Source organism: Bombus affinis, chromosome 2 (assembly GCF_024516045.1).
Source record: "Bombus affinis isolate iyBomAffi1 chromosome 2, iyBomAffi1.2, whole genome shotgun sequence".
Taxonomy (NCBI): domain Eukaryota; kingdom Metazoa; phylum Arthropoda; class Insecta; order Hymenoptera; family Apidae; genus Bombus; species Bombus affinis.
In genome coordinates, this window is record NC_066345.1 from 8,099,454 (window position 1) to 8,217,816 (window position 118,363).

Genomic DNA, 118,363 nt, shown 5'->3' on the forward strand with positions numbered 1-118,363 from the left:
TTAAACTCTTTACATTTTTGTATAAAATAATCCTATAGCTTTTATTGATTTGATTTAGTCGAGTAACTAATATTGGTTTTTCGCTATTCCGATATGTTCGTATTAATTCGTGTTAATAAAATCTCTATTTGAATAAAATTTTGTAATTTACCAAATCATATTTGAGTGTAAGAACAAAGATAACGTTAGATCAAAGGGGCTAACACTCAAGGGACATACACCATGGACGATACTTGCGTTGATTTTGGCTTCAGATTATACGATTCGAGGGAATTAATTTGTAGCAAGCATAAGCGACGACGAATAAGTAATAACGTTATTCGTGGTTAACATATCTGTGAAATTTCAGTGCTTCTCGCTGTTCTTGCATATTCTCCTATACGAACATAAATTGTTACATTCGTATATGACTCATGTATGGTTTCACATACACTCAATTCAAGTAGAAATATTCATTGAGTTTCACACATAAAGACATTGAGAGTAATATAACGAAATAAGATAACAAATAGACTTGTGTGTGAAAAACACTGAAAATTAATGAACGAATAATGGAATAAAAAATGGAATGTCAGAAAAATTAAGATATTCATCATTGCATCAAAGGTGTGTGAAAATAAGGGTCTTAGTGCAATGTGCAAGTATCTTTCGCAATTAATTCTAAATTAATCTATGGAAATGAAAACAGAGTATTGATTATTAAATACAGAAATTCGCAAATAAAGACCAAAAGATAACTGAAAATCTATTTTTAAAAAATCTCAAAACGAATGTCGTTATGATTGTTCAACATTTGTAACAGATTATATGGAGTAATAGATTGCTTATATCTACCGCGACGTTCCGTATCAGTTCCGGTTTCCGGTGCATCGACTATAATAATGATTACCGTTTAAAATATTTTAAGTATACCGTTTCTATTTTTTTTTTTTACTATTTAAATTCGGTGTTATTTCTGCTTTCATTTATAAAGTTGTTCCATTTATCAAATGACGCGTTGAATGCGCACATCGGGATACATACTTTATATTCAGTTAAATGAAACAGCAAAAGTCGTTTAACCCAGATTGCGAGAGAAGTTATTGATATCGATATACGATATTCGATTTATGCGAATGAAGAAAAAGTTCATCAGTCAGATCGGTCAGCTTAATCTCGGCCAAGCTCCGATCGCGCCACGGTATTAGAATAGATAATCTCGGGATTAAGGGGAGTGCTCGCCTGTTAATCCATTATTCACGTAACATCTGCCATTCAACGTTCCATGCTATTTCAACGGTGTTTTCATCGTTCCTCTTTTCCCTCTTTCCACTCCAGTTTACTTTCAACTTAACGGAATTACCTATTAAAACTTCCTACGAATAAAAATGTAGTATCTAAAATATTCGATCGATAATTATAGTGATAATCTGTGCTTGAACACGCAGGATGAGATTCTTCGGTGTAGATATTTTCGATTCGTTGAAATTTTATGCTTTTTATTATTGCGAAATATAGACACGCAGTTACGTATTTCAGGTCGAAATAAGATAATGGAAACGCGTTGCGAATTTGTCTGTATACGTAGTATGGTCTCGTGCATCTTACCATATGTTGGCTGAAGCCAGCCGAAAATCTTCCAGGCAAATTCCTGGTGACAGATTGAGGAAATCAGGAGATTTCATTCAGTGATACAACATTCTACACTTTTCAAATCCAATTCCATACGTCAATCAGGTAAGCTGAAATAAAAGCTGGATTTTCGTATCAAGAGAGTACTTAATCTACGGTATTTTTCACTGAAAATCGATATTCTCAATAATTTGTCATTGTTTTTGATTAACTTGAAAAAATTAACTAGTTGCTATGAACAAGTAACGATAGAATGCACTTGTTCAAGGTATCATATGAAAATGCTATCATGATTAAAAAAGATTTTGGTACTGTGAAACTTTGTCGTTTAAATACGTAGTTTGAAAAAGATGAGAGTACCTCCGATTGTATTGTACTCTAATTTTCGAGTATTTATCGAGTATTTATCGAGAATTTATGTTTGTGAAATTTTCTTTTTTTTTCAGCTAGTTAAATCATTTTTTTAAAAGAAAACCTCTTCATTGTATCAAGCCCGCTTAACACTAGTTTAAACTTTCTTTCGCACTCTGATTTCTCGTTAACGGAAAAATTATATCAGCCACCCAGTTTTATACTTACTTACTTTCCCTTATTTCAGTTAAATTGGATCGTTCCCTGATTTTTTAGCACTATTGAAACAATTTGTCCATTAAAGACATATATTTTTCAAATTATCCAAAGAATACATTCTTGCGATATAGAGCATTTCTTTATATTTCCTTTAGTACTGATAAACAATGTGGGATAAAACGATTAATATAATTATCTTATTACCAACGTATTCGATGATTTCTCGTTCTAAGCAGAATACTGTTTAAAAGAAATCGTGTTTATTATGTATCGAATATGCGAATATTGTTTCTTTGTACAGTTTCCTGAACATTGCTTTATATCTTTAAGCGTAAACAATTTTACTTTCAAACAAGGAAACGACTCTCTTTTTTTAAATGAAATGAATCTTAAAAGATGCGAATTTGCCTTCGATCTTTTCCAGTGACGTTTAACGATTAATTGTATTCAATTAAACGCTCACTTAAAATCGAGATGCCGTTTACAGATTCAAAGGTAGAAAATTCTTTTTTCTATCGGTAGTATAACTTCACTATATGTAGCCGGAAAAGCGCCGGTGACATTTAAATGGCACGATCACCAATAAATTTCTAGCGAAACGTAAAAGAACGAATTCGCTCGCTGCCAATTTCGAATCCAGTTTCGCGACGCTTTTCCCTATATTACTATTTCCCATGGTAACCCAGCGCTCCTTATCGCAACGGTGAAGCCAATAAAGCATCTACGAGGCTTTACCTCAAACTTCTCCAACCCCTGCCTGAACGATGCACTCTTCCGACCAGCCATCCCCATGTAAACGACACACACGTACACACGAACGGGTACAAACTAACCAGTCTAGCCGTATATAGATTGAGCGTCTTCCTTGTAAAAGGAGCAAGGACCGGTAGCGAGGTAATGATTGCATCCGCGGATGCCACGGATGCAATCTGTGTGCAAAGCGGACCGAAGTTGAAACTCGAAGGGTGGAGACCGGAGGAAGAGGAGGTTGGGGAAGGGAAACGAGGAGAAATAGAAGGAAGAGAGACGGCATGATGGGGGAGGCGAGGAAGATGAAGAGGAGGAAGAGGAGGAGGAGGAGGAGGAAAAGGAAACGAAAAAACGAGAAGCAGGGGATGGATCACGGATGGAAGGACTACGGTTCCCGTTTAACCGTGGAGGGGTTACCGGTCGAAGCCTCGCCGGTGACACGGCTGGTCGGACTATTTTCCAGGATCGCCACAGTGGGTGGTAAAGCTACGCCGGCGGGGCGTGTTCCACGAAGCTTGCAGGCGGAGCTTTTGCGACTCACGCCTTCCAGCACCAAGAGAGTAGCTTTCCCTTCGAACCGGCAACCCGTCCCTCTCATCCCTCTGTGCGGAAGATAGTTCCTCTCGGAAGCCACCCCTGATACGACGCGACGCGAAGCGCCGCTCTTTCCTCTTGGAGTTTTTCCAAACCGGCAAGCTTTCCCCTTTCCTCGGCTCTCTTTTCCTATACTCGCCAAACTCTGCATCCGTGTACCGGCGGATGTACACGCCTGTACGCGTGTTTGGACACACGCTATCGTTGGAAAAAGTGGAAAAAAAAATAGAAGCTTGCCCGTTTGCTCGAGGAAATCTGACTTTTTAGGAGCAGCGGAGGGGCTGTTAGGTGGAGCCAAGCGAACCACGGAGGACAACTAAAGCGAGGGTAACGTATGCCCGGGGCTAATTTGTCGAAGCTTACCAAGAAAATTATGAGCGTCCTGCGCGATGCATGCCAATATCCACGAGGGCGAAGTCGTTTAGCACGCTCCATCCTATATTTTTCATCTTCCTGTAACTGTCAAACACTTTTCCCGGAACGTTTAACGAAGAAAACGCGGAAGCTGGTAGAGATAAACAGCGCTATCAAATTTTAATTTACCGATAGACTCTCTTAATACGCTGGTTCGAAGTAGCTTTCACGTCGATGAATCGCATCCATACGAATATTGATTCTCTTCGAAGATTTATATACGTATATTACGAAATATTATTTAAAACAGTTCAACCAAAAACAAAAGGAAATGAACATTTCGTCCGGAAAAGTGAAAATTTCTTATGTTTATCGTCTGAAATATAGCAGTTCGTAAATCTGCGTAACTTCATAAAAGTTTCTCGAAGGCCTTACGTACTCGTTTACTCAAGAGAGACAGTTGGAAAGTAAAGCGAGAAATAGGAGACGATAATCAAAATATCGACATTAATTTAAGTTCGATAAAAAATTCACCTACAAGTAGAGAATCGCGTATTTAAACAACAAAAAAGCAGAAAAAGGGGAAATATAAGAAATACATAGCCAAAGCATCGAAGCGTTCATTGATTTACTTTCTCTCTCATTCAATTACCAGGATTGGCAATAAAATGGAAGTAGCCGTCGAATTTAAATTTCGTAGTCGATGCTCGAGACGCATAAGCGATAAAGAAGAACTGGTTGGAATAATATCTGAAATAAGAAAAGAAATATACAGTTCTTTTCGGAAATACGTACGCGATATGCCGCGAAATCTGTCGAGCATGTGGTCTGGATGCGTTAAGGTACAAATTGAAAACCATTTAGCAAATCTCCCCCATCGTTCGAAGTGTTAATAAATTCTGGTTTACGAGGGTCGGAGGGGTTACGTTATGGATCTACGAGCGTCGGTGCGTTAACTCACATAAAAGCGGTCGCGTTTCCGCGCGTGTAAAAAGGATCTCCTGCCGGAACAGAACGCCATGGGAGCCCGCGAAAAATATTTCGTGTCATCGGTACAGATCTTTTTGCCGCTCCATCGAGCGTGATCGTCCTTTTCCTATGTGACTGTGCTGTCGCACGAACCTAAGGGGTGCAGTTTCTTTAACGCTAACATATTTGATAACGTTATTAGATAGATCGAAGGAACTGCATCGAAATGTAAATAATACGAATAGTTTAGCGTAACAAAATAATTGGAATAAACAATTTGGTTGGTTCATGGGACCGATACAAGGATTTGTTAATTATTAGTGAACAAGGAATAACTTCGTTACTTTCACCAGTGTACTTGGCAGATTAATTTTTATTTAATAATTGGCAGATTAGAAGCGGCGTTTACTACGTTTCATATGGAGTCATCAGTCTGTGAATATTTATGAAAAATATATTAATGATATATGTTAATTAATTTTGTAATTAAAATACACCTTGTTGAAAATAAGCAAGTGTCCGGATACATTTTAAGTATCTGTAGAGTATACATATAATTGTATTACTCGAACAACGTTTGTGTATCATAGAATCGTGCATTGTATATATTAAATTTTATTGCGTATGTACCATATATCTAAATCGGAATGTACGATATCGTTACAGAAGATTAATATAATAAATTTCATATGAAAATATAAAGGTAGAGCAAGGTGGGCACTAAATATGGGTAATAATTATAATAAAAGTATTAAATCTCTTTCAGGCATAATTATTCTTTTCAATCCGGAATTCACAAAATAACTTCGTATAATCTATATCATAATCGTACATTTTAAAGAATCATTTGTAATCGATGGAAGCAATAACACATGTGAAAAATAAATATAACGTAATAATATAGGTAAGCGATTTTATAATTAATGTAATAACACACAGAATATGTAAAAACAGCATAAAAATTATATTTATCGATGTAAAGATTATATTCTTATATCAAAATTGCTTCTATAAATTAGTTTGATCGATCTCAAATCTCTTCCAAATAAAATCTGAATTCGAGGTAATTTACAGATAAACAATAATAGTTGACGATCAATACGAATATAATTGCTACGCATTAACACTACAATTATCGTCGAACAAAAATACTTCTCGATCGTATTTTTAAGATTTGTTAAAATCTCTCTACGAATCAATAACGATGCTGCTAATGAATCACGATAGTTTTTCCCAGCGTAACTATAAATTCGATTTAAATGTAATCAGCTTCCATGCTCTTTCCTTGAGTTCCTTTATCTCCTTGTCGGCCTGAAATGATACTGAATTTAATACAGCTTCATTCAATAAACTCCCATATACATACTCATCTTCGTGTCACCAAATTCTAACTCGACATAGAGTTGTACATCGTAATCCTCTGACTATGTCGAGCAGGTCCTTTGAGGGTGAAAACGTTACCGGCAGCACGAATGAGAAGATGGAGCAAACGAGAGAGAAACAGAGAGAAAGGAAGCGGAGATGGGTAGATATATTCGTAGTTTGTCAGAAATCTGTAGGTATAATACACCGTAATAGGAAAGAGGAGATTCACCCTCGTTGCATACGACTATCGGGAAAGTATAATATTATCTGGAAAATGTACGAATACGTGAAACGAAAACATCATGCGATAGACTGAGGGAGCGAAGGATGCAGGATCGCCTCAAAGGCTAATGTGAGGTTTTGAAATTTGGATTAGGTTTGCAACAGTGGGAGGGACATACTTGCTACAGGACATCGACGATGTCCCTTTTACGACATTGAGGTGCGTAGTTTGGAAGAGATTTGGGGGTGTAAATCTAGTGAATGGAGTTTGCTCGTGTGGTATTCGACATCAAGCTGCTTAAGCGATAACTGTAGACTAATCAGAGCTGGGAAAGTTAGAGAAATTGCTAGAAAGGGGTGAAGATGCTATAGCCTTTTCGAAAATTTCCACATTTTAAACGAACCGTTTATGCTTATTTTTATGGCAACCACGATAACGACAACGATAACAAACGTTCTCATAACCGAGCAATTAATGAAAGCAATTGCTATTAATTTTTATTATTCTAACAAAAGGGTAGGTCATATAAGCCATGAGTTTTAACGAGAAACAAAAAGATTGTGTTCCCTCAGTTTAAAATAAAATTATCTATCATATAGCTGGATTCGTAAAGTTTGTCTTGAAGTATTCATATAAAGACTAATTTTCTCTCTAAAATATAATAGAATTTCACTCTATATGAAATATCATCCATATAAAATATCAAGGATATAATTTGGTGATCCTAACGACGTAAGTATAGCTCGCGTATAAATTTCCTATAAGTGACAGCATTAACCACGAGAAGGGAAACGCGGAATCGGTAATTCAAATTCGAAAAGATAATGTCCCGTTGGTATAACGTATATTTCGCGGTACCTGCGCCTAGTTAGGCAAGTTCGCTTCCGAAACCTCGTCTCTAACCCCCTCAACGGCGTGGACGTAAGGCGATGTAGACGCGGCTTCTCTCCCGCTACTCGACCGTGGATGCGTTATATATCACGAAGAAAACTTTCAGCATAGATAACCTACTTGAGGAGTTAGCCCGCGTACATGCAAATTTCTGAATTATTATGCCGCGACGAGTATATTATGCGAGCTAGTTCCCATCCCTTTCGCGGCGCTCGCGCTTTCGTGGCCTGTTCGTTTCACCCCCTCCCGAATATCACCCTTTCCGCGTTTCTGCTACGCTCAACCGGCTGCACTTATCTACCGTTTCGCCACTCTTCAAGATTGTTCTTTCTAATTAATCTGACGAGGCTAGGTGCGCGAAAACGCCGAAGGAAATCTTCGAATTACGTAGTTGTAATAACTGCTTGATATTTGTTGGCGAAGAATAAGTTATACGATTGACTAATCCGACTCGAGATGTACTTAAAAAACGATATCAACCTTTTCAATCAAAATGGGAATATGTCCTCAAGCGGAAACACTTCTAGCATGAATTGTGTCTTAAAACGAATACAGCGATGATTCGTCATAGAAGAATGGGTTATATAGAATCATCACACAATAAAGTATTTGGTATTTTTTTAGTGTCACTGACGTCAAATTTACGATACTTTTATACGAAACTTACTTGTCTAAAAGCTACGTATCATTACGTAATTATGGCAATAGTAGGTGTCTTGTAAATATTAACTATCCACCCCATCAGAATTTAATTCTCATTGTTATTCCTATTATTGGTATAGAAATAAGTGGTAGAAATAAGAGCGGAAATATATAATAAACGGGAGAGAAATATTTAATAAATATTTATTTATTAAAAATTACTAAGGTAGACTTTTCGAGGAAGAATGAGATAGATGTTAGAAAAATTAAGTTTTTTGTAATATTGTAGCAATAGCTAAATCGTATACCTCTTACGTTTATTCAGTTGAAAAGCGCATATCGTAACAGATATCGCTAGTGCCTGCCTACTACTATCGATATCTACTGTATTACATTAAGAACGAAATTATTTTTTCACAAGTTAATTATACAATAAGAGGAACTAAATGCGAGATGGCTCAACAGTGAAATGAAATTGATTCTTTCTCCATAATTTTTCCATTTCGATATAGGGTATGAGTAACACTTCTGTAACGACAAACGATCGAAGATGAAGAAGTTCGAAAGAAGACTGGATGCGCAACACTTTCTCCGGTTAATTGCGTTAATTGTTCCGGAGCAATATCAAGCGGTAATTAAGGCTGCGACGGCTAATTAAGTTCCAAGCAGAGACATCCGTCCGAGCACTATCACCCCTCAACCCCTACAACGCGATAGGACACAAAGCTACGGACTAACTGAATTTTCTTGAGCAACCAGGCGTCCATCAAAGATCCCAGTACTGGAAGACCTCGTAAGGGCTTTCGAAGGGCATAACCCTTAGAATTTGGTTTTCTACAATTTACCACTGTCAGAAAGTGTTAGCTCCATTTATCGAAAGGTAAGCGACACGTAATCGAATAGAAAGGGAAACGAATTTACCAATAAAGTAAATATATAAAGAATTCTCCCGTGCATAGCCTTCCATGTCTCTACTATCTTTTATATCAATTGGTATTTTCAATAATAAAAGTCTGTTCAAAGTGCAGTTGACGTTAAATGATTTCGGAAATACCTTCTCAAACAGAATTAGCAACGCTGAAAAAAAAAGAGAATTTAATCTATGCTTCCCATGTGTCCATAAAAAAGGTTCGTGTGGAACTCGAATTTCGTAACGAAGTCAAGCTTAATCCCATTATCGTTGTCGGACAGAGGAAAAAATTTCAAAAAAGTTGTCGCGATAGGAAAAAGGGTTACGTGTGTTTATTCACGTCGATGAAATTTATTCTCCTCCCTGAGTATCCGTGACCTATAGCTAAACGCATCTAGTCTGTATACTGGGTGTACGCGATAAGTAATTCACTTATAACTCTATTGAGTTAACCCTTGCTTCTGCAGTGCCTCCATTTAGTCTCTGAACCCCCTGTTTCGATGGTACTTCTGCTCTTCTACCTTCCTACCCCCCCCCTTCCCATTCTCGACTACCTCTGAGTCAATTGGTTTTCGCGATATTAAAACTGTCGAACTGAACTTCTATTCTGTACACTCTGAATATCTGCAGATCGCTAAAGCAATGTGGCCGAAGATCGAATATCTCGTGTTTAATCTTATATCATGTGAATTAGTTAAGATATGGGATATGATACGAGGAAACTGTAACGATGAATTTCTGTTACTACCAGTTTGTAATAATTGTTATCTACACTGTTTGTTATCCATTCAACAATTCATGAATGAGTATCGAAGGTTTTGTGTCATTGTGCGATATCATCATGAATATTACAATAATCGTGAGATATAACTATGGATTTTGTTAATAATTCATTGAACGATTTGAACCAGCTGCGATATTTCACCTGTGATTAGCCTGTAAACTAGAGAGATCTCTCAGGTTCTCAATTTCTTGGTTGTAATAATTCTTAATTTCCAAAAGTAAATTATACCATATATTTACGTTTATCCGCTATGATTAAAATCGACATAATTGAAATTGATCTGTCTTCACTGATTTTTCATTTCATAATTATAAAAGCTCCAAGTGGTGATCCGGTTAACAGATTAATTGAGATTAATAATAAGAAAGTTAATAATTTACACTGATCGTGGGATTAATTTCTTTCCATGATAGTTGCAAGTATCAAATCGTTTAGCATTCGAAAATATGAAACTCGGTATCCGATTAATTAAACGTATCAGCTATAGAGACGATGAGGAAGAAGGGGAGCAGAGGGAAAGGTAAACTTAAGATAGAGAAGGATTGGGGAGAGAGAATGATAACAGGACAGAGCAAAAGGTTAGGTCATATTGCGGATAGGCAAAGTAAGTATCTACCTCGTCGAAACGTCGGTGTAAGACCACTTAGGGCAAGGGTTCGTCTCTTTGGGAAAGCTTATGGCGGGCCCTCAAAGTGGCCATTACGAGCCGATGGTTGGTCCATGGATGGTCTGTAGAAATCGACGGTCAGTATCGTCTCTTCCCTCTTCTACCCCTTACCACCAACTTCTTCCTATCTCCTCCATCTTGCTCTCTTCCGGTACCATTTACCGACCAAGTTGTCCAATTAGGTGTGTCAAGAGGTATCGAATAATTATAGCAGTTTACGTTGGTCGGTGTTCCTATGAAACACTACCAGATCATAGAACAGGAATTATTTGCTTGCAAAAATCGGACCATACCGATCAAAGTAAAGTCACGCGTTTATATGTCAAAATCAATCTTTCTAAATTTTTCAATAAATGGTTTCTGAGATATTACTCGTTTCCAAAAGGAGCAATAACTAAAGAAGATATAGCACGTGAATATACAAGTTCTATCATTTTTACGTACTAAAGATGTAACAAGTGTTCTTAACATTTTTAAATGTTCTCTCTGTGTTTATATGCTGTTTACTTAATTCTGCGACTCTTTTCCAACTACTATACTCCTCATCTGATTATATATGTGTATAATATATATGTAATATATATAATGCCTTTGGCAAAGAACTGCTGGTTTCTAGAGTCTCTGAAATCACCAATGCCCGTTTGCTTTGTTCCTCGTTTGTAAATGATCCGCTTCATTGTAGTTGATCTTCAAGCAAAATATCTATAAAACGAAAACGAATAAACCATCCTTTATAATTTCTTCATTTATAATTTCATCATCATACTTGCGATAAATATTTTGTACAGATTTTTGTACTGACATTGCAATTGCAATGACATGCAACGACGTGTACGAACTTTAATCCATGCAACTTTGAACTTTAACATTTGCCCACTTCAATCGTTGATATGAAATAAACAAATTCATCATTTTTTATATATTCTTAAAGTAGGATACGCAAAGTTATTACGTAGCATTAGTTTTCATTTAAATTTATCATAATTTATTTACAAAATCAATGTTAGTGATAATGCAGCGGCCGACCCAACTTTGCATTCACCTGATACATAAATCTGCGTCAAATAGGGAAGAGAAGAATTTTTGCTTCTTAAACTATAATATTAGTAGAAGTTGATAAATGCATAGATATCTATTTTGCGATCAATTTCTAACTTGGAATTTCTTTTCTGGAAACCTCAGATCATTTAGTTTGTATCTAGTTTGTACGAAAGGAAGGAAAATTGTCATCGTGCTTTTTAACGATAAGTTAATTACATACGTAGTTAGATATTAATTTTTGTAAGTGAACCATAGTCTGAAACATTTATATGACAGCTTTTGTTAGTTTCATATCTGGTCTAGGGTCTAGGTCACTTGCAGCGACATTTCCGAAGAGTTCGACAACTCATTGTCAACTATCTATACTAACGTTTGACAGTTATTCGATAGTTTCCGCCTTAAGTAACATCCTTTCAGTAACGTTTAATGTATCAGCGCTGCTATAACCTAGAAAGTAAACCTTATGTTATTTCCTTATTAACGAATTAACACACGTTTGTACGTACATATTTAAAGAAAGTTAATCGGCATTGTCGTATTTCACAAGTACGATTGAGCGAAGATTACATTGGTAATAGATATCTTCATACTCATCGCATGTATCACCTTATTTCGGAAATTATACTTTCCCACGGGGAATGTTCCATAGAAATTAATTTTCTTCAGATTAAGAGAATCATTAACTAAATGTAATATCGTGGAAAATAAATCTTTTCCGTGGATCGAAACAGTTTTGGAGGAAAGCTTGTAGTAACGGCGAAGGGTATCTCAGCCGGCGGAAAGACACGTTTAAAGAATTAAAGTATCTAATGCGAAAGAAAGGTCTTCGAAGCCGCCGTTTGAAAGCGAAGCATTGTCTGCTTAAGCCTGGCATTCAGTGGCCTCTTTCTCTCTTTCTCTCTCTCTCTCTTTCTTCTCGAGTATAAATTGCGAAAGGTAAGATAGTACGCAGGCTGGAGCCGGTGGAGGGAGAAATAAGAAATTAAGAGAGAGTCTTAGAAGAGAATAAAGCTAAGAATTAAGGCGGCAGAGAGGCTTGGCGGAGAGGAGTGGAAGAATCAGGGGAAGAGCGGAGAGAAAGAAAGCAGGAAGAACGAGAGAAGACGGAACGAACTGAAACCGCCGCTGGCGCTCGCTTTCGAGCTTAAGTCCTTCCAGAGATTCTTACTCGCGCGTCATTTAACAAAACAATTAGAAGTTAACCCCTTCCTTCGTTCATTCGTTCTTTTCTTTCGAATCTACGTCCCAAAATTAAGGAGGATTTCAACCCTTTTCAAGACTTCTCGATTTAGTATGAAATCTACCGACTTTTATGATCTATGATTTATAGATCGGAATACATCGATATCGAGTGCTGAGACACTAACAGAGTTATCCATGCGTATATCGTGGCGTAACGTGCGAATTAACCACTATCGTCCAAAAATTTACAGAGAATACTTTGCTAAAGAATAGATCTCTTTATTATTATTTCTTTCGGATTTTTCCAAGTAGAGGTGGAATACCAATTAATTAAGTTCATAGTATCATATCAGAGAAGAATTGGGAAGAAATTTGAGTCATTCTTTTCGAAATTCTCGCATGGATCAATTTTGATATAAACATCGTAAACAATGTTCGAAAAAAAAAAAAAAAAATGCGAATCGATAAACAAACTCGTGCGATGCAACGCGACGATTCTATTTAACTTGGAAATTTTAGACGGTAAAATTTCTGGTTTACATGGAATATTTTATTTCTTGTAGAATCGTAGACGAGGGAGAGTTCATCAGAGAAAAAAGCAACGACTTCACTCATGAAATTACCGAGTATCATTTAGCGCGATGGTGGGAGGGGAACCATCTGCTTTTTCCCTCTTTCATGAAAAGTCTGCGACGGTAGCAGCGCGCCGCCATGAATTCCGTCTTTCACGGCGATAAATAAAAGTAAAGCGTAAAGCAAAGACATCCGGCGGCAGCCGCCCCTCGTCTGGTTGAACTGTACGACCAGCGACTACCCCCGATCTCGTCGATACCAGACTGCATCGAGCCCCTCTTATACCCCATTGAAACCGCTACCTCTTAGAACTATGACTGCTTCGCGTATCGAGCGTATAAAATAAATATACCATGTTTTTCCGTAGCGGCTACCGTCAAATGTGCATAATCTTCAAACGAAGGTGTATACAGGATCGCGATGTCGAAGGGGTTCGTTTCTTTATGGAGGGTCGAAGGGACTGGAAAAGATTTCTACCAATTATCAGAAACGCGCCTTTTGATCTGTCTGCGTGTATGCGTTGATTTATAAAACTCTTACTCTTATTTGAAAAAAATCACCGGGGGAAAAAGATGTTCTGTCTACGTCTGTTTCAGCCTTCCCACGCTCCGTCCGAGATGTTGCGTCCCTTTACTTTTATGCGCGGTTACATCGAAGGGGTTCGCGCAAAACTTTCCTTCCGATTCCTTATTTGTCTGGCAATTATTTTTTTCAGAGAAAATTAGCGTGGACAAACTTGATATCGCTTCCCTTTTCCACGGTTCTCGTTGATTTAACCGATTGCTAGTTTAGTCTTCTGGTAGCAAATACTTGCTTTTCAAAGTTCAACCTTTCTCTATGTGTGCATATAAATGATTTACACAATTTTATCTATGCATCGGACTACGATATCTATAAATGTACATAGTCGTTGGCATAAAACTCCGTAATTTCATTGCGAACCGAGATATTTGCCGTAGTCTGCGATCGCTGCTGAAAATTAATTATAACAATCAATAATAAATACGTTCAAATACACACTAGCGATCAGAAGTATTAGAACTCTCGTTCGTTAAATTCTTTAGGAAATTCTAAGAAATTTCACTTTATTTGTTATTTTACATTAAATATGTTGCAGTTTTTAAGCAAGCATTTTTATTTGATTCGTTGATGAACAACTAAAAGAAAATGCAAAAAAATGTTACATTTCAATGGGTTAGATGTTTCCATTCTTATAAAACTGGACCAAGTTTTTCTCCCACTATACACTAACATCTTTATCTCTTGCCTATACTCAAATCCCTCATCGCTGAACAATACAGAACTTTACAGGACTGAATAACTAATCTAGTTAATCTAGTTCTTTGTATTCCCTTCGATACAAAATATATATGTAAAGTAAAAGTGAAAATAATGAAATCACGCTGAATTTAATACTTATAGTTAATATTGTAAATACATATAGAGTACGTATTTCGTTGCATCTGAGAAATTAAGTAGAGTTGGATTTAGGACACAAAGATTCCAAAAAAATTCTATTCTATTCTATTCTGTTCTGTCTACTATATGTTGTATCCTTCTGTGTATAAGTAGGCAGAATGTAGTTGGATATTGGTTTACTGTTTTTCTGCAAGGTTCGAAGGATTATGAAACCAAACGTAAACACAGTGAGGTATCGTGGATCGACCAGTCAGAGACAAAGTGAGTTTAGTGAAGCAGGATACGTTTATTACGATTATGACTATCGTGAAAATTTGCGTTATACCCGATCTTTGCGAACGACTTCAACAATTCACGAGAAAACGAGGTCACGTCTTTATTGAAATCAGAGATGACGCTCCGAGAAATTTTCCTACGCAGTAAGTAATTATAACAGAAAACAAGCTGTAATTTGGAATTGTTGACATACGAATGTGTTTATACGGACTTTCTTTACACATTATTTTTATACTCTGTACCTTTGTCGTACTTTCTATAGGAAGTTCAGGGAAACAGAGTCTTAAATAATCGTGTCGAATGAGAATCATTATTGTTACACTATTTCTATTATTTCGTTAATTACAGTTTTACTTGTTCTGTTTTATATTCAGCGAACGAAAACCTCCCTACGACTCAATAACACTACTATTATTATATTAATATTTTACTTTCATGTAAGACTGAAATTCTTACTTGATTCAAATAATTTCCTCGTTATAAATTAATTCTGCTATATGTTAGTTTAGTCATTGTCTTGTCTTTGATATTTTTTCTTATTGAAACTAGAGTGCGTAATATTTTATTATTCTTTTGTTATTATAGATATTAGTAAAGATGAAAAGTGTCTCATAGTATTGTATATAACAAGTTTAATTGTTTTATACAAATCTCGAGATTAAATCTTTAGATATAGAATGTTAGTTGACTAGATATGTTAGCGCATATGTATGTCACATATTATAACATATGTGTCTATACGTGACATAAAATTAAACGATAAGATTTGTTTAAAAAAAATTGCTTGTTTTTAAGAGAATCACTAATTTGTTCAGAGAAATAGTAAAGATTAACGAGGGAGACGCGTTGAAAGAACGATTTATCAGGATCTGTGATTCATAAAAGGTTTGTAATTCTTAGTCGTGATCCACCTTTGCATTGAGTCCGATGGGAATACGTTGTAGGCGAGTGGTGTGAGTTTCCCTGAGTGGCTATTGTCATGTTAAGCGCTCGTCTTTCACCCCTGCCATGGTTTCGTTAGGTGGAAGACTGTTATCTCATCAGTGCTTTTATGGAAAACCCTGCGTCGTATTTCCTTTAAAAAAGCAAACGGCGAACAAAGAGAAAGAAACTGAGGTTATTATACTATAAACCTCAAAGGATAAATCGATGTAGTCAAATTGTCGGTACGAGCATCCATGTAGCAGTCAAATGTAGTATAGCTCCGTATTATTAAGTATCGAAAGGATTGATCAGAATTGATATTGAACGATTCAAAACGTGGAATAAAAAATAAAAGAGAAAAAGATTCGTATCGATAGATATTCAACGATTACTTCGATTTGTTTTGCGCAACAATTTCGGCCGAACAGAGCAAACACAACACCGAATTCCGTATGTTAGAAATATATTCCGCAATCCATACATTTCCTTTGATAAAGCGCACGAAATCGCAGAGTAAAACGACAAAAATCAACGAATATATTTAATCGTACAACAACACGCACGGTATATTGTCAGTGGACTCTTGCCACAAGTGATCACCGGTCAAAGTTAGAGTCGCAGACGGACATTTACACACGTGAATACAGCGGCAACAACCGCGTTCATATTTGAATGAATCCCGTGGAAGGGTCGAGGTCAACGAGAAGGGGACAAACCTATGGGATGGTCCACCGACGAAAGCCAGGAGCTTTTTAACCGACGGCTACACTACCCCCGATCGGCCGTTCCAGATTAATTTCATCATGAATGTTAGCCCAACACTTGAGATTCAACCGCAGCCAAACACGGTCCACGATACTCTATTAACAGTTTAAAGCGTATTACAGTCGCGACGCGAGCTTGTTTCGTCCGCGTATCACGAGCCCGGCCAAAGCTCGATGCTCGTGAAAAATGTTTTCAACAAATATGTTTTCAAAGAAATGTACCAGCTCGATTGAAACATTTCCGACGTCCGACAAATCTGCTGCTCGTAACATTTACAGTCTTTTTTAACGTTACTAAACTGTATATATAAGATATTGAGATATCTATATAGAATAGAATAGAATAGAATATGTAGATAAGATATTGAGATACCTATGTAGAATAGAATAGCGAAACTGACTGGAAAGATCACTTTGGTTCGGAATAAATTAGAACCGAACTGGTGCATGTAACTCTTTCGGAGCATACATCCATTTTAGACGCTTTATGCTTTGAAACGTTGTGACAAACGTGAATCAATACTTTAATATAACTTTAATAACCATAAAATCGAAATATGCATATCTTCGGTATGACACATGTGCATGGTTAATTGGCTACATTTCGTACGAAATTGAATTTTAGTTGCTGCAGAACTATATCGATATATACAAGGTAAAAGGTTTGATCACCTAAATGAAAGTCGAAAGCCGTGAAAACGATATTATGAAGGATATATCGATTACGTGATCACCAAAGTTTCAGAGGCGACGTGTTACCAGTTTTTTGCCCGGTTGACAGAGGCTGCCAATTAGGCGTGTCTGAAAGGTCGTAGCACTGGGTAAGCTCGTTTCTCGAAGACGGGGGCCTCGTTCGAGTTAAGAACTCGATGGAAGTGGAAAGAAGAAAGAAACAACGAGAGACCCGATACGTGGGATCTCTCTTTTGCCTCCTTTGCCTTTTTTCGGTGGAAATAAAACTGTTGTATCTACTAATAAAGGCGGAGTCTTACTTTTAAAAGCGCGTACCGCTGCTTCTCTTCTTCTTTCCCGCTTCGTTCCTTCTCTCACCTTCGTCCTGCGTTAAAATAGGAGGGATTAGTTCCTATGGTAGCGCGGGGGCTTAAGCATTGATGAGGTTTTTAAATGGGTTCTCCTTTGACGATGGTAAGAGAGAGCGCAGAAGACGTGAACGGCCGACTGGCTGGGAAAAGGGGGACAGAGTGGGACGATATTTACCGGGAGATTAAAAAATCGGGGGAAAAATTAAGTGTTACGGGGGCACGCCCCCGACCAGGATTTAATTCTACGTAATCCTCTGCTAAGATCGCCGAACTGGCGATCCCTCCTCTAGTTCTGCCCCTCTCCAGTTTTGAGACGGCCGTTCGTGATTTTCAACCCTCCTCGATAGTCTTTCTTTTTCCTATCCTTTCTTTTTTTCATCTTACGCTGATCGTTCAAGATTATGCTTTCAGAAAGTTCTCGGTTAGATGCGCGTAAGGAAGTTGTGAAATGTTCAAACAGCTCCTAAAACGTTTCTCCCTGTGCAATATTATGTTTCGCTTAAGATATACGTTCCACTTGTTATTGGTACATTTTTGTTCGCTACTTTGGTGGGTCGAGCGTATTTTTAAGTCGTGTTGTTATGTAATACAGTTTTCTGACGCAAATGCAATTTGCCACTATAATCGTCACGTCTATTTTATAAAATAAGAATGAAAAATTGAGTAGAAAGGTAGTAACAAATGCAAAAAACAAGGGAAAATACAATAATATACTAGATATAATCATGTACTAAATATAAAAATTAACTTTATAAAAGAACTATATTATTTGTAAGATGATCTAATTGTTATAAATCCCTATTTTCCTATTCGTATGAGTTTGTGATTGTAATTTTTCGATTTTCCAATGTAGAATTCACAACAATAATTTTAATACTGATATATACATTCGCGATATTGTATACAATTTGAACTAATATTACAGATGCATAAAAACAGTGTTCATTTGTTCTATTGTTTTCTTTTATTTGTCATGCCTTCATTTTCGATGTTAATTAAAATCACTCTTGTGTACATAAAGTAAAAAATCTATCTGACCAAACATCACAGTATTGCACATGACTGTATCGTAGAATTAACTAACACCGTTCTTATGAACCTTTATTAAATATTCGATTTATTTGGTACTAAATTACGGTGTGAATAATATCGATTTCTTTAAACAAATCAATAGCTTTCAGTAATCACACATATTTGCCTGACTTATGTTAGTTTGCATATATAGGGTAGAAACTCATCTGCGGTAGTTTAGCAGTATGGTTGATGGAAAGTTCATTTTGGGAGGAGTTGAAGTTTGGCGACGTCGCGGGTCTTTTTCCCGGCTGCTACCACTCAAATAATAATGTAGCTTAATTACACGAGGACAAGTCGATATGTTGGCGATACAAATATTTAGAGGGTGGACGAAGAGTAACCGTGGAACGATGTTATTAGTAAATTAACCAACATCAAAGAAAATGCGAGCGGTGGTCACTTACTCCGCTAATGGAAAGCCTGCATCCTCCTGTGTGAGATATCTATAGATGTACTTACATACGCGTGTATATAAATACATTTCTATATTTCAGTTATAATACTTGGAGCGTTGTGCGATCGTTATGAACGAGCATATTACCGTCTATGGCTCCTTGATGAGCATCCATCCAGAACTCCAAGCATACGTACACCAGTTATCTAATGCAACTTTATAACATTTATTCCTCTTCGTACTTATCTGGCAAATTGAATTTTCCTATTGTTTCAAACGTGCAGTTGTTTTTATTTATTTTTCGGTGTCGCTAAAACGATATTCATTTTGGATACTTATGTATGTTATCAAATAAATGACGAATGTTTTATTTGAATGAAAGGAAATCTTCTATAAGCCATGATAATTACCATGACGATTACACGTTATTCACAATCTTTCTACGTATAATAAAATCCTTTGAAATTGCAAATTAATATATGACAAATTCATGAAAGGGTAATTTAACGAAATGATCTACTTCTTTGTGTTCTTTCTGTATTATATGTTCTGTGTTATAGTAAACGGATACATACAACTTCTGTGACATAGAAATTAGCATCAATAAAAATTGACTTTACTTTTGTCGAAAGCACCTGCATGCTTCTAGCTTGGTAACAGAGTTCGTCGTTCGAATTGCCAGTCTCTTATATAGCAATTACTTTCCATATTTTACTTTATACTTTTATGTCTCTACATACCAAATCTGTCATTATTAACTCTTAATTCCAAGATCTGTAATCTGTCATTTTCACAAGTTCGAAATGATATTTGGTAGTTTCATTGTTAAACGATTTCAATTATCTCTCAAAGCGAGAATTCCATGAAATTTTACCATTCATTTTTTTGTAGCGTGCTAGAAGCCGGTCCGATTCCCATTTCAGCAGCAGACAGATTCATTTATCATTAGAAAAGAGTGTCATTGGCTAAGAAAATGATGCATAACGCGGCTGACGAGAAGGTCGAGAAGTTGGAAGGGCCGTATATCCCTGGTCGGTCCTCTTGCCGATTTTCTGGCGTCTCCTATTCCTCCGTTACCTTGGGGTCTTAAGGGTGATTTCTTTTCGTTTCTGGCTCCGCCGGACTAAATTTTGCGCGTTAAGCCCTCGGTGTAATCCTGCCCTTAATATTCAAAAACGTGATCGCCCTGCCAAGCATCCCGAACGAAGGAACAGCCCTCGAAGAGTCGAGCACAGCTCGACCAACCGAACTGGCGAACGAGGGAAGCTTTTCATATGCTAATTGGCATTCGTCATTTTCTTATGGCAGCGACTTAAGTGTGCTTAAGCGTGCTAACTCCTTTCTGGAAGCGCTAGAGCTTGGCCAAGCTCGTGGAACCGGCCGATGCCATTTTCGAAATTGGACAGTTTCGGGATTCTCCTTGCCAACCTACTGTTTCAGCCAACCCGGAATACCAAATTGAACGAATACGTTCTATAACATAGATTTTTCATTCCCAGGCACCACAAAAACCGGAATTGATGGCGTTGATATCCTTAATGTCCCAAGAATTCCAGATATTGTAGGGTTTCGGTGATTAATTAAACGTTCGTTCATTTTTATGCCATTTTAAATATGCAAGTTTATGTTAATGTATTCATCCGAAGAAATGAATTAATTTCAAACTTTCCACTAATGAAAAGTTGTATGTGTCTGTGAATAACGTAAAGGAGTTAGATGTAGCGATGTGTATTGACCTTTATTATCAACCATCTTTTTATTTCGGCATATATTCATCTACCTATATAAAAAACTATTTAAATTGGTTGTATTTAAAGTTCACTTTCCTTAATCCTTTCTATTGATTGATGTGTCGAAGAAGGTCTTGTAGTTTCTAAATTCTTTAATAATCTTAAGAGCTGATAACTATGTTATCTTTAATTCGCAGAGTTATCATTTGTTCTAAGAACTAAGCAAGTAAAACATATGCTTTAGGATATAAATATCTGTAAACCGTGATTATTACCAGCGAGATATCGAATTATTCGCATTGAGACACATTTTATTTTAAAAAATTGAAAACATGTTGTCAAAACGTACGAAGTTTGCAATGATTTATACCATTTGATATAATAATTATGGTTAAGGAAATAAAATCAAATTCAGATATATGTGTATTCTCAAGCATCTATTTGATCTGCACGCTTTTCCCTTGCACGATTAATTGAAAAATAATTCTAATTAAAATAAGATGAAAAATATGAAAGAAACAACCTACTTAATCCGTTTAATTTCAATCAAAAACTAAATCCACGTTATAAGTAACGTGATTATCGAGGAATTACGTACGATTCATCGTTAATTTTTTAGAAAATTGCTCAATCAGTCAATGATATTTCAAATGCAACTTCTCCAATCATGTAATAAGACTACTAAATATTGTACGTGCGAGCTCGTAATTGTGCAGATAAAGATTTTCGTCGATAAGATTTTTATCTATTACCTACATCGTTCACCCATTTAAATATTGAGTTTATGGATTATCACTTAACCGGCGATCGACATACGCATCTCATAAATATTTTTCCTGTCTGACTCGAGGTACGAGTATTACCGTCTCCTATTGTAGCACATGCGTATATTACACTCTACCTTTATCGAAAGATATCTGAGCAGCGTATCTGTAACAAGATAACGTGCGTCGACTAAAAGTGCCTCGCCTCTGGTCTCACGTTAGTAGGTTTGCGCTTTATTAACCCGTTTTCGTGAAACGGAACAAACCGTGCAATCGAACGTGATAAAACGACTCGAAACCCAGTTGTGATTGATGCCAACATGTGATTGCACATCGAGTTTTCGTGGTTACATCGATACAGAAATCGGCGTGTTCATCAGTGCGTAAAAATAGAAGTTGTTGATCGATCGACTTCTCACAAAAGTAAGTTAGCAAAGGCTACTGAAATAGTCAATAAAACTGAACTAGTTTTCAATATACGCGTCGTAAACGATAAATAATTTATATGTAAAACGCTGATTATGCCGAATATGACGATTCTCCGGTACAGAGAATCTCAGTAAAAATCAAACTACGAGTTCTAAGAGACGTCACCAGGTGATTCATCGTGACACATAAATCGCTAAACACGTGAAATATATTGCTAATTGAATTACAACTGGTGTTACACACACACATATATATATATGTGTAGATAATAGCAGAATTAATCATTAATCCGTCAAAATTGACGAAATACGAACGAAATATTGTCATGTTTTTACGCTTAGAATTACTCGTTTTATTACTTTTGTTTAATATTTATTATATTACAAAGTATAGAGTATGTAATTCAATATTGCTTTAATAGTCTTAAAAACATACTGAAGTATGAAATATTTTAAATCTGCGAGCAGAGAACAATGTATATATTTATTATATTTGTTATATCCAATCGGTAAATTTAATATCTATCTATTTTAAAAGAATATTAACACAAACATGTTGTCGTGTTTGCAAGGAAAATTAAAAGTAGTATTTCAACATTAGCGGAGATTTAAAAATTCAGTAATAAATGTATGTATATTTTCTTTATGTAGCGTGACCAACTTTATTTATAATGTAAACAGAAGAAACGTAAAAATACAGCAAATACTTTATCAGTTGATCTTATTTTAAAGGAATGGCTATACGTCTTCAAGAAGTAATGCGATCAGAAGTGGAGGGTGGCCTTGCTGGTCCAGCTAATCCGATACCGAGTCAGTCGATAGATTGCGGTTGTGGACTACTACCATGTCCGAAATTAGCAAAATTTGCAACTCGCCGACTTTTCGTTGGCTTGCTCTCGTGGGTTGGCTTGATTCAGGCCGCTGCTTACGCGTATCTTTTCATAGTAGGACCTACGATCGGAAGAAGATTTCAATTTGATCCTTATGTAATGGGCATGTATTCCTAAAATCTCTATCATCGTACAAATGCTTCTCGCCACTAGAGTTCAGATATTTGTGCAAATTCATATGTTTCTAAACATAATTCAAAAAATAGAACCTAAGCCGAGATTCATTTCATCTCTTAGACATTGAAAAGAGTTCACAATTTTGAATATTTTATATATTTTATATCCTGTGCATCCTGTGCATTTTTGTTCCATTAAATTTACTGTAAATGCATATAAATCCGGAGTCTATTCGTAACTATGACGAAGATTTTTATCGGCTTTTGTATATTGTACCACAATTCTGTGAAATAAAGTTTCAAAAGTATTTTTAGTACGAACGTTAAGACAGAAATTTTGAAGATCAACGATAATCACTAATTACTATCCTTGAATGTTGCAGAATGGGTACTTATAATATCTGATTTGACGCCTTTCCTTCTTGGAGTAGTCGTTGCATATTGGGGTGATAGAATTCACAGAGCTGCATGGATTGGCGGTATAATTCTTTTGCAAAGCATTTCGTATTTTATTATGATAATTCCTCATCTGACGCATCAGACCAAAGTTATCGAAGAAACCGAAAACATGACACATATGTCGATATATGCAGGTGAATAATACATATTAATAATACATTTCTTATTCAATCGCTATCAATTGACTTATGTATTCGTGAGTAAATTCATTTTCTTATACATTCACAAATACGATTAATTTCTCGTATCAGTTAATAGAATAAGATGCATTGAAGCTTCAATGAAAATACAATTTTTCTAACTCTATTCCTCTTGTCGTGATTATAAATTATAATTTACAACTAGTAATAGAATATTGATGTATTACATAATGAAAGAAGAGAAGTATAACTTTTAACATATCCTTTTACAGATGATAGCCGAGATCTGTGTTTCGACGCTTCTTCTAGGATTGTTGCAAAAGAGCATGAGCCCTGTTATTTCACATTTTCAATGATCTTCATTGTACAAATTATATCTGGTATTGCGAACATTGCGTACTTTGCATTGGGTATATCCTATTTAGACGATAATACAAAGAAAAAACACATAGCTGCTTTCATTGGTGTTCTCATTGCTGCGAAGATTTTCGGTATTCTTCTAGGATCTATCTTGGCGTGGATATGTCTCAGGTGAGCTAGATTTCTGATTTATATATATATATAAATCAGAAATATATATAATGTACCTTATTTAAAATTCTATAAATAGCAAACTAACATTCAATTAGAAAGAAATAAGGACTTCAAATGTTCATGGAATTAACGAAAATTCATTCGAATAAAAATTATAAATGAAATGTATTACTTATGTTTCATTGTAATTTATACAAATTTGATTATTTTATAACTTTTTAAAGGCAGATACCACTGTAAAGTTCTGCATATATGATATTCTAAGAGAAATATTGAAAGTTATTGAGCACGAATGTTCTGATAAAAGCCAAAATAACGACATCCAAAGTTATAGCATTAATAAATCAAAATTTAAAATACTGATATAACTTACACAAAATATATATTCAATGCTTTGTGAAAATTTTTAATCGTACAGAGTCGACGCAGTGACTTTGAGCTTGATAAAGTCCTACAGAGAACAAATCGGCGCATGGTGGTTAGGATTACCAATTCTAACGATACTACTCATAGTTCCTGGTTTGCTTCTTTCATGGTTCCCTCAAATGCTACCATCTGAGGTGATTATCTAATCACTTTTTCCTGTTTAATGATACTAAACACGTATCTATAAAACCATATTTCTTCTACTAGGTTGTCGAAAAAGCTGCTGCCTCGTTACTACATAGTTCCAACAATCAAAATCGAACATCTCGCAGATTGATTAACCAAAAAGTTGGTAATTCCAATTTCTGGCCATCGGTCGGTAGACTGTTCATTAATAAAACTTTGATTTGCCAAGTCGTTTCTTGTAGTCTTTACGTTATGGCGATTGTGCATTTTATTAGTTTTGAAAATCTCATTGCGCAATCAAGATTTCACGTACCGAAGCCAAGTGGGATGTTACTCGGTTTCGAGGATCCAGCTTCGTCAAGATTAATATTAAGTAGGATACGAATTACATCTCAGTATAATTTTAAGATACAATTTTGAGATATAACAATGTCGTATAACGTATGACTAAGTTAACGTATTACCTATTTTCAGATATCTTGAAACCTATTCTAGTCGCCTTGGTCGTGATCATTTCTGGCCTAGTTATTTCGAAGGCGAAACCTGGTGCTAAGTGTATCATTGGTTACAGTATCATCGTCGTACTTTTAGCATCTGTAATTATTTTCTCATTGTCTGCCTCAACTTGTGAGAAAAAGCCTATTGTTGGTACCACTAGAAACGGATCGTAAGTACATCATCAGCAAATGATATAGAAAATTTAATAATCATTTTAGCCATTATTATTCAGTATATATATATATTTTTTTTTTAGTCTCGTCCTGTTGAAGTATTGTAACAGAAATTGTGGCTGTTCGTATGACGCTCATTTTCGTCCAGTCTGCGATAGCAAAGGCACCTTCGTCTTTTATAGTCCTTGTCACGCTGGATGCACTTCTTCCAAACTTATAAATGGTGTAACAATTTACAGTGGTTGCAGCTGCATAGAAGAAGAGATGGGAATGGGAGTGGAAGTGATCGATGGACCTTGCACTTCTACTAGTTGTCAAAATAATTGGATAGTTTTCGAGGCAAGTATCAGTTTTTTAAATTTCTCTTGTTTTTTTTTTTGTTCATCTTCTTTCCTAAATTACAATTTTTAATTTTCTAAATTCCGAGACCCAAGAATTTTATAAATTTAGTTCTTTAACATAGTTTCGTGGCAACGATTATAATTTAGTTAATGATAGTTTTCTCTCCTTTAGTCCGGAAATCTGTTGACGTGCATATTAGTTGCATCAACTTTCGTAGGAGATATATTGATAATCTTGAGATCAGTCAACACGCAAGACAAGGCTATCGGCATAGGCTTGTGGATGACGTGCTTGGCTATACTTGCGAATATTCCCGGAAAAATTCTTTACGATGTGATTGCAAATCTAACGTGCCGACATTGGGGAACTCAAAGATCTGTGTGCCATCTCCATGATGGCTTGAAACTTGGCAACTATCTGTGCTACATGACAGGTTCACTATTAGCTCTGTCTGTCATATTGAAAACCCTAGTGTGGTTCTTCTGCAGAGACTTGGAGCTTTATATTCAGAAAGACCAAGAACCAGCAGCGGCGACTGAATTGAGAAAATTGATGCGCAATCCTGACGTTGCGTCTAGTCAACAAGAGAAACAAACTAAGCCTGACCATGATAGTAAGTACATTGGCAACCGAGATTTGTAGAACAACAACCTTCTTAAGTATTTAATAATTAATAATTTCATAATTTAGTAATTAAACTTAGAAAAAGTTTCAACCGAAGTTAAGAATAACAGCCGTTTAACGCAAATCTATTATAATTCAAGATGTATTTAACTTGAAGACATGATTGTTCAAAAAAATATTCCAAAGCTCTTACATATTATGATTAAATATTACGAAACGGAATTTTTCTTCGTATATATAATTTTATTTAAATTATATCGATACAATGTTGCCTGATTTATCTTTCGTATGTAACGATATTTTTATCGTGTCGTAATTAATCAATTAAACAAGCCGTGAAATAATGCATAAACACTTTTGGAAGAAATAAATATAGAAGCATGTTACGAAAATCAGAAATGTAAGAAGAATTTCAACGACTGATTAGTTCGTCATAGGTCTAAAAATATATTATCGTGAACTTCGTTAATTTCAAAGACCCTAGTGAAGAAAGAGATAATAGCGAAAAGAAAGAATATTAATTAAATGCTTTGCATCCCTTTCATAACCGCAGTGTTAGAAAAATCGTAAATAAAATGTCGTATTGATGCAACTTTTATCTTTACTAAGAAGTGGAACGATTAAATTAAAACCATCCTTTTTTAGATGACACGCCAGTTCGAGTAGATATCGCGAACGAGGAATTGAATATATCAACGAGGTCTCTAAATGAAAGTCTGTCAAAGAAGAATGAAGAAGAAGAGGAAGAAAAGAGTGAGGAAACAACGCTGAAGTATGGTCCCATCGGTCCTGGGGATCGTCGAACGGACTCAAAATCCTCACTGAATCAAACGACGCAAAATCGAAAGTCGATGATTCGAAACTTACAGTCGGAGGATGAGTTAAGTTCTAGCGACGAAGAAAGTAAAAAAAAAGCGAGTCCAAAGATAGCATACAAGCCGTTGAATCTCGATTCCGATGTAGAAAGTGATTTAAGCAGCGTGGAGCCAAGATCGCGGAAGCGTATTATGGGGAAGGACTATGATTCTGTTTATACCAGCGATCGCAGCTCTTCCGCGAAAAGCTCGCTCTTTAGACGTGAATTTCCTAATCCGGATAACTACGGCGATCCGAGACAAGCGAAATACATAGATGGTTCTTCGGAAACCAGCAGTTTCAAATTCTCGAGAAAGAGGCAAGACGCTGAGGTACAGAAGAAGGGAGATTTCAACGAAGTTGGTATACCAATAGTAGATGTTCCTGTTTCGCGTGCTTCCGCGAAAGGTGTAAAATCACTGATTGATCAATACGAACTAAACGCTGAACAGCAAACCGAAGAAGGCGAAGAGTCCCTCAGATCAAATGAAAACGGAACTCACTTGGAAAGTAAAATAGGGATCCCGCTAGTAGCTATGGCACCGAAAAGACCTCTCTCGAGGAGTCAATATTCATCAGGGTTCGGCAGTTTAACGGATAGTAAGATTCCTGAAAATCGATCCGAATCCCGCGAAAGCGTTAGCACGAAAGCATCTAGTAAGGGCAGTATAGGGACACTGCGCACTGATCTCTGATGTACAACTATGTTACATATCAGTTCTCTATTTTAAAATTTTATACGAAAATCTATAAAGACACTTTATTTATTTAATACTTTTGGCTAGTTTTCTTTATCTGTCAAATCTTAATTCTATACAATTATTCATAAACCATTAAAACGTGAGCTACCACGTAAAAGTAAGTTCTTTAATCTTAATGAAATCATACGTTATGAAATCATATGTTGCAAAAAATTTGTTTCACTGAATTGTAGTTTCGATTGGAAAGTAACATACATCTAATTGAATCTTTGTAGAATAGAAGAAATATAAGTAAATTAATTGAAACACTTTTGTAGAATAGAAGGAATATAAGTAAATTAATTAAAACACTTCTAAGTACAGGTAAATAAGAATTAAAGAGAGTATTTTGTATATCAAAGATAGTTTTAAGTAAATAGTTTTGCCTGAAATTTCAGAAAAATGCTCAAAAAATTATTAATATCATAAAAATACGTTTTTTATAACTTTTGAAGACTAAATTCTTTGCATTTAAAGAGAAAGATGTGACTTAAGAATAATATAAAAATGTATAAAGTATATCCTTCTATTAGAAGGAAGAAGTATAATGCGACGTGCAAAGATAAAATATAAATTTTTCCCAAACTTGCTTTCCAAATTTTGCAAGGTCAGTATTATTTATCAGCATCAAAGTATATTTTTTGGGGAAAAGAATATATTTTTCCTATTATATCGTATAAACATAAACTAGTAGTAAAGTTCAATCATGTCTAATTTTTTAAAACTATCTCGAACGCCAAACAAGTGATCAAGTTTTTAAATAACATTAACAGAGGAGTAATTTTCGGATATTTAGAAAAATATGCAACTTATATTTTTTTATTGGTAATTATCTACATCGAAGGAATGAAAACAGTTCGCTACACAATACCATTATAACCACGACTGACCAAAACAGATATAGAAAGTACAAATTTACAGGTATATATATATATATATACTATATATATATATATATATATACTATATATATATATATATATATATATACTATATATATATACTATATATATACTATAAGAAGATTTATAAGGGAAAAATATAACAGTCAGAATTTCCATAAAATTCCAATTCAATTAAATCGATCGATTATTAATGTTTAGATTACAATGAAAATTACAATGTTTAGCTGTAGAACTCAAACGTAACTAACTCGATCTATTTCCACTGATAATGTATTGGTGAAGAAAAGTGGAGCGGTTAAGATAACATACGGTCAGTTATCCTATCCTAAAGTATCGTTACTTTATTTTTAGTTTAATTCTTCTGTGTTATTGGATTTTTTAGTACTCGACTGGAAATTTATATCTACTATCAAGCGAAATGATCAAGATTACTGATAGTCGATAACAAATTTATGAAATACATTAAGTACAGGTTTTCTTTGTCTAAAAATATTAGATGAAATTAATTTTTGTACTTCATTAGAATCTGTTAGAAAATAAATATTCTAGATTTATGTTCATGTAACACATCTATTTCATATTAAAAAAAAAAAAAAACAAGTTGACTAAACACCGATACGTATCAAGAAAGACTGTATGACCACAATTAATTTTATATAACACTGCCAACGACGAACGAATTAAAATAAAATTAAAGAGTAATCGGAAAAATTAAATTGTTGATATATATGACGATGCATTTCATATATATTCATATAATTAATAATAATATCTAAAATTATAGTAATTTCTTTATTTATAAATATTTTTATATAAACACTGTATAATATGTCCATTTTTATTTAATTTTATGTATTTCAGGCAGAATATACCTAACTTACCTTAATAAACTATTTTATACACTGGTTATGTATTAAAAATGTGACTCAACAAAAATATAATAAAAATCTTGACTCAAATTGTTATTCTTTGATATATCTATGTATAAAATACGAATACTACAACGTTTAATATATCTGTTAAATTCTTTTATTTATTTATTACGAAATTATTCAAATATGTTATTAATTAACTTATTCGTCTCATTTATTCGTCTTTGAATGAAACTCGCGGTTTATACAATCGCGTAAATCAAACAAAAATGAAAATCAACTACCAAATTTTAAACTGTAATTGTGCAAATCAATGTACCATTTTAATTCGTTAATTAGAAAGTAGGTATATATAGGTATATAGTATCTCTTTCGAATTTCAAAGATAAAGAATCATCCTTACAAATAATAAGTCGGGTTGTTTTAAATACAGATTGGTGTAGGTAAAATTGTTTTATTGAAACATGTGTATATACTATTAAAATAAAAATTTCAAAATAATAAGTTTCTATTTCAAATTGAAACCCCCAAATTTATTGCTTGTTTCTATCGTTAACGACATCAATTTCATTTTTAACAGGGATTGTATACAACAACAGAATTCCACATAACACCGTATCTTTATTAAGTGACATTCTTCCGAGTTGTGCTGCAAATAAAAATTAAATATACCCGAATGTTTTCATACTATGTACTTTTATTAATTTCCTTCTCCTTTAACGATTTAAAAAAGTCAATTGACAGATTATTTGCAACCAATCGAACCTCGATATTAATACGATATAATTTCAATGACTCCTCAGCTTTTGCGTTCGAGTTTATGTTACGTAAATTAGTTTGCATCGAGTAAAAAATATATGTATATATATAATGATCGTATTCGAACAGATTTTCATCTTAATATTATTCTAAAACATGGCAACGCTTCGTTGATTTGAAGAAACACGACACATTACGCTACGCTATTCCATTAAAAATTAAAAAAAAAAACCTCCTTTCACCAATAGATTGAAAGTTTCATCTTTAGACTATATTTTGTACACGAAACGCAGGTTTATGACTAATTCGAAAGTCTCGTACTGTTATTGGTGAGCCTCTTTACATTCGTATCCTCTTACGCTGTTTGTATCTGATAGGAGGGTTTCAGGCTTCTCATAAGCGATGAAAACTATTATTAATTATGGTAATAAAACGGCGACAGTAAAAAATGAAATTCATTTTCTTCTTCAAATACTATGCCTCACGAGTGAACTAGTCAACAGTAAGTTCTACCTGAGGTACTACGAGCGTTTAAATATCCAAAAAGTTGCTTAAGGTACTTGTAAAGTCTTTATTCGTCGGCTCTCCTTTTTTCCAACGCTCCCGTCTTTTTTTGCTCTTCACCAATGACTTCGTCCCTCAACCTTAACTCCACCTTTCCTTGAAACGAAGCGATCTAGCTCGATCGTTGGTGGCTCAGTTTCAAAGTGTCTCTCCCGATTCTTCGGCTATGTCTTTCAGCTCGATCTCCTCGTCGAAGATTTTTACGTCTTTCACGAAATACCAGACACCCACGTCAAATAACGTACCAATCGTTACGAATGCTAAGAAGAAAAATATCATAATGCTAACGAACTTATCTTGCGAGACGGATTATTATTATTCTAAAGGTAGAATATTATGTAGCATAAGTCGAAATTTCAAACGATATTTGATACGAAATACAATTCGTGCGATTTTTGGCATTTTCACAATAATAGCATATTTTCCATTTACTTTTCGATTTATTCGTAAGTGCAATAAAAGAATTAAAGACGTTTTGATAACGAGCATAAATGCAAAAAGTCGCACGAAAATGTTTTGATATATGATTTTATTACTTTGGAAGTGAAATATTTGCTTAGTCTGAGTTAACATTTCCAAAATGAATCGAACAAACTTACTGGCTGCTGTAAAATTCAGTAGATATCTCAACGTTTCCCCGTTATAGAGCCAACAATTTCCTGTACCCGAACATGTTTTTCCCCAAACAAGACACGTTTTATCTGTGGGCAAATATGTAATGAGAAATATTTAGCCAATCTTTAGTCGAATAAATGACAAACGCACGTTAAACAGAAAACGGAAATATGCAATGTATATATAAATAAATATTTGATTTCTTGTGATTAAATACAGATTATTAGCTAATGTTACAGATTGAACATCATTTTGAATAATATAGTCTAAATGTTTCATTCATTAAAATAAATTTTCCATCTCTTATATGACAATTTGAAATTGTGTTATTTTGTTTGTCGCAACCTGTTTTATATACTTTACTATTGTATTTTCTGTATATCGGCTATCCTAGTTCTTTTTCGATTAACGTTGCCAATATGTTCTGTGAGACTAAATAATAAGAAGTTATTCTAGAAACATTTTTCTTTTCTGAAGCCTCATTAAAAAATTATAACAGTAAAAATCTTCACATCACATTATCGTCACAGTGGATCAATACAAAATCTTCGTTAAAAGTTCGAAAGTTAGTATTTTTAAAAATCTAACATTTTAAAATTAAGTGCTGTTGGAAACCGAAATATCGTTCCCTCTCTTTTACATATTTATTATAATCTTTTCAAGGCACCAAAAACAGGCACCAAATGGTCTATGTTTATGTAAATATTTAATATCCATATCATACCGTAAAACTTTATCATATACAGTAGACATGTTTATATCAAACTCTCTCGCATTAAATATAAGTTCTAGTGCAATTTATATCATACACTTTTAATCTACTATACAAATAATATTCGATAAATTAGATATTACGTTCTAAAATTTTATTAGCTACAGTAAATTTAGTAAAATTCGATAACATCTACTTATATTTATAAAACGTACTGACAATGTTCAGTCAAAACCAATCGAAACACCATATGGTATAGCGAGAAAACTTCTATTCTCTTTAAATAACGTGTCTTACCTAAAATAAATCCAAACAAGATGGGAGATGGTATGAACGCAAATAAGCTCATAATCATTAATCCAAAGCCCATAGCCACTGTTTTATCCTTCTCATCGACGCATCTAACGGAAACTAAGAAGTTCGACGCCCTTCCAGTTGCGCCACTGAACTTGAGCAGACAAACCACAGCCAGAAAGACGTAAAATTTATGCATACAATCCACGGGACAGGCTCCCGGTACCGCGGTGCCTAAAGGAGCTGACCCATCAGGTTCTGGGGTCTCAAGCGGATCCTCTGTTGTATACGTAAAATTATTGTTTGCAAACAAAAATGGCAAACGTGCGAATTTTGGTTTGATACAGCTACACTCCGTGTACATCTTACTACCATTAGCCTGCATCTAGAAATAATTGGATAGAAATGTAACGATTATGCATTTACAAAATTAATAAATTATTAAAATTTGAAATTAAAATACGCGTCTAAGTTATAAATTTTCTTTTTCTTTTAATCGTCTTATTCAAATACAAACGTTTATTACGAACTGAGTATTTAAACGTTATTCGAATTAAATGATTAGGGGAAAACGGGGAATATTTTTTAATTTTTCTTTTTTCTTTTAAATAAGTAATTCTAGAGGATTACTTTTCTCTTATCTTTATCTTTCATATCATGTAATACTTGTCTATGTTGCTATGAATATTTTTGAATGTGTGAATATCTTCAATATCCTTTACAAAAACATCATCTGTTTCATTGCTATTTCACCATTGTGAAATCCTCCTTTAACTCTTTCAAAAATTTCTTCGTTACTTACATATTTCAATCTGTCCAGTGTATCGTTCAAATATATTAAGATTTCGTACTTCCTGCTGTAATTTCATGTACTCTATTGGCATTGTCATCGCGTACACTACATTCTGTTCTCGGCATTGAACAGGCATATTTAGAATATACATATATTCGCTTTTCTCTACTGATCGATGTGGTTTGGATAATCGAACGTTCGATTCGAATCGAAAATCGAGGTCCTATTGTATCTCGATATCGAAATAACTGACCTTGTTTTTATAATAATAGAAACTTGCAATGTTCGACTGATAGACAAATTAATGTAATATATAACAATTATTTCTTTGTCCATAATTTTTCTGACACCTAATAGAAGCATAAACCTCATACTGTAAAGGATATAGTTAAATTCATTAAATCTTGTTCTTTTACGAATGAACTTCCGAAACAAAACTATTTTATCACGTTCCTCGTTTTTCCCTTTTGGACTTGGAATTTTAAACAAAATCGTAAAAAATAAAATAGATGATGCAGTAAAAGCGTTAGTTTAAAAGTAGTTTCAATACTTCGATAAAAAAGGTATTAATTTAAATTTATAAAAAATGCGATATCGAACCTTTATATTGCGACATCCAGCGTGACAAGCTGAAATAAAGGTTTTCCCATGTTCCGAGCAAACAGGGTTGTAAGTAACGTAATCGCAATGACATTGTTCGTTACACGGTAGTAGAGTCTTCAGGGCGCCATCCGGTTGAACTGTAATTTGATTGTCGTTGGCGGAACAGCCAAGGAACGCGTAAGAGATCATCCCTACGACCGATATAGCGCCAACCATCACGTTCCACGCGGCCAAATATCTGGCCTTGGGTTTATACTTGGAGATGATTAAACCGGACAGAAGAATTCCAAAAGCACTGAAGACCAAACCGACCGTTCCAGTAATTAACGAGGAAACGGAAGCGGATTGTTTGTACTGTGTTTCAATATATTTCGGCATAAAAATCCAGTAAGGCATGTATCCCATAAAGTAGAAGACAGTTGCTAGGTTGTTACACATTAAGGTAGTGTTCATTAGCAGTCGCTTGAACGTTCTCAACATGTCCGAGATAGATGCGGGTAACTCTGGTTCCTCGTCTTCTTTTATATTGCTTCCCGATTTGTTTCGTTCCAACGCTAATGCTTTACGGGCTGCAGCTCTGGGCAGCGTTTTGGGGAAAAGCGCGATGATGCTTGCGAAGACGAAAAGAAGGAACGCTAGGATAATCCAACCCAGCCACCAGGCACCTAGCCACCTATTAACGTTCAGGCATCAATAAGTTCATCTTATTAATAGAAAATATAGATATACCAATAGAAAATTTAACTACGCAAATAATATAGGAAAAAAAGTAACAAAAATTAAGCAGAAAAATGTAAAAGTAAGTTCATCTTATTAATAGTAAATATAGATATACTAATAGAAAATTTAACTACACACATGATATAGGGAAAAAAGTAACACCGCTATCAAATTTATTTCGCGCAATATTGACACGTTAACTACAAAACGAATTATATATGTTTTTTATATGATCAGGTGGTAACGTATTTTATTATAAACAATCAAATTATTTAAGCACTTCATGGTGCGTCTATTACTTTATACTGTTATCGTAACATCAAAGATATTCAAAACTTTATGGCATTTGATTTAGATAACTATAATTGATTTCTTGATCTCGCCGATCATTCCTGATCTGACTGATGAATGACTTCCATGACAGTTAACGCGTTAAGTATGATCGAATTCCTTATTGATATTTTGTTGTAATAAATGAGAGAGATTTATATATATCTTTAAAGACACATAAAGGAAAGTTTTAATTCATAATTATATAACAGACTGAGTATTCTAATGGTGTAAGCCAAAATTTTGAGAATATGCTTAATAATAATTTCCAATTCTTAGAAGCATCATCCGTTTATATAGCTTTATGGTTAATTAATATTCCGTTTCTCTTTCGTTTTACTATACATCGGCTTTTTTATAATAATAATATAATTTAAAATAATAATCGTACAACATTGTTCTATCAAAAATGGCAGAAAATTGTGATTTCAGTTGTAAACGTAAGCCAATTGTAAATATAATATAGATATTAAAAAGGAAAGCTATGTATTTAAATACTTTTGCGAGTCATTGTGCTAATAGTATCATATATATTTCAATTTGATATTCTGAAATTTGACTTTAAGCGATTTTATTACTCCATCACTCGATTTTCTGACGATGTTATTTTTCATTGCAAAAAAAATCGAACTATCCATCTGTTTTATGAATTATTTAGCGTACCTTGGATCCTGTGTTGTAATCGTAGGCGTCAATGTAGGGCTGATATAGAATTTGAGGGCAAACGAAGCTAGACCATAACCAATGGCCGGCCCCAACATTCTCAAGAAGTACGAAAAGCTGATTAGAGCTGGCGTCTTTGACTTTTGTATATTATCGTCCATGTAGGATACTCCTAAAGTATAATAAAGTGAACCACCAACTCCTGATACTAGCTGCGCTATAAACAGCAACACTTGAGGCGCGAAATTTCCATCGTCATCGTCGCATTCATTCTCTCGACTCTCCTTCCCCAAACATAAAAACTTCCGGTATTTATCAGGTATATGACTCGAGTTTTCAGCTTGCGGTTTCGCTCCGTATTCTTTCGTGAGCAAAAGAGCGTCTTCTCCGGGACCATATAAGAAATGCGGCAGCATCGTTAAACAGCAAAAGAGAACTACCTAAAGAACAAAGCAAGTAAATTTTTTTATTGCTTCCTACAACAGGAATAATTCGTTTGTTTCATAAGTTGTTCGCATTAGTTTAATTACGATATTAAAATATGGATATTATCGATGACCGATGTTTGACACACTAATAACTGCTGACGTGTTATTACGTCTTTCGTAACAAAGTTACATTTTTCAGTGTTATAACTACCATTCTTGGTAATAAGTGAAGTTTTTTACTTTCCTTTTCTGTATTTATTCCATATCAATCCAATTATTATTTTTCACTTTGTGCTGTTGATAGTCATAAGTACAGAGATAATAGTTTTAAAAAATCTTGAAAAACGTTCATTTCCAAACTTTCCCTAATTAATCGATTAAATGCTATCTACTCAAGGAACAAGACTAAATTATCCGACGTTTCAACAATTATTTGAGCTTACTGTAGTGTGCGCATTTTTCAAGTTTCGGTCTCGCTTTAGTTTCAATCGAAAAAAGAAGATTTTCAATATTTTAAAGAAGTCCTTAACATACGATTGAAAAGAGAAGTCATGCATATCAATAACGATACTTTCATATCTTCCTCAAATTTAAGAAATTTTCTAATGACAGAAAAGTAGATACGATTCGATCGACAATGAGCCAAAGTATGCTATTGTTAACACTCAAATCTTATAAACTAATTCTGAATGATAAACTTGCCTTTGTATTCGAAAAATAGGCATAATTAGAATTTGCGAAAAGAAATGGCATAATTTTCATTATATTCCACCATACTGAAACCTTATAAATCATGTGGGTGTATAGTATATTGGCAAGAGTGTCAATTTATTAAAAATTGTAAACGTGATAAAGGTATCTAGACACGATATCTTGGTTGACAATGATTCAGTGCAATATGAAGATCAAATAAAATGAAGATTCTGAAGATTTATATTGCATATTTTTTGTGATTGCTGGTTATCATGAATCGTATTGCTTTGGTAGTTTGAGTGGATACCTTAAATAAAATCAGCCTGGAAAATGCCATGCACTTCATGAAATTGTTATATCCACGATCGTTAGACACGATTGTCTACAAGTCATGTTTACCGTTACTGTTACCGAGACGTTATCTAACGATTGCTCTGACAATAATTCATCGCGTATTCGACTGTCTTATGCGAGATAAACGTTGAGTAATTAATTCGTCGAAAAGACGTAACGAAAGATGCTGAAGGACTCAAAAACAATCTCAAACAATTGGGATATGAATTAATCGTCATTTAATAATTAATTTATGAAAAACCTATAAATGTTATAAGGTCTATGATTTTTTACCCTATTAACGTTATTTAGTTTTATATATACACTTACATTTACATACGCATAAAAAAAGAAACATAACTTTTGTTAAATTTAATTTTCTATGTATTCTATATTGTTACATTAGAAAATCAAATATTCGATGATTTATTAATTTCTTAAGGGTCACTGGTTCTTAAAAAATCGATGTTTCATTGAATACGATTAGTGCGGAGTAAGCAGAGTGTAAAGATACCTTTTTACCATGCGCAAGCAATTCTTGACTAAAACTATGTCGATAGAAACTGATCCCCAGATTTTTATATGTCACTCTGCTTTATTACATACCTTCTTTCACGTAATATACCGATATATAAATTTATCTTGCGTTTAAAAATGTTTCTACTGATAATAGTTTACAAATCAATATGAAAAGAAATAGACTAAAATAAGAAAAGGAAGAGGAGAAAAAGCAATAATTTTTTTAAACGATGCAACTGAGAAGTTCTTTCAGTTACCTAAACATCGAGCGAAATGTCACTGATACAGATACGTTGTTATTCCACGTTATTTGGCATGGTAACGTCATATTTTCATACTTCCGTAAATATTAATTATGCGTAATACAACTAAGCAGAATTTTGAATGCTCCAAATAGACGCGGTACAAATTGGCTTCTAATTAAACGCGAATTATTTCAACATAATTATTGAAAATACGTGACGCGAGCTGGTTCACGCATACCAGCAGCGCCTTTTCACTACCCAATGAATGGAGTGCTTAGCTAAGCATACTGTGGCGAGAGTACGATGGAAAGAGGCGTGAATGAGCGTAGAGCTACGATTTCAACGCTTCCTAATTTAATTAAGAACTGACCAACCGCTGGTTTATGACGTCTCCTAGTTCATTCTTCGGGGCGTGTGCCGATAGTTGATAGTTTTCTCTGCGTTCCTCGGTCTTCGCGAAAGAGAGAGAGGGAGAAAGAAAGAGAGAGAAAAGAGAGAGAGAGAGAAAGAAATCAAGTACATATGTATATAAATAACTCAGGATGTTTTTAAGTGACTGTGAACGAGCAAGTTGTTTCGTTAAAACTCACAGTATAAATCCCGAATGCGATCCATCGAGGCCTGTGACCCCTTCCTGCGTAATAAGACAGGACCACGGATACAAACAGTTGCGAGATATCGTTACCCACAGAGATAAGACCTAGAAAGAAAAATGCATGTTTAATGTTCTGGATCAGTGGAAATAATTAAATTGCCTCGCTCCTATTGATTCATGATATAAAGTACAAACAATCGATACACGTTAAAAAGGACATCGCATACTTCTTGTCCGTTTAGCAAACCTCTCAAAGGTAATGGATCATTCGCTATCATATGCATTATCGCAGAGAAATCATTTTGATCCATGTCGTATTACGATACTTGAAAATATATAACTACTCTTTATATGAACCTGATTATTTAACATAAAACTTACCATTATAAAGGTGTGCTTTTAAATTAAAATGAAAAGAAAAAATTCTTTCAACGTACCTATCTAAGATCTGAACTATTCCCATTCTACTAACTGTAAAAAGCTTCGCACCTAAACTCGATTAGAAAATTTACACGCTTGCATGTATTCTACGTACAATAGTCTTTCAGCTGATGACTGAAAATCGTGCAATGTTAAGAAGCACACCATGTTATTTCGTCTTCGTCAAAGTTTATCGATTCTCACCTGTCGTTTTCGAAGGTATCTTGAATCTTTTCTCGATGGTAGTAATAGTACCGTTGAAATACGCGTAACTCGCCGAGAATATACATCCAAGCACACCGTACAGAAACACATAAGCCTTTTTATTAGCGAATCTCTGCAAGGTCGGGCTCCGTATACACCAGATCCCGCAGGAGGTTTCGTCGGTGATGGGTAAATCTCTGAAGAAGTCTTCGAGACCTCTCGAACTCGGCGTGGTAGGCGTCGTTGGGGTAGTCGGCGGCGTGGACGGTACCCTCAACAACTTCAGGCTCTCCGGCCCGTTCTTCTCGTGGTTGTTCGTGTTATTTTTCATGTTGGTCGACGACGCGTTGACTACTTAGCCACTCTGCAGCTTCGAGATCGCTCTGACCTCAATCGCTGATCGCACGTTTTCGATCGACGTCCGCTGTTCTCGCGGCCCTTGGCATCGCTTTTTTCCTTCAACACGCTCCTCGGCGCTTCTCGTTTTGCTCACTCTACTTCTGTTTTACTTTTCCACGGTCACGTGTTCTCCATGTTTCGGTATCGCGCGGTTAAAGCCGATCGTGCGTCGATCTGATTCTGACACTCGATCAAGATATGTCGATGACCTTTAACCTGAAGATACACGCGGTCAGATTAGAAATCTAATGATTTGTTTGGACAGAATTATGAGTACACTTTCATTAATCACTCACGAAAACCTTAAGAATGACATTTCATATGTGCGATACATCTTATATTGACGTTATACGAAACGTCTTGAAGTTTGATGATACATAACAAGAACAGATGACTAATGAAAGCAGACGTTTGGAGGTATGAAATTACGTATGTAATTGAAAATTTTCTGTACTATTGTATATGCCTCAAATCGGGGGATATTAGTTTTAATTTAGATATAATCGATAAAAACAAAGTTCATTCAATGATAAAAGTAACTCCTCAAACGTTTCCTTATCTTTACATCAAAATAATTATTTGGCTTTATTTATTTATTTGCAATAGATTTGTGCCTTCTTTTAACCGGTATCGTTAATATATTATCTTTTTACAATTATTTCTAACATTCAGTAGCGTTAACGGTAATCGCCAGAGAAATCGCGAAATCTGGTTAAACCTAGCTAAACTAATTCAAATATTTAAAAGGCAATAAAAATACGTAATACCAGAAATAAATACACGAGATACGTAAAGATAGAAAACTACGTCGAATTCGATAATTACCAATCGATGTAAATTTCGAAATTCAAAAGTATGAAAGCTCTTACAAAATTCACTCACACCTACCGTAAGATAAAAAAGATTTTTATGTCGAAACGAAAGCGACTGAGGATAATGGCTGGACCAATACTCGGAACGCCACCGAAAGGGTAAGTAAAATATTTATAAGAATCCTATGGAGTGGCAGGTTCGTCTCGCGAAGCAATTACGACACGGTTCTTGCAAAATGTGTAAATGTTGTGTCCGAAAACGAACGATATTCCTTCTCGACTGAAATTGTCTTCTGAGAGCGACACAGATGAAACCGTGTTCAAAATCTCCTACGGATCCCCACTTTCGACCCCGAAGAACCGATCGGACGACAGAGGATCACGACGCGGAGAACTGTGATGCATCTATGGTACTTCGGTTCGCGTTGCTGTTATCTAGCGGGCACATTTTCTACCTCTCTTGCGATCACATCGTGTCTCCTTCCCCTCTATTTCCTCGCTCACTGTCTGATCTATTGCCTACTCCCTTTCTCTTGCGCGCACGCCTTCTTTCTTCCTCCATTATTTGTATTCCTCTCCGTTCTTCAAACACCAGAAGAATTTATTTGTATTTGACTCCATCCTGAAAAGTCTACTTTTGATAATCTATATTTGCGGAGACATGTCGATAATGCGACCTTATAAGAATGAAAGTTACTTCGGAGCTAATTCAATGTAGACTAGAAAATTACTTTCTATATAGAATAGCTATATGGGAAACAGAAAATAGCTTGAAGAAAAGTTTATAATTGTGGGCTAACAGAGCACTATATTGACGAGTAAAAGATCGATGACGTTTCTTCGATACGATGTTTTACCGATACGATGGTAAAGTTACAATTTCTCTCTAGTAAATGGAAAGTTAGCGATTAGATATAAAAAAGATATTTCGCTAAACAACGGCGAAACATAGTGTTAATTTATTCCGCTGTCTCCAGCGTTTATGTCTCCACGAGTATTAAAGAAAGCTACAAACTCATTTTTAATAAAAATCACTCGAATGCTTCGGATGTAACCCACTAAAAGGCTGATAATACGATTCGTGATAATAATAAGATAATAATAAGTAACAAGAGGACAATATTTGATAATACGAAATGTAATACGTACTATAATGTGCTAGAGAACACCGATAAGAAAAAAATCTTCGAGCTTAATTCCAAGAAATTATTGAAAATTTATGGTAAACAAATAGGCCGGTAAAGAAAAGTATCAACGTCGGTTCTTGTATGTCTATTGGCAATTATGATAATATAAAGGTACATTAAGTGAAATTCGCTCCAATTATCTCATCGTCTGCTGTCTCCAATGTCTCATTCTTAAAAAGGGTATTCCCAACTAGGACTTGGTCGAAAGATGCAGATCTCAGCGAGATAGACGAAGCCTCGGCTTTGGGTATGGTGTCTATGCTCGTTTCTAGTCAACCTCCGGGAGCAGAGTCTCACATTGTGAACCCATTATGATTTAATAGAGCCGACGTGATGTACACACACGCGCACACTACGCGGCTGGTAAACTCTTCCGTCTATTCCCGCGCATTGCTAATGGCACACACCAAACAGCTATACCGCTAATAGCTGGCGGTTAATTGCTGAAATTTAATTTTCCATCGAAGAATGGATCGGCCTGCGGCCGTGTTGTCGTAGTTGCTTCGACCTCGAGATACTTTGAGATTTTCCACGTTAACCTGTACGATTCACGTTAATTAGTGGCCGTATACCACTGGAAAAAGAAAGCGGAAAAATACAATCACATCGCGATGAAGAATACGTTTCTACAAAGAAAGATCGCTTTTTAAAGTATTAGGTAACGGGGAAATTTCACGATGTTAGTTTGAAAGTCTTTTTCTCTGCTGCTCATAATTCGACTATGTTTATTTTATATTTATCATTGTTTCGTTAAATATAGAAACGATTATTCGATAGAGGCGATATGAGGATCAGTTTCTAACGTTCAGTAATTGTTTTCATCGATAAAGCGTTACTGTGTCTCTTATGAGAATGTTTTCTTTGTATTTAAAAACGACGCTCATCTTTCGCTATTTTAATACCCTTTGAAATACATGAAATCTTAACTTGGTTTATTTCGACTGATTTTGCTATCCAATTTCTTAACCGTATGATTTATACAAAATTCGGCTATCGAAAAATGAAGTACGTAAAATACAAGCAGGAAGCTTTATTCGTTGACGATCCTCTTTTTCTGTTTAACAAGTAATCAACAATGTTTAACTCAAACAGTTTCGGTAACCTTGGAGTAAGAAAAATGGAAGACATTGCGAAACCGATTGAAATCTTCTTATCACGGCTACTAAGATAATTAAACGATATTACCAACCGGGTATGAATTCTGAATGCACGTGTCTCTGCTTGCGGTAACCGAGTAACGTATGTATGTAGCGTATATTCCAGATTTGTGGTTACCTTTGCGCACTAATAGAAACAAGGAAATTTAACTGAAAAATAAGGAAATACGTAAAGCATAGCGAACAGATGCTATCTATCATATCTAGCCGGTTCGTTTAATATTTCGACCACTTTTACTTACCTACTTGCTAATGTTAGGAATAACGGTATCACGCCAATGTCATTCAAACACAAAGAAACGTACAAGTCACGAAAGAGTTATTAACCAATTTTGACATGACTTGTAGGAAATATCCCTCTTCTGACGTTCGTATTCTTGTTTGCAAACATATGTCAGACATTTTGTTTGTTGGCAAAAATTTACATCTGCGATAAGGCGGCAATAAATTAACACACAGTATCATCTTGTCACTAAACGAGCAAAACGTTCTGATCTCGTCTTTTCCTTCTATTCCGCTAATTGGGTCTTGTAAGCCAACGATGTAATCGAACACCAAAATTTCTAATAAAATAAAAACTTCAAATCTAACGAATAAGGGTAATTATATTTCCCTAATGTTTCGTAAGTTTGCAAACTACTCCTCGAAAAAGTATCGAAATGTGATTAAATTGTTTTTACTTCGATTCATAGGTGGGTCATAGATGATCTTTGCCAATTAGATTTGATTAGGAAATGGTATCGATTAATTGTAGATTTACGACGATTATATAGACGAACACGCTGAGCACTTATGAAATTCGTTGAACGTTCTCTTAGTTTGGCGAACAGAACAATTGAAAATTCATAGCGACGAACCATTGTGCATGGTACTGTTTACTTGCCTCGTATCGAATCTTGCACAATTTATAAAACAGATGCAACATAAAACTTCTTGCAAAATGAGGACTACCGGCTATTTCATGGAAACAACAAATAAGACAATTGTCTGATACACGTGTAGAACTTTTAATTACGACTATCTTTCTGGCACCGTATTTAGGAAAAGTAAACGGTCGTAAAGGCACAATTCATTCTTTCGGTAAATTTAACGCATTGACAAATCTTATGAGATTATTCAAAATAAAGTAATTGACGTAATTTAAGATAACCTTTCGAATACAAGATCTCTTTCTCTTCAAACGTATAACAAACGAGACAAATCAAGAGCAGAACTTGTAAATCAGTATTATATATAACCTATTTCAACAGAATTCTAATCCCTCAACATCGTTCCCTTGAAATTGCAGAAATACAGTTGATAGTTTTATTTCTCGTCTCAAACGTAGATACGATCTTAAAATACCAGTTTTGTCCGTTAAACGGAGAAGCATCGGCGTCTAATACTTTTTTCCCTTTTTTGGAATACGCGTGAAATCGAAAGTTTTCTAATAAATGACGAAGACGACTGTAAGGAAAACGTATTAATCACGTTGCGGTCGCGTCACAATAAGAATGTTCGTATTGTGCGGGTGATCTGGTAAATTAAAAAGCAAGAGCCTGGAGAATCGGTCTAATAGATTGACAAATTTTGTTAGACGCGCTGAACGCTACAACCCACTTGCGTCGCTAAATTACGCAGCATTCGTAGAATAGAAGAATCAAGGCCGGACGAGCTGCATTAGAATCATTATTATTACCCACAGTTAATGCTAATCGTCGTTTTTCTCGAGGGCGAATGGCCTTCTATTCCTTGCATTCTTTTATCGACATAAATGCGAACAAATATATTGATAGCTCTTGCAAAATTGTTCCCCTGGTTGATTAATTTTGTAAATCTTTCACTTTCACTTATTTCGTTTATTATACGTTGATTGTTATATTTACATATATACTCACAAAATAACAACTCTGCGTTCGACATATTTATTTATTTTCATTCTCTGTTTTAATCGACGCTGCGTCTGTGAATCTTTGATTTCGTATTAGATGTAACTCTGTAACTTTATATGCTGACTGTTCTTCGTGCACATAGCCTCTTCTACACATAGCCTTATGGGCCAACCACTTAAAATATAATTTAACATAATTATATATACGTATACAACACGCGTGTTGTATTATGTTATAGAGTAATTACGATAATTATAACAATGTAATAAAATAACTGAATATAAGAGAAATCACATATATCGCCTGTAATTAAATTTATCGAATTTTCGTGTCGGTAACCCTTTATACTTATCTTAGTTATGGTCTGAGATGTCCGACCAGAAAACAAATAAAAACTTCTGGAAGATAGCGAAAGAAATCGATTTCTTATATAAATGAAACGTGTTTTGACTAATATTAAGAAAGAAATGCAGGTTAGAAATAGCAAGAGGACGGTTGAAACCGGTCGCTTCCGGTAAGCCGCGCCGCATACCTCTATCCTCGTTCAATGCGTATTGTCGACGTTGATCTAGATCAGACTATACCTCGACTCAGAAGACGTTGATGAGGTCTATATGAAAGATGGGTCAGGGTCATGCACAATGCACCGTGTACACACAACGACAAAACTTCCTAACACGAAGCTGACCCGTACATTCACGGTAACGCGTTTGCGTGCTTTCAAACGGCCGGCATTGGTAAAAAATGTTCAATTTCTACTAGTCGTTTTATCTTCGGTCATAACAACTATATCAGTTGTATCGCGATACGTGATTTCGTATTTGATATAAATCCGAGTGTCACATACTCGTTTTATCAATTGCTCTCGGTTTCGTCAATATATCGCGATTACAAATAGCACGGTAAACATTCGAGCAAATTAACGCTTTCGAAGTTAAGAAACCGATCGCATTCCTCTATATCTATCTATATTGTCCACTAACTACGATCCTAGACGATCAAAGATTTCTTAGACGATCAATATATATACTACAAATATTAGTTAAGCATGAATTTATACTAAAATTCAAGAAGCTATTTCATTCTGATTGATTTCAAGTTGGTTTTTGTTTGTTTACTGAAATTACTGGAAAATTGAACAGCCTGCTGATTATAGCAGCCTCTTTAATCATCGAATGCATTACTGAATCCTTAACGAAGCATTAAAACGTAACGGAGACTTTAACAAATTATGCGATAATTCATATTTTAAGAATAAATTGCAAATCAAAATTAAGAGGCGATAAGAAAAGTGAGTATTTCTTGGCAACGTTACGTTACCAAAACCGATATTTAGATTAAAATAACTATTAACGCTGCGTGTTTTTGCATGTGTAAGGTTTATTCAAATCTTCTTGCTAGCCGTTCACTTCGACTCTGATCAGGCCGCGTAAAACGATATAGCCGACAATGGCCACGGCTCGTGGTACTCGGCGAGCAAGAAATTCTCCTACAAGAAACACCGAATCAGAGACAAGGTCGAGAAGCAAGCGGATCCCGAGGGGAGCGGGTGATCGAGCGACGAGCGACCATCGTAGTCGTGATTTTTCTTTATTTACGGTGGAGTAAGGCAGGGCACTTAATCCTCCGGTAATGCCAAAGCGCATCCTCCAGGAGCGTGCCTAAGGATGCGATCGATAGAGACGACCTGACGTCACGAAGACGTCGCGGAATTCATTACGCGGCTGGGCCTTCTGCCTCTGTCTGTCTGGGCTTAAAAATTAAAAGGCTCTCAAACAGAAACTCCCTTTTTACTTTCGGGCTCGCGGGTTTGTAATCCTTTGACTAGCGGAGGTCTCTGCACGAGCCTCGACCCCCAGAATTTAGGATGGAAGCCTGAAAACAAGCCTTCAGACCTTACCCCCTTCCCAAACATTTTCCTTCTTCTTTCGTTGAGCGGCGAATCAGCTGAAACCGTCGATCGCCCGATTTAAGTATACTTTTCCGTTTCTTTTTTCCTGTTTCATACAGCCAGTCGAAACCCCTTTCTTCCCTGTGAGCATTACGGCCTATTTGCGGGCGATTTAACGAAACCATTACGGACCATCGGACTGCTCCAAGGGGACGATCTCCGCTTATCGTATAACGAAATTTCAAATACGCTCGATCAAGTAAACATTTCTTACCCTGTTCGCCGGTGACGAACTCAGTTGCGTTACCAGTGATCTGCATGGTTTATTAAAATTGTTGCTTACAGATATGTAGTAAATTTTTGCGAATATATAACATACTTTCTTATTCAAATCTTGCTCAGCGGAGATTACCCCTTTTCTACCCCTGTGTGACAATTAAATTGATTTAACTCCTTGACGCTTATGCTCGCATGGAACACGAGCTCAGCCAACACACAATTTTTGACAAATCGTTTTCGTATTCATAAAAGCGCCGCTTTTTCTTCACTTTCTGTTTTGTATTTTGCATTTTATTATATTAAGAACGTAAGATTTGGCGTTAGAATTATAAAACAATATGTTATTATCTATATAGGCAAGAACGAATCTCGTTAAAAAAATTACGCAGTTTCGACCGGTCAAGTCGAAGAAAATTGAATATTAAGGGATGAAAAAATACAGTCGTTCATGCACAACGGTTCACGACACGTATTATAGAAAATTTTTGTGAATATATTACGTGTGTTGTACAAAACTTTTTCCATTAGCGTTATTATGAAACACGATTATCGTTGTAGTGATAAAAAATATTTAATATGTAGCGTGAATAATTGCTATAAACATATAATTAATGCTAAAGGTGTTCGCTCTAAATTAATTGATATCATAGAAAATCGATTGTTTAAATAATTTCATCACCTTCGTAAAGTGTGTATTTTCAACAAATATCGTGCAACTTCTATATACATTTTCCGATTTGTTTCGAATTTTACCAGTGTGATTATGTTGCTTGTATCATGTTATATGTCATACAAAATCTTTTACATAACACACATGACATATTCGAGAACAGAATCTATGAATCTAAATACTTTCGTGAGCTATTGATATATATATTTCCAAATAAAATTAGCCCGGGCTTCGTTGTACAAGGATTAGACGTAAATCATAGAATATTTATAGAGCCTAAATGTCTTTTTCTAAGTTATAAGTAATATATATAAGTTGGAAATCATTATATTGTGCTGGAAATGATGATAGTTTTACAATGAAATCGTTTGCCACATAATACTACATTATTGGTGCTAATTGATTGATATAGTTTAAACAACTTACTGTTAAAATATATATATTGAAAATATATTATAAGTTTATAAAAGTTTGATAAAATATATTTTATTAATTATTTCGTTATACATCATTGTGCGTTAGCATTACTTTTATGCAACTCGCTTTTTAACGAATTTGATTAACTGTTACAAAGGAACAACGCATTTGACGCCAAAATATACATACCTGGTTGTTTTGATTTCAGTTCGATCAAACGTTTCTGTCTCGTCGAGTATTATAACTTTGTTTGCCATAGATTTAACGAAGAAAGCCCGATTTTCCTTGAAAATCAGTTTTTAATATTTACTTGCACAAGAACATTTAACGATCAAAAGAAAGATCATACACGATCAGAAATTTAATAAAAACTCATGTTTTATTTACAAATAGATAGGAATAACGCTGTACAATCGTGCAAATATTTTAGCAGTCTGGAATGCAATTTAAAAAAGATAAGAACATCGACATTATTTAAATGCTTTGAATTTTACTTTAATTTACAGTCGATCCTTCTAACTAACTATTCGATAAGACACGCGAAAGTTATTAAAGATACCCCTATGCAATTTGATATGTAAAATAATATCATTCTAATCGTCGATATTGAGTATGGAAATTTTTTTAATTTACATAACAACGAATAAAACCTAGTGTTTTACGTGGAACATTTTGACTTGTAATCGATAGAAACGATTATTGCTCGTCTTTTAGTTTACATTTCCGTTCATTTCTTTCTTCTTCTCACCGTCGGCAGTTTGTGACGCCTCGTCCTCTCGAATAAATTCACAGTGTCTGTCGCTTTCTTGGGCGCCGTAAAGATCCAAATTCTTCCCCAGATAACAAACCGCTGCATCGAAAAACACTCCTATTATGGAGAATCCTAAAAAAAGAAAACACATTGTCGTACAATAACGAAGTACTTCCATGACGAGATCGCTAAAAATTCAATATGTATAACGAAGATTAACTACATCATCGACATGAATAAAATAAAACGTATGAATGAAGAGCTATGCTAGTTTCTAATAACATTTGATGATATTTAATTTGTTCTGTTTAACAAAATTACTTAACTTGTAATATCAGGCATGCCTAATTATTAACAATCGAAAGTTTACAATTGGATCAGAATCGAATCGTTATGTCACTACTTGTGGTATAATTTACACCGTAACGGTATATTTTTTAAAGTTCCATCCAGACGAGATAAGATAAAAATTTTAGACTTCTTTATCGCTTATTTGCTACCATTCGAACTACTATTGTATTTACATTATTTTGTAATAGGTAATAATGTAATCAATGTTTTATGATACTTTTCTGAGTATGATAGAAACGTCTGTTTATACATAATAGGGAGACGTATACGTTACAATTATTTTCTTATGGTACAAATCAGTATGTTTGATATAATTTTAATCAGGCTTTACCCTTTTACTAATTTTATACGTATATCATAAATATTTATTTAGCGTTCCTGTTGTAAAAATTGAAACGCGTTTGAGTTGAGGGAAATTGAGAAAATTTACACAGCATATCTTTTCCTATAGGCTGCACCGTAAAGTCTAACGTAGTACTGTCAAACAGGCATAATTTAAAAAAAAAAAACATAAATCAAGAGCGAAAATAAAACTTTTCTAATAAGACTTCATTTTCGAGAAAATCATTTTTAGAAATTTATACGTGTAATTAATGATTTGATGGGCCTTAGTATACATCTCTCTTTCTAAATGTGCTTACATTTACAAACATAATTAACGTTGCAATTTACCACTTACTATGTTACTACTAATAACAAGCTTGTTGTCGATATGAGCTACTAGTTTCTATTAGTTTATCGATATCAAAGTTAGGTGCGTACGTACCCTTCTGACATATTACACATTCTCGAAATCAACTTTCTCGAAATCAACTTTCTTGAAGATAAAATTTTATTTTTAAGCAACTTACTTTTCGTTTCCACCTTATTTTACGCTATACTAATCTATTTATTACATTTCACTTTCCACGTGTGTCAAGTATTTTAACTAAAAGCATGTCACTTCTAAATATAATACTTTTTGTCTCCGTTTCGACTGAATATTCGACAAATTGGATTATCCCTCTGACGCCCATTTAATCAAAACAATGTATAATACACTGTAGAATTACTATTAATAAACACTTACCTGCTGACGTTATATTAACTAAATACCGGAAGTTTCTTCCATGGTGGAACCAGCAGTTTCCTTTGGTTCCGCAGGACTCCTCCCAAATCAAGCAAGTCGAGTCAATAATGGCTCCGTAAATAATCGGGCCCGGTATCAACGCGAACAAGGAAATGATCATCAGCGTAATACCCTGCGCGAAGCTTTTATCCTTCTTCTCGACGCTGCGATAATTGACCAGCACGTTGCCGATTTTTCCGGAACACGCTAACGTTTGTATGACACAAGTGAGCACCGTGAACAAAAGATAAGGGCGGCTGCAGTCATTCGTGCATGGACCAGCTCTGACTTTGTCAAAATTCATCGTATGTGGATCGTTCACGTAGATCGATTGATTCCTCGGATTGTAATCGGTAGTGTATCCGAAGTGACTTTCGAGATCTGGCGTGCTCAGTAAAGGAAGACAACTGCAGTTTCCAAATTCCTTGTCGTTAATTATTGTTCGACAACCAGCATGGCAAGCAGAGAAAAAGGTCGTCTTCGATGATAAATGACAGACTGGAGAATATTTAACGCCATCGCAGTTACAATCGGTGTTGCAACTAAATGTTAGGTTCATCCTGTAACAAAAATGAATTAACTAAATTTTATTCGTATTGATACAACGTTGTAATATAAAGGTGTTAAATAACAATTTCACAGCAATGTATAACTGATTTATAACGTTAGTATACGTTTAGAAATAAGTATGAAAGTTTACCGTGTATTAAATATCATATTTAAATACATAAAGGATATGTCATAGTATCAAGTACAAATCAATTACAGTAAGTACAAATAATGCATAATTACATAGAGAAGATATTGTGAAAATGGTATTATAGAAAAAATTATAATATCATAAATATATGTTAATAATTTACTTGTTTTCATATATAGTCCTCTGTTCTATTACTTATATTGTAATGAAGAAATTAGAAACTTATGGGAATTACATTCTTCAATAAAAGTAGCTAGAAAAATTAACTATATAATTATCAAATTTTAGCTTCAATATCGATTTACACTATGTAGTTTCATGTATATCAAATAATACAGCAAACAGTTATCCAGAAGTTCCGAAAAATTATAATTTTTATACTTTCTAATAATTTGTATACAAGGAATGCGCATATGATCCTAAAATATATTCCTTGGACCTGGCATTTAATGTTTTTAATATATGTAACTTCAAGATACTGTAACTCATGTAGAATACGTAAAAGTCACATTAAATTGTATGAACAGCGCTCTACATATTAAAAAAGAATGATAACTTACGTTAACAGAGAAGTATAATAAATCCTAAAGAAATGTTTTATCCGATGATTTCTAGAGAATGTAATGCTCTTTACTAAGAATAATTCAAATACTAATTATTTCTATCAGTATATATTTTTATGTTAACATAATAAAGCGACTCTATTCATAATTAATTACAATTATCTTGTTACATATTAGAGCACTACTATATTACAAGATTTTGAGAAAAACAGGAGTAATAATAAAATTATCACATTTTCAACATAAAGAGTTACAAATGAATTTACAATTTAATTCCTTGTAGATCAATCTATAGGTTCTTTCTTATATTATTTTCCTTTACACATTACTTTATTCTTAGTGGCGGCTTCATGAAATTGTACTTTTCCACTTTCCTTTATTTATAACGGAGCTTTTATTTCTAATCTGAGAGTAATGTAAACAATGTTCTATAAGCAAGAAAACGTACTCACTGCATAGTCTCTAAGTTGAGACCCTGAATGCCGGTATCGGAACAACCAAGAAATATAAAGAGTATCTGACCAGCGACGAAACAAATACCGACAAACACATTCCACGCTAACAATGGTCTAGGACCAGGTTTAAATTTGCTAATGATTAATCCAGAAAGCAGAAATCCTAGTACCATACCAACAAGCGATATCGGACCTTAAAATATAAAATCTTATGTTTAATAGCTTTGACGAATTACATACTTTGGTAATCAATTATTTTAACCCTTACAGGACTGATGTTTGCATATACGCAACACTGTACATTAACAAATTATCAATTAATCCATTGGCATATCAGTTATTTCTACATTAAAAGTTTCCGTTATACATTATTTTTTCTCAAACAAAATCACTATCTATTATCCTTAATAATCAACAGTTAGAAAGAAATACAGTCTGCAAAATATTATATATCGAGTTGTTGAACAACCAAGAGCTAAAATACACAACATTTCAAACTTTGGCAGACGACTGCATGCCAATGAGTTAAACAATAAATTCATTGTCGACAATCCGATCTTTACATTCTAATGCACTGTATTTGATACATTTGATACATTTTAATACGACGTGTCTTCTTTACAAAGACATGAGGAAAATCGTGTTTTTATTATTAATAAAAAATCTTGTCTACGCAATCAAAGAAAGATTGAGTCCTGAAAGAGTTAAATAACTAACAACAGTTATTTTCAAAACGTAATTTTTTCAAGTGACACACCTGCAATCACAGTACCACCAGCAGCAGATGTGCTGTATTGAACCTCAAGATATTTCGCCAAAAATGTTATGTATGCCGAAGCACCTAACACGTAAAACACTCCGCTTAGATTATTGAAAGTTAACAGCCAATTTGTTAGCAACCTCATCATCGCTTTCGGAAATTCACGCATAGTTGGAATGTATTCACTTTCTAAAGACTTTCTTGGTTCCATCGGCTTCATGTATTGCTCTTGCACAGTTAGGTGCAATTTCAATGGAATACTACCATCCTGAAAAAAAATGCATAAAGTATCATTAAATCATCGACTAAAAAAAAGACGTGTGAACATATGTGAAAGACGTACATATAAAATGTAATCAAATATTTCAAAGTGAGTATGTATACCTATACAGAAAATATAGCAAGTAATTCAATTAGTTAATTTTCTTGTTGATATTTCCACTTATCTACTTAGACATATGAGTGAAGATATGATGTTTTAAAATTCTATTATTAAGAGCAATCAAAAATCTTTAGTAAAACTTTACCGTTGCAATCATTACGATTATTATTTTACACGTCACTTTGAAAATGTCCATATTTTATCTAAAATAGCTATTATGCAAACAACAATTTGCTCCTTTAACTGTATCACGAATACATAATTACATCATTGTATATTGCACAATTCAACTTGAAAGAATATTGATACTACATATTCACTAAGCAGTATTTTTATCATAAATTATATAAGTACTCCTAAGATCTTTATATCTAATTTCAACATTATCGATACGTTTTTGTGCATACGCAAGCCGCATATGTAGACATTGCAAGGTAAGCAAACTATATATTGTATTAAATTCGTATTATGCATTGAACGATAAATTCTATAGTATTAATCATATTTCACCTTCTTGGCAGTGTCGATTGCAGTATTTGTTTCTGTCGGTAAATTTCGTGGAAACATTGCTATTAGAATAGCGAACATGCCCATAGTGGCGCCTAGAATAATCCAACCGAGCCACCATGCACCTAACCAGCGTGGATCCTTTTTTGTAATTACAGGATGTAGACTGGGATCTATGTACAAACTGAGACAACCATAACCCAGTAGGAATCCTATTGCTGGCCCAACAGTTCTCAGAGCAAAGGTGAAACCTGGATAAAGATTAAATAAAAATTAATATTCTTGTGTTCTATAAATTGTACATGACGCAGATATTTGGGCAATTAATAATGAAAAAAATAATTATTCATTATTTCTATTAATTAAATTGAAATATATATTCGAACCTTTTAGAATTTACGAATTATATGTAACTTGAATAGTATTAATTATAATATTAAATGAAAATATATAATGATTGAGTTTCCTAAAATTTGTTTCAAAGTACAATTAAAAAGATTCAAAATCAAGTAAATAAAATTATCAACCATGCAAGATTGATTCCCAGTAAAATAACGAATTTATGTTTGTACCTATACTGTGTTGGCTGCTAAAATTACTTGGTACAAAAAATATTTGGTAAATATTTATTAAAAGCAACAGAGAGGAAGAGAGTTTCTTCAAGCTTTATTTATAGATATTATTAAAGTTTTCATCACTGAAATATTAAAAAAAAAGCTTACATATTTTACAAATAAATTAGAAAAGTAAAAGAAAATGTGAAAATCGGTCCATGTTTTCTTAATGTTTTAAAATTAGCTAGTCGTTGCATTTAGATGCAAAAGAAATATTTATAGCTTAACATCTTGGAACTTCCTATCCACGCATCTAAATCAATAATCTTAACCCTGAACAACGGTAGAATTTGGCGATCTATTTACATTTACACGTACATTAAATTATAAAACTTTAATACATTACATTATAGTACCTTGCATAGATACACTATTTGAATTTGATCAGCGTGTACAAATTAATGATAAATCGATGATTAGAACTAGTACTTACTACCTTCCTATGAAATCAACAGATTATAAATTCAAATTACCTGTTAAAACACGCATGTCAAAAGTATCTTTTACAATTCATATATACATATATATACATATATACATTTACTGTTTGAATATCAAAAATTAAATTTGAAAATAAAGATCTTACCAAATAACAAGACAGAAATTTTAAGCTGCATAAATGCACACAATGCAAATAATATACAATGTACACATATAGTATCCAAAATATGGTATTCGTTGTGATATTTAATAAACAAAATAATCTTTCATTTTATCTCTGTTCCACCTTTTTCGCTATATTCATAAAAATATGAGTTTGCATAAATATCCGTGGTTCGCTTATATCAATAAATATTTACATAGAATAAATATTTACCTAGAAGCATCGGAGTATTCTTCTTTTTGGTATTGTCATCCAGGTACGTTTGACCAAGACCATAATAGAGAGTGGTACCGATTCCAAGGATAAACTGAGAGAGGAAGACCAAGAGTCGTGGAAGAATGCTGACGTCCAAGAGCGTTTCCTCGTCGCAATGGTCTGGTTTGATGACGCGTGGACAAATTGCTAGATCTTGGGGTACTGTGGTTGCGTTCAGCAGAGTTTGGTCAAGGTACTCCTTCGTTAATGCCAAAGCATCTCGTCCTGGTCCGAACAGGAAGTGTGGAAGAGCGAGGACTAGGCACGAGAAGGCACTAAGACCGACACCAACCGCGATCCATCTTGGACGGTGACCAGAACCTCCGTAGTACGTTAATATCAGAGATAAAATTTGAGAGATCTCATTGCCAGAAAGGATTAATCCTGAAATAAATTCGAATCAAATGAATTCATATGACGTGACTATTTCTTATTTCGTGGTATAAGAAGAGATGCAATGAGAACAATGCTTGATTTTTATTTATGACGATTATCGTACATAATTGTGTAAACACACGTTGACGTATATCGTATATCATTATGTACGAAGCTCGAAATTGTAAATTCAATCAACATCATATTAAAGCAAAACTTTAGTAAGTTGAATTATTCTACTCTCTGTAATAGAAAAGTATCAAATTATGATAAGACGAAATGAAGATTAGTTTAGCATGTAGCCGATCAAAGTTACAAGGAAGTTATTTGTTTCGAAAAGATTCGAAATTATTGTGAATAATTTATAAGATATTAATTATAATAATGACTTTGTAATTAATTCTTTTAATTAATTTATATCTTATATCGATACATTATACAGAAGAAACAGTTTGTTGAATTTCACGATCTTCTATTAATTAAATTAAACGGACCGAGTTCATTACAAATATTTTTTCAAATATAGCCATCGCTTAAAGATATTGATATTATAAATGCTCTTTGTAGAATCTGCATTTCTGGAGAATAATTGCTTAGAATCTCTGAAAAATGATTAGTTGAACAAATTTCTCAATACGTTGAAGGATCAAATGAATATTGTACTCAAATGATTATTATGATAGATTATTAAAAGAAATGATTATTATGAGAATATTATTTCAAACGATTTTTCGTATAAATAATAGACGTTGCAACTACGAGATGCTAAATTTTTCCAAAATATTTAAAACAAAGTATTACAATTCTCTTGATACATGTCAGAATTTTTTGTTTAATTTAACGTAATATCTGTGTTTGCCTATGTAAATTAATGTAATATAATGTTTAGTTGTGTAAATTAATGTAGTTACTAATCACTGAAATGGGTTGATGCAACAGAAAAATAAAGTTAAAAAATTAAAAGCATTAATGTAACTAATTAAATTACTGTATAGAGTTTACTTTCAATTTAAGCATGATATGTATTCATAAAACAGGTAGACTGTGGAGAATGATTAATCTGAATATTTGCAAGATGTCAAAAAATCATGCATCTCTTATACATCTCTATATCATCTTATCCATAGAAAACAATCAAATCGAAAATAATAAATGATACTACATGTACACTAATGATCTACATGTCCATCAAGTGTTAAATAACTGTACTTTGATCAAAAAGCTATGTTTTTTAAACCATAATATCAAATCATAAAGATTAACCACGTACGCCAATAGAAATAATATTTTTCTTTTAAGCTGGACGTTAGTATGATTCTGTAAATCCTAACCGCGACTACTAATATTTCTTCTCCTTTGTTCCATACATTTAGTTGATTTATTGAAATTAATGATAATATTATAATATGGAGACTTCAACAAAAGAGCACAAATGTATAAATCGCATTTTTAGTCTTTTCTTATAGGAGAGCAATTTTACAATAATAAAACAATTTTATTCGATTGTTTAATATAAAACAACAACTTTGAAATAAAGAAGACACTATTCTATTTCGTTTTTGCATTAAATTTTTGCTATCCTCCAGAACGTTCCAAAAATATTAAACGAAACAGAGAAATATTCTCACTTTTTCAGGAAACCGAGTGAATTTATCAACTGTTTGTAAATATGTTATCGTCCTAAATTAGACGTATTATTCTCATTTTCGACTGTGTTATATTAAGTTATGTACTTATATTACATCAAGTACTATTTTTTAGATAACTGATGGTATTAAAATCAGGAAAATCTGTAAAGGCGAACTTATCAGCTTTGTTTCCTACGATCCTCGCATAGAATTTTGCCTAATTATCCACCACTAATTATCCATATTTGTTTCGTTTTTAAAAAATCACGGAATTCGACAAAACGTATCGTTTTGTATCGTTAACTCCAATGGATATGTATAGATATCGATCGATCGAATCAACGTAATAACACCGACCTCGTAAAACCGCGAAGTCCACCGGCTGAATACTACACGTTCGTGTGCGTAAGAGTTGTATCGATTTCTCACGCAGCCGCTGTAACACGTAATTAATGTTCATCCAATTGCGTGTCCACGATGCAAATAATGTTTCAATCGGTGGGCCAGTTAATAGCCAGGGTGATGAGCGAAACAAACGAGAGTTCTTCGATTCTTTTGCATCATACAATTGTGAGACTCGAACGAAAGAAGATGACAATAAAGGATTAATTTGAAAAATCAAAGCGAGGTCAATTAGATTAACATCATTACACGTGGACTCGGCAATAAGTTTGCGCGATATTCATTACTACTAAGGCTTTTTTTAAGCGAATCAGGCTTTTTTGTTTTGTTAAATCATTCTTGATAAAATGAAAAATGTAATATATGTAACATCTAATCAATATATATAAGACACGTAAATAATACGTACGCATAATATGACACCTATTGCTATTAATCCAATAATCTATATTCAATGAAATTAATTAAAAATTATATTCGATGATGTTGATATCATTATCTAGTAGAAAATTATGATTGAATATATAGAATAATTGAAAAGGAATTGTTGATGCGTTGTCATTGATTGATTTCGCGTGTTAAACGCGGAGCAACTTTAACGATGGGATGAAATCGAAATTGATAAAATAGCGAAGGAAGACGATGATTATTTCGTATCAGAATTGTTTTATTATCACAATGTCTTTGTGGGTTAAAAGTTTGCGCGCGAACCCACCGCTCTATATTTCTTCGGAGACATATTGCTTGGTCGAGAGTTTTATAATAATTAAAATGACCTAAGAATCCTAACGAAAATTAGCGGTAGTAGGGGCAGAGCACGGCGACGCGTAATTAGTCGATGAGCGTTAGACGAAGTTTAGACAGGAACAGTTTTATATAATAAATCTACACACACACGTTTTTGACTAATACTAAACTTCACAGAAGCAGGTTTCAAATGTCTACTAATTCGCAATTCTCCATACATCTATTTAATACGCTTTTTAACTTTGTCCAATAAAATTAAGCAATAGCAACAATAATAATAAAAAAAATCAGTAATAAATTTCACCTAATACAAAGTAATTTTCGAAATTTATAACGTATCCGAAATATCCAACCACGAATAATTATAACTATACGTACATTACTTTTAAAAAGTATAGGATAATTTTTATCCATCTGCGTTCTATCTTGGCCTAAAAATTAATCGCCTTTTTAAAAGTAAAAAGCATGCAGGATCTTTGAAAACAGCATATTCTATAACAGTATGTTCGTGTGTCTTTATAGTATCCAGCACTCGTTATTCTAACGACAGATTTCTCACTTCTATGATTGCGACACTCTACTTACTAGACGAACGCACACCGACACGCGATTTATCTTTCGTCGGGGCCGAATGCGTGTACGTGTGCAAATGCAAGTCCAAGTACTTTAATACGACTAGAATCGTAACACTTGGCTACTCGGTATCAGTGACGAGAGAAATCACAGTAAAAATAAGAACCGCGAAATACTCGAATGTTCACGGCTTCCTATATCTCGGACAGATTTTATTATTGTTGCACGAAAGAGTCGGTTTTATGTGATGCACGTTACGATAACATAAAATCAGAGAAAATATAATTATTTACATAGAATTTTTTGAAATTTTGTCGTTAATACATAAGATATTGAAAAACGAAAGGATGTAAAATTTGAAAAAGTCTTGTAAAGTACAATATATTCAGCATAGATTCTAGGATCAATATTTCTGTTATAATTTCATATCTTCTTTGGGAGCTTAATGAATTTAGTCCATTCGTTTATAATAGAAAATTGGATTATAATATAAAATCGTTTATAATAGAAAATATAAAATTTTGATGACGAGTAAAAACTGTACGTTCGTCAGAGAATATGAGACAAGGCAACGAACACTTAAATATTTCTACATTATACGTCAATTCATAATTTATACAAGTGAATATTCATATGAAAGGAAGACATACTAAACACAGTTTATAAAAGTTGTTTTATATTCTATGTTCCCTTTTATGTTAACGATAACATTTCTTCTTAGATTTCTTTAATATATTTTCAGATTTGCTTCATTCCTTGTATTTAACGCGTTATCGAGAAATATATTTTAGCTTCTATATCGATTAAGTATTTTTTACTTCTTTCAGCTACGACTGTAAATCTTTAACGAATTTAACACAATTATTTTAACGTCTTGCATACATCTATTTAACAATAATATATCTCATATACTTTGAGATAATAGAACGTTCGATGAAGTACGAGAATAATCAGAAACTATCTCACATAGCACTTTTTATTTTAAACCTTGGAATTAATTAATATGTTCGATCACATTATTCCAAAGGCGATAATTATAACTCGAATTATACAGGTAAACGAAACAAGGTGACAGGTTAATAAAGTCAAAAGGTTCTTACCAGTTGTCCGACTAGGTATCTTAAATCTCTTTTCCAAGGTTGTGAGGGTGACGACGATATAAATAAAGGCCATCGCCTGTACAGTACCGAGAAGCCCGTACACGGCGATGAAATTTTTTGGGGTAGCACGATCTCGTAGCCATCGGGGATAAATCCCACAAACTCCACAACCTTTGCTCATCCCTCCGACTGCACTGTAACATTCACATATCTCATTTTTCCGAATTTTTTGGAACATTTTAGAAAATTGTTATAAAATATTTCCTTATTAACATTCTAACGACGATATATGGTATACACCGTGTTAATTACAATCTGATCGGAGAATAAAATACATATCGTATTTCACTTATAATTTGTTAAAAGCTCTTCATTTTGTACAGTAACTTGCTAAAGTATCATGCCACGATTATCTTTTATAATATCATATAAACTGACACGAACAGTTCAACACGCAAAGAGTATGGAAATTAATGGGTTAATATCGATATTAGAAACGAAGAATAAAGAACGAATAATTTTCTGATAACGGTATAACGATAGATCTTTATTACTGATGCGATTTACAGACCAATACTTTCGCATACTACTATAAATCATCAAATATCGCAATAATTTATGTATTTTTGCTTTTTTTTATCAAACAACTAATATGAATTATTTTTGTTTATCTATGTAAAAAATTGTAAATAACTGTTTATTATATCGAATGATCCGAGTAAAAGAAAATCATGTGCCTCGACAAAGATACGAAAAACATGTTCATCATGTTTAAACGTAATATCAAATATGAAGAGCCTATAAACCACATGTATATGTGTATAGAAATAAAAAGCTAACAAGGTCAATTATAATAATTGCATTAACTTCTCTATAGAACACTTCTCTCTTCCATACAATTCCTTTAGCAACGATAAGTCTGTTATCTACCGTTATAAGCCGTTTTAATCATTTAATGATTAGCAGCGGTCGCTCCATTTATTAGCATTTCATTAATCCTTCCTCATTATCATATAAATATATGTAGAATAAATTATATGGCTGCAATGATTCAAAGCGTTGTTTCGACGAATGTATGTGTGCAAATGTTAATTTTATCTGATTCGCTGCATCAGATCTTACATTCTAGTAACGATTAGCCCGAATTTTCGGATATAAATCACGACAAAACGTTTCTGCGTTAACAAATCTGTTTCAAATAAATGAATTACCTACTTTGAAAAATCTTTAGATATGTTTAGATGTATTCCCCACTCATGATGAATTTTCCCATATTTAATAAATCGTCTAATTGCGATAACACAGAATTGACGAGCGGAGGAACTAAAATAATGATACGTATGAAAAGTATCGACATCCTAGCTCTCTAATGCCTCGTAATATTTCAAGTTTACACATTTTTGAAAAAGCTTCTCAACTCGTGAATATCTTACAGCTGGAAAAACCAATGGTTCCTATCCTTTCTGTAATAGACAATTTCATGAATCAAGTTCATAAATAAGCACAGTCAGTCTTATCAATGACACTTTCGACACAAGAGTGATATCACTTTATAATACGCTTGTTAATCGACCGTGAATAAAATTCCGCAATACAGCGAAATTGTCATTAGAAAGAGGGAAATTGAAATTACAAAATTAAGATTAACGAATGATAATAAATAAAGTCAATCATGGAAATACGTGCCTGTGATTACGAAAGTGTTTTGAAGAAGAAATTATTAAAGTTTTGCGTTTGACGCACGAACTGAATTCAGCTCAACGGCGCAACAACCAATTCAATCCAATTCAATTTCTACTACCTTGCAGAAATTCTTCCAGATTATTGTAATGTAAATAAATACAACGCAGAATAAGCGATAAACTCGTTTTTTTTAAATTCCTGACTTAGGTCACTTTCGTAATCACTGACGCATATGTGTAACGTATGTATGATTTTACATTATGAATTCAACGTGTGAAAAGTTCGTTGGTAAAATATCTGAAAATTTTGCAAGTTACATACGAGCATAGCGTACACGTTAAAAGCACGCACAAGTGACACTTAGTACCTAATGAGAAATTACAATAAAATAGAGTAATGCTCAATGTGATTAAATATGTCCAATAATAGCATTCGCAAATCATTCTTAGAAAGATCCGCGATTCGTAGGGAAGATAACAACTTTGCAAACTGAAATTCATATTGTCAAATAATTTGTTTGCTAAATGTTCAGATACTGCGTATGCATGTCTCGTTGCATAAAGCGATAAAGCGAAATTCGTATATAACATCGTCTAACAGTTAGAAGAATCATTATAATATTACATTTCTCACCAAAGAAAAAAGGTAATATGCATGTCTCATGTATGCAAATGTCAAAAAGTCAAACGATGTAATGGATTTATTTACCAACGATTTCCTTGGTAATTGTCGAGTGCGCCACGGGCACCTGAGATGATTACGCAATTGCAATTTAACTGGGTATAGATTTCGTTGTGACGCTCGGAGACTGCATTAATACGGAGTTCCAGCCGATTGTTACTTCCGCCTCGTCGTGCTACAAGAAGCACGCAAAGAATCGCGAACCTAACTTTATGATATATTCGCGAGTGTGAAGAAGTCGCAATACCAGCAACGTTCAACGTAAAAACAAAGATTTCAATTAAAAGCTTGTGCAAAAATTGTCAAGGCTTGGTTGACGTTCGTCGTTCGCGATAAAACTGCTAAATAGACAAGAATTGAAAGAGAGAAATTAAAATACAACTGAGAAAAGCTAAATGTTACGATGATGTTCTCATAAACAATAAAATTCACTGAAAGTCATATAAGGTCCATGACGATGACTATGTACTGTAATTAGTAAGTACTGTGAAACGTTACGAGCTTCCGGCATCGGCTATTAATCAAAAGCACGAACAGTTTTATACGCGAAACATGCGCGTAATGGAACTATAGATGTACGAGAAACCGGTAAACAGTTGTGAATGGAAGTAAATGTCGACAAAAAACGTCCATGATGATATAATAGATATAATAGTTATAATGATATAATAGATGATATAATGTAATAACCTAAGATAGTTCTATGCCAATCTATAGAGTAAAACGATCAATTTAAAGTAATGTTGATCAACGTAACATATTTATGAAAGAATAGGATGAAAATTCCGCCAAATGAAATATTTAGAGCGAGAAAGAATTGACAAATAGAGCAAAATGAAAAGATGGAAGATTAAAATTGTCATTGTACGCAGAAGCTATTGTACGTATCAAATAAATCCAATGAACAATGTTGCACACCATAGTACGATAATGATAGATATTTGACTGTCATGTGTAAAAATGACAAAGCTACATTGTTTTTAAACAGTTACGTGAACATCGAATAAAGAACGTAGACGCTATACTATCATCTACTTACTATGATAACCGATAGAATTTTTGTTTCCCAAAAGATCCAATATTCTTATGAAACACGATGTATAAATAATATTATAAATTGTATATAAAAAAAACCGTGAGATGCGTTTAACTAAGCTTGTATGCACTGCAATAGGAGCACATGACCATTTATATACGTACGATGTAATTCGCAAGATATTTTAGCAATTGACTAAATGTGTAATAAAATAGTGCGGAAAAATAAGCGATCCTGATAGAAATATTAGCACTTACAACAGAGAGCACAAAGTATGCAAGAGAAAGCGAAAACACGCGAGAATTCTATTAGTCTCACCTTGACCTTAGGCCACGTGCTTCCGCATGGACTCAGGAAGGACTTCCAGGTCGCGAGTCCTATATGGATCGCGATCCTCGAGTCTTTCCTTGCTCGTGACCTCCCTCGTCCGCCGAGTAACTAAAAAATCACTGAGCGCTATGAGCGCTCTAGTTTACGCGAATAAACGCGGGGTAACTGAGGCTCGCTCTTCTGTCAATGGCAATGCTCCCCTACTACATATTTCTCTATCAAAACGAATGATAAACGGGGCATCATTCAGAAGACGCGTTATCAACGAAGCACTGGTGCTGACATCTCATTATGTTTACCCACGATGACCAGTTGACACCGATTCCAAAGGTATCTTGAACTACGGTTGGTTGCAGTCTGTGCTAAACATACGACAGTCAACGTTCATTGTTTGAACGAGCAAACTTTTCCACTTATTTCTTTGTTTGAGGAAATAAGAAGGGGCACACCTCATCAATTTCAATGAGCTTGAAAATGTTGTGAAAACCAACATTCTGAACAACTTTCTCGCATACATGCAACCGTCGTTCGTTCTTCATTTCCGAAATATTCACAAAAATCTTCGATTAAATTTAATTTCGATTGCGCTTCATCCTGGCATACAGGTCGTCACATTTTGATATAGCTCAACCTACACTTAACTCATTGATGCTAGTCATCTTTAATATAAATAAAAAAAGATAACTCAACGGGCTATAGGTTGGAGTAGATTAATATTCGGCCGGTAAGGCAAGCGTGACTAATTCTTAGTTCATGCGATTTTGTAAGTACATGATGAATTCGACTACTACGATTTATTATTATTTATATACAGAGTCCGAATAAAATGTAAGAGCGGGAACGGCGTGATTCCCTGTGTAAAAATAAGAGAAAGATATAGAATAGAATTTTCTCATTTCCGGCTTAGTTTTCGAGATCGAGATTGGAAATTTGTCAAGTATACTTGAACATGGCTAATTCCAGGACAGAAATAAGTAATCGACAGGAGGTCATTCTACGTATAAAAATATAGTAGAAATATATATAGTATATGGTTATCATTAGATTACATGTGTTTTCATTAGGAGAACATGTACATATGTATTTGCTAATTCTGATTATATCATTAGTATATACACGATGAACAAAGAGATAGTGCAACATTTCCTATGTCAATAAATTCATTAAAAATTATTTCATGTTAACATTACTGGCCACTTAATGACGCCAATTACACTAGTACTGAATAGATACTAGAGTAGAGTGGATATTACTCCAACCCAACCCACAACTCAAATAAACAATAATAAATGTAATAATAATTTTAATGATCCGTACATATTTCAACGTCTGGTGCTTGTTTTTGCATCAATCGATTTCGATGAAATTTTCAGCATGTATATAATTGATATGGATCTACTAAACGTACTTTTTCGTTGCAGGCACATATAAAAAGGTTGTACAAATTGATCTTTACTACTTTCATCGTCATTCCTACAATATAAATTTTCTTCTTAAAGTTCTTTTTCCGTATCATCCAGTGAACTAATCCTTTCAGCTCCTCACAAAAGCTCAAGTAAAATTTTGAAGAGATCGGTTGATTAATCATTGATATATCATGGAAGCCAATTCGCTAAACACGATTTGAAGTTTCGCATCCAGCAACCTCTAAAGCAATAACTTTACCATTTTATCGAATTCAGGAGTAAAAATGTAAGAAACCATTTACGAGGTATAACAGTTTGAGAAGAATGCAATAAAGGAATCGTCAATTTTTTTTTCTCCACTAAATGGGAATATCCTCTGAAGGAATATTAGCTTAAAAATATATGTACGAAAGTCACAAAAATAAATCGATTGTACAAATATGTACATCACTTTTAAATACACCACCAACACTACTAATCTAACTAAAGGAACTCTACTTTTTCTTCCTTAAAGACATTTTGTAAGCTAGGACATCAAAGAGTGACGAATTTATAAAGATTCACGAAGGAAGCCAAATCGTTGAGTTATTTTGCCAAAAGGCGCAACTGGTTATTTTTGCTCGGTCGTTGTGGGTCTGACTTAGACGTCGAGGGCGGTTTCCCCTTTGCTCGTTTTTGCGGCCCGCCGCGACGCTTGGCGTCCAATTCCACAAGGCCATTAAGATTATCTTTAGCCACGAAAAAAGACAAGATCGGGTTCCATCGAGGCGACGAAGTCACTTGCCTTGGTTACAGGAGAAAAAGGAAATTTGTCGTAAAACTGGTGAACGATAGCGCCGAATAAACCCGAAATTCGTTTCGTATCATTACAAATGATTCATAAAGGACTTTCTGATGGAATACGTTTGGACAAGGAGGATACCATTAAATGATAGATAATATCTTCTGAAAATTAAGATTTTATTTCTTTTTTTTTTCTGATTTTTCGGTAATCGATGTTTGTGTTTCGTCTCTTAAAATGAGCTCAGATGACGTGCGAAAGCAACAGACAACAATAGTCGCGATCTATCATTAGACCAAGACGCATTCGCTTTTTATTTCTCTCCGAGACGATATACATATTTACTTCCGTTTCGTTTCGTTAACTTAATAATAGGGTGTATAATATTAATATTATTAATGATAACAGGCGATATATTACAACCGTTAATCCTAAGAGTATAGGATATTTAAAAGTGTGATGGTAGCCGTGACGAAAATACGCATTCCTCACGGTTTAATCCTAAAGTTCGCATTTCTCTTCATCACGTCGCAACAGATTTTTTCGGTTCGCAGTAAATTCGAACGATCACGTATCCTGTTCGCTTTGTCATTAAGTACATGAACAATAGTAAGTAATCGATAATGACAATAATATTATCAATAATTAATAGTAATAATAATTATCAGTTTATTATAATAATAATAATAATAATAATAATAATAATAATAATAATAAAATAATAATAAAATAATAATAATATCATGTATCAATAGCATTAATTTATTTTCCTATTATCTTAATCGAACGATTAGTGTAATAATTAATTCCTAACACTAAGCCTCCCTAACAGCATCTTTTGCTAACTTTTTACAGAACTTTTGGTTTCATTCTCCATTTCTTCGTTCATATTACGTCTACTTATAATTCTAACGAATCTAATTAACTTCATCTCGAAGGGTTTAGGACTAGACAGCCTCATTCTTCATAGCCTGATCCTCTGTCTCCCTTCTTGTGTGCTAGTTACTTCTCCTTTTATTTTCGATCTCGCCGTTTGGTCTCCTTTTATTTTTTATTTCACCCCTGTACACGCGTTAGCGAATAGTTTCTCGCTAACGAAACACTGACTAGTTTTTAACCGTTAAAATTATTCGGTCGTGCTAATTAAGGCACCTGATTACATTAAAATGGGACGAACGAATTCCTTGTGTCTTGTGATTTTTTCTTAAGCAACACACAATTGGTAGTAGCGCACATTAACGTTGAAGAATTAATAATTAGGTAAATTGATCCGTATTTAGAATAAATTGTAATAATATATAACAACTTTAATTGGTTAATAAATATATTGTCGCAAGTATAAAAATGAAGTCGCGCTAAAAATTAAATGATACACCTATTATTCGTATTTAAAAATTCTAACATTTACTCGCGTATAAAACAATAGTTTTTGTTAATCAACGGAATTTTGGTGCTTTTACGTCTTCGTTTTTAAGTATTCGTCTTCGCTTAATTTCATGATTATCAACATTCGATAACCAGCAATGTCGATTCGTTCGTCCGTTGGTCCTCACTGTTCATTTAAATAACATCTATAAATTATGCAAAGAAGGCATTATCTTAAGACACTTGGTGATTTCGTTGACACGCGATTCTAAGGCAACATCGGTTTAATTGTAACGCAAACGTCGTTACTTACAATCCCTTGATATTCTTTACTCAAATGAATCTTTTGAATCTATTGACAGAATTTTCATTTCAGAATAGTTGTTCAATAAAAATTCTTTTTAGCAAATTTCAAATAGAATACTTTCGAATAAAAAATTAATTCCACGAAACTAAAAGTTTTTACTAAATTAGAGTTTAACACACACTCGATATCGAATTTATAAAATTTAACATTTTAAATTAATTTTCCTTACTACAATAATTAAAATCAAAAATTTGTACACAAACGGGAGTTGTTAAAAATGTAATAACATCGACATAATTTAAAATTAAGCTTAACTTATTGAGAAATACTTTCCTACGTACTCTAAAAGAAAGGAACGAAAGTGTATTGAAAAACTATTGCTTTTTTTTTATCTAAATAGATAAAGTTAATTTAAAGATTTAAAGATTAAAGAAATTAATTTAAGATAGAGTTAATTTAAAGTTTCGTGGAAAATTTATTTCTAAATTTTTCATATGTCAGTCATAAAAAGAACGATGTTCCTTTTTCATAAAGTGGAAAACATATTTCATTAAGTTCAATATAAATAAACTGAATTATACATTTAAATTTAAAAAGTTTATAGTTTTTGACCAATATTCAGAAATGATATCTGTATCACTCTCAGTCCTAAAGGATCGTAAGATAAATAATTGCAATGAAATAGCGATTCGTGAAGAACACCAAAAGTTATTCGTCGATACTGGAAGTAACCGTTTCATCCCCCAAAACTTATCATCATTTAATTAACGCTTACTATCTCGTAAAAATACATGTCTCGAACAATATCAATTCTGAATACGGATCAGTCTTTCAGTTCTACCTAATAGCGAGTAATTTTCGTCGCCCGAATCATCTCAGTTACGTGTAACTGACAACATCGCAGATCTCAATCTCGGATTTTTCTTTCATATACGAGCGGTACGATCCGGCATTTCTAAAATGTTCGCGCGTCTACTGAAAGCTTCTATTACCCATCGTGCTCCATTAGTTATAAATAATCATAATGCTAACAACATTACATATCATCTTGTATCTCGAAGTACATTGGCCGAGAATGCCAAAGTTTGGCCCTATAAAGGAGAACATGGAAAGGAAGATTAAGGTGGGGAAGATTAAATGTTAAGTTAATAAGAAACTGCCAATCGCCGATCCTGAATGACACAGATCACATCCACAGAGCTTCCTCGTTTTCTGCCTCTCACCGGGTGTCGTTCCCAAAATTAACTCGTGAGAACGTGGAGCTAGATTCCGAGTAGTTGAAACAATGGCTCCTTCGTGCGCAGTACACCCGCACCAAATAATGCCTGATCCTCGAATAAGGAAGGAACTGAGTCGTCGTAGAGGCAGATGAAGACTACACGTTTATACGGCGGCGAGGATCAAGTTTTGTGTTGCGAGTTTAATGCCTGTGGGACAATTGACGACGGTACCAATTTCCTTGCGGCAATTTGTCCAACTTCTATTGCAATCTTGCTTCCTGAGGCGTCGTTTGATACGGGAGTCCTGGGAAGGCCGCGCCTGCTGCTGTTGCAGCTGCAGCCGCTGCTGCTGGTAATCCTGCTGCTGCACCTGGTAGCGTTGCATACGTATACGGTGTCACGTAACTTGCTGCTGCTGCGTTCGCTGCAAAAACAAAGAAACCGCTTTCTAAGCTCCTGGATGTTTCTCCGATCTTAGCGCAGGTAATCCTTTGAGAAAACAGTACCGATTACGACTAATGTGAATGCAACCCGTATATTTTCAAATACTGCACAAAAGCATTTTTATTTACAATATGCTTTTACGCTTTCCATGCTAAATAATTCGCTAGAAGGAAATCAACCAGTTAACGCGGATTGACAATTTAATTTTTGTTCGAGAAATTAAATTTCCGAATTTTAATGTTTTTAATGAATTTTAATGTAATAGGATTACCCGCGCTTCTTCCTAAAAGATATCATTATTGTAAATATATCTTTAATTTTTACTCATTTTTGATTAAATCTTCGAAATATCGAAATATTTATCGAAATTCATTTTCGATTCTTTGCCAGGACAATATCATTGCATGATAAAAGCTTACTGTCATCCATCGTGACATTTTTCCCACCACCACCGTAGACAGCACATCAGAGCATTAACAAAATTTGCATGTCGATCGTGTTGAATGCAAAGCCAGCATAAGCATGCAATGTTGCATTTCCACTTTTTACTATGTCTGTTATACCAACAGCAGAACATTCCAGCGCAAATTAAAGAAACCTTTATACAAGCATTTTCTGTGTGATCATATTTCTGAGAACGTACGAATAACATAAAAATAATAGCAAATAATCTTGAAAGTAATAAAACGATCGTTTAGCACATATTTCGGAAAACAGACCGTAGAAAGTTCTCCTGGTAAATGCAAACTGCATTGCTTTAATTTTGAGAAAGCTTTCCAATAACCGATGTAAATCGAAAGAGCTACAAAACATACAAATGTGAAGAAGCGATAAGTGAAACGAATAAAAAATATTCTCAGCAAGATTCCCACTAAGGATATCAAAGATATCACTTCCTAATTCTAAAAATGTATGAGATCAATTTTTTTATCTTATTGTGTCAATTTCTTTTAAGAATCATGTTAAGGTTCGTTCTCAGTAAGAAAGACGCAATAAACGAGATATTTGAGAAGCCTTAAAAACACGAATTTCATCATAGTCAAAAAATCTGCCAAAAATGTCGACACGTGCAGCTTTTTAAGTATTGTTAATCTTTACTAAAACTACCTTGTTACGCAAACTTTATCAAGTGTAATCTAGCTTCCACATGCAGTCTTCTATGAACAACATAAAATATATTAAGATACATTATACGCACATGCGTCCAAAATTTATAGAGAAATATTTTACCCTTAAACATTACGACTTTATGAATTTGCAAAACTTCTAGATATACAGTAGAAACAAACAAATTTTAAACATTAATAAATTCGAACTAATTGTTTTTTAAACTTTTCGAGAATAGATGTGAGATTAACTTTATAAAATGAGAAAAGAAACTAATTGAAACCCGGTAAAAACTTGTGTGCATTTGAAGAATAAGTTTGATAGTTAATTTGGAAAATTTGTGGGAATCTTGCAGAGATTCCTCATGGAAGTAGAGCTACTTCACTACGATAAAAACAGAAGAACGATATGATCCAATTCCTCTTTTATTCTCTCTCACTCTCGCATACATTTCCGTTCTCTCTATCGCTTGCGTTTCTTCTCTTTCGGTGCGCTTGGTTTTCTAATAATTTTCTACCGTTGCTACGTAGCACGGACGGCAGAAAGGGCGGCAGGAGAGCTTTCTCCAATCGTTGGCGTGCCAGCACCGCAGGGCTGCTACCGTTGTGCTGCTGGTGGTGGTGTATCAGCCCGTTGCTGTCCTTGCTCTGGACACTTTTCAAACACATACCAGCCGCGGCGGCGCTGGTATAAGGATACGCCTCGGCGAAATTGTACGATGTTCCCGGATACGTGGCGGCCGCTGCCGCGACGTTTTGGTACTCGTAAAATTGTGACGCTGCTGCCATCGCCGCTGCATGGGTCAACTGCGTTGCCGGAAGCGGTACCAAACCACCTGGCGCCGCAGCCGCCAGGTAAGGCGACTGGTACACGTAACCCGGTGGCACCCTGAAACCAAAATCATCCAACGGTTAGACAGTTCTACGGTCAACGATCACGCAACGGCACTCATACATCTAATACGAAGAATACTCGCTGGTTAATCATGGTGGACTAGGAAATTAACACTATAATACTGGCAACGAGCCGTTTAAAACGTTATACGGTTATATACTGGATAGTTATAATAAAATGATTACAAGGCAGTCAATTGATATTATTGGCGACTAAAATCATTTCACTTTTAGTACGATAGTAAATCCTATTCGCGCAACGTTTCATTTGTAATTCTTGTTCCGTTTTTTAATATTTAAAAGATTTAAGGATTTGCTGAATATTTTTTTATCGCTGTTTCCTCTTCTATATAGATTTTATATGAAGTTCAAAGAAATTAATGTATTCACAACACTTAAATGAAAATTATTCTTTTTATGTTGTGGAGATCTGTTTTGTGTCTTTGATTTGTGTAATGGACTTTCGTGAAATACTTTGTATTATTCTCATTATTTTTTATATCGTAACAAAACAATATGCGGTCAGAGTATCGCGTTTCTTCACTTCTCTACTAGTCTTCCGTTTACTTAATTTACTCCTTATATATGTTTTTCAAACTTCGTACTAGTACGGTATAATAATACTCATAAATATTTATGAGTATTAAATCAAACAACGCAATCATCTTCTAAATGCAGAAGCCAATAATATCAACCCTTGGTACTATGTGTTTAAACTTACATTGGAAAATAGTAAAGCAATTGCAATATGTTGGGTACATAGTAGCTAACGCTATAGCAATTGCTATAATTAACAATCTGCAAGGTATTCCGAATATTTCTCATTTTAGCTTCAAACAATCTTGTGTTTAGTCCACCAGGATCATTTAGTCCTACGTAATCACACTTGCTGTTCGAAACAATCTGTGGTCCATCGAGTTTCTTGATTCTATTATCATCTCTCTTACCTTTTCTAAGGTAATCAACCGAACTTGATGGACACCGGAAGCTTTAACAGTACATTTCTCCCTGTGCAGTTAAGAACTGGAGGAAAAGAGTGAAAGGAAGACAGTTGGAAACTTGCGCGTGTAGAACTATGTGTATAGTGAATGTTCCACGCAAGCGATGTTCTGCGTGCAGCTAAGTAAAGCGCGAATACAATCTCGTACTTTACCCCTCCCTCAATTAAGATAAACGGTTTATTGGAAAAGCGTTTGGTAATAGCTAACTTTCTCCAACAGATAACACGACGATCGCTAATGGACTCGGACTTGACATTATGTGACTACGCGTTCGTATTTGTATTTCATGGCTCTCGACGCCATAGCTGTGCCAGGAAATCGTCGAAAATACGATCAAGAAAGAAACGAACTTTTACGTGAATTCCACTTTGAGAGGATTAATGGTCGTAAAGTTTTTCTTGTAAAAACATGTGTCACTGTATTAATAATCAATTCTGTGTTATCTGAAACCGTACTTTGATATAACATTTGATAACCGAATCTGAGTATTATCCGCGTTTTATGCCATCATTTCAATGTTACTTTCACGTGTATACCACTGCAAACGATATATTACTCGATAAAAACGCGAATGTAAATGTGTAGTGTTCGTGTAGGAATTATTCGATGCGTGAGTAAAGGACAAGGGAGGACAGGTGGACGGAAAGCGGCGCGTTACGAGAATGGTAACAGTGTGGTATCACTAAGGCGTGACAAAAAAAAATGCGCAACAAATCCAATAAAATAAAAAAAAATCCTCAATGTGTCGGCAAAACAACAACAAACCAACGACAAACGTGTGTGTAGGTCATTTCACGAATATAAATATACTTCTCGATACACGGCACACGATTACCTAACACCAACGTTAGTATACCTAAAATTCACAGGCGTAAGAAAGAAACAGAAAAGTGATACGTTCCACGGCAGTGCCTCTGTCTCTATCTCTTTTCCCTCTTTTTCTTTTTCAACGCGAAACGATCGCGTGTAAAAACTTGCCGCCCCGACACGATACTCCTTAGCGCGTTCTTCAATTTATCGTGACACGATCATTTTCTTTTAGCCAACGACCCTTCAAACTCAATTATCTTTCTGCAAATTCTTACCGATAATTGATCGTTTAGCTGTATGAAACTAAAGACCGGTATCGAAATTAGTTCGTTGCCTTCAGCTGTAATTAATAATTATATAAACATTAAAATATGAAAGATGCGAAACTTACGTTTCAAGTGAATGTTTTTTTTTTTTTGCTACATCTGTGACATAATTTTTTTTTTTTCATTTGTACCTATATTATAGTAATGTTAAACACGATATTTCACGTAATTATTAATACGTTGTTTCGTAACTGTTTCATACTTTTGCGTGTAATTTTTATAACAGATATGTATCCAGCAAATCGCGTTTTGAAAGGACATACATACAAACACAGGAGACAGCCCTGAACTTTTTCGCGGATCGATAATAGCTAGTGTCCAGTCCACGAAGGAAATCAATATGTTGTCCTGTGGCTTCGAACGATAGTTTGCTTCGTCGAATTAGTGCACATCAACATAGATTAATGAACGTTGAAAACGTTCTCAGTAGCGTGTATTTCTTACCCGTCGTCTCAAAATTTACTGTTCTAATTCGCTACGAAATTCTGTATTTTTAATGAAGATAAAAAAATCAAAGAAACAAAATGAAACGAAAAAACAATTATCTGACGTCATTAATAAATCAATAAATCATAAACAAATTGATATTGATAAGTAAAACGATATTAATATAACTGGGTTAAAACGAACATTTTGTTAACCAGTGACTTGAGTTGAAACGATACGTTACAAGATTGAATAACAAAAAATTAATTGTAATTCCAGTTATTGTCTGCTTCGATTAATTGCACGTTTTAAAAGATTACTTACGTGGGATATTAATAACATTATAGCAACGTTCGTATGAAAGAAAGAATGAAATATAGGAAAGAAATGACAAAAATAAGGCAAGTAGTATGGAATTACAAAAGTATCTCTGAATACCTATAATCTCTAATCAATTTATATGATGAAACTTCCATAATAATGTAAAAATATTCATCCTTACATATCACGTTCGTAAATACTGGATAAACTGTAATATACATTTATAACTGGTACAATCCTTAAGTAATAGTTATCATAAATTAGAAACATTTATAAAACGAGTCTACATAGTGTTGGCAAAACGAAGATGAAATCAGGAAAATATCATAAAACATAACTTACAGAATAAATGAAAATGATAGAGGTAAGATTGAAGCAAACGTTTTAACGTTTTAATTTACGGAAATAATCGTCAATCTATTAAACGCGATGTTGATGTAAATGCCACGCGATCGAGCTTAGGTTTGCAATGCTTTATTATTGTCACACTGAATGCATAAAAAGACATCACCTGCTATATTTTTTTGCCGAACTGATCGTCTAAGAGATTGGTATATCGGCGATCGTCGTAAAAATATTACACTTGGCTTGTTACCAGATGGCCACCAGATGCTTTCTCGAGGTACTTGCAGCCAATTTCTCGATTCTGACAATTTCCCCCGGCGAGAACTCCACGCCAAGTTTACGGAAATTAATAGATTATTTCGAATCAAGTTTATTTCAATGCTTGAATATTTCTATCTAACTCGGAATGACGGCAAAGTAATCTGATTTACAAACAAGAATATTGCAAATAAGAATTTTTACTTCAATGGATATTGGTTACCGAAGTCTATTCCTGATGTCATTATATATGCACATACGCAAACATAGAAACTCTGAGAAAGTACATACTTATTATCGTCTTAACTTCTTAAGCTCCACTTTCGTAATATTACGTTTGTTGCGTACAATCTTAAAATTCGACTTCCGTAATATCGCATTCGATAAAAATCGTAATATTACGTAAAGCGTTTCTTTTCCACACATTTTTCTAAAACTCAGTGAGCCCTTAAGGGAATAAATTATTTGAAAATCCGTTACATCGTGTAAAATAATGCGAATCTATTTGTTAATATGTAATACGATTAAAAATTGATATTACAGTATGTAATATTATATACTAATATTTTTAAATATATTAAAGAATTTTCTCATTTCCCTACTAATTTATTCATTCTATTTTAGACTCGATCCCTGTGTTTTACTACTTTAACAAACTTAAAAATTACTCAAAATAGTACATTCAGTTATTTCTTACACGAATTTTTTATACTACATCGTTGTTAAATTTTTAATTTTTACGTCAATCTCAACCATAGATGTTAAAAAATTACGTAACTGAAATGCAATATTGAATATCTGCATTGCACAATTCTCAGTCCAGACCTTGGACAACTTAATAAATTCACGAAATCGCCTCATCAACTTTTGTATGATCTTTTTTTTTCCTCCATTTTCTATTGGATTTATCTTGCTGACGCATCTTCACCGCGGTCTGTGCATTATGGATGGCTCGCGTGTCCTCAACCCCGCATTTTCTACTCTGCGTATTTTTATTTTACCCCCTCTATCTTCATTTCTCTATATATTGCTCTACCCAACGTGTACATATATCTTCCTAGTTGTCAATACCTTCTAATTGTAATATCACGTTAGACAACTGACAATCGCGCACAATACAATCTAGTTAATCGAGTTGGCATTGGAAACTAGTAAAGCTTTTTCGATCATTCTAACGTAAATTTTAATTACGGAACTGAATTTTTGGCATGAAAATATTTGGTATTTGCGTAGCAAAGATTCAAGATCGTACTCAGATTTTGCAAAACAATTCACATAACTAAATCGAATCGATTTATCTATGCTTGTTGTTAATTATCGTCTACATGAGAAAAAGTGTACACAAACTTGTGTTTTTTGTTGCGAACTTTCGAAATTTTCTTTATGAATATTCTTTATGAATTCGATTATCCATGTAATGAAAATTATTCTTCAGAAAATTATTTGCTATTAGCGATCAACGATATCGAAAGGACTTAAAGGACTTAAAGTGGAATCTGATTCAATTTTTGGAAACTAAAAAAGGTGTATAAAACCGTTTTCAAAAGAATTAAATATTTATATGTATCGTATATAACAATATCAATATGAGATACAATTAGATATATGATCGATTACCGATAAAAAGAAGTGATTACAAATTTAAACAATATATATCGCATTTTCATCTAATTAAAAGGTAATCGTAGATTTTAAACATTTAGTCGATGTAATAGCACGGTACTCAATGAATAGTGTGACTAATTGTCAACAATGAGTTCGACCTAACTATAACAGAATAATTTCTGAGCAATAACATTGATCGTCCGGCACATTCGTCCTTGGGATCTTCGTGCAAAAACGAGGCGGTTGTTTTAATGGTCAGCATAATTTTCGCGATGAGAAATTGTCGGCGACACATCACGAGGAGACTCGCATAGAAGTTTTCATACGATCGATGTAACCCGTGGATATGCTTGTGAACGAAAAAAACATGTCATATACCACACAATTTCTCCTGGGATTAAGTGTGACCATCAGGTACTGACAATTACAAAAAGAGAATGTCATTTTCGTTCCACTTCGAACTGATAAAAATAGATACCAATACCGATAAACTTATGAGATATTAAGGTATTATTAATTCAGTTGTCAATGGATCTAAACGTAGCACGTACTTTAAATTGTTCGTTAAATTGTTCAATATTTCATATTCGCTCTCGAAATCAATTCCAACGAACTGTACCTGATGTCAAAGAATATAATTTCGTAATACATGGGCCAAGATTAGGTGATTTAAGATAGGTATCTGCTGGACGAGTAATTCATAAGTAATGAAATTATGCAACGAAATCATACGGAACTATTCGAGGAAGCGATCTTAACGATTTGAATAATGTTACACAGAACACTCGTGGATACAGGAGAAAAATATTATTGGAGAATACACATTTTCCCAAATTCAGTAACCGTTTAATTTTGTATCTCATATTCTTGTACTATCTTTCCCTTAATCATTCCGTGTATGAAGATTATTAGTCGCAAATAAAGAATAATGAATAATTATAAAAACGAGCTAATTTCGAAATACAAAGTAAAAATTTATCATAATTTAGGAAGAAAATCGAGATCCGTCCTCGCGAAGTTTGCACTAGACTGATCGTATCATCCGGGAATTTCCGTTCATACTGTGCAATTGGTCACAAAAGCACAAACAGAAATATTAGAAGATAATAAGGAAAGAGAAAGTTAGAAAGAGCAGTTAAGAGTATAAAATATATGAATGGACGGATAGGTAGATAGATAAATAAGAAAAAGAAAGAGAAAGAGAGAGAGAGAGAGAGAGAGAGAGAGAGAAACAAAAAGGCGTTTCATAGTCACGGAAAGGTTTGCATTGTCCTTTCGTGACATACCTAAGTGACCACCCTCGATTTCCGACGCAAAGTGGTCGTACACCGCGATTAAGATCTCCTGACTACGCGAAGTAACGCGAGGGCGGGCGCGTGGACAAAGATGCTTAATAGTCCCTTCTAATTCATGCGCGCACGCTTCCAAGGACTTGTATATTCAAGTACACGAAACGATCGTTATATATACGAGGGTTGTAAGAATTCGCTAGAAACTTATGAAACGTCTAGTTTAGCCATGCCTGGCCTTAAACGAAATGGGGAATAATCAAAAGTATCGTAATTGCAAATTGCTTTAATTTAAATGTATGACTTGTGAGCGCAAGGATACGCTTTCTAGAACAATTTCAGATGAACGTAGAATACTATTGGACATGGTAAAACCGTATCTGTTTTGTGATGAAATTTCAAGTTTTGAAGTTGATCTACCTCTGACTCTGAAGTAGTTTCTTATGAAATTTAATTTAAAAGAAGCTACTTTGATATCCATGAATCTCCATTTAACTATAGCAAAAATTACTGAATTGAAGTATAACTTGTCTTCCCATTATATTTCCTCCAGATTTAATCTCCTCGGCTTCCTCCACGGGCTCTAACTAATATGTATTCGCGAAATTGAAAGAACTCCTTAGTGATTGACGATTGTATGTGGAAAAAATTTCAAAAAATAAATTTCTTTGATGCAGGACATGAAAACACTAAAGCATCAATACATAAAGTACATCGAATATTTTCTTTTTAAATGAAATCCTTGAAGAGTTGGAAAGCATATATTTGTATACATAATATATCATAAAACAATGATTCATAATTTCAATGTTATATCCAAATATTGAAGATCTACTACTATCTATGTATACTATGCAAACTATCTATGACACACGAATGATCTATTTACACACAAATAAGCCTCTCCAATTCCAATGAAATAATAATATTATAAGCAACAAAATTATTAAGTCTCTAATTTAGATAATCTGGCTAATTATATCATTCAATACATTAATTTCATTTCACTCCTATATTTTTACCTATTTGTTTGATACAGTTGATAATAGACAATGCTCGAAATTTCAATATCAAGTTTTTTGATAAAGCTATGTATTCCTTGTCTCGAGTTAATTTTTGCTAATTCGCAATACAATTAATGAAACAATATTTGACACGACTTCTATATGATCTTATGATTTCAGGTACATTTTTAGGGAGTTCGAAAATTGTCCCATATAACATCATCAAGTCAACACATACACGTGAAACTGTGACGGCACGTGTGCCAGGTGGTCGCACCGTAATTTTCCCTTTAGAATGTTTCCGGATTGCGTGTTGATGAGTACCGTACTTTCTAGCGTGTATAGATATATCCGAACACCTGTGCGTTACAGAATACCTGTTTAATCGTCAGCTGTGCAATGTATGCGTATCAATTTGTATGTGTACGCGCGTGTATACTTGTAGAGTCAATGCGCAGTGCACAAATTGTATGAGCGCCGGCGCCGTGGATAATCCAATAGGATGATCTGCCAATCCTTGGGAAGCAGAACAGACCAATGGTGAGTTCGAGGGTGGTTCTTCCACAACTTAATTGTTTTTTTGATAGCACGTTCTTCTACTACTATTCATACTACCAGTCCGATTAGAATAACTTGGACGTGGAAATGTGGCAACCCAAGGTCGAAGAAAGTAGAGCATCGACGAAAAGTAAATAAATGAAGGTGAACGCAAACTTCGAAAAATGTTATTAAAGTAGATTTGTACGAAAATTTCTGGAACACAGCTTACGGAAATAGAGATCTGAGAATTAACGAAGATATATAAACATTTCGATGCAAAGTACAGTAATTTATTGGAATAGCTTTTTTCCAGTACCTACACGTTAAACGACTAACTGTTAAAGGAATTACGTAAAAGAAAAGGCGGCAACCTAGCAGCGAAAACATAAATTTATCTTTCAGTACATGTATCATTATGTGTTGAAAAACTGATTATTCATGGTCGTCCTTGAGATATTAAGGTAATAAACTGCGCTTCGAACGTGCAAAAAATTATGATCTCGTGAAACGTAACTTAAAACACGACATTCAGGAGGACTCATTTTACGGTTATTTGGAATACTTGATTTTACCACTGCAAAATTAATTTACCACTGCCAGAAACTGTAATGTTTATCTGCAGTAGGAGTGTATAAGACTCGCCGAATGAGTGACAGCGACAGGTGGATAGAAGCATCGACAATGAAAATAGAAACAGACATTCCATACGGAGCGCCGACTATGAACCTCTTTTCTAAAAGCAATACTTCAACTACGACAAATTCACGGCTAACTCTGATGAATATATTAACATCACTCATCTAGCTTTGCAATGGATGGATTCCAACAAAATATGATTATTGCTTACGTTTCAGTTTCGTATTCAATACTAATTTTTGTGGAAATGTCTAACAGACAAAAGCACATTGTATGAAGAATTTAATTAATTCGAAGCAAAAGCTCTATATTTATCATTAACAATTATACTTATGTATATGAAGTAGTTCATCTTAAATTAGTTTTGCAATTGCGACCTACAGTATATTTTATATCAATAAAATAACGTGTATTATACTAGAATACACGTAATATTAACAGTACTACCTCAATTATTTATAAATTAGTATCAGATAGAATAAAATATTAAATATTAAAATCGAGGAAAAATAATCTTCACGTATCTGATGTAAATTAAAGAATAATTTATGAGTCTATTTTATTGAAACGCTTCTAATCAATCAAAAATTAAAAAGTCACAAAAACTCGCAATTATAACAATTGTCTCATCTAATAATACGAACACTAAAACGGATCGAGAAAGAGTAATTTACTGATATAAAGGAGAACGACCAACCCCAATAGAAATAGAAATTTTCATTATGGCACGGCTCTTTGTAATTCCGTTCACAGAGAAAGAACAGTTTTAATTCGTGTTAAAAATTCTCCCGTAGAAACCCTCGACGGAATGGCTCAAACATAGAAGCTGACACGGGGGACAGGTGGATCTAAATAAAGATTGGACCAACGCCAGAATCTCCAAGATGGCTGAAGCGAGATGCGAGGCGTGTCATCGTCGTGGTCGTCGTCATCGTCGTTGTCGTAGTCGTCGACGGCGCGACGGACCGTTGTGAAAGCTTACGACACTACGAATTTACTAGCACCAAGAAAATCCTCTCTGACGTACAACACATCTTCTGGTCGGTGTTGGATTTCACTTTTCCACCTACGTTCCGCTAATTTGAGGACATGTGCTTCGCAACACGGATCTACGATTATGCGTTCGATGTAAATGATATTCTTGCCAATCTTCTTTCATATTAATAATCGAGATATATATTGAACTTGTGTATTTAATATTTGATGGAATTTTATACTGGCAAAATTCTCTCATTTTAATTTTTTTACTATAAATAGAAAGATATTTTTGTTTTCCAGTTTTGAAGTAAATGACGACGGGCAATAATTTTAATATTATTCAGAAATTATAAAATAAAAACACGAAAGTTATTTTTACTAAGCCACTACGACTTTACCTACGACGTTTTAACGAATTATCATATGTGTATAAATTAGTTACGTGATTTAAAGTAGCAATTTCTGTCCAATCAGTTTAAAAAAAGATAGTTTGCATCGTTGTCCTATCATAAATAAAAATTGAATGTAAAATTATTGTAATTTCTTCTTACTTCAACACGTAATTAATTGAATATTTTTGTACCCATTATCTACCGAACATTTTACACGTAAATTTCTTTTGGACTTACTAGATCACATAAAATGTAATTTTCTCACATACTGATGTTCTTTCTATTTTCACGTTCAATTTCACTGTGAAACGTAATGTAACACAAGTCAGGGCGCCTCCCGTTGTCTTTCGATTCGAATAAGAACATTCGTTTGATAGCTCGTTTCAAAGAAAGAAATATTTACTGGCATTTTGCATTGCAGCTTTGCTAATTGCCAGTACATAATTTTGATATTGCATTGTCATGACATAAAATATTTATGTGCCTGTAAAAACAAGTTACAAGGAATAGTTCGATTTCCAGGCTTGTTTTCTTCAATTTTCTAATGACAGACGGTACACCGTGTTATATTAAAGTCCAAAAACCACCACGTACAACACCAAAAAATACAACACCAATAGCGACACCAAGTGTAGTGTAAGCCTTAACCACACACACAAGGTTATTAATATTATAATGGTTAGCGGAGCCTGTACACTTGACGAATCTCCGTTTCATCTGAACAAAATTCGTTCATACATCAAATGGTAATGCGTTAGTAAATACTTTCTTTTTTCCCTTAGAATTAAGATATTTAAAAACGCCGGTATTTACTCGAAATTTATAATACGGGAGATAACGATATTGAGAAACGTTACGACAATTTTTGTTAGTAAAACAGGAACGAATGTATTTCTGGTTCTTTTTTCTCTTCGTAGCGATTCTACCTTTCGATACCGTTCGATATCTCCACGAATTTCTATGCTGCGCCCAAGAATCTGACTGGGCCAAACGGGGTAAACCGCGATAAAATCGATTGCCACGATGAAAAATTAATGAACGTTGTCGTGTTTCGCGGCGGTGCGGGTCGATTTCCGGTGAAAAATACGGGAGATCCACCGCTTCGAAGAATCGACCGTATCGTTCATAATTCAACGAAATTCTGCTGCACACGGTTAATCTCCTCTTGCTATGTTCTTCTCCTTTTTTCAATAATCAGATAAATAATTCACAAAGCAAACGTTTTACGTGACGGTTTTCCGCAAAAGATCATTCAACAAATTGAAATTCATAAAAATAGTCGAAACTTCGCGAATGATATCCTATACTAGTTTCAATCCGAAAAGATAAATACTTACAATCGTAAACAATATTACTTTTAAATGGACTACTAATAGAATTAATACTATATTCAGAAAAACGAGTTATCACGATTATAGTAAAGTTCCAATCTTTTAAAATTGAAGAAGACCCGTCACCAAAAACAGACCAAAATGATAAAAAAAAAAAAAAAATGAACAAATACATGAAAACAATGCACGCGACCAAAAATTTGGAATTTAGGAAAAAAGAACAAGATACTCCATATGAAACACACTGAATATAAAAAAAAAGCCGAAGTAATAAAGAACCTATACGAAATATAACAAAACATTTATTTAAGTAAAATAAAATGTTTTGATATTTGATAATAAATGTCGCCATCGGTGTTCGACTTTGCAACATTTAATAGCAAATTATACGTCTGTTTGTGTTACAAAATTTGGTTTTTAATGGAAAACATACTACGTTGCCTCACTGTTATCTTGTTCACTAAATTAACATATATTATTGCGAATTAATTAGACAAATTCCTATTAAGATCATAATTATACATAACATTATAATTATTGTAATTAATATTAATATTAATATTATTACGATTATTATGATTATGTTGATTAAGAAAAAGAGTGTAAAAGAGTAAAGACCAAAAAAGTCAAAACCAATAAACAAACAAATCTCTCAGCAACCGCAATCATTATCATATCACTTCACGTCAACCTCATCAAGAAAGAAGAAACAAAAAACACAACCAAAAAAATACAGTAGTAGAAGAAGAAGAGGCCGATCCTCGGAAGTCTTTGATTTTGTAGCAATAAATTCGTGGGTACTCATGGCTTCTGATACGTGTGCGTGTGCCGCGTTCTTTCTCTCTCCCTCCCTTTCTTTTTCATCGATTGCAAATATCTCTGCCCCTTCTTTCTGTTTCTCTTTTCATATATTTTTCGTTTCATGTCTCTCTGACTCTTTCCGTTCATCTCTCTTTACATTTTTTTATATTTGCGCTCCTTAGAACGGCCATGGCGCTCTCAAGGATCTCGAAAAGGGAATTCTCGTCTTGCTCCCTTACGCGCAAGCGTCAGGATGCTGAAACGTTATATATAGTCTATCTTTAACAAAATATTCATAACATTATCAAACTGAAACCGTCAAGCGAGTACCTTCGTTCTCGATTTTCGAGTATTTTCTTTTTTTTTTCTTTTTCTACCGACCTTGTACGATTTCTCAGTTCCCTAAAATTGTTCCCTTCTTTCGTTGTATATAGTAAACAAAATTAGTACCAAAAATCAGAGAAAAATTTTTCTAATGTGTCTTTCCCTTAATTTTGTAGCAAAATACGTCAATTATTGCACATTGTTAAAAAAGCCATTTGAAAAGTATAATCGATCTGTCGTAAAAAAAAAAATACTACCTTAACTACTCAAAACCGAACGATCGTTGGTGCATCGTTTTTGTCTCGGTACGTTCATGTTAGATTATGTATAAACGATGCAGCTTTACAATTCAATTTCAATAATGAGAATGCTAGCGAGGACTCCTCTTGACTTATGCTATTTTTCAATGATTACAATTACAACATGTATATTCTTAATATTTTTCGACAAATCACATCAACATAGACTCACCCATATTGGCCAGGAAGGACTGCGGGGTATCCAGCTCGAATGCCAGCAGCGAACGGGAATGCTGAAATCATAAACAGTTCGGAGTTAATCCTATTTACGTTTCTAATGGCCAGCCCTGAACTCGAGCACCCGTCTTCGTGTAAATCGAACATCCTGTTCTTTGCAAATATCTCTACATATTTCTTTCCATCTAGTCTAAACGAGAATATTATTTACCGGTGTCCGTAAAACAGTATACGCGACAACAGATATATTAAGATACGTGTATATTCTTTTTTTCAAGAATAGATTCCCGATTGCAGAGGGGATAAAGAGATAAAGAATGAAAAATTTATTAACATTTTTCTCATTTTTGCTATGATATCTGTGATATGTAGAAATAATTATCATGAAACATTTTTCTTACCGCTTTTATGAGTTAAACTTAATAATACTTTGTTTAATAATACTTTGCTAAACTTTAATAATAGGTATAGTTAGTATAAAGTATAAAATACACATCGTACTTTGTATATATGGACATAATATGAAAAATCACAAAATGTGTACTGTATAGAATAAAATTTCAGGATTAATTTTTTAAATTTAAATTACATTAAGCTGCGATAAATTAAAAATCTTAATCAAAATATTAAAATTTTTCATTTGTTTTAGATAAAATGTACTTGTAAGATATAATACGTTTCAACTCCACTATTTTTTTTTTTTATTGAATAAATATTGTAAATATGAAGTTACAGATAATAAACAAGTTGATTTTAAATATTAATTTGTTCGTTTCCGACACAAAGCTTTGTGACTTCTATTATGATGAAATAAGTATGAAGTATGTAGCTGTATTGCAAGTTTACGCGTATGGGTAATATGCATAACATAGCATTCACGTTGGATACATTTATATTCTGATTATGATAATGACATGCTTTCTATCAAAGAATAGATTATCATACGTAATACGATTCAAAATCATTATTGATACACATATGCAATTCTATACATATATAGTAAAATACGATACAAGAAAAGCAGACTATCTCAGAAAAAAACATGCACCAAAGAAATTGATATCGATAAATTAATGCAACTAAGCAAACTAAAGGAAATATTTCACATATTGTGATGACATATACTTGTCATGCTCCAATGCTGCTTACAAATACTCAGATTTATATTTTTTTAATATACGAAGTATCTTATAAACATGTATTTTAAAAGTCAAATATTATAGCGTATAATACGATCCGTGATTACTTGCACTTTGAATATAAAATATAAATTTAATTTAATTGATAATATTAATTATATTGAATTCGATACAAAATTGGTAAATTCTTTGAGAAGGCATACTTTAATATTAAAATATTAAAAGCATTATAGACTGACTTGAAGACAAAAATGATTCTTGTACGTTGAAAGAAACAAGAAACAAAAGTAGAGGCGGCAGTCGGGTTAAAGCAATTTTAGACTTAGGTGCCGAAGCGCCAAGCTATCTTGGCCCGGAGCCACCACTAGAGTTCAAGAAAGTGATTCGAGGGACGCTTTTCGATTTGCACAAATGTCGTTCGTAATGCTGTCTTTTGCCCTTTCGTTGTTCCTTCAACTTCTCAAATTTAAAAGCAGTGAACTTAAATAGTTACAGAAGTGGCAGGGTCGTTATTTTCCAGGAAGTTTAAATTTGAATAAATTAGAAATTCTAATTATGTATACATATTTTACTTTTTCCATAAGGTAGAAAATCTAAATTTCCTAATTGGTATCCAAATGAAATATCTCATTAAGAGAACCTTTGTGCTGAATTTCCGAGTAACTTGAACACGTGTCCTCGATATATCAAGCAGAAGTGTAACTCTTCGGCCAAGAAGTACATATATCTGTTGCTCTACCGAATGGGATTTGCCGATTTGGCTATGTTTCAACAACGTAAAACCCGTGACAATGACGCGCAAAAATCATCTGAAAGATTACAAATGATATCTATTCCGGTAAATTTATCAATGTCTCGGGGCAAGGTTTTGGAATTGCATTCTCTGTACAATTCTACGAATTATGGATAATTTGCCAAAAGTTTGAAATTAGTTCGTTAGTAATACAAACGAACCATATTCCAAAATTTTATCAAATATTAACATTAATGTGAAATGAAGAATATTTGTTAATATATGTATATTTTTAAATACAGAATGAATCAATAAGATCTAACACTTGAAATAACTCGTTATCTATTTATTTAATGCAAAAACGTTTGCAATTTATTGTATTCGAGGCGACTGATCGGACAAATACATTTTCGTTTCTTGACGCCTTATATTTTGTAAGATATCAAGGTGACTTTGAGTTCTTTAGATAATATCGCATTTTTTATACTCCGTTGTAGCCGCTAGGAAGATCAATTCATTTGGCCTTGAACCTCAAAAGGAAACGAAAATTTTTGGAGCGTAACTGCATCCCGCGTCGAGCAAGCTCTGTATCAGCTTGAAGATAGACACAAACTAGTATTTTGATATTTGAAACGCATATTTTCTTACGTTTGACTATATCTGTGATAACGTTATTTGACCATCAACGACTCCAGTATTTACATTACTTTGGATCTTAGATTTAAAGTAAGCAATGTAGTACCAAAAACAATATATATATATATATACATAAGGTCAACCTTAAAAAACTCAGAAGATATAAGGCATCAAGGAAATCAAAATGTATTCATGCGATCAGTCCCTTCGAAACAATAAATTTTATTTCAAATATTTTGCGATAAAGTCAATAGGTAACGAGTTATTTCAGGTGTTATTCCTTGACTTACCTTGTTTGTAAAAAGATATCTTTTATAATATTTTGTTAAAAGGTTCAAAACAATTCGAACTCTTTTTATATCCATTGATAAGTAAAAATAAGCAATACTAGAATACCAAAGCACTAATTTAAAGTAAATTTAATCGAAGAGTTAACACCTAGGCATCAGTCAAAATAAAAACGTTTAAGCGACAAGAGACCAAACACCAGCAACTGTCGAATTTGTCCCAAATATTTCGCACAATTCATGTTCATTGAATAAGCATTTGCATACTGCTGAACAAACTTACTCGCTTGTAGATTACCCCTGGGCTTAGCTCCCAGAATTGCCAGGTTGACGTTTGCTTTGCGACCGTCGATTATAGGGTTAGGGTCTTTGCACGCCCTCTCTGCTGCTGGCCTGTCTCCCATGATCACCTGCGTACAGATCCGATCGATTATTCGACTAATCCTTCCGCTTCACCTGGATCTTGCACGCCTCTCCCTCATAAGCAACGATACAAGCCGTGTATGTACCATACATGTAATACCCGGATATTTCAACGACGTTTCAGATAATTTATTCTGTTGGTTGTTCTAAAAATCGATATCAATTTTTCAATATAAGCCTCTATTGTTATATACAACAATTATTCGGTTCATTAGCGAAGACCTGGTTTCTAAACTAATATTGGTAAACCGTGTAAAAGAAGCTTAAAAAACAATCAACTTTACGTTCAAACATATTTCTTTGATTATTTTTAAACTTTGTTCGAAACTTCCTGCGGAAACTACTATTTCATGTATGTATAGCATGGAACGTGTTATATTTTCTTCATTACGCTTTTATTTGTAGCTTGATATTAAAAATATTTAATTTCAAAATAAACAAAACTTCTTTAACTTATAGATAAACGAATGAGGAACATTTAAGACAAACTTTATATTTTATAATAAACGGATCGAACAAAGTATAGACGGTTACGAAATTTATAGATAAAGTACAAGAATACAAAATGAGTGAGTAAATTAATGAAAAAAGAAAATATCTAAGATATTATGGAATGTTACTGGAAACACCGTAATAATGATCGCCAACTAGTTTTCCAGTAATAGTGTAAGCACTACTACAAGTAATAACGAATATTTTTAACAGAATTTCCTTTCGACAATAAGAACAATAAGGGCAATAAGGGTAATAAGGACGTTGACTCGTAGATTTCCATATTATCCTTTGTATAAGTAATGTATATTTGATAGAAAGGGAAACTGGTAATGAAGTACACCTACACGTATATACCTTTACGGAAGAAAGAACATGACGGTATACAGAAAATTAACAAAACAAGTCTTTTTGAATATGAGTGAACAAACTGGTTACGTTATCGTAACAAATTATACTATTATCTTTGTACACTTAACACGTTTGTCCTAACGGTCAACGGCGGTTGAAGAATCTTTTCGAGTTTATATTTTAAATGAAAGTTCGTAAAAATATATAATCCTATGGGGATAATTATTGAATTATTGAAAACAAAAATTACTGCAAAAATAATGCTTACATAGGAATGACATCAAATCATACATTTGTTGAAGCAACAATTTTTCAAAATCATTAACAAATTATTTCGATTTATCATCGATAAGTTATTATCGATTTGATTATAAATAACTAAAAATTAAATTCTATCGGTCCTCTTAGCTCCATTTTTTAATTGTAAAACCTTATGCTGCAAAATTGTTAAGATTTGTGATCATCAAGATTTAGTACATATATACCTTTGATACTACTAACAATGGTACAAATAGAAATATACTTAAGCTACTCACTCTAAACTATTCACAAAGTCAAAGCATTTCACAACAACTATGAATCAGGAAAAGTAAAAACATATCGAATAAATAGAATGTATTATTTACAATACTTACGAAACCATAGCCTCTACTTTTCCCAGTCTGCCTATCGGTAATGACCACGGCTTCCTCGATATCACCATATACGTTAAAATGTTCCCTGAGACTTTTGTCAGTTGTATGGTAGGGCAAACCTCCGACAAAAAGTTTTGTCCAAGTAGTATCTTTTTGTTGAGGCGTAGTACCAGCTAAGGCACCAAGGCCCGAGACTAATTCGTCCGGTCCTGGCGCCCCAACAGCGCCAACCGCACCGACGGCACTGAGACCAGCGGCACCAGGCATCAACATCCTCCAAATTTTGGCGAGATCACCGCCGGACGGGAGGACGACTTGCTCAATTTTGACACCTTCTGTGATACTTTGGTCAACGCTAATTACGTCACAGGCTTAACACCATTTAGACGATTGACGATCTGGTTATCTAGAATTGAAAAGAAATTCAAATTTTTATTAAGTACTAATTCTCTCATTAGGACGTTCTAATTTGATAAACATTCTTATTTTAATATAATCTACACTACTCTTTAGAAAAAGCATATTATGACATAAAGAAAGTGTATTATAAATTTCCTTTCCATCGAAATCATACGTTTTATTCTTTTTCGTTTATCAAATTAAAGTCAATTGAACATATTCGAAACTATATTTTTTTATTAGAGTTTAGTATTCATTGAGAAAGTAATTATTTTTTATGCGCTGTAAAACAGGAGAATTTTTTCTAAGATGAAAAGATAACTACTGTACATTTATGCAAAGTATTACCGTCGTTAATTATTAAGTATCAGTTATTGTTATCTCTGACGTAATTTTCACAACTAAAACACGAAAACCGATAAATTTTCTTTGCATTTGCGAACATATTTGGCTTTATAGTCATGATACTTCAGAAATACTAAATAATGAAATTCTTTTTAAAGATATAAACGAATAAAAATAGCATCAAAGATACATACATAATAATAATTATTATGCTAATACTTGAGAGAAATTGATAAAATTGGACATACATAGTTAAAAATACGAAATGCATGAAATACAATTTTATTGTAACCGAAGAAAAGCAAAATCAATAAAATTCTACGAGAAGACTGAAACATCCTGAAACAGGGCGCGATATGAACAAGGGAAAAGCAGAAAGTACGCGTTTAGAATTCAATACCCGTGATAGACGACCCTCCAACGAATCGCATCGCCCCGCATGATCTTCGTGAAATGCATAAACATACGTGCACAGGCATACAAGGATTTACGTTCATATAAAAAAGATTTCATGTATCCTACATTGCACGACAATGAAAGAAAGACTAAAGTAAACTGTTTCTCCCCTTCTTATCCCGATACTCCAAGTACTGTTCTACCCTCTTCTCTCAATTCCCTTGAATCAATAATTCCTTCGTGCATATAAAGAGAACAGATAAAAATCCCCTTCTGCGCGGAAGCGGGACCCCCGTACACCGGGAAAAACTGGCGAGCCCGCCGGGAACAAGAACAGAAACAGGCACCACTGGTGTAGTGCCAAAAGAAGAAGGATGCGGAAAGGTAGGTACCTTGAAGAAGAAGAAAAGGGCAAGGAGAGAAGGGACCCTGACCTCCATTCAAGGCTCGGTAACGGCCTGAAAAGGGAGCCAGTTTTACTTCTTGTGAGGAGCAAAACTGCCCGGGCCGAACCTAGCTAGTAGGGTATTTTTCGTGTGGCTCGGCTTTCGAGTTTCTGCAATGCTGCAGGCAAGGATAGAAACAGAGGTCTACAGAAGGGACTCTCTTTTTCCTTCCCTTAATCCGTCTCTCTTTCTCTTGCGCATTTTTTCCTCTTTCCTCCTTTCCATATTCTTTCACTTCTTTCTCACACTCATATTGTGAACACCAGGCACAGGCCCTGCGAAGTGGGCCCTACGTTCTCTCCTGCTCCCTCCTCTATCCCTGCATCCCCCCACCCCACCTGCCTTACTACTACCAGCACCGTTCGTGACAGTGCACCACTTCGCCAGGACGGCCCTTCCTCGTCTGTTCTGTCGGATCCCCCAAAACGACGGCAGCTGCTGCAGAAAACCGGTGCAGCACGCCGTATAATCATATTGTTGTATTGCCATTGGGTTCCTCCTCCACCACCATCGTTGCTCTTTCTCTTTTTCACTCTTTCTCCCTCTTTCCTCATCCTAGAACCAAACGTAACTACACTTGGGACGTTCGGTCGAGCATAAAGGCCGCTTTTCTGAATTCAGCTACCGTGGAAGCAACGACCGTATTACGTACATAGTTAATAAATACTATGTTTTTACAATTCCAACATTTTTGTAATTTTCTTGTTGAATACGCTAGCAAATGAGATTTCGACAGCCGGCTGCGAGAATTTTTAGGTATTCCTTCAGCACAAGTGTGCTTCGAAGATCCAAGTTCAGATAACAGGCACGTTAGTATAACCTGGACAGTTCGAACATCCCAGTTCTCGTACAAATAATACAGGAACTAAATCTCTTGAAAAAAATAGAAATTCAAACATGGAATATTCTCAACTTTGTTATCATTTAAACACTTGATTGTCTGTTGTCCTCTACATACTTGCTGGCTTCGTTACAACAATAACAACGGACTACTTGAATTTTATATCGAATTTCTAACTTAAATAAAAATTATAATTATGTAATATATAATTATAATTTATAGAAAGTGTACAAAAAGTAACTATCAAAGGACAACCGAACAATGAAAATAATAAGACGTTGTTTTGTTAACAATATAAACATGAAAAATCTTAGAAGAAGAAGATATTGTAGAATATCCATGAATGTTACTTGGGTAACATTCAAAATTAGAAAGTTATTTAAAACGGGAACGTTTGTGCATTTGGTTCAGTGCACAAGAATCTTCACACCGAGTCGAGTAAAACGATTCTATAAAAAGTAATATCAGCAATTCGAGATTCTTATAAATCAGTTGATTTTTATAAAGCAAGAAAAAATATGCGCTCGTTCGTATAATATACTTGAAAGCTACGTGCATTAACATCGTAAATATGTATTTTGCGCACTTTCCTTTTAATAGAAATCATTATGACATGTATAAAGCATCGGAAAAAATAGTTCCATCCTTTCAGGTAGTATAACCGGCCACTGTAACAACTGTACCTAGAGCATGATAACTAAGATCTGTGTCGTGCATAGGTATGTTTAATCCTACTACACTATTTGAAAATAAGATCATTAATAAACGTCTGATATGCTTCATACAATCAAAAAAATAATTTGTCCTATTAATAATTGTAATATATTAAATTTATCAGTTCAATCATATAATAGATAAAACGTTACTTATAAACTGAAGAAAATAGGTCAAAATAATATTTAAATGAAAATAACATACATAATAGTATCTGAATATTAATTAGTCACTTAAGAAAAAAAGATTCGCGTGCATTAAAATCTAAAATTATTAATAATTCTATGAAGCAATTTCATAGAAATAGTTTCGATACAACTAAAGAAAGTCTCAACTACATATAATTGTGTTCTGATCACGGTGCAGCCTCGCACATTCGACACTGGCCGATTGCCACGCGCTCGACGAAACACACTAAAATATCTTCTCGGCCAAAGTCGCAAAGGCCAGAGTTTTAGAAAACACGAGACGATGCCCGGCTTTGCTCGTAGACCGTGAAAAAACTTTGCAGAAAGAAACTTTTTAAACGTGAATAAAACGATACCTTTACCAGTTGGATATACGAAATTTCTTTTTTTAACACGTTGGTTGAGATATTATTGTAACTCAAAATGTTGTATCTCTTAAGAGTGCATAGAATTAAAAGCAGCATTGAATTATTTATGTTCTATATCAGAAGACTTGTTGAAACATAATTGACAATGATCGTGTATGGTCTTGAAAAATGTATATGCTACAAATACTCAGAACCATGCAATTTTAATTGCTACTATTCTTGAAATGCAAGAATACTATACATATTCTGTTCGATGAAGATTATATTTTAGATTTTTATATCAAGCATATATTATTTTTCTAATAACAATAAAACTTATATTCAAATCAAATTATTTTATGGAATATTTGATAATATATAGGCAATACGATGACACTCCAATTAGTAACCTTATTACGCGATCATTATTTCAATTTTAATATTACGCTACACTTTGTTTACATAATAATATATCTTCTATATATAAATCTTCTATACATTTCTTCTATATAAAAATTCCTATAAAACATATATATCATTGTATTGTACATAAAAAATTACAATTTTAAATAAAAATATATTTTCTTTTTCTAGTAAAAAATATTGTATATCCCGGAGCAACGTATCTATCGAAAAGTCAGAAAAAAGAAATTAAAAAAAATGATGATTCTCCGTTCATTTACGCCAGACGGCTGTAATCACCTGCACACGTTTCCAGGCCTTCTGCTAAAGAGAAATCGTCGAGCCGACGTCGAGGTTTATTAATAAACGTTGTGGTACACGTGCCCGTCGTCGTGTACCCCTTTGTCGCGACGAGACCGCTGCAACGGGGGTGAAAGAGGAGCGACCGAGAGAATAAGCAGATCGTTTTACGAACACGCAAGATGGCCTCGTCGAAACATTTGGCCATCGGATAAACAGTATTTTCTAGACATATTTTATAATCTCTTGTCCCATTTCGCGTACTTTATTAAAATGATATTACAATATGGGAATATTTAAACATTCATATTGCGAACATCGACCTAAATTCATTAAAGCATTGTACATGCAAGAAAACCTTTCATAACGTTTGCAGCAAATTATTATTTAGAAATATTAACATATAACATAAACAATTACGTCATAATATGTATTTGTAACGGTATTGTGCTATGTAATGCCTACTTAATAACTCTATAATTATATTATCGAAAAGCTAAAATATCGGATATGTTTCAACACGATTGAGTAATCGTAACTCCAACGGAATATTTGTATAGAAGCGACGCAAATTTTCAATACGCACCTTTAATTTTTCGAAGCACTGTCACCTGATACACTGGAACGTTACTTTATAATCCCAATGAAAAACACCAGGAAGATATTCACACCAATAACGTAGGTATCCTTCCAGCAGTGAAATTATCAGTTGATGATAAAAATCGACGTTATAAATTAAGTGCACACGTTCAACAGCCGTTTGCGTTAGGAAGAAATTTGATTCATTACTACGATATGGGAGAGAATTTCCCGAAATTTGACACGTTTAATGAACCGATAATATTAACGCGAAACACTTTTGATGACACGTAAGTACGTAACAAACGATATACTTTACAATTAACAATTTTTTGTACACGCACACATCCGACACGAACGAAGGCCCACGTGCGAGTACCGAACTGCCTTTAAGTTTGCAGTTACCGTGCTGCGCGCCAGTTCGTCGGGTTCTTCGACGATTTGTAATTTCATTGGTCCACTCAAACCCCCACTATCGTGTAGTACCAGTAGCGTAGCACAACGACGACCGAATGAGACACGAAAGAGATGCAAAAAGTAAAATCAGCTAGTGACGACGTGTTGACAAATCTTTCGTCATTTTACCTCGTAGAGGGATTTTAAATGCTAATTAACCGTGGATTAGAAGCTTTCGTACTATTATCGAAATGAAAGATCCTATGTTTTAACTTCCTGATAATTATACGTTTTACTGATGATTCCCCATTCTTGAGAATAGAACAAAGAAATAGAGATAAAATTGATTTTCATTTACGCCATTTGTAATTACTCATACAGCACGAGATATAACTTTAACTATGCGGCATTCGTTTATTCTCTTTTTAAAATTTATGACATCATTATTCACGCTGTTATAATGGATAGAAAAGCAAACAAAAGACATTGTGGGTTAACTTTTATGCATACAATCACATCATTGCTACCTATTTCTTTTTTTAATTACTACTGACTAACGTATTTTTAACAATGTCGAAATTAAAATGTAACAAAATTTAGAAACAATGTGGCATTGATGCATTTGCGACAGCGTTGGAAAGTAGCAATACCAATCCGAAATGATCCTACAGGATCCACGAGGCAAGGCGGTGGTCCGTCGAGGAGTATCAGCTGTTCGAATTATTATCGTTGCAGGCGACGGCAGATGTTCACTAGGCTAAAACGCTCCCTCGAAGGCTTTGAACCCGCTGATCTCTTTTCTTCGGAGCGGGTGAAAAACTTTCAAGGAAGCCTAACATCCCGTTCAATCTCACACAATGTCCAGTTCCTTATCCTTGCTTTCCATAAGAGAGTGAAACAAATTAAAGAAACAATTAATAATGATAATAATGAAAAAAGGAATAAGATTTCTCGATTTAATTCAATACGAATCTTTTTAAACACGGTGTTTGTAACTTCAAAACTATATTTCATTTGACTTTTATTACTTCAAATGCTTTTGAGTGTCCTTCTTTATAATCCTATTTTAATATCATTTATTATATAAAGTAGTCAGTCTCATATAGAATAACAACTTCCAAAACATTGAATGACTGACCGCAGTAATAAACAGGCAAAAGTAATGTTTTTAAAGGATCTCATAGATAATTGCGGCAAAGATAATTTAACCAATCTCTTCTCCGATTTTGCACAATCGGTTACCTCTGTGTGTAGCATTGTTCGAAACCTGCCGTAGTTACGTGTCACGAAGTACGTATAAGATATCATCGTCGTCTGCGTTTGAAGGAGACCCCATAGGTTCGTGGCACGCGCTGCCAGCTGCCCCACAGCTGTCTCTCTTCTCTGTCGTCCCCCATACACGAGACCGGGGTTCTTACCAGAGTGTAGTGCATTTACCACACAGAAGGAGCCTTTTCGCCTCTACATGCATGTACATCAAGTTCAAAATGCGTGTGTCCAAAACATATTTCGTAGGTATACTTACGTACGTTGTTACGTCGTTGCGTACTCGATGAGGTGCACCCTTGAGGAACGTCGAGACGTACGGCTCCAAGAGATAAACCGACACTTATTATCTAGGAATGAGGTGTTTCTTCTATAAATTTTCAAATACTTATAATATTTCGCATTCCAGTAGACACTTTTAATTTTGCTTGCAAATTTGTCTGAATACGTAATAAGAACGTGCGGCTAAAATTATAATACATAATTATTACGTGTATTAACCATAATAAAAAACGTACATTTTGTTTGTACAGAATTCATTAGATCAAACTACTTTACTGATCACGCGTGTATACTAATAGATATACTCGTGAATAGTAACACCATCTAAGAAAGAAATCTTGCTACAAATGTGGATAAAAATGTTCAATAAGATGTAAAATACACGGAAAGATGAGATAACACGCTAAACAGAGAATAAACGTGGAATATAAAATAAAGATCTTGTGAAAAGGTCAGCTTATATTTTTATAAAAATTCTATGCTTCGCATTATTTTCAAACATCAGTTGAAACTTCGTAGATCTGTACTATATGTACTTCTATTCATGTCCAATTGGTCCTACAATAATTGTTTCTTGAATATATACGGTAGCAATATTTTATCGTTTTACTAAAATACTCTGTGGGGTTTTACATTTGCGGTTTCTCATCCGGTTTGTCCGATACGCAGGAAATAGTCCTGAAGTGTCCTAGAGGATGCAAGGCTATTAGGTTTCGCGTGGAAAAAAGTATGAGCGATGTAGAAAAAGGTGGGGGAAGGAGGAATAGTGACAGGAGATGAAGAGAGCAAAAGTGCTTATACTGAAAGTAGAAAAAAAAACGGAAAATCAAAGTACGCACGATGGAGACCGGAAATCCCAGGGCGTTCAACCCTGACACCCGGTATATATTTAGACTTAAGGAGACACACTCTAATCTGATCGCATAGATAAGGATGAACAGCCTATCGAATGCAATAACTTAAAACATAGTAAGTTTGTTGTATTTTAAAAAACAAATCAGTCATTTTCTCGAGTGCAACCACAATACAAACGATAATAACAATAATAATAAGTAATATACAGAAGATCCCTGGTTCGTGTTATATAAAATGGAAATTAATTAAATGAACTAAAATAACGCGTACATTGGCATCCTTTGGCAACTTGCAAACTTGTGCAATAGATAATCTACGCCGTTTCTGAGGAACTATGTTCGTTAGCACATTGTCCTGATAATATCGACATCCCCTTCCCTCCTCAAAAAAGAGTTAACGCTTCCGTGAAGGAAGTCGATCGTTTCCTATTTGCTTATTGCATAATCACGCACGCAATACTGTGTCAGTGTATCGAGTCTACCCCTATTCATACATCAAGTTTCAAAATAACCAAGCATGTGTGTATAGGTATAGGTTTTACACTTCTTAAATATTTACTGGATTTTATCAAAATAATTATGATTTCGTTACGTAATGAAACTATAATTATGTTATCAAAACTTTCATTTTCAGATCGTTCTTCAAAAATTGGTAAGTTATATATGCTATACTTTTTTCAAATTTTCACAATTAAATAGAATGTCTTATAACTTTTCTTAATATTTCTTAATTGTTAAAAATTTTATGTCTCTTGATGTATCTAAAATAACGAAAATGGCTCTAAATAAAAAATTTGATCAAAATATTTTTAATTTAAAGCTAATTAAAATATTCTTACGGTAAGCAGTATAAGTAAGTAGCGCATTTTATAGTTTAATTGAATGAATAATACAGATCAGAGGACAGATAAATTTTCTTTGTGAAAAACCATTCGTAAAAGCTGCAAAGTATTCGCGTCTTTAGAAACACAATACCAGCAGTGGCGGCCTTCTCGAAATAGACGAGAAGCCCAGCCCTCCAAACTCGTCCGAAAATAAAACAGGTTTCTTCCCTGCAAACCACGCTGTCCGATTGGTAGACTGACAGAAGAGTTTGCCGATTAAGCGACAATTAAAAAGAATTGCGATTTATGTTCCATTATTGTCAGATTTTGTACAGAAAGGTAACTTGCAACTCGCAATGATTTTCCGCTTACAGATTATAACTACGACTTAATTAATTGTTCAAAAAATCTACAGTTCACAAAAACCAGTAGGTACATTTTCTCAATTTGTAAATTCTATTACCAGCAGCGTATATTATTATATTATAGAGATATTGTAAATATAATGAAAAGCGATTATTCTGGACTTATTATTTCAAAAAAACACTTGGTTAACAGTGCTTATATCACACGATACATTACTTACAATACAGTTACAAAATGTCAAAAAAAAAAAACAATTTGATGATTATAAAACAAATACTTCTTCGTTTAATATAGGAATAGAATATTTAAAAAATAAACAATGCGTCATAAATCATAAACGTCTATAATTCAGCTTAAGATCTACATAAAATTTAAGAGCATGCTGCTTTTATAAAATAATTATAGTTTATGCTGTTAAATTAATTAAAAATTAATAAATTAAAAAAACTAAACACAATATAAAGATTAGTATCGATGTGAATAATTAGTGTATGAGCGATAGTCATTTGGCGTATGACTTGCATTAAAAACCATTAATTATTAATTTGCATTAAACCATTATACTTGATTCATCTTCTTCTTGAAATGATACCTATATTTTTTTCTTATTCATACTCTTGGAATAACTATTATCTTCATTTTTATTCGATACGTTGTTCATTAACACATGTCTTAATACTTTCACCTTTTTCTGCTTATTCTTTGGCAAATTCTTCCTCATATCAGCATTTGTATTATATGCAATTCTTTGAGCCAGAAATTTACTAAATGACTGCGGAGACTGTGTTTTATCATTCACTTCCGAAATCACATTCCTATTTTTATATTGCTTCATGTGTTTATCGAAAGACCATACATTCGTCAGATTATATATTCCTGCATATATTTTATGTTCTTTCTCAGAATTTTCGCGTTTATAATTCCTTTTTCTATTCAACTTCATAAAAGAGTCATTAACTTTTCTAGCTGATAAAGAATGTGGCATGTTTTCCCATGATGAGATATTGACGTCATGATCATTTACTATTGGACTTACTTCTAGAAACATAAATATTGTTAATATAAAGCAACTATATTATTAATTATTGTTAATATAAAACTACTACTTTATGATACTAGAAGTTGCATGCAAATTTTTTATTTTGTAATGTAATATTAGTATTAATTTCAGTAGTAGAATATTATTAGAATATTAGTAGAAATATTTTATGATAATTATAATCTTTGACAGTTTATCTATTTAAGAATATAAAATCTTGTATTTCGTTAATATTCAAAATGAACATGTTAATTTTTCAAAGTTTTATAATGTTATTTATATTATTGGGTTGTTAATAGCAGTTCTGACTGTTTAAATATAAAATTCAGTTTTATTTTTGACTGGAATGGAAGACGAATTTCAAGTAACGAAACATCAAAACGAACGAAATTAATCAATCATCGATTCATTTCGGACGAAAATTCAAATCAATATACTCCCAGTTCGCTATTAAGTACAATAATTGCAAAGAAAAAAAAAATCAGGCTATCATCAGTATTAATCGTCAATAAAAGAGGTATCGTTTTTTTAAAAAACGATAGTTAAACTATTAAACTAAAAAATGTTGAATCTTAGTTGGATTTTTCTATCCTATTTACTCTATCCATCTGTTTTACAATATATTTTACCACAAAATTTCAAGCACTAGAAGCCTATGAAAACTGTTTGAAAGAGTCCATTATTTTTAAAAAACGAAAGTTTCCCGAACAAGCAATTATATGATCATTAATAGATAGTAAATTGTAATTGAAAAAAGGTAATATGTACAATGTTCAATGAAAATGCTATTTCCATAAAGGTACGTTTCACTATGAACTTTTCAAACAATTCAATACTTAATGTTTAATAGCATCTGTAATCATAGAATTGCATCATAGAATAGAAATATTACATGCACAGTAATACTTACTTGTTTTGTAATAACAATATATAAGCATTGAAGTAAAAAATAATACAAGAAATACTTTTATTCTTTCACGATACATATTATGTAGTAATGTTTTATAAACTATTCTTTGAATTATAAGAGAACGTGTTCATTAAAGGAATGTAATGAAGCAATCCGTAATTATTACTAATCTATCCAACGTAGGTACACAACACATTGTTAGTATAGTACATGAAGGACATAGTTATTTACACTCAACTAGGACATATACATACATATATATACTAAGAGACAAATCATACAATACATACAAGTCATTCTACTGACCGATAATAATCATTTAACACTTATGTAACTGAATACATGTTATATTATACATTTAATTATATCTTTTAAAAATATATCATGAAATTTATTTCATTAATTGGAGGATAAAATATTTTATTTATTAGCATATTACTCTATCATAAGCATTTACATTGTTACGTGGTTTATACGTTACAGTGATCCTAGACTACAGGTCTGAAATCAGTATTGGTAAATGGTGGTGTATTATCTGATGTATAGAAAAATCGTTTATAGTCGTTAGGCGGATATTCGGGATCCTGATGAAACTGACTCGATGGATAAGAATCAACAGGTGGTACGGAATAATAATTATATCTGTTATCTGAATAAAAATTCACAGGTTTGTCATAAGAAGGTAAATTGTAATTAGTGTGTTCGTAATCGTGATATTTATGTTCGTATGATTCCGTAGTAAAATCGATTTGGTTTATGTCTTGTGGATATCCTTCATAATAGCCATAAAAAGGTGGATTTGTTTGGTTGTTATTCATTGTTGAATTTTGTGTAGTCGGAATTTGAGTCGTATTTCTATTAGTTGCGTTGGTAGGAACCACTATTTTATTTATGGTTTGTAGATTCGATGTCATTAACGAACTATCAGTATTTTCACGTTCTTTGACAATATCTTTCACCAAGTTGCCTTGTTTCGTATTAACTCCTTTTCGCATAATGCACGCAATAGCAGAAGATGATTGTATCTGTTAACAAATAAGATAATGTTATAAATTATATTAAATGAGATGATTATATAAATTATTAAATATTTCTCTTATTTTCTTATAACAAAAGTCAGCTTTATAATATATGTGTAAAGATATCTATCGAAATGTGATTTTCATTTTTAATCTGTTACACCATTTTATGTAACCTTCCTATATGTTATTTATAGTAATACGAATAAAGTATTGTAGAAACTACTAGTTAAAGCAGGACATTATTCAATAACCTAGAAGAAATTAAGCTTAAAGTCATTTTTCGTACTTGTGATTGAACATACTTATATGAAATATTATGTCAGCAATGTTTATATACATAATGTTCCTATAATATTCATATTAATTGTTAGATCTTTACAATTATAACAAAATTCAGCAAAAAATTGTAAATACTTTTTAAATATTTTAATAATAATTTATAAACACATAGTTAAATCAATTTTTATTAAATGATAAATTTTTAAAAAATAAGGTTGATACATATAATGTATAAATATTAAAGTGATATTTCAGTTCATTATATGGCACAAATAAAAGTTAAACACATACTTAAATGTACGAACATATTTATAGAAAACACGTACATGATGCGTATATTAAAATGATAATTATATCTCTTTAAATTAAATGCCATGAAAAATGAAATATCAGATAATTTTCTGGTCTAATTTCTATTTGCTCACTTTACCAAATCCTTACCTTCTCTTCCGCGTTCCGATCGCCCTCCACTTGGGATTCTACACTCTTGTCAGTATCTTCAGTGTCGTTCGGTGTTTTGATGCTTTCAATTTTCTGAGCTTCTTCTACATATTCGTCACTATTATTTAGCAGATCAGTTGGTTTGTTATCGAACAAGTTCAATACTTGCGGATTTTGTGTTAATGGTTGAAAATTGTTTTGTATCCCATTAATTGATTGTGACCGTAGTAGATCCCATAAAGGATAGATTCCAAAAGGAGTAGCTAATATATAAGGATACGACACGTAAGGATAAGGATTATAAATTGCAGCAACTTGAGGTGAAATTCGAGATGCACCAACATTCACACTCAACGGTGGCAATTTGGTATAGGTTTTTACATCGGACGATGCTGCACCTGCTAAACCACCAACACTTAAACCAGCTAGAAAAGCCAAGCTTCTTAAAATTTTAGATTTCCTGTTCGAAGAGTCGATCTTCACATTCGCAGTTTTCTCTAAGCCTTGTAATGTAATCGAGTTTTGTTTCGAAGACGTATCCATCCGAGAAATTTCTTTCTCTGGCATCTGGATGTTATCACTATCTGTAGTTGTTGCTCTTAATGATCTATGGATTACTTCTAAATTTTCTGTCGTTGCTGTAACTCTGTAACGTATCCCTAAATAAAACGTAATAATTAATGATACAGTTCCACTGGAATGTAAATGTATTTATTATTATTTATATTTAACATAAATATAAATACTTACTACTGCAGTTAATAAATACAGTTAAAAGCACGAAGATCGAGAAATTCATTGTTACTGTTTGATGTTCCGAACAAGAATGAGAAGAAACTGAGGAATCTATTTGACAAAATTCAAAACCTGCGGGTTGCCCTCATCTTCTATCTTGTGAAAGTGTGTTTTCTAGATATGGTCGAAAATATGTTAATTGTGTCTAAGTTTCTTCGTTAAAACATGTGGGTTTTTACTATACGTATTAAATATCTAATTTTAACATTATTATTTATAGTAACAATATCAAATTTCCTCAATATAAAAATTTTAATTATTAAAATTATTTATTAAATTTTTCATTACTTATATGTTAAATATTAAGCTGCGACATTATTTTAGTTTTTAAATTTGGCGGGCATTATAGCGACACTATCTATATATATGTATATCGTGCTGCTTTAGTTCCGCCATAGGAGAAGTCTTTACTTTTACGAATCAACGAATTTTCAGACAAAATGACTAGTTCAGTTGAAGATAGCACACATTTGAACGACAATATAAACATGGAATTTGCGACTCCTGAAAAGCAAGAAGCACGTGCATTTTTGCGCGAACGATTTCTTCGTGTAATTACTGGAATTGTTGGTATGAAATTGCACTTTTTCAAACCTATTTCCTTTTTCTTCAATCGAATAAAGAAATGTTGTTTTAACATTCCTATAAATGCATAATCTTGTTTAAATTTTTATAATAACAGCTTTCCAGGAAGTTAGAGCAGTTGAGTATAAAATTGCTCAAATGTGGCGCCAGTATCAAAAAAACTGAGCCTAATGCGCGAATGTACATAAATTATTAATTTTTTTAATGTAGAAAATATTATAAATAAAACAATTTGGAAATATGAAACACAAAGAAACTACATGATAAATTTACAGTTAGAATCATTATTATATATATTTTAAGACTAACTAGAATTATTTGAAAAGATTCATCATGTAATCATAAATTATTTGTTATAGGCAAGCAAGCAGAATTTTATCTGTATGAAAATACACAGGTTTCTGCTCAATTTAGAGGTTGTGATGTGGATTGTTTAGAAGTGTATGTACGGAACTTGGAAACACCATTAGGCACAATTCCAGAAGCTGTTTTAAGAGCAAGTGACATTATTTATCTAAATATTCATGATATTAATAAAGAGTAATAAAGCTTCAAAATATAAGTAAGTAATATTAACTCTCTTATGTTACATAGGAAAGAATACTTTTATTTTTTAACTTTTTTTTTTAGTAACTTATATAAATATTTATTTACATTTTACAATTCACGAACGACGCATATTTAACATTGTATTTATTTCCGAAATAATACGTCTTAAGTGATCAATGATTTCTTTAAGATGTCTATTTTTTAATACCACTTGCTGAAAAAATTAAATATAACATTTTAATTTATGAAAAAAATATTTGTTTCCAATATTTTATATTAATATTTATACTCACTTCCATGATTTCTTTACTTTCCTCACAAGCAAGTCTGTAGGCTTCAGAAGTCTTTTTCTCATCGGATTTCATATCCCATTCCTCTTTTAAGGGAATTAGACTTTCTATATGCGTATATTCCATACCTTGAAGTTGACAGTTTTCATTGCATTTTTCATAAATTACTCTCAAACGTCTAAATAATAACTTAAGTGTCCTTAATTGTTCCTGTACTTTATTCTTTTTTTCATTAGCTAAATTTGTACCTTGTGCCATGCCTAAAATTATAATGCTGTATAACATAGTTGAATGTATATCGAAGACAATTAAGTAATCTTATTATACCATTTGGGGGTTGAAGAACTCTCAATGTTTGGAAGATTTCCAGGGTGCGACTAACAATGTCTTGTACAGTTTCTTGACCAAATCTGCATAAACTAGCAGTGTTAAATTCTTTATTTTGTTGTTGTTGAGGTGGTGGTTGCGTAGGTGGAACAGGAGTTTGTGGTGTTGCAGCTTGGTTGCCTGCTTGATTACTCTGTTGTACCATTGCAACTTGTTGCTGTTGTTGTAATTGTAATTGTTGTTGTTGCATCTGTTGTACTTGTTGTTGCATTGCAACTGATTGTTGTTGTTGTTGTTGTTGTGCCAATACTTGTTGAGCACTGGGCATACCCATAGTATTGGAGCCTACTCCACCTACACCAACTCCGACTCCTACACCAACTCCAAATTGTTGTGAATTTACCATACCTATCAATATTTTGTATTAATATTACTATATTCCTCTAATATTTGCCTTTAGGTCACTTTTTGTAACTAATACTTGTACTATATTATACTTACTACCTTGTTGTGGCCCCATTAAGCCAGATACCATCTGTCCTCCGCCAAACTGCGTTCTCATTGCAGATTGTTGTACACTAGGGAACCCAGATGGAAATGGATGTTGCTGACCAGCCATGTTATTTCGATCTTGTCACAACTTTAAATTTGAAAAATTAAATTGAATGTTAATGCGTGGTAGTGTAAAGAAAATCAGGCAATAATTAGAAAATTGTTAGGTTAAGTACCCTTTTAATGCTATATTTTGGCTATTTATATATATTTTACAGTTCCGGATAACACTTTTATTTTAAAAATTTGCCTTCAAATAGCTGATATTTTATCTTCAAATAAAATATCTCAAAATAATCCTAAAAATCACAAATTATGTTAACTTTCGAAATCAATATTTTTTGTTACGATATATTTCTTACTTGGTGATAGATCGAAAATTACAGAATCACGCCATCAGCAGAGAAACAATAATAAAATATGCACATTTCCACTATCCACTAACATGTGCAACGTAAAAGGCACAATTTACATCTTATATACATATTGTTGACATCACATCGCGCATCTGTACCGCGCACATAATGAAATAGAGAGATAACAGTACTCACCCCTGTACTTCTGGTTATTTCACAGTAGAGTGCTGCCCCATGCGGTGTAGTGCTGAAGGTGAAACACGCTAGCATATACAAGAATCTATGTATTTAAGTTTAAAATTAAGAATCTACCTTGTTTGGTTACATACTAACGCAGACAAGAACCTATTGAGTTCCATGCTACAAGAACCTAATTAATTGTAAGGTTCTACGAAAATGTTCGTACCTACTTTTCTATTTGAGACCATCCTGAATAAATGCGGCGTCTTGGATAAATCGGGATGCGTTTATATAAATAATAGATTATATCTCCTTGAAATTCGCTTGCAATATCATATCATTTTAATTAAAAGATATTACGAACATATTGATAAAAATGTCATAAAAAAGGGCCAATAATATAAAAGATTTATTATTGTATTGTTGGCTTATCGATATTCGATCTTGAATCGAAAAAGAACTATGTAATTGTGTCATTCTAAATCCTAAAATATCATTAAAATGCTAAAATGCAAAGGTTCTTGTAGCGTTGAACTTAATAGATTCTTGTCTATGCTAGCGTACAATCAAATAGAGCACATCCCTAATTTTATAGGGTTTTGTATATGCTGGCTTGTGCGACTTTCAGCACTTCGCCGCATGGCGCAGCACTAGTCCGGGAACAACCAGAAGCATAAGCGTGAGCACTCTCATTTCCTCTTTGTTATTATGTTGTATTTAAAAAATAATGTATATAAAACACGATATTAGCCTGAAAGGTCATCTTATTAAAATAAAGTCTTGACAGGGAGAGTTACGTGAATGTAAATTCTTGTAATCAATAATGACAATAATGTAGTATGAGCACAAGGACAGTAGATTTCATTATGTTAGTAGCAATCGTCTATTTTGAAATATATCTATTCACTGTTTTTGTAGAATAGAATTCTCTTTCCTAAAATTATAATAAAGTAATATCTTTTAAACTTTCTTCCGCCCGTCATTGTATATATAATATACAGCTATATCTTTATAATATAACACTATTTATAATAAGAATATATACATATACTTACGTTTTACAGACGTTATGTTTTCTAGTTTGTTTTCATGTATATTTTAGAATATATGTGCATTGAGAATCTAGTAAGTGAGTATACGTTATACTTTTTGCTGTTCCAAATTCCATTATACATACGTAAATGTATAACATTAATATTCTAAGAATTTTATGTGAATGTAATTTACAGATATAAAATGTAATGTATACACCTTTTATTTTTAAACTATCAAAAATTTTTATGTTATAAAATACTGCAATATAACATTATTATAATAAACATGGATATTATAATACCTGAAAATAAATTCAATTCCAAATTTATTACAACAAAATATAAATACGCTTCTGTTTATTTCTATTCATAATGTCCTTAAATTTCTGTTCACTTGTATTTTAAAATTATATAAATAATATGTACTAACGATTATATGTTAGAGAAGAATAATGAAACATCCCTCAGAACGCAGGATCAAAGTCGATGTTAAATTCTTGGAAAGATACATGGGGCCAAATTCGGTGGTATTCGAACAATGTCCAAACAGGAGATAAGGTCAGTGCGCACGAAATGAACACAGTAGACATAACGGCCCAATCTTCAGTCCCCATGCACCTTGCTTTGCCTTCACATTGTTTTTCTGGCACAGTCAGTATCTATCTCGTCGCAGACTGTTACTGGACGCTTTAAGATACGTGAACGAAAAATAACAGTGGCAAGTTGGTCATCTCCAATACAATGCCTCGCAAATCATTATTTTTCATTGTGATATTATTCGGCTTTATTCAATATATTGAAAACAAGGCAATTGAAAATCGAAATTTTCAATCTAATATTGCAAATAGTGCTTCTAGGATTGAAGATCAAAACATAAATGAAAATTTCGACTCCGAGGTAATCAAAAGTGAACGCTCAAATAGGGAAATAAACCACACTACTTGTGTTGGAAATTGTAATGAAAAAAAACAGAAATTTTTAAGTGAAAGCAAGCACATATGCCCTCATGGAAGTAAGGAATTGTGCTTAATATTCTCTTTGTCAAAAATTGCTAAAGTTCAAGTGGCTAATTTAAATCAGCCTGCGACGCATCACAGTTTAAAATCAAATATTTTTGACAGTGTGTCAAAAGATGCCAGAAATTCAAAAATTAACGAAGACATAAAACAGGAAGGGCAATTAAGGCTTAATTTCGTAAATCGAAACGAGGACAAACATTTCCAGAATTCTTCGGAGAAACAGATGAAATCATCGAACGTCCATTGTCGAGCAGTTCATGATGTTTATATACCAGAAGTGAATCAGAATTTACCAGCTTTTGCTTGTGTATTTGGAAATAATACGTTCATCTTGTCGAGTGAAAGATTTCTTCAAGATCAACGAACATATTTGGATATAAAGATTGAGGAAAATACATTTAAAAATATAAAATTTGCTCCGAAAATGTCCAGAACCAATGGATTTGACGTGGTACCTGCTCTGCTTATTTTAAATCGCATTAATAATAATTACAGAATAGAAATGCACGAAAATATCCCTAATGCAGGAAAAGTCGATCAATCAGAAGAAAGCCGATAAGAGATTATCAAGAAATAATCGTGTTTAATAGAAGATTCAAATACCCGGTGATAATTTTGAATTCATTATCTTTTGTTAGATAAACAATACATGTAAATATGATAATTGTAACTATATCAGTAACTATATATTTGTTGCAATTGAAAGGAAATTAAATAATTTTATAATGTAATTAAAAATATTTTTCACGATTTTTTTTCTTCTTGTTCTGATGTATCGTTGCTAAAATATTTGATATAAATGTAATTCGAATATAGCTCGCAGTCCATTTTATTTTATATCCTATCTTCAAAATATCTTTATTCGAGCATAATAGATATGACGTATTTTCGTAGATCGATAATACATAATACACAATATTGTAATTCGATTTGTAACACTTGACAGTAAACATTTGAATCTTAAAATCCATTGGACAAGTTTTATCACATAATTCTACATTGTTCATATTGCTATAAATAAATCTCACTATAAATGCTATATTATCATCTTATCATCTTAAATCCGATCATATTATCATCTTCACTTCGAATTTCCTAGATCGATTCTCTGTTCGTCCTTCTTCTGGTGTCGGTAACGTTTTTGATGAATGGGCTGTTTTTTGAACATTGGACGAAACATTCGAAAGTGGTTGTTCCTTGAAAGGTGGTTTATCATTTATCGTGAGTTGAGTTGTCGGATGACTTTCTTCAGTAAGATGTTGCGCAAGATCCTTAGTTATTGACGATGAATCGTCGGTGATGATTCGATCGTTCAATTTAATTCCACTAGAAATTCGTTCGTTAGTTTCCTGATTCGGTTTATCCAAAATCGATGTTAAAAGATGCAAATTGGAATCGTTTATATTATCTAAATTTGTTATTCCTTCCCCGATATCAGTTCGTAAGTTTTCAAGATCTGCTTTTTCTTCTTCAGTTAATGGATTAACCTTAAAAATAAAATAATAATTTTTCCAATTGTACACACGTCTGAATAATAGTTTTGAGTTCGTTTTACTACAGAATGATAACCGCTATATTTTAAATGAAATCGTTATAACTTATATTTTTCAAAATGAGGATTGTAAGTTGTAAATTTAACTTCAATTGCATATTTTATATTTACAGAATATTCATGAATAAGAAATCATATTTCGTTTTGCAATCTTTCGTATATATTTTGCTAATTATAATAGAAAAGAATATATCGATACAGATTCGTAATTGTTCGTTAGCTACTAATTTATAATTTTCTTCTAATACTTTAGTGATAGGATTTACGAATATTTCTTACAACTCTATGTTCCGTTAGAACCGATATAATTTATTTCTTTCAAATAGGTTAGAGGTATTTTAATTTTTGTTTGTGTTCCAATATGTCTAACAATAACACGTTCGGTAATGTTGGTAATTATGAAGCATGAAACATGGCTTTTTTATAATATAATTTTGACATATCCAGTTTGAAAAAGAAGCACTTCTAAACATTTCTTTTTTGATTGATTCTAAGAATATCTTTCTTGTTAACATATATTAGACTTATGTCTTTCATGTACTTTGAGTAATAACTTCTATCGATGCAAGTGTATAGATATAGTTTATGTACCTAATCAATGTGTACATGTGTGTACATGTATGTATATACGTAATTTGTGATCAAAGGTTTACACGAATGAATTTTTGTTCAATTTTGTTTTTCAAGTTATTTCAGATGATCATTAAAGCATTAGTTTATCGCTATTAATGTATTATGATAGAATAAATTAAATAAAACGATTTAATGAATCATTGATCTCTCCCTGAGATTAACCATTTACGCAGGTGTCAGATGAAAATATATAGGATATAAAAGCAATTACTACGGTTAATCGAACTGGCGGTAATATTTTTTCCGCACTCTCGCATCATCCTTTGTTAATGCGCATATTACCATCATGAAGCAATATCCATTTTTGGTAAGAAAAGTGTTAGAAATTAGTCAATATTATATGATTTAGAAAAAGAGCAATTATGTTTCTTTGGTGTTTTTCTGATCTACATTTTAACAACATGAAAAGTATGCGAAATAAATGAGATTCATACTTTAACCACAGGTTTTGAAGCAATTATTTTCTTTACGTGCCTCTCTCGATGTTTTTTTACATCGCCCTCTGTTAATTTGCTATTCTTTTCATCTTTAGGATTAAAACGACTGCTCATTTGTCTAATTTTTACAGGGTGAACGTTGTGCTTATTAATTTCGCCTTCCTCGAGAATAATAGCAGGAAAATCAGAAGTATTATTTAAATCAGTTTTCTGTAACAGCAATTAAAGGAAAGATTTTGACATTTTACGAATTTACATTCAAATGTCGCGATTGCGATCGCATTGCAATCAGTGAAATAAGAAGCTGGAATTATTTAAAAAAGTAACTTGTGTTCTAGTAGCTTTTCGATACTACAGTTGTGCCTATTAATTTCGACCAGTAAAGAAGGATTATTTCGTAAAATGCTATTAACTATTACAACCATAATTCTCTTTTTACAAATTTTTATTGCCGATCGTTAAATTATTCTAATGAATTAGTCACCTTGGATAAGCTCGGTCCTTCGTGAAATGCCTCAGCTAAGGCAGGATTTATTTCCTCCAATGGTTGATCACCATGCCGTATATAAACCGGAATATAGCCTGGGATGACAGGTAATACTTGGAGTGGATAGGAATCTAGAAGAAATTAGGATCGAATGAAAAACCAAAAGTAAATTGATATCGGAACGAAGCAAGTTGTAGATTTTGACAAACGATAATTTATAATACTATAATGCGATGTGACAGCGTGCACTAGTCTTGTATTACAGAAAATACTCGCGTGTGTCATACTTGTGTAATTTATTTTTTATAATTGCGAATCACATTGTATTATTAGACTCGAAGATAACATTCAAGAAGTGTACGAAGATAGTTGATAAACGACATACGTATAGTTATTTTTGAGTATTGTATGAAATAGAAAACCCGTGGGCAAATTGTACCAATCAACATAAACAAATATTTTGCGCAAAATATAAACTCCGATCTGTTATAGTTTACCAAGGACGAACGATATTTGAATAAATATTCAACACACTTTTGCCCGCTATTTAGCTATTTCGTTTATACACTTGTTTCCCATGATATCGATGAATTCCATTAATCATTTGATCGCTACTCGAATCACAAATATCCCGAAGGCACACAAACAACTTAACACTTGTTCCCGTAACGATTTATAATAAGCACCATGTAGATTTGAATACACGCTTGGTTCACGCGGGAATTTCAAAAATTCCTTCTACTCACGGACATAAGCAATCGAGAGAGATATTAGAAACACAAGATCGTAGACGGCCCTGGTACCACGCATCATCTCAGCAGCCTGCATCTTTGAACGGTACTAAGCCCCTGGAGCACGGGGCTCTCTCCTTTATATCTACGTTCCCCTCTACCCCTTCGGTCTGTACTACCGGCAGGCCCCTCGGGGTTAACGACGTTCCGTTAATATCGGAGCAAAAAGTCAAATCTTCCTTCACTTTCGGCAATCGAGACGACCTAACAACGATGCCTATTCGGACATTCTCTTGCTGCTTTCTAGGAAATTCACCGGTATATAGAACCGGGTTTTGTAACTTAACCGCATTCGTTTTTCTCCTCTTACTAGGATTTTGTTTCATTAAACAAGAGACTAATAGGCTTAGCTGCGTGTCCCACAAAAATACTATGCCGTCGTTGAACATCGAAAAATTCGATCGCTTGAAAATAAATTAACGAACGTTAATCATTCGTCCATCAAGAGTGCTTTCTGTTTTTTTTTTTTTTTTTGTAAACATTTAAAAAGGTGTGTTATAATTTGGTAACTGCGATTTTTTTCTAATAATCTGTCGAAGTTTCGTGTTCTATGCGCTTGAAACATTTAGAAATGGAAAAGACGAAAAGTTCAAACGTAGGATTGTTGGTTAAAGGAGAAGGTTGAAGAAACCTTCGTGCGCTCTTTCGCTCGCGAAATGTGCTGCTGTTAAGAATAGATTCGATCTCTTCGCGCAGGTAATCGTACCCCGCAAGACTGCCAGAGATCTTCGACCTTGAATCTTCTTCTTCCTGATCGTTCAAGTGAGTCCGATTCGAAGATCGATAGTGCGTAAATCTTACGAATCGAAGGCCAATATTGATCAACGTGTGATAAGTATTAATAAATTGCAATCGTAGATTCATTTGATGAAACTTATTTATGAAATATATATACATATTTCTTGCGTAATTTTATTTCAAAATTTTCTATGTTTCGGATAGCATTATATTTATAGGAACATATATTTGTCATAATAGTTATTTAGCTCTTTTCTAATAAAATTCTTATTTAAAGAATGACTTGTTTGTAACTTTCCTTCTATTTTCATAGTTAATAATAGACATAAGCGAAAATAAATACAAGTAAAGTATGTACTATACACGTATGTATATTATACAGAGATTTATACTTACACATAATATATTTTACTTTACAGGAAATTATAATCTTAATGTGAAAGTAAGAAAAAAGAAAAAGGGATGGTCAAGGGAAAAGTTTTGTCAAGCAGGACATTTTAAATACTAAATATCAGTTACTTAGATACTATTCGAGATATTAAGGTTTGCTTAACAAGTGTCTAGATTCGTAGCTACCGTTATCTTATTGCTTTTTTGTCTCTAAGTGCTGAGTAAACTTTTTTTTATATTACTAGATCACTTTTAATTAATTCGTCCTTTAATTAATTCGTTATTAATAATACGTATACAAATTTACATATATATAATCTTTTCTTTCTAGAGGTCATCGTTTCACAGAAATCCTGTATGTTTAAGCTGTTTCTTTTTTCAAAAATTCTAGTTACGTTTGATTATAGTGTACATTAATTGAATATTACAATTAATTAAAATATATTATAGGAAAATCATGGATACACAATAAACTTGGAATTTTGAATTACATTTATGGCTGAAAAGATAGTATTTATACTACTATCAAACCATAGAATAGACGTATCAATATTTTACTATAAATATTATTATTAGGAGAATTGTAACTCAGATAATTATGAAACCTAGCAATTAGTTGATTATGAAATATAATTATAATTTACCAGTATTTATTATAATCATATATCGTTTTTCTATAAACTTTAAGACTACTTTTAAGATTCTGGAAAATTTTACATGGGCTCATGCATACTGTAAACTATAATCTCAAATCTTAATCTCGAATGTCACAATTAAAAGAAATTATATAGTAGTTCTATTAACCCCTTTTCGTTTACAACAGATTTTAGCACAAGAAATCCTACGATAATTCCCTATAAAAAATGACGCTTTAAAAATAAAATTTCAATTGTTTAAATATCAGAAAAAATTAAGTTTTTATTCACGTCAGATAATTATTGCTAATATCGTATATAACTAAATATTGATACATCTAATTTTCGTACAAAATCGGGTTGCGCTTTTACGCGGAACATTAAGCTATGTATGATGCTAACTTGTTATTCGTATATTTATTCTTATATTTTACTTCATTCGATAAAATTGTATACAATCATGCGATATGATTCCAAAAATAAACTGCTTTTTAATTTTAGTGCTATCTTATTGTGACGATTAAGCCCCAGGGCAACGATGTATCCTGAATGAAAGGTCAGTATCACCACTCAGTGTATAAAGACTCGCATGTCCGCCTTAAGTAAACTCTTTCTATGGCAGCATATGCATAATAACAATTATAGATACCACCCGGATATATGCCACTTTCTAGTTTATTTTTATGATGAATTTTACAACACGTACATTAGCAACTATATTTCCGTACATTCAAAGTAAAAAGAAAGGTCACAACTAAACTGATGCCTCATGAAGTATTGAATCTTTCCTAATATCGTTTTGTACAAAAAGTAATAATCATATTGATACTGACTGCCTTAAAAAATGTTTTCTCTTTGGACCATAGTTCAACTTTGTTGAAATCGCTATCAAAATAGAGGTAGAATGGTTTATTCACGATCGATGATATTACAAGGAAGTTTATCTATGTAACTCAACGTTCCTTAGCAATTAATGGATTTGCGAAGACTGGATTATTAAAAAGTTGCGTCACTTTCTATTTTACAATGCTCGTAAGTATGTACCAGTCAGCGCGAGTAACGTGTATCATCATCGATCGACGTCCCCTTTTCCGCTCGTACGTGTCGAAGAAGGGCGTAAGTGATGAGCTGCTACTAAGCGCTATATTGCCGGATGTATATGCGTGCATAATCTCGCGTATTGACACAGTTAGAATTCTGGTTTAGTGGGTCGTTCATATTAGGTCTAATATTATTTTCGGAAAAAAATTGTATTGCCTACGAAATTTTTTTGTAATGTATTTTTGTAGTGGAAGTTACTTACCTCGTATTAAACCAGCGATAAAGAATATTCCTATAGAAAACCGGTTTAGTCGTTTAAATGATAATTATATATTAAACATATTATTAATCTGCCGTTTAAATGATAATTATATATTAAACATATTATTTAATTTTTAACTAATCCCTCGTAAATTGATTAAGAAATTTGATACTTTTACCTGAGAATATATCTATAAGAAAAATGATATCTTAAACGTAGAGTTGAAAAATATAAACGCGAAAAATAGGAAGTAAAATTCGAGTAAAAGTAGATAGGAAAAAATAGATGTTCGAACAGGTGTCTACAATGGGAATGAATCATTGATTCTTCGCATGTTTTCGAATCAAATGAAATTAATTCGGCCATCGCATATTAATTTTCGTGTCAAACGTGTATTGTGAAACGTGGCACGACTACTTCGGTTACAATTGGCAAGCAGAAACATATTGACAATTGTTACTCCACTGTAGAATCAAGCGGAGTTGTTATATAAAAATGTATTATCGATTCCTTGCGAATCGAAACGACGTTTTTCGAAAGAAATGTTTTAACTTTTTATGGACGCCGTTGTGCGAACTGGATGCGATTCCTCTCACGAAAAGGAACATCTTCATGAGAATGTGTACGGTTCTAGCGGTTAGACTTTTCTATGTATATTCCAGCTGGATGCAACCGGTTTCGTTTTACGACCCTAAAAAACTGCTGAGGATTAAATTAAAGCCTTGTCGTTTTGCAATCATCAACAAACTTAAGCCACCCTGGTTCCAGTCGCATAAAAGGGAAATTGACATTTTATAAAAACTCCCGTCATCGATCTAACAATATTTCACCTTGTACAACTTGCATCTTATCTCGTGTGCAATTATTATCGGGACGTTTACAAAATAATACAACATGAAATGGTACCAGTTTAGCATTTAGATTGCTGATGTCTGCGTTATACGAGAACATTGAAAGCCTGGCGACAGTTATATAAATCGTGTATATTACGTCCTCTGTAGCAGATTCTGACCGAAAGGTAAAATGCTATTCCTATTGATATGCGCCAGTGATAATATAATTTATGAAATCTGTTGCTTTAGATGACTACCACTTGAATCACAAAGATTACATATTAATCATAGAAACGGAACACTGCAAAAAGTAGCCTACATATATGACTTCGAAGATAATAATTCCAACTTTCATTTTGGACAATTCTATTTTCTATTTATTCATTCTCTTATATACCTATATTGTATAAATTTCTGACATATAACTCTGCTATGTAGTTTTATATATATATATTACTCACTGGTGTTACAGGTTTAAGGAATATATATATATATATATATATATATATATATATATATATATATATATATATATATATATATATATACATTCCTTTCCTTAAACCTGTAACAGCAGTAATATCGATGATTCATAATTAAAAGAATATTTCTACGTTATTAAGGTAATTTTGATTCCATTTCTGATTTGATATGTTTCAGATTTTTAAAGATATTTTTCATAAGTATTGCAAAAAAAAAATTAAAATAGCAACGTGTTTGTAACTGTAAACGTGGCCTTTGTTTTTCCAACAAGACAGTTATTTAAAGTCATTAGTCAATGTTATACTTGATTAATGAATCATTAACCAATATTATACTTGGCTAATGACTTGTCAATGAAGACGTTTGTGTACAATATGTAAATATCGTATTTAAATAATATAAAAAAGGAAAAAGAGGATGATTAAACTGATTTAAGTCAAGGTTTTTCCACGTTTACCTATTATTTATGCGTCAGGATTATGCATGTATAATCAACCAAATCACGCTAGTGTTAACTATAATTTTTAGTGTTTACTACTGTTTCATTATCGTCGGCAAAAAATCATCGAAATAACAGGCTATGAAGTGGGTCAGCAGTATTCCTGTCTATTTCGACGCACCACATAACTTCACTGATTTAACGAAAACCAATTAATCTTACAAATGACTGAATTTATCGTCTCGATACTGTAATGCATAAAAATCAGAACGAATTCAACACGCACGTTTCGAAGACCGGCTTATCATCTAGATAAATTATTCATGCAAGGAATCATGGAAGTGTAACAGTGAAATTGCAAGGTGGAGATCTCACAGAAAGCAATTAATCACACGTTTACTGGATCCAGTCAACTATACTTTAAATTAATTTTCATTTCCGTTTAATAAATTAAAAATATGATCAGTTCTTATGTTTTTGACTCGTGATTTAGACAATTAATATTGATATAATATTTTAGTTAGTAGATATTAATCATGAAACACTATAATGAAATATTACTATACTTTCATATAAGAACCTACCAGTTATTGACCACTACTGTTTCTACTATGACCATCAGTAATTTGCTTCTTTATAACGCAAAATATAGAATGTTATATAAATGCATGTAATTTTGATACTGTTTGAAATTTAAATGTTCGTGTTATATCTTACGCATACTTTCATGTTGATATTGTTGACAGTCCAAATTAAATTCTACAATATTAATATATAATATGTAGAATTTGTCATTTATTAAAATAAGAACATTATTAACGATATAAAAATAAGAATTAGTGCTTATATAATATTAATGCCTATATAAAATTTTATTTGAATTATTGTATATCTCAAACTTTTGTTTTAAAAACGATTATTACTATAGCAAACGAAATTTCGTTTCAAATTTATAATAAATAAAACTCTATTTCTCTTTACGTAAATTAATGATAACATTTATCATGAAATAATAACACTGAAATTTTGTATTAATTTTATCACTAATAATTACTATAAAATATTGATTTTTTAAATACTAATTGATTTAACGTAATTTAATTATTAATGAGAGTATGAATTATAAAAATAAATTCTTCTTGCTCGAGGGAATAATTTTATTTGATTCAGATGTTATTTGAACTATTTTACAATTCTGTGGATGTACACATAAATTTACAAGTAAATTGTAACGTACGATTATTTTAATAAATTTCAATATTAAAAAAGCAGAGATGTGTGTGTTGAGACCTGGAAATAGCACTAAAGCACAGAAAGATTTTTATTTCTGTGACGCAACGTGTACAAAATTTTGATACAAGTAACGTTGTTTTCGAACAGATCGAAGGAGAAACCGAGGTCTGATTATTTCACTGGTCGGAGTAAGTTTTTACGATTTGCCTCTTGTTCGCCCAGTTTTTCCTCATTGCACTCCTCGTCCAGAAGACCTCGAGGGCCGTTTGCCGTCGGCGACGGTCAACGACCGGAAAATACTTGCAGATCGTGAAGAAGAAAATGCTGAAGAAGAAGACTGGCAAAGCACTACTCATGATTGAGACTTTGATGGAAGTCACTAGGTATTCAACGACCTGCAGACCCACATTTTCACTTCGCTTCTTATGAAGTCCTGTTGGATCTCTGCTAATATAATAATTAAGTGCATTTTAAGTTTGAAATTTTTTACAACATTCGAAATTTGATATAACTTATCTACGAACTGATTGCATGATTTCGATCAATGCGATCGATCAGTTTCAATGATTTTTGTTGTAAAATTGTATGTACGAATGTATTTTAAAAATTTGTGTTGTTTCCTTTTTATTAATAACAATTATGCTATTTTAAAATATAAATTTCAGAGTTGAAACGCATTATAATTAGAATATCAGTGTTCAAGTACTTATAAATGAAATAAATATTACGCAACGCTTTTATTAATCGATTACAAGAAATATCATGCAAATTAAATTGATACCTATAGAATTATAAATGTAACTTAGAAGGAAAGCGAAATTTAAGAAACAAATACTTGTAGCTCGTAACATAAGATATTTAAGGAGAAAATAAACCTAATTGGGATCTAAACGAAAAATCCTTTGTAAGAAATGCAATAATTTTAAATAAAGATGAGCAACAAATTATATAATAACCATACAATAACTCTATAATAATTTGCAATATCAAAATAATCATATTTGATATTGTTTGATTATTATTTCACATATCAATATTTTACAAAATGTATATGATAGTTTATCGATTAAGCTATAAATAGATAAGAAGCGCTATAACTTTTAAAGGCCAGGATGCAAAATAATAAATCGCAATTTTTTAGCACAAATAGTAACATCATTCAGTTTGCATGATATACAAATATATAAATAAAATATTAAAGTACGGTTTAGTGAATTTAATTTAATTACTTCTTGCTTTTTCTCAGTTGCTATTACAATAAATATACAAAAAAATAAATGTAGTTAAATAGAAACCTTCAGATTTATCGCTGATAGATACATTAACTATAGAAAAGTGAAAACAAAACGTCTATACAATAAAAGCAATTATTTACATTTGCTAAAGCTTCGAGTAATTTATCACTTGATTCTTCGGGGAATCTTATCCAATGCATACTAGGAATTTGAAATATCAATGAACATCTAAAGATAAATTACAATACTTATATGAAGAAATAATTCATGAAATTTTAATTCTTTATTATTTCATAGTAATTCGTTTACCAGTGATAATTTATATTATATTATAAAATTACACAAAATA

The 118,363-nt window shown here is 33.3% G+C and overlaps 9 protein-coding genes and 1 long non-coding RNA gene across 18 annotated transcripts; 4 read left to right on the forward strand and 6 right to left on the reverse strand.

Moving 5' to 3' along the window:
• Positions 1 to 21,674: 21,674 nt before the first annotated feature.
• LOC126923343 (solute carrier organic anion transporter family member 1A5-like) lies at positions 21,675 to 27,897 on the forward strand. The gene is made up of 10 exons (XM_050736714.1): positions 21,675 to 21,893; positions 22,675 to 22,935; positions 23,332 to 23,541; positions 23,820 to 24,078; positions 24,500 to 24,641; positions 24,715 to 25,006; positions 25,108 to 25,300; positions 25,388 to 25,643; positions 25,818 to 26,259; positions 26,916 to 27,897. The coding sequence occupies exons 1-10, from the start codon at positions 21,827 to 21,829 to the stop codon at positions 27,818 to 27,820; spliced, it is 3,027 nt and encodes a 1,008-aa protein (XP_050592671.1). The 5' UTR covers positions 21,675 to 21,826; the 3' UTR covers positions 27,821 to 27,897.
• Positions 27,898 to 30,080: 2,183 nt separating this feature from the next.
• On the reverse strand, positions 30,081 to 45,333 carry LOC126923093 (solute carrier organic anion transporter family member 74D). 2 transcript variants are annotated; one of them, XM_050736148.1, is made up of 8 exons: positions 45,091 to 45,333; positions 39,133 to 39,747; positions 38,504 to 38,613; positions 35,696 to 36,135; positions 33,980 to 34,655; positions 32,590 to 32,971; positions 31,565 to 31,666; positions 30,081 to 31,225 (listed from the first exon to the last, which is right to left on the reverse strand). In XM_050736148.1, the coding sequence occupies exons 2-8, from the start codon at positions 39,461 to 39,463 to the stop codon at positions 31,104 to 31,106; spliced, it is 2,163 nt and encodes a 720-aa protein (XP_050592105.1). In that variant the 5' UTR covers positions 39,464 to 39,747; positions 45,091 to 45,333; the 3' UTR covers positions 30,081 to 31,103. The 2 variants fall into 2 exon arrangements, with proteins under 2 accessions (XP_050592105.1, XP_050592095.1); XM_050736138.1 differs by lacking the exon at positions 45,091 to 45,333 and adding an exon at positions 40,420 to 40,804.
• Positions 45,334 to 48,175: 2,842 nt separating this feature from the next.
• On the reverse strand, positions 48,176 to 63,602 carry LOC126923106 (solute carrier organic anion transporter family member 74D). Of its 2 annotated transcripts, none has more exons than XM_050736220.1 (8): positions 63,409 to 63,602; positions 59,691 to 59,879; positions 54,824 to 55,249; positions 53,396 to 53,643; positions 52,501 to 52,771; positions 51,741 to 51,936; positions 49,987 to 50,585; positions 48,176 to 48,698 (listed from the first exon to the last, which is right to left on the reverse strand). In XM_050736220.1, exons 2-8 carry the CDS (start codon positions 59,869 to 59,871, stop codon positions 48,526 to 48,528), a joined length of 2,094 nt encoding a protein of 697 aa, XP_050592177.1. In that variant the 5' UTR covers positions 59,872 to 59,879; positions 63,409 to 63,602; the 3' UTR covers positions 48,176 to 48,525. The 2 variants fall into 2 exon arrangements, with proteins under 2 accessions (XP_050592177.1, XP_050592166.1); XM_050736209.1 differs by having other exon boundaries at positions 59,691 to 59,884; positions 63,409 to 63,601.
• Positions 63,603 to 67,559: 3,957 nt separating this feature from the next.
• Positions 67,560 to 67,998, forward strand: LOC126923377 (uncharacterized). The gene is made up of 2 exons (XR_007713134.1): positions 67,560 to 67,684; positions 67,729 to 67,998. It is a non-coding gene; the product is annotated as an uncharacterized LOC126923377 (long non-coding RNA).
• Positions 67,719 to 93,863, reverse strand: LOC126923198 (RNA-binding protein 24-like). Of its 3 annotated transcripts, none has more exons than XM_050736462.1 (6): positions 93,467 to 93,862; positions 88,503 to 88,908; positions 86,885 to 87,011; positions 83,802 to 83,862; positions 70,568 to 70,938; positions 67,719 to 68,923 (listed from the first exon to the last, which is right to left on the reverse strand). In XM_050736462.1, the coding sequence occupies exons 2-6, from the start codon at positions 88,773 to 88,775 to the stop codon at positions 68,760 to 68,762; spliced, it is 996 nt and encodes a 331-aa protein (XP_050592419.1). In that variant the 5' UTR covers positions 88,776 to 88,908; positions 93,467 to 93,862; the 3' UTR covers positions 67,719 to 68,759. The 3 variants fall into 3 exon arrangements, with proteins under 3 accessions (XP_050592419.1, XP_050592431.1, XP_050592428.1); XM_050736474.1 differs by having other exon boundaries at positions 70,721 to 70,938; positions 93,467 to 93,859; XM_050736471.1 differs by having other exon boundaries at positions 68,755 to 68,923; positions 70,500 to 70,938; positions 93,467 to 93,863.
• A 3,521-nt stretch (positions 93,864 to 97,384) lies between these two features.
• LOC126923174 (uncharacterized) lies at positions 97,385 to 102,219 on the reverse strand. 2 transcript variants are annotated; one of them, XM_050736377.1, is made up of 4 exons: positions 101,889 to 102,219; positions 101,139 to 101,797; positions 99,397 to 100,421; positions 97,385 to 98,482 (listed from the first exon to the last, which is right to left on the reverse strand). In XM_050736377.1, the coding sequence occupies exons 1-3, from the start codon at positions 101,935 to 101,937 to the stop codon at positions 99,885 to 99,887; spliced, it is 1,245 nt and encodes a 414-aa protein (XP_050592334.1). In that variant the 5' UTR covers positions 101,938 to 102,219; the 3' UTR covers positions 97,385 to 98,482; positions 99,397 to 99,884. The 2 variants fall into 2 exon arrangements, with proteins under 2 accessions (XP_050592334.1, XP_050592323.1); XM_050736366.1 differs by having other exon boundaries at positions 97,385 to 98,485.
• Positions 102,220 to 102,299: 80 nt separating this feature from the next.
• On the forward strand, positions 102,300 to 103,080 carry LOC126923317 (gem-associated protein 7-like). Its single transcript, XM_050736665.1, has 2 exons — positions 102,300 to 102,503; positions 102,878 to 103,080. The coding sequence occupies exons 1-2, from the start codon at positions 102,374 to 102,376 to the stop codon at positions 103,060 to 103,062; spliced, it is 315 nt and encodes a 104-aa protein (XP_050592622.1). The 5' UTR covers positions 102,300 to 102,373; the 3' UTR covers positions 103,063 to 103,080.
• Positions 103,081 to 103,099: 19 nt separating this feature from the next.
• LOC126923228 (mediator of RNA polymerase II transcription subunit 30-like) lies at positions 103,100 to 104,891 on the reverse strand. Of its 3 annotated transcripts, none has more exons than XM_050736505.1 (6): positions 104,599 to 104,890; positions 104,413 to 104,535; positions 104,186 to 104,324; positions 103,685 to 104,092; positions 103,361 to 103,617; positions 103,100 to 103,281 (listed from the first exon to the last, which is right to left on the reverse strand). In XM_050736505.1, exons 3-6 carry the CDS (start codon positions 104,301 to 104,303, stop codon positions 103,183 to 103,185), a joined length of 882 nt encoding a protein of 293 aa, XP_050592462.1. In that variant the 5' UTR covers positions 104,304 to 104,324; positions 104,413 to 104,535; positions 104,599 to 104,890; the 3' UTR covers positions 103,100 to 103,182. The 3 variants fall into 3 exon arrangements, with proteins under 3 accessions (XP_050592462.1, XP_050592481.1, XP_050592471.1); XM_050736524.1 differs by having other exon boundaries at positions 104,189 to 104,324; positions 104,599 to 104,888; XM_050736514.1 differs by lacking the exon at positions 104,413 to 104,535 and having other exon boundaries at positions 104,599 to 104,891.
• Positions 104,892 to 104,926: 35 nt separating this feature from the next.
• Positions 104,927 to 107,640, forward strand: LOC126923270 (uncharacterized). Of its 2 annotated transcripts, XM_050736592.1 has the most exons (2): positions 104,927 to 107,276; positions 107,353 to 107,640. In XM_050736592.1, the coding sequence occupies exons 1-2, from the start codon at positions 106,548 to 106,550 to the stop codon at positions 107,410 to 107,412; spliced, it is 789 nt and encodes a 262-aa protein (XP_050592549.1). In that variant the 5' UTR covers positions 104,927 to 106,547; the 3' UTR covers positions 107,413 to 107,640. The 2 variants fall into 2 exon arrangements, with proteins under 2 accessions (XP_050592549.1, XP_050592540.1); XM_050736583.1 differs by having other exon boundaries at positions 104,927 to 107,640.
• On the reverse strand, positions 107,639 to 110,783 carry LOC126923240 (uncharacterized). Its single transcript, XM_050736537.1, has 4 exons — positions 110,681 to 110,783; positions 109,932 to 110,065; positions 109,445 to 109,657; positions 107,639 to 108,312 (listed from the first exon to the last, which is right to left on the reverse strand). Exons 1-4 carry the CDS (start codon positions 110,760 to 110,762, stop codon positions 107,893 to 107,895), a joined length of 849 nt encoding a protein of 282 aa, XP_050592494.1. The 5' UTR covers positions 110,763 to 110,783; the 3' UTR covers positions 107,639 to 107,892.
• Positions 110,784 to 118,363: the final 7,580 nt, after the last annotated feature.

Bases quoted from the DNA above. Each gene is read 5' to 3' on its own strand.
- LOC126923343 (XM_050736714.1), top strand. From the start codon at position 21,827: ATGCCAACATGTGATTGCACATCGAGTTTTCGTGGTTACATCGATACA. The intron at 22,936-23,331 runs GCATGTATTCCT...TGAATGTTGCAG, and splicing joins ATTTGATCCTTATGTAATGG to AATGGGTACTTATAATATCT. The intron at 25,301-25,387 runs GTAAGTACATCA...TTTTTTTTTTAG, and splicing joins GGTACCACTAGAAACGGATC to TCTCGTCCTGTTGAAGTATT.
- LOC126923093 (XM_050736148.1), bottom strand. From the start codon at position 39,463: ATGAAAAATAACACGAACAACCACGAGAAGAACGGGCCGGAGAGCCTG. The intron at 34,656-35,695 runs GTACGCTAAATA...GAACGTTAATAG, and splicing joins ATTACAACACAGGATCCAAG to GTGGCTAGGTGCCTGGTGGC. The intron at 31,667-32,589 runs GTAAGACACGTT...ATTTGCCCACAG, and splicing joins CTTGTTTGGATTTATTTTAG to ATAAAACGTGTCTTGTTTGG.
- LOC126923106 (XM_050736220.1), bottom strand. From the start codon at position 59,871: ATGAGCAAAGGTTGTGGAGTTTGTGGGATTTATCCCCGATGGCTACGA. The intron at 53,644-54,823 runs GTAAATATTTAT...ATCTTTATCCAG, and splicing joins GAATACTCCGATGCTTCTAG to GTTTCACCTTTGCTCTGAGA. The intron at 52,772-53,395 runs GTGAAATATGAT...ATTTTTTTTCAG, and splicing joins CAATCGACACTGCCAAGAAG to GATGGTAGTATTCCATTGAA.
- LOC126923198 (XM_050736462.1), bottom strand. From the start codon at position 88,775: ATGTTGATGCCTGGTGCCGCTGGTCTCAGTGCCGTCGGTGCGGTTGGC. The intron at 83,863-86,884 runs GTAAGTTTGTTC...TTATGATTTCAG, and splicing joins CAGGGGTAATCTACAAGCGA to CATTCCCGTTCGCTGCTGGC. The intron at 68,924-70,567 runs GTAGAAAATTAT...TTGTTTTTGCAG, and splicing joins GTCCGTGCTACGTAGCAACG to CGAACGCAGCAGCAGCAAGT.
- LOC126923174 (XM_050736377.1), bottom strand. From the start codon at position 101,937: ATGAATTTCTCGATCTTCGTGCTTTTAACTGTATTTATTAACTGCAGT. The intron at 101,798-101,888 runs GTAAGTATTTAT...CGTTTTATTTAG, and splicing joins TGTATTTATTAACTGCAGTA to GGATACGTTACAGAGTTACA. The intron at 100,422-101,138 runs GTAAGGATTTGG...ATTTGTTAACAG, and splicing joins ATCGGAACGCGGAAGAGAAG to ATACAATCATCTTCTGCTAT.
- LOC126923317 (XM_050736665.1), top strand. From the start codon at position 102,374: ATGACTAGTTCAGTTGAAGATAGCACACATTTGAACGACAATATAAAC. The intron at 102,504-102,877 runs GTATGAAATTGC...TATTTGTTATAG, and splicing joins TGTAATTACTGGAATTGTTG to GCAAGCAAGCAGAATTTTAT.
- LOC126923228 (XM_050736514.1), bottom strand. From the start codon at position 104,303: ATGGCTGGTCAGCAACATCCATTTCCATCTGGGTTCCCTAGTGTACAA. The intron at 104,093-104,185 runs GTAAGTATAATA...AAATATTGATAG, and splicing joins AATGGGGCCACAACAAGGTA to GTATGGTAAATTCACAACAA. The intron at 103,282-103,360 runs GTGAGTATAAAT...TAATTTTTTCAG, and splicing joins AAAGTAAAGAAATCATGGAA to CAAGTGGTATTAAAAAATAG.
- LOC126923270 (XM_050736583.1), top strand. From the start codon at position 106,548: ATGCCTCGCAAATCATTATTTTTCATTGTGATATTATTCGGCTTTATT.
- LOC126923240 (XM_050736537.1), bottom strand. From the start codon at position 110,762: ATGCAGGCTGCTGAGATGATGCGTGGTACCAGGGCCGTCTACGATCTT. The intron at 110,066-110,680 runs GTGAGTAGAAGG...AATTTCTTCTAG, and splicing joins TCTCTCGATTGCTTATGTCC to ATTCCTATCCACTCCAAGTA. The intron at 108,313-109,444 runs GTATGAATCTCA...TTTATTTTTAAG, and splicing joins CTTCAAAACCTGTGGTTAAA to GTTAATCCATTAACTGAAGA.